We start from the raw sequence: 144179 nt of genomic DNA, 5'->3' as shown, positions 1-144179 counted from the left end.
AAATGGCAAAAAATAAAAAAAACAGTTCTGATTATAGAAAGTCATCTATAACAGCGCTTTGGTCCGCGATGCTTTATGCTAGAAACAAGCTGTAAAATATCCAGGAAAGACGTGATTCCGATGTATATGGGGATATCATTGTTTCTAGCATAAAGACAAAAAATGTCCTTTGCTTGGGAAGTAATCTTATTCTGTCACTACCAATTGATTAAGTTATTCACTTTCTATACAATATAAGATGTTTAAACCCAGACAGCTTTTTGGTAAACGCTTGTGACTTTCTCTCGTTGGGTTGAGCTACGGAAGATGAGTAGCGAGCAGTTAAAGCTGCCATTTTTCTGCGTCGGTCGGTCTACTCTGTCTGGGGTGATAAGTTAGGCCTAACTTTGGAAAGCACCATGCTCAGATTCCTAATGAGGTCTCAGATTTTATTATTTGCAAACAGGGGCAGTTTCATTGCAAACAAGATACATTGATTTGGCATTGGATTAATATGATGATATGAACACACAGGCATATGTTCATTCTTAGCCTGTAATTTCGGAAATTGGTATGGTATTAAACAAATATTCATATTTAAGGCTCTGGTCTGTCCATGAAGTGAGGGTAAACGGTAGACATGTTCTCTGCTATCCACTCTGTTTTAATTATTATTTTCGGTATAGGGGAGGGTCACTCGTTTTTTGCGTTCAGGGAGGGTTTAGGTAAAATATATTTTGCTCTAGGGAGGGCCATCCATTTCCATTTCAGAGAGGTCCTTATTATAAATAACGTTCACTCTCTTGCTGCGATTAAACCGATAATGAATTGCCTTTTGGCATTGTGCTGGGAAACATACTTGTACATACAAGTTCGTCTCCCAGCACAATGTCACAAGACAATTATTGGTTGAATAGCAGCTAGTCAGAAGTATACGTTAACTAGTCCAAACTAACAACTAACGTTAGCTAAATTAGCTAGCAAAGCTGTACCAGTTCTAATGTTAGCTAGCTATATATAATGCAAATACTCAACAATATTAATTTGCTGAAATGTTAAATAGTTAGCTAGCTAGCAAAATGTGTAACCAACGGTAGCTCTATCGCCAAAGTCTGCAGGTTTCACATCAGCATAACGTTAGCTAGCTAAATTAGCCAGCCAACTAGCTCGATGAACAGGTAACGAAAAAGCTAACTTGAATTGACTCTACCTTTATCCACGTGAAAACTGTGGGCAGTGCGCCTTTCCCCTCTCTTACTTTCCAATCGGGTGAATTGCCAACTATAAATGTCGTTGCCTGTATCAAACTAATGTATGTGATACCCTTTTAGATCACACTGACATAAACGCTTTTGGCTAATTGATGCAGTCCACCATGTTTTGATTGCCGCGAGCTAGGGCGGATGTCTCGTGTGAGATCAACCGGAAACGCCAAAAAAGAAGGTCAAACAAAATACGCTCAACCCCCCCAGTGGCTGACCTAGTAGACTGCAGTTTTGCACTCAAAGTCTTTGCTTCATGTCTGCAGTTTTGGGTGAACCTGCTACCTTTGCTACTGCTACTGTTACGAATAGCCTACGCTTCAACCAAGTTCTCTTGCAGGTGAGTAGTGCCTTTTGCATTTTATTATACATTATTTTGTGGGTAGAATGGCCAGGTTAAACTAATCTTAAGGCAAGATGACCTTACATACAGTTGAAGTCGGAAGTTTACATACACCTTAGCCAAATACATTTAAACTCAGTTGTTCACAATTCCTGACATTTAATCCTTGTAAAAATGCCCTGTTTTAGGTCAGTTATGATCACCACTTTATTTTAAGAATGTGAAATGTCAGAATAATTGTAGAGAGAATGATTTATTTCAGCTTTTATTTCTTTCATCACATTCCCAGTGGGTCAGAAGTTTACATACACTCAATTAGTATTTGGTAGCATTGCCTTTAAATTGTTTAACTTGGGTCAAACATTTCGGGTAGCCTTCCACAAGCTTCCCACAATAAGTTGGGTGAATGTTGGCCCATTCCTCCTGACAGAGCTGGTGTAACTGAGTCACGTTTGTAGGATACTTGCTCGCACACACTTTTTCAGTTCTGCCCACACATTTTCTATAGGATTGAGGTCAGGGCTTTGTGATGGCCACTCCAATACCTTGACTTTGTTGTCCTTAAGCCATTTTGCCACAACTTTGGAAGTATGCTTGGTGTCACTGTCCATTTGGAAGACCCATTTGCGACCAAGCTTTAACTTCCTGGCGGATGTCTTGAGATGTTGCTTCAATATATCCACATAATTCTCCGGCCTCATGATGCCATCTATTTTGTGAAGTGCACCAGTACCTCCTGCAGCAAAGCATCCCCACAACATGATGCTGCCACCCCCGTGCATCACGGTTCGGATGATGTTCTTCAGCTTGCAAGCCTCCCCATTTTTCCTCCAAACATAACGATGGTCATTATGGCCAAACAGTTCTATTTTTGTTTCATCAGACCAGAGGACATTTCTCCAAAAAGTACGATCTTTGTCCTCATGTGCAGTTGCAAAATGTAGACTGGCTTTTTTATGCCGGTTTTGGAGCAGTGGCTTCTTCCTTGCTGAGTGGCCTTTCAGGTTATGTCGATATAGGACTCGTTTTACTGTGGATATATATACTTTTGTACCTGTTTCCTCCAGCATCTTCACAAGGTCCTTTGCTGTTGTTCTGGGATTGATTTGCATTTTTCGCACCAAAGTACGTTCATCTCTAGGAGACAGAATGCGTCTCCTTCCTGAGCGGTATGACGGCTGCGTGGTCCCATGGTGTTTATACTTGCGTACTATTGTTTGTACAGATGAACGTGGTACCTTCAGGTGTTTGGAAATTTCTCCCAATGATGAACCAGACTTGTGGAGTTCTACAATTTTGTTTCTGAGGTCCTGGCTGATTTCTTTTGATTTTCCCATGATGTTAAGCAAAGAGGCACTGAGTTTGAAGGTAGGCCTTAAAATACATCCACAGGTACACCTCCAATTGACTCCAATGATGTCAATTAGCCTCTCAGAAGGCCATGACATCATTTTCTGGAATTTTCCAAGCTGTTTAAAGGCACAGTGAACTTAGTGTATGTTAACTTCTGACCCACTGGAATTGTGATACAGTGAATTATAAGTGAAATAATCTGTCTGTAAACAATTGTTGGATGCACAAAGTAGATGGTGTCATGCACAAAGTAGATGTCCTAACCGACTTGCCAAAACTATAGTTTGTTAACAAGAAATTTGTGGAGTGGTGGAAAAACTAGTTTTATTGACGCCAACCTAAGTGTTTGTAAACTTCCGACTTCAACTGTAAATACGAACATTGGCAGTGATGACCAAGTTAAATGCCCCAGCCTTGGGATCATTTATGCAATTGAACAGGTAGATAGATATGTTTGTTCATGCAATATAAAATGCAATGTAGTCTAAATGTTTTCAGCTGTCATAGATGTTTTATATTCATGAAGGTGCTGAAGATCTGTACATGTAACTATTCTCTTTCAATATTTCAATAAGCAAAGTCAGTAATGTCAAGCCAATGGAACTTTTTGCTCCACAATAGTTGCTCCACTATTTTGGTATCAAGGTCTTTACCAGCCTTTGATACCACAGAGGTAATTTCTTCAGGTCTCCATTAGTGTGTAGCCTAATCTGTTTCTCATGTGTTCCCTTAAGGAAATTACAGATCTCACACAATGTATCATGTTATAACATTGTTAGAATATTGTTATGTAATATGAAATAATTTTATGAAAGACACATTGTTTAGATAATTTTATTGACCATACTACACTACAGAATATTACCAAATAGTTCTCTTGATAACTTCTCGTTGTCCTCTTTCTCTCTTTCTCTCTCGCTCTCCCTCTAACACCGTATCAATTTATACTTCATTTGTTTAGATTTATTCAGATGTTTCATCCTCAGAACATTACAACTATTTCTCTCCAAAAAGCCTTGCAGAATGGAAGTTGGTTTGTGCAGTGGGTTGACATCTAGTATGGGATTGGTCCATAGAATTCGGTGTAAGCAGCAATGATCCCAGCGGTGTCCATCATGTTCTCACACCAGTAGTTAAGCTCGCACACCTCCCTCAGACTGGGAATGAAGGGTTGGGCAGTTTCCATAAAATAAGAGGAAGAGGTGAAAGAAAAAAGGGGGTCGAAAAAAAACATAGATGAAAATCTAGATATTATCCAGTGTGAAGAAATAGGCTTATATAATTAACATTTCATTCCATGATAACAACAGGAAATTCCCTGAATATTTGAGCACATTTAATCTTAAATTAATCTTAAATGAAGTGGAAATTATGCATGTTCCCATACAAGCATTGATTAACAGCAAAACACATACACTGAGTGTACAAAACATTAAGAACACCTGCTCTTTCCATGATATAGACTGACCAGGTGAATCCAGGGGAGAGCTATGATCCCTTATTGATGTCACTTGTTAAAGCCACTTCAGTCAGTGTAGATGAAGGGGAAGAGACACGTTAAAGAGGGATTTTTAAAGAGGGATTGAGACATGGATTGTGTACTGTATGTGTTCCATTCAGAGGGTGAATGGGCAAGACAAGAGATTTAAGTGCCTTTGAACAGGGTATGGTAGTAGGTGCCAGACACACTGGTTTGTGTCAAGAACGGCAACACTGTTGGGTTTTTTACACTCAATAGTTTCCAGTGTGTATCAAGAATGGTCCACCACCCAAATTACATCCAGTCAACTTCGCACAACTGTGGGAAGCATTGGAGTCAACATGGGCCAGCATCCCTGTGGAACGCTTCCGACACCTTGTAGAAAAACAACCTTGTGTGCCAGGCTATCAGATGACAGACATGGGACAACAGTACGGTACCTCTCCAGCTGAGTCAGGGACAAGTCTGCAAGGGCAGTGCCGGCTCTCTTCTGTCGCACCAAAGTGGAGGCCAGGTCCTTCTTAACAAACACACCTGTAAGGTCATAGAACATATTCACTTTTTAAAACGAGAGAAATATAAACAAGTGTAATCACACTGCACTTAGAATAACCATGTTCAGTGCATCTACGACTGGTCATCAACATTACAGTACACACAATCAGACCACTGCCATTCTGGTACCAATTATCCTACTGATGTCTCTTACCCACTCTTTTCTCACTAGCAGGCTTTGAGGCAGTGGAGGTAGAGGAGTCTGTGTAGAGAGGAAACAGTATTGTACATGATTCATCATCTCGATCTGAAAACACAATTACAACATGTACATGTTTTATTTATTCTTTAACATTTATATGAAGTTTCATTATTTATTTGATTATTTTCCATTCCATTTATGCTGAAATCCTTAAAAGAGTTGCACATTTGCAAAACCTTGACTAACGCTGTCGCTCTATCTCTGCTCTTACCTCCAATAGAGTGGCACACACATGCCAGAGCACAGAGGACAAGGATGGCCAAGGTCTTCATCTTTCTCTTTGCTGTTGGTTCACGATCTGGACGATCAACAAGTATGAGATTTAGACTGTTCTGTCTTGCTTGTCTCTCTCACCAGTACATGAACACACACTCAGATTATAGTTATGACCCTCACAATATCTTGAGTTTGTGATTGGTTGAGGAATCATGTATCATACACCCACAAGCAACAGCAAATGTACACTGGCACATGAACAGATACACACACACACACACACACACACACACACCCTGAATTCTCAAATAATTTTGCATATATTCTAAACATTCAAAAAAACCTTCTACATTTATGCTTCATCATATTTTTTGGTGAGGTCATGCTTTTTAAAAAAAACAGTTTTTTAAAAACCCCATGAAAAAATTGTGTTACACCTTTTATACTTAACTGTTGTAAAAACATATGTACATGTCTCTAATAATTCCCACACCTACAGTGGGGGCCCGATATTTACACCCTTGATGAAGATGAAATAAATAATTATATTACTGAGTTAAATTGTATGCTCCGAAAATGTGGAAATTAAATAATTATATTACTGAGTTAAATTGTATGCTCCAAAAATTTGGAAATGCTATTATTTTATACTAATACACAGTGGTGTAAAAAGTACCTAATTGTAATACTTGAGTACAAGTAGAGATATCTTAATAGAAAATGACTAAAGTAAAAGTGAAAGATCTCCAGTAAAATACTACAAATACAAAAGTATTTGGTTTTAAATATACTTAAGTATCAAAAGTAAATGTAATTGCTAAAATATACTTAAGTATCAAAAGTAAAAGTATGAATCATTTCACGTTCCTTATATTATGAAGCAAACCAGATGGCACTATTTAGATTTTTTAATGGATAGCTAGGGGCACACTCCAACACTCAGACATAATTTACAAACATAGCATGTGTGTTTAGTGAGTCTGCCAGATCAGATGCAGTAGGGATGACCAGGGGGGTTCTCTTGATAAGTGTGTGAATTGGATAATTTCCCTGTCCTGCTAAGCATTCGAAATGTAACAAGTACTTTAGGGTGTCAGGGAAAATGTTTTGAGTTAAAAAATACATTCTTTTCCTTAGGAATGTAGTAAAAGTAAAAGTTGTCAAAAATGGAAATAGTAAAGTAAAGTACAGATGCCCAAAACAACTACTTAAGTAGTACTTTAGTATTTTTTACTTAAGTACTTTACACCACTGCTAATACAATTCTTCAGAGAAAGAGATTTTGTTTAACAAGTAATACTTTTTTTCTCAAAAAGATAGGGGTCAAAACTATTGACATCCCTGTTTTCAGTACCTTTCAATACCTCACCTTGCTAGGATAATGGCAATGAGGCATTTTTTTATGAGTTGGAAAACAAAACATATTGGGAGGGATCTTAGACCATTCCTCCATACATAATCCTTCCAGATCCTTGATATCCTTCATCTGTGCTTATAGACGGCCCTCTTCTATTCAAACCACAGGTTTTCTATGGATTTCAAGCCTAGAGAATAAGATGGCCATTCCAAAATGTTGATTTTGTAGCCAATTAACCATTTCTTTGTGGATGTTGACATGTGCTTGGGGTTATTGTCTTGCTGGAAGATCCACTTGCTGCCAAGTTTCAACCTCCTGGCAGAGGCAACCAGTTTTTGGCTAAAATGTCTGTGTACTGGGTAAAGTTCATGATGACGTTGACCTCAGCAAGGGCCCCAGGATCAGTGGAAGAAAAATAGCCCCATAACATTCAAGATCCACCACCATATTTTACAGTTGGTATGGGGTTCTTTTCTGCTTATGCATTCTCAATTCGACGCCAAACCCACCACTGGTGTACGTGGCCAAAGAGCTCTGTTTTCATGTCATCTGACCATAGCACTGATTCCAATACAAGTGACAATGCTGTTTAGCAAACTCCAGGCGTTTACATTTGTTGGATGACATGAAAATAGAGAAAGAAAATGTCCCCATTTTTTTTGTTGCGTACAATATAGCTCAGTATTTGAATTATTTATTTTATACAGTCATTTTTGCTCATCTTTATCAAGGGTGTCAATAATTTCGGACCCCAATGTGTACAGACAACATTCCTTTAAATGTGCAGTACCACCAGACAACCTCAAGAGGTCCGAGTTTTACAGCATGCCCACACGACATCCTATTCAAACCACTAGCTACTGGTTGATAAAACCATATGATATTAATTGAACAAGAAGAGAAACCGACATTCGTCATTATGTGACAGACTTTTGATCAGAGGTTTTGCTTTTTTATAACAAACCACAGTGATTTCCTATATGAAGAAACTGAAAGCAATTTTTAGATTGATTGTTGATTGTACATTCATTCACCAGTGATACACATGGTATGGTATATCCAGTGCCTGTATGGAGCATTGATAGGCATATAAAAACTAAAACACATATATTGTTCAACTACTGAAGTAGAACAAAATTCTATTCTATTCGGCTCCATTCTATTCTGCTCCATTCTTTTCTATTCTGCTCCATTCTATTCTATTCTGCTCCATTCTATTCTATTCTGCTCCATTCTTTTCTATTCTGCTTCATTCTATTCTATTCTGCTCCATTCTATTCTATTCTGCTCCATTCTATTCTATTACTTGTTGCCTTTTCCCCACTCATGTTCAACTTCTTAAGTAGCACATTATTGCTTAACAGCATTGCAGAATGTAGAGACCTCACCCTTAAGGGGTGTGTAAAGACCTTATTGAAAGACCTCACCTTTAAGGGAAATGTCCCTCTATATTTTGCTCTCTCAGTTTCTTTCCAAGTCGGACTTCTGGAACGCTGAAGTGGTCTTGACAATGTGGGGTGTAATTTCAGCGTCTGGGTCAGTGCTGATGTCGTTCCTCCATGTAGGGACAAAGTTCAAAAATCTATCCTAGCAAAGCCATAATTATGAACATTTTGGTTCTGCGGAATCACAAAAAAACATCAGTGTGACAGGGAGTGGTGGAAAAAATACCCAATTGTCGTACTTGAGTAAAAGTATAGATACCTTAATAGAAAGTTACTCAAGTAAAAGTGAAAGTCACCCAGTAAAATACTACTTGAGTAAAAGTCTAAAAGTATTTGGTTTTAAATGTACTTAAGTATCAAAAGTAAATTGAATTGCTAAAATATATCAAAAGTAAAAGTATAAATCATTTCAAATTCCTTATAATAAGTAAAGCGGACGACACCATGTTCTTATTTTTTAAATGTACGGATATTCAGGGGCACACTCCAACACTCAGACCTTATTTAAAAAAGATGCATTTGTGTTTAGTGAGTCCGCCAGACCATAGGCAGTAGGGATGACCATGTGTTCTCTTGACAAGTGCGTGAATTTCACAATTTTCCTGTTCTGCTAAGCATTCAAAATGTAAGGAGGACTTTGGGTTGTCAGGGAAAATGTATGGAGTAAAAATAACAATATTTTCTTTAGGAATGTAGTAAAGTAAAAGTTGTCAAAAATATAAATAGTAAAGTAAAGTACAGATACCCCAAAAAACGACTTAAGTAGTACTTGAAAATATATTTACTTAAGTACTTTACACCACTGTTCGTGGGTGTGCCATGACCAGATCCAGTGTCCTGCTTGTGTCTCTCTCGTCTTCTAGAGACTGACTTTCACTGTGTTCAGATGACCTCTGGTTCTTATGGTACGGTAAGGAGCTGCATCTTGTCTACAAAAACACTGACTACTTATTTTTGTATGTGACCTGGAAATGAATATTTTCTATTGATACCATTGATGCTCCCATTTACAAAAGTTAGGGAAATAAATTACCAAAAATATGTACATTTACATTCCAAAAGTGGAAGACGAGGCCGTACAAACTACTGGATAATCAAACAAATAGTAACTGACTTTGAACATAATTTACACTTACAGTTTAAAAACAGGTGCAAACTTTGTCATGCTGGTGCAAAAATGTAGCTTCCCTTGGCTTTTATTGTTTCCACACTACATTTTTCTGATTTGTTGCTACCACACTGGTTAAACTGGGACAGCTATTAGCGTTCACACATCTGCTCCCTATTCAAAATCCTATTCAGCTGAAATCTGGCAACACGTGGAACCAAATGAGGTGGAATTCTGTAGCCCACAAGTAAGGTTACTAAGCCCCTCTGAGGAATATCGTGACACCATAGGATTTAGACAATGAATGTAAGAAACTCTTCAAAAACACTTTTTAATACATAAATACATAAATACATATGGGTTAGACATAGGCTGTTGTCTTAGTGTGGATGGAAAAAGGGAACAATGGAGGTGGGTGTGAAGCTAATCTTCACAAACACAGATTTCTGAAAGCAGTTATTCTTTGAGGGTGTGGTGATTGTGAGTAGGCTATAAATGTATACAATAAATGGAGCTTGAATTATATAAATGCGCAAGATTATTGGATCACTATATACGTAATTGATTTACTGATATGTTTTCATATATTTGTCATATCTCTTTTACTGTTACATCACCGAACCAATATCCTATTATGTTATGTTAGAGTGTGTTGAATGAGCGTACAGTAAATCAATAGCAGGAACAATTGCTATGATAAGATGGACAGGAACTCAGAATCCACGGGTCCCCGTCGTGCCTGGATTCCTGGCTCCAAAATATCTCTGATAGGCCAGCTGGTAACCATAGCGATGGGCAAAGAAGCGACAGGGAGAGTAGTCTTCACATGTCTCTGTGCGCCTCTCCGCTGGAGACTTCATTGTTCTGAAACACAGACACAAGTCAACTACAATCATAGTCAACCATTATGAAACACAGATAAACAAAGAACACAGAGGCCTACAATGCCTTCAGAAACTATTCATATTCCTTGACTTTTTACACATTGTGTTGTGTTACAGCCTGAATTCTAAATGGTTTAAATTGATATTTTTTCTAAAAACATGTTTTTAGAAATGTTAGCAAATGTATTGAAATTTAAATACAAAAATATATATTTACATAAGCATTCACACCCTTGAGCCAATACATGTTAGAATCAGCTTTGGCAGCAATTACAGCCGCGAGTCTTTCTGGGTAAGTCTCTAAGAGCTTTGCACACCTGGATTGTACAATATTTGCCCATTATTCTTTTCAAAATTCTTCAAGCTCTGTCAAAAGAGTTATTGATCATTGCTAGACAACCATTTTCAAGTCTGGCCATAGATTTTCAAGCAGATTTAAGTCGAAACTGTAACTCGGTCACTCAGGAACATTCACTGTCTTCTTGGTAAGCAACTCCAGTGTAGATTTGGCCTTGTGTTTTAGGTTATTGTCCTGCTGAAAGGTGAATTAATCTCCCAGTGTCTGGTGGATGTCACGACTTCTGCCGAAGTCGTTGCCTCTCCTTGTTCGGGCGGTGTTCGGCGGTCGACGTCACCGGTCTTCTAGCCATCATCGATCCATTTTTCATTTTCCATTGGTTTTGTCTTGTCTTCCCACACACCTGTTTTCAATCCCATCCATTACCTCTTGTGTATTTAACCCTCTGTTTCCCCTCATGTCTTTGTCAGAGATTGTTTCTTGTTAGTATTGTTTTTTATGTGTATAGGTGCGCGACGGGTCTTCGTACCCATATTTTGTTTGTTTGTTTCTTATTAGTGTTACGGAGCATGTATTTGGACTTTCATTAAAAGACTCCATTTTACACTCCGTTTGACTCTCCTGCGCCTGACTTCCCTGCCACCTATACACACGACTCTGACAGTGGAAAGCAGACTGAACCAGGTTTTCCTCTAGGATTTTTTTTTCCTGTACTTAGCTCCATTCCGTAAATGTTTTATCCTGTAAAACTCCCCAGTCCTTAATGATTACATGCATACCCATAACATGATGCAGCCACCACTATACTTGAAAATACAGAGAGTGGTACTCAGTAATGTGTTGTATTGGATTTGCCCCAAAAATAACACTATGTATTCAAGACAAACAGTTAATTGCTTTGTTTTGCAGTTTTACTTTAGTGCCTTGCAAACAGGATGCATGTTTTGGAATATTTGTGTTCTGTACAGACTTCCTTCTTTTCGCTTTGTCAATTAGGTTAGTATTGTGGAGTAACTACAATGTTATTGATCCATCCTCAGTTACTCCTATCACAGCCATCTCTGTAACTGTTTTAAAGTTACCATTGGCCTAATGGTTTCCTTCCTCTCCGGCAACTGAGTTAGGAAGGACGCCTGCATCTTTTGTGGTGACTGGGTGTATTGATACACCATCCAAAGTGTAATTAATAACTTCACCATGCTCAAAGGGATATTGAATGTGTGCTTTAAAAAAAAAAAAAAAAAAACATCTACCAATAGGTGCCCTTCTTTGTGAGGCATTGGAAAACCTCCCTGATCTTTGTGGTTTAATCTGTGTTTGAAATTCCCTGCTCGACTGAGGGACCTTACAGATAATTGTATGTGTGAGGTAAGGAGATGAGGTAGTCATTCAAAAATCATGTTAAAACCTATTATTGTACACTGAGTGAGTCCATGAAACTCATTATGTGGCTTTTTTTTAGCACATTTTTACTCCTAAACTTATTTAGGCTTAACATAACAAGGGGTTGAATAGTTATTGATTCAAGACATTTCAGCTTTGACATTATGGGGTATTGTGTGTAAGCCAATGATCGTGTGTGTGGTACCTCCTGTAAGTGCTGCCTCTTGATGGAGTGTTGTAGGCGCTTCCCCTCTGTGGACTCTGTGGGTTGATGAATGAGTTGGCTCGGTATGGACTGACAAACACATCTGGAATGTAATGGAATTAAATAAAACCATTTTATTAGAAGAAATTACCCCCATCTCAACAGGGGCGGGCATACAGATTTCAGTGACAAAATCATATTGAATTCACTGAATGGCCTAGTTGTTCTGGAATTCTAAATCAGATTAAATTAAATAAAAAATTTACAAATATAGTGTTTTTATAATACATCAAATGTGTGGGAATGTTCTACTGCCATAAGAATCTGAAGGTCAATCACCTTCAAAGGATTCTGTGCTTTCTTGAGAATCTGTGGAAAAGAAGGGGAAAGTTATTAGTGACTTATCACTATAGATCACCAGGTTTACTAAAAAGATTCTGAATTGACGTAGTGTTGATTTGTAGAAATGTACCGTAGCAGACGCAGAGAGAGATGGTGACACACAGGGCCACACACTGGAGGAGAGTCCTCATCCTCACTCTGGCTGTCTGTCGGTCTCTTGGTCTGCTGGAGAGAAGACTGATGTTAAAATGTGTCATAATACCACCACCACCACGAGAGAAAGAAGGCATGGAGGGAGCACATGACGTTACTGTACGTTAGGGACTGTGACAGCTATTAAACAAGTGAACTGGTGGTAAAGATTCTACATGGGTCTGTATGTGGGTTCATGTACATGTTAACACAGCCATAAATCCATTGACTACACACTATTTCTCAATGTCAACAAAAATAATAATATCTAGGCCTATACATTTATGTATTTCCAGAGTAGAGGGCAAACAAACAAATTCCCCAAAAAGTATTTAACCCCTTTCTAATTTTCTCTACTTTGGAATATTTCTGTTACTGAATGTTATCAGATCTTCAACCAAAACCTAATATTAGATAAAGGCAACATGAGTGAACAAATACCAAAACAATTACATACTTATTTAATTTATTTCATAAATAAAGTTATGCAACACCCAATGCCCCTGTGGGAAAGAGTAATTGCCCCCTTACACTCAACAACTGGTTGTGCCACTTTGAGCTGCAATGACTCCAACCAAATGCTTCCTGTAGTTGTTCATCAGTCTCTCACATCGCCGTGGAGGAATTTTGGCCCACTCTTCCATGCAGAACTGCTTTAACTCAGCAATATTTGTGTGTTTTCAAGCATAAACTGCTTGTTTTAAGTCCTGCCACAACATCTCAATTGGAATTAGGTCTGGACTTTGACTAGTCCATTCCAAAACTTCAAATTTGTTGCGTTTTAGCCATTTTCATGTAGACTTGATTGTGTGTGTTGGATCATTGTCTTGCTGCATGACCCAACTATGCTTCAGCTTCAGCTCACAGATGGATGGCCTGACATTCTCCTGTAGAATTCTCTGATACAGAGCAGAAATCATAGTTCCTTCTATTAAGGCAAGTCGTCCAGGTCCTGAGGCAGCAAAGCATCCCCAAACCATCACACTACCACCACCATGCTTGACCGTTGGTATGAGGTTCTACTGTGGAATGCAGTGTTTGGTTTTCGCCAGGCATAATGGGACCCGTGTCATCCAAAAAGGTATACATTTGACTCATCTGTCCATAGAACATTCTTCCAAGATTCTTGATGATCATCCAGGTGCTTCCAGGTGTTTTTTGGCAAACCTGAGTCAACGTTTTGGATGGGTCCCGTCTGTTGAAGATCTGAAACGAAGACTTGAAACGAGCAGTTCATGCTTGAAAACTATTTTATTCGAGTCTAAGCCCTGTCTAAGCCGAGGGGGGTTCTAAGCTAACTTATGAATTGTTTTAAGATGACCATACCAATGATTATTTAGCTATTTGAATTTTAAGACCCCTTAAGGTATCAAAGAAATATATACAATTATTGGATGAAACATTGAATGTGTCATTACTGCTATTAGCCAATAGAAACACATTGAATAACAGATTCACTACATGGAACAACATATAGTCCCCCCAAAAAATCTAAAGGAAGTTTGTTCTGAAGTGTCTGTCCTATAGCTGAGAGATATAAAAAAGATCAGGAAACCCTTTTTATTTATCCCCTTATTTTAGGCACTAAACTATCTCCATATATACTTCCATTAAACTGGTATAAACTGGTATTTGTAAACTCAGGTTCTCTTTGTAGGTTTTGGTTGAAGATCTGATAACATTCAGTATCAAAAATATGCAAAAATAGAGAAAATCAGAAAGGGGGCAAATACTTTTTCACGGCACTGTATATGGGTATACTGTAGTAACTAGTCAGTGCCATTGCTGAATGATGGGGGAGGGAGAAAAACAGTCATAGTGCTGGCAGCAATGGAGCAGTGACACACACACACCTAACCTTAACCAAAAAACCTAACCTTAACCCTAAACCTAACCCTAGCTCCTATCCCTAAAACTAACCCTAGCTCCTAACCCTAAACCTAATTCTAATTCTAAACCTAACACAAATTTTAACCTTAACCCTAAACCCCCTAGAAATAGCATTTGACCGTGTGGGGACCAACAAAATGTCTCCAGTTGGTCAAATGTTTGTTAGTTTACTATTCTTGTAGGGACTTTTGGTCCCTACAAGTATAGTTAAACACACACACACACACACACACACACACACACACACACACACACACACACACAGTGATCTTGCCAGGTTTTTGACACCTGTACAAATAGTCAACAAGACCCCAACCTTCCAAACAAAAACCCCCACATTCACCCACATCCATGTGCCCCATGGCAGACCCTCTCTGTCGCCTCCTGTGTTTATAGGGTTTGGATGACAACCTGGTACAACGCCCCTTCTTTACATACCCAACGGCACACGTCACCCCCCAGGCATGGGGCACAGCTGGCCCACAGGGAGGGAGCTCACAGACCTTACAGGCAAAAGGGTTACGAGGATATTAATGAGTGTGTGTGTGTGTGTTAGTGAGGTGCTGACAGCATCGTCTGCAGCCTTTTATGCACGTCTGCAGCCTGGCGAACACACAGCAGGCCCTGAGACCCCCCCCCCCCCCTCCACCCCAGGCCAGAATGTGCTAACCCGCAGAACTGCACCACCAGGCTAATGACCCCTATTCACTCAGCACTCAGTAGCACATCAAATAAACTGAAGGCTGTACCCATGCATCTCACTGTATCACTATTTTAATGGATCAAAGTCTCTATGTTTTGTTATTTACAGTCACACTTAATTTTAGGCTGCAAAAAGTGACAGCCAATATTTATACCTAAACATTAACCTCCTTTATGGGATTTCTGTTGGAGTTATGTCAAAGTTACCAATATCAAATGTATATCTTGTTTTTAATATATTGTGGATAGTATATTGTTATGTAGCTATAAACCTATGAGATAGTTGTACTTACCCTAAGAAGATAGTTATGGTGTCAACTCTCTGGTAAAGTCTCTTTCACAATCTCCCTCTCTCTCCCTCTGGGGATATTTCTTTATTCTGTATAGCAAGGCTTTTATACTTTTATACCTCTTCTCCCCCCACCCGTCTGTTTCCCCCTACTCCCTCTTTCTCAGCCCTCCCTCTCTCTTTCTCCTCCCTTCTTCTTACTATCAGCCCATTCCACCTCCTCAATCAGACCACACTTAACTCACTCTCTCCCTCTCTCTTCTATAAACATACTCACACGTTCGCTGAAAAACAGATTATGGAAAGGTGGAGTGGAATGAAGCAAAACAGACAGGGTGTAAACAGAGAATGAGAGAGGGATGGAGGAGAGGAATAGAGAGGAAGGCCAGTAGCGGAGTTACCTGCTCTATCACAGCTACCTGACAATATTTACTGCTGTTTATCAACATGACAGCATGGTATGAAAAGAGCAAGTAACATACAAACTCCACACGGACTGACTCCACTATTTATCATCAACACTTCACGAAAATGTCATGTAGAATTTTCACTGTAGTGCCAGTCCTTGTCCTTTCATGTTTTTGACTGCCAAAACAGTGTTCTTAACTGCATAGTGGGGTGATGCATTTATTATACTAATCATATATCTAGGGCTATTTGAGTATAGTTCTACAGTTGGTTGTATGTAATAACCTCTTTAGATTTCAGCTCAGATGAGAATACAAATCCCTTATGCAACCTCACTTAAGGTTTCCTTATATAACCTCACTTAAGTTGGAATGTTCTAGGAATAACTCAGTGAAACCAGACCTGCCCAAAGGGAAACAAACAGAAGATGAAGAGCCGGACGGATACAGTGCCTTCAGAAAGTATTCACACCCCTTGACTTTTCCCACATGTGATTGTGTTACAGCCTGAATTTAAAATGTATAAAATGTAGATTTTTTGTCAGTGGCCTACACACCATACCCATGATGTCAAAGTGGAATTATGTTTTTCGAAAAAGTTTCAAATCAATAAAACATTTGCTGAAATGTCTTGAGTCAATAACTACCCCTAAATAAGTTCAGGAATAAAAATGTGCTTAAGAAGTCACATAATAAGTTGTATGGACTCACTCTGTGTGCAATAATAGTGTTTAACATGATTTTTGAATGAATACCTCATCTCTTCATCTCACACATACAATTATCTGTAAGGTCCCTCAGTCGAGCAGTGAATTTCAAACACCGGTTCAACCACAAAGACCAGGGATGTTTTTTCCCCAATGCCTCACAAAGAAGGGCACATATTTGTGAATATCCCTTTGAGCATGGTGAAGTTATTAATTACACTTTGGATGGTGTATCCATACACCCAGTCACTACAAAGATACGGCATCCTTCCTAACTCAGTTGCCGGAGAGGAAGGAAACCGCTCAGGGATTTCACCATGAGGCCAATGGTAACTTTAAAACAGTTACAGAGTGGTTGTGATAGAAGAAAACTGAGGATGGATCAACAACATTGTAGTTACTCCACAATATTAACTTAATTGACAAAGTGAAAAGAAGGAAGCCTGTACAGAACACAAATTTTCCAAAACATGCATCCTGTTTGCAAGACAATGTGGCACATTACTGAGTACCACTCTTCACATTTTCAAGCATAGTGATGGCTGCATCATCTTATGGGTATGCTTCTAATCGTTCAGAACTGGGGAGTTTTTCAGGATAAAAAAGAAACAAAATGTAGCTAAGTACATGCAAGATCCAAGAAGAAAACCTGGTTCAGTCTGCTTTCCAACAATTCACCTTTCAGAAAGACAATAACCTAAAACAAGCCAAATCTACACTGGAGTTGCTTACCAAGAAGATAGTGAATGTTCCGGTTTTGACTTAATTCTACTTGAAAATCTATGGCAAGACCTGTAAATGGTTGTCTAGCAATGATGAACAACCAATTTGACAGAGCTTGAAACAGTTTGAAAATAATATTGGGCAAACGTTGCACAATCCAGGTGTGGAAATCTCTTATTTGGGTTTTCACATATAGTCCCCTTTAAAATAACCTATCTCAGTCCTCTTTAAAGTGAACTCTGGGGTAAAAAAAGAGCTCGATCTCAGTTCTCATTGTATTCACATTGCCCTTGCCTTTGAATGAGGACTCAGCTGCCTGTTCACCCCGCTACCATCCAGAAGGTGAGGTCAGTACAGGTGCATCAAAGCTGGGACCGAGAGACTGAAAAACAGCTTCTATCTCAAGGCCATCAGACTGTTAAACAGCAATCACTAACTCAAAGAGGCTGTTGCCTACATAAAGACTCACTAGTCACTTGAAACAATGCCACTTTAATAATGTTTACATATATTACATTACTCATATCATATGTATATACTGTATCTTGTACCATCTATTGCATCTTGCCTATGCCGCTCGGCCATCGCTCATCTATATATTTATATGTACATAGTCTTATTTCATCCCTTTAGATTTGTGTGTATTAGGTAGTTGTTGGGGAATTGTTTGATTACTTGTTAGATATTACTGCACTGTCGAAACTAGAAGCACAAACATTTCGTTACACTTGCATTAACATCTGCTAACCATGTGTATGTGACCAATAAAATTTGATTTGAACTATTTTGCCTGTTCACTTCACCTATTTTGTGGTCCAAATCCTCTTTGCATTCTCATTGCTATGTTTAGAAAGGAACCAAGATCTTTTTCCAACATTCCCTCAATACACTGTGCAGGATAAGCCATTCCATCGAATGTGTTATCGGACAGCTAGATATACTCTACCATATACCTACTTTCATTTTGGAAGCTAATAGATTGCATATAGTTAAAAGTTGAGACATAATAAGTGTAATCAGAAGATACTATTAATATGCAAATATTATTGGTAACAGAATAAATAGCAGAATAATAAATGCAGATTAAATAATACTATAATTGAAAAATGTACACCCAATGTAGGCTACTGCCCCTTTAAGAGCTCGAATAGATTTTATACCCTATGTTGTGATGCTTACCAAGTATGTTTTTGTCTTCTCACACTATTCAAACCCCACAATCGAACAAACAGTTTATGAAGCTCTCTTAACCTACAGATCACATATTCAAAACAAATAATCTGAACTAAAAACTCCACACATATTTTGGAATGTCTGTGCATCCTTGACAATCGCTAAGCAATATCCAAAAACAGCACACGTTTTTTTCCGCGAACATGCACATCATTATTTTATTTATTTTGTGGCGCCAATGTGAGTGGCTATGGCATGGTAGGTTAGTGTGTGGTGCGGGAATAATTACAAGCGAACCTGTGGAACTTTGTGTTCACAATTCCCTAAAAAAGGGAACCGGATCACGGAATTCAAGCGAACCGAATTCAGACCACATCTCGAGGTGGTCTCAGTTCGGTTCTCTTCGGGGGCTCATTTGAGTGGTCTGAGTTCCTTTGGAGTGTTTGCACTGCACACAAAGTTAAGCAAACTGCACTAAGTTCACAAAAATTGGCGGAAAGGGACCAAGTGTGAAACACCCTTAATAGAGACTTACCCAGAAAGACTCACAGCTGTAATCGCTGCCAAAGGTGCTTCTAAAAAGTATTGACTCAGGGGTGTGAATACTTATATAAACGGAATATTTTCTGTATTTTAATTTCAACAAATTTGCAAAAATTTCTAAAAACATTTTCACTTTGTCATTGTGAGGTATTGTGTGTAGATCGGCGAGAGAGAAAACATCTATTTAATCCATTTTGAATTCAGGCTGTAACACAACAAAATGTAGAATAAGTCAAGGGGTATGAATACTTTCAGAAGGCACTGTCAAAATGAAGGCAGGGGCGTAGGCACAGGTTGTCAAACAGACGTTTGGCGCTCTGGTTCATACAGGGTTAGTGATGTGGTCATATTAGGGTTGCAACACTGGGCATGTGCAGTCGTGCTGAAGTTGAATATCTAATGGCAATACTAAAGATCCTATTTCCTTCTACAAACATCAACAGGATGGAGAGAGATTGAAAGAAAAGGGAGAGGGATCATAAGAGAGAGAGAGGAATGCAACAAGACAAACATGAGAGGGAGCATATGTGTGTATTTATGTTATTTTTGTCTTGCTTTCACTGATATTTATATTGATTTAAGAGCTTTGGAACACGGCCAGATCATTACAATGCCAAGATAGTCAAAAAAATCTAGGGGAGAGACAGAGAGACAGAGGCAGAAAGAGAGAGTAGGCGGGAAACGGAAAGAAACGGAGAAAGTGAGAGCGTGGAAATATTGACAGCGGTGTCCATGCTTTTTCACCATCTCTCTCTTTTTTTCCCTTTGTCTTTCTTTACTCTAAACTACCTGTATATTTCCCCCTCTCTCTCCTCTTGTCTTTTCTCTACTCTCTCTCCCTCTCTTACTCTCTTACTCTCTCCCTCTCTTACTCTCTCTTATGCAACTGCTGTCCTGTTTTCACCTATCACCCTCTGTCTTTTTACAATCTAAATATTTACCTCAAGAGAAATATTCTGGATATCATTCCTAAAAAAAGCCACAAAACAAACTGTGCAAGATGCACGCTGCACTGATAAATTACTGTATAAATGAAAAACAGGATGAGAGACAGTCACCCGAGCCGACGGGTTCAGTTGTGACTAACATAGTGCACCTGTGTGTCTGGCTCTAAAGCCAGCGTCTGGACCAAGACCCAGTGACAGTCATAGGGAGAGGGAGAGAGAAATTGTTTTCTTGACAATGCCACACGCTCAACGTGGATATTGGATTACCGTAACCCAAAACATCAGGTCCCTAAACATTCACACTCAAGACAGTCTTTGAAGCTGTCTAACAGGTATAGGTGTACTTTGGGGCTCTATCAGCTGGTTTGCTGGCTAGTGGGAGAACAGAACCCACAAAAACACTGGGCTAACATTCACTCCAAACCCAAACCCATGACCAAGCTTCTATAGTAAAGCCTATCTTGGCCAACACTTGTGTTTTTCCAGCTATTTTTCCAACATATTTTTGTAATAGTCGTTGCTATGATTCACTGTCTCAAGTTATTAGAGGACAGTAGACACATTTAGAAAATGACTCAATAAAATGAGGAAATACAAACAGTAAACAACAGTGTGATGTCATGCCATAGCTCCACCAATACGTTGTCCAGTGGGGGATTTTACGAGACTGGACGTATCCAGACATTACTCAAGACCGTCTCCCTATGAGCCAACAATGGTCCCACTACTGTCCCTGTCCCTAGCTGGCCTGTGACAAGCCTGTGTGGGCCTTGTGCAGGGTGTAGTGAAAGTTAGGTAAGTTACTGTCACATTCCTGACCTGTTTTCTGTTAGTTTTGTATGTGTTAGTTGGTCAGGACGTGAGTTTGGGTGGGCAGTCTATGTTTTGTGTTTCTATGTTGGTTTAAGGGTGACCTGATATGGCTCTCAATTAGAGGCAGGTGGTTTTCATTTCCTCTGATTGAGAGCCATATTAAGGTAGGTGTTTTCACATTGATTGTTGTGGGTGGTTGTCTCCTGTGTCTGTGTATGTTGCGCCACACGGGACTGTTTTCGGTTTGTTTGTTCGTTCGGTTTTTGTGTAGTCTGTTTTTCCTGTTCGTGCGTTCTTCGTGTTTCATGTAAGTTCTTACGTTCAGGTCAGTCTACGTCGTTTGTTGTTTTGTATCTATTCAAGTGTTCTTCCTGTTTTTCGGTTTTGTTTAATAAATATAATGTCAAGTTACAACGCTGCGTCTTGGTCGAATCACCACTCCTCCTTTTCGTATGAAGAGGAGGAGGAATTCCGTTACAGTTACCTCTTCAATTCATCAGAACTGTAAAGTATATGCTCTTCAGGTTTAACATTTCAGCTGGCTCTTGTAGAATATGCATTCATGACAGATACTTGTTATGCCAGAGTTGTTATTTTGGTGTTTGCTATTTCTCCTCTTGCTTAGCCAATAAAGTATGTTTATTCTGTCCCGCATCTCAGCAACAAACACATCTCCTCTAACTGTCAGTGGGAAGGAGGAACAGGCAGCCAGCTGAACAATGCCAAATCCAAACATCTCTCTCTCCACCGCTCAACAGGTTATTACTTAAACACCAATTATAAATGATTTCCTGAATTAATTCATTGTGTTTTGTCTGCCATTCCCTTTGAAATTAATTGCTCTACATTCTCTTGTATACGCCTTTTGTGAATTATACAAAATCAAGGAGGAAAAACTCTTTATTACAGCAATATCTCTGTGCAGCTTTGTCAACAATTATGATAATACTTGTTTTCATAATATTTACCAGAATATTGTGTTCTTGGCTGTTTGGGCTCGCTAGACAACGATTTGGATTTGACAATGAGACAGCATGTCTGTGTATAAGATACATGTGCAAGCTGTTACGGTTTATTCGAGGATGAGGTTAATTGTATCAATTAGTGGGGTCAGTCAAGGAGAGAGGTATACTTTGAAAGTGCGTGTGTGCGTACAGTATGTGTGTGTGAGTATAGTTCTGTCTGCATTCCACAGTTTAATCTGATAATATTCCTTGTTTGAGAGCACTATCCAACTTTCTCCTTTTAAGTAATCTCAGTCTCTCTTGCCTCAGTTCCCCCTACACTTCCTCAGTGCCAATAGCAACAAACTGTCCTGCACAATGCCAACACTCATTCTACCCTGTCAGCAGTTTGAGGTACGTACATACACACTCAGACATATCAAATACCTAACAGACAGTACAGTCACAAGAATATTTAACCACATCCTGTACATGGATTTAATCACACGTTTGGTACATTCACAAACACACACATTCACTGTAACAGAGATACACTGACACAAGACAGGATAACATATGGTGTCAAATGTGAACAGTACACACACAGAGACACATTGCACACACACTGCACACAGACGAAATGGAGAAGTTTGGATACATCGACTCATTCAAGGGTTTTTCTTTATTTTACTATTTTCTACATTGTAGAATAATAGTGAAGACATCAAAACTATGAAATAACACATATGGAATCATGTAGTAACCAAAAAAGTGTTAAACAAATCAAAATATATTTTATATTTGAGATTCTTCTAAGTAGCCACCCTTCGCCTTGATGACAGCTTTGCACACTCTTGGCATTCTCTCAACCAGCTTCATGAGGTAGTCACCTGGAATGTATTTCGATTAACAGGTGTGCCTTATTGAAAGTTAATTTGTGAAAAAAATGTCTTTCTTAATGCATTTGAGCCAATCAGTTGTGTTGTGACAAGGTAGGGGTGGTATACAGAAGGTAGCCCTATTTGGTAAAATACCAAGTCCATATTATGGCAAGAACAGCTCAAATAAGCAAAGAGAAACCACAGTCCATCATTACTCTAAGACATGAAGGTTAGTAAATACGGAAAATGTCAAGAACTTTAAAAGTTTCTTCAAGTGCAGTCGCAAAAACCATCAAGCGCTATGATGAAACTGGCTCTCATGAGGACCGCCACAGGAAAGGAAGACCCAGAGTTACCTCTGCTGCAGAGGATAATTTCACTAGAGATAACTGCACCTCAGATTGCAGCCCAAATAAATGCTTCACAGAGTTCAAATAACAGACACATCTCAACATCAACTGTTCAGATGAGACTGCATGAATCAGGCCTTCATGGTAGAATTGCTGCAAAGAAACCCCTACTAAAGGACACCAATAAGAAGAAGAGACTGGCTTGGGCCAAGAAACACGAGCAAAGTCCAAATTTGAGAAATTTGGTTTCAACCACCATGTCTTTGTGAGACGCAGAGTAGGTGAACGGATGATGGTTCCGCATGTGTGGTTCCCACCGTGAAGCATGAAGGTGTGATGGTGTGGGTTGCTTTTCTGGTGACACTGTCTGTGATTTATTTAGAATTCAAGGCACACTTAACCAGCATGGCTACCACAGCATTCTGCAGCGATAGGCCATCCCATCTAGTTTGCACTTAGCGGGACTATCATTTGTTTTTCAACAGGACAATGACCCAAAACACACCTCCAGTCTGTGTAAGGGCTATTTGACCAAGAAGGAGAGTGATGGAGCGCTGCATCAGATGACCTGGCCTCCACAATCACCCGACCTCAACCCAATTGAGATGGTTTGGGATGAGTTGGACCACAGAGTGAAGGAAAGCAGCCAACAAGTGCTCAGCATATGTGGGAACTCCTTCAAGACTGTTGGAAAAGCATTCCAGGTGAAGCTGGTTGAGAGAATGCCAAGCGTGTGCAAAGCTGTCATCAAGGCAAAGGGTGGCTACTTTGAAGAATCTCAAATATAAAATAAATGAACACTTTTTTGGTTACTACATGATTCCATATGTGTGATTTCATAGTCTTGATGTCTCCACTATTATTCTACAATGTAGAAAATAATAAAAATAAAGAAAAACCCTTTAATGAGTGTGTCCAAACCTTTGACTGGTACTGTACATAAAATTGCGCATTCACATACAGATTCATGGCTTTCAAAAAAGGGTGTTGAATGCAATGATATGAAAGCAGAGGACAGGCAAACTCTGCCCTTTGCAATCGGTTTTAGAGGCATGTCCTCAAACCAAATCCCCATAGTTATTGTTATGCATAACCACAAAGACTTAAATGTAACAGTCTGCTCATCTATAAATAATTCTCAATCTTATTCACTCCCTCTCTCTTTCTTTCTCTTTTTCCTGCCTCAACACAACAGTACTTTTCTCCTCTTCCTTTGGCTATAGGCTCCCCACTAATTATCCACAACCAACTCTGAGCTCAGTTTGTCTTCTCTTTTTTGGAATCTATACTTGAACTTTATAGCTGAATTTCTCTGTCTATGTAGGGTATAACATGTTTTATAATAATCCTAGTCCTTCTACCCCTCATGTCTGAGTTAAACACCTGTACTTTTTACTGGAACATTTTCGCTCTTTCATATTTCCTATGATTTCTTGCTTTTCATCTATATTTGATCAGTCTCAGATCCAATTTAATTTCCCTCCCACCCTTGGTGCACTCTCTGCCCTCTGACACTCTCTCTCGCCCCCTCTCTGTCGCCTCTCCCTTTCACCCCCTCTCTCTCACCCCTCTCTCTCTCCCCTCACTCCCTCTGTCCGTCTGTGGTTTGTTGACGTCTGTGTAATAACATGTGTTGAACCAATAACACAACACGCCAACACAGAATGTAACCAGCAAGTGACACACAGCCAGTCCACAGACAGACAGATACACAGAGCACAGAGCACAGCAGGGATGTACTCAACAAACATTGTAAATGAACATGAGTGTGGACAGACAAACAAAGTCATTACTCAGTGTAGTGCTTCCGAGAACTGTTTAAGAATTATGAGATGTTGCATGTAATGATTAACTATAAAAATATATAATGTTTTTTAAGCATTTTACAGGTAATCAGTGAGTTAGTTAACCCATTGAGATGAACTATGTTCAGGCCATATTCACTTGTGAATTAGACAGCATAAACCTATGGGCTGCATGTGAACTATATGGCACCGCGAAGCTCTGATAATCTTATCCCTAATCTTTCAACTGTAGTTAGATGTAATGGTATAAAACCATTTACAGTCCCTGCTCAGTAGTTAGTCTGCCCTCTGCAGGTGGATAGTGGGAGGTGTCTGCATGTGATCAGTGGAACCTTTTTTGCAGACAGTCAGTCCCCTAGCGTACTTCTGTTGACACGGTTTAACTTTGAACAAGGATGCCACAGATGAGTAAAGTCGATGAAGGACAAGGACATTTTGACATTGTATAGCAATGTTTACAAAAATAAAATGACAGTAAAATTTGGGAGAAATATAAATGGGTTGTATAATAAAATGTATTTAGATCAGAGACAGACCTCAGATCTTAGTCAGATACACACAGAACAGATTCGTACAATATGCAGGCTATTTCAACACCATCCCTTTTGTTCTGAGCCTCTTTCATTTACGGTGGTTTTGAGGTGCTCGCCAATCCCACAATTCTTCGCTTGCGGCCTCATTTCCTGTCCGCATGCGCCCTCCAGCTCCAACTCACCTACCCTCGCCAGGAAGATCACCAGCCAACAGGGCTTGGCACTTGAAGGCCCATGCCTACATTGCCCCATTGCCACGGCGACAGAAAGGTCCTGTGCCAAACATATGGTTACAGAGAGAGAAACAGAATAAAGATGAATGGTATAGCAACATAATAATGACAGCAACTAGGAATAATGAACTGCATATCACTGTTTCCCTATTGAGTATTTCCATTCCAGTCTCTCGCTTTCACTATAAGTGTTCCCTAACCTCTTCCTAATTGCCTGTGTATCCTCCTCTCAGCTATCAGTAAACAGCTGTCAGTGACAATCTGAGAGTGGCTTACAGGTTTTCCTCTCTTTTCACCATCTGATGCTTTGCCTCCCATCACTCCCTGTCACTTTTAAGGGTTTCTCTCTCTCTCTCTCTATCCTCATCACATCTCTCAGCAACATTTCTCTCTCTTTCTCTCTCTCTCCCTCCCTCCCTCACACACACACACACCCTCTATCTCGCTCTCTTGCTCCATCTATCTGTACATTTTCAACAGTGTGGGTGTGACACTGAGAGTGAGACCAATACCACTGAACCCACAAGGCTGGACTGAAGTATGGGAGGAGGAGAAAATCTGGGGAAGTTCAATATAGACTCGACGCTCCATGAGCCAACAGTCTGAACATCCACTTAACCAGGGTTGGGGAGTCCGTTACATGTAAGGGATTACAAAACACGGTAACTGTAATCCGTAACGTTACAAGCAAAAAAATTGTAATGGGATTACAGATACTTTTGAAAAACTAGATGATTACTTCATGGATTACATTCAGAACGGATGTTTACGACAAACATTTTTTGGACACTTCTCTGTTTTCTTAATGACATTCAAATCAGCTTTGAAAAAAGGCGCACATTTAAGTTTGTTCCACCCGAGCGAGTCTGACCACAAGTCGAAGACCACTATGACGACACACCAGATGTGTTTGATGGATCACGTTAAAAGAGCAGGAATAGGCTTTTGTAGGCTACAGTTCAAGCTATGTCTTCCAATGGTACGACTGCTGTCAGCATCCAAAGATTATCCAATTTGAATAAACACTTGGAGGTAAGGATGACAGCAGTGGTGTGGTCTATGGCGACACAGATATAATATATTATTGATCAAAGCATGCCATTCCATGAGCACAGCATTCATTTTTCAACTCAAATCAATGAGCCCAATCAGTTCACCATGACAACAAAATCATAAACAACAGAGTAGGGCTAGCTAATAAGTTCTTTGTTTTGGTGCTCAAGTAAAACATTATGGCTAATCTATACCTCCATATTTCCAAGTCCTATTCTTGAAGATCAAAGGGTATAACATTTATTAGAATAACTGGAATTCTGATAGACTTTGGTTTTTAATGTAAGGATATAATTGAATCGTATTATTATATGTAGTAGAAAGTGATGGGTTAGAAGAAGCCTACATAACCAACCCATAAAGTAAATTTTAACATCCATATATGGCCAGCTATGTAAACTTTAACATTGATTTATCCTGCAATAGATGTGGTTCAATTGGTAACATTTCTTTTTTGTCTTCTTCTAATGCCTCTTAAGGGAAAAGCAATCTAAAAGTAACTGAATGTAATCAGATTACATTACTGAGTGTGGGTAATCCAAAAGTTACGTTACCGATTACAATTTTGGACAGGTAACTAGTAACTGTAAAGGATGACATTTAGAAAGTAACCTACCCAACCCTGCACTTAACACACAAAAAGCCTGAATAACAGGGGGATAAATATACCCAGTGTTGTCTGACATGCTTATAAAAAATTACATATGCAGTAAGTAAATCGAATAGCATAATATTATCTGGATATATGATTCGTTCATTGGTGTTCTATTCAGTAAGATATACATGTGTAATAAGGGTATGCTTAGCTGTGACTGTGTCTATAATCTCTCGTGGGCAGACTTCACAAACATTACGCAAGACTTACTGTGCCTACAAAGGTCTTTGGAAAATCTTTGCTGTAGGTTCACTGAGTTTGTTTTCTCCTGATTTGTTTACTGTTGCACTGCAGGTATTGTCTGCCACAGATTAAAAGTAAACATAGCATTTTTTATTACATTGAAGCCTAAATGTGGAAGTTGTTGGGTCGTTATGGCTTCTTTGTTTGGCTTAGAAAGAACCTGTGCTGTAGCAGACCACACTACCGGGAAAGAGTGAATGGCGAGCCAAGAAATACCCTGGATACAGGATTTCATAATGACACTTGACAAGTCCTGTCAACCATTTCCCCCTGTTTTTAAAGAGACAGACTCATCTAAACGACATTGAGCTGGAGAACGTAAGGTGGACTTCTGAGAAATATTTTGTTGATGTACAGTGCTAAGACATATGGCACATTGTATGTGTAATTGTTTTGCAAAGATTTGGGCTTGAATAGTCATCCAATGACCTGTGTGTCTGTGTTTGAGGGAGGAGCATGCATTAACACTCTCACAATTCAACTGAACCCACTTTGTGAAAGCTATTCTTTCCCTTGATCAAATTAAATGACTTGTAAAACTCCCTCCAGGTAGACCCCCCTCTTCCAGTTTTCAGAATAAGTCATGTGGGCGTGGTTATATCCACTGAGTATAGCGAACATTAAGAGCGCCTTAAGATGTCCTCCACAAGGTGTCGAAAGCGTTCCACAGGGATGCTGGCCCATGTTGACTCCAATGCTTTCCACAGTTGTGTCAAGTTGGCTGGATGTCCTTTGGATGGTGGACCATTCTTGATACACATGGGAAACTGTTGAGCTTGAAAAACCCAGCAGCGTTGCAGTTCTTGACACCAACCGGTGCATTTGGCACCTACTACTACCATACCCCGTTCAAAGGCACTTACATTTTTTGTCTTGTCCAATCACCCTCTGAATGGTACACACACAATCCATGTCTCAATTGTCTCAAGGCTTAAAAATCCTTCTTTAACCTGTCTCCTCCACTTCATCTAAACTGATTGAAGTGGATTTAACAGGTGACATCAATAAGGGATCACAGTTTTCACCTCGTCAGTCTATGTCATGGAAAAATATGTTTTGTATACTCAGTGTTTATACTATATTGGGTTCAATTCAGTTCCAGTCATTATGTTTTGAACCCAACATCCGAGGATGTGTGCAATGGAAAATAACAAAATCTGTAACCAATTAGATTGAATAGTAAAAGTCTACGTATGGCAAGTAAGTACATTGACTATTTGCTGTAATGTTCAATGATCAGAAATTAAACAAAAATTACCTGTTATTTCTCATTAAAGTTCTATTTTATCGGTGGGTTAGGTTGGTCTGTTTAAACTGAATATCGCTCTGAAATAGGATTTTAGTATAAATCTCTAATTTCAATCCAAATGAATGCATTTTTTACCACATTTAAAGGATTTCCAAAGTCTTAGACCATGAGAAAACCTCAGAGTTTTAAAAGCAGAATGTAAGGAGACGATGGGGAACCTCGAGTGTATAAAATTAAATAAGACTGCAATATGAGAACTCACATCAGATCAAATCAAAGGCATAATTTCCCTCTCAGCGTTCTGCTTCTTCATGTTGGGGTATGTTACTGTGAAAGCCTCTCAGCGCTCTGCTTCTTCATGTTGGGGTATGTTACTGTGAAAGCCTCTCAGCGCTCTGCTTCTTCATGTTGGGGTATGTTACTGTGAAAGCCTCTCAGCGCTCTGCTTCTTCATGTTGGGGTATGTTACTGTGAAAGCCTCTCAGCGCTCTGCTTCTTCATGTTGGGGTATGTTACTGTGAAAGCCTCTCAGCGTTCTGCTTCTTCATGTTGGGGTATGTTACTGTGAAAGCCTCTCAGCGTTCTGCTTCTTCATGTTGGGGTATGTTACTGTGAAAGCCTCTCAGCGTTCTGCTTCTTCATGTGGGGGTATGTTACTGTGAAAGCCTCTCAGCGTTCTGCATCTTCATGTTGGGGTATGTTACTGTGAAAGCCTCTCAGCGTTCTGCTTCTTCATGTTGGGGTATGTTACTGTGAAAGCCTCTCAGCGTTCTGCTTCTTCATGTTGGGGTATGTTACTGTGAAAGCCTCTCAGCGCTCTGCTTCTTCATGTTGGGGTATGTTACTGTGAAAGCCTCTCAGCGTTCTGCTTCTTCATGTTGGGGTATGTTACTGTGAAAGCCTCTCAGCGTTCTGCTTCTTCATGTTGGGGTATGTTACTGTGAAAGCCTCTCAGCGTTCTGCTTCTTCATGTTGGGTATGTTACTGTGAAAGCCTCTCAGCGTTCTGCTTCTTCATGTTGGGGTATGTTACTGTGAAAGCCTCTCAGCGCTCTGCTTCTTCATGTTGGGGTATGTTACTGTGAAAGCCTCTCAGCGTTCTGCTTCTTCATGTTGGGGTATGTTACTGTGAAAGCCTCTCAGCGTTCTGCTTCTTCATGTTGGGTATGTTACTGTGAAAGCCTCTCAGCGCTCTGCTTCTTCATGTTGGGGTATGTTACTGTGAAAGCCTCTCAGCTCTCTGCTTCTTCATGTTGGGGTGTGTTACTGTGAAAGCCTCTCAGCGTTCTGCTTCTTCATGTTGGGGTATGTTACTGTGAAAGCCTCTCAGCGTTCTGCTTCTTCATGTTGGGGTATGTTACTGTGAAAGCCTCTCAGCGTTCTGCTTCTTCATGTTGGGGTATGTTACTGTGAAAGCCTCTCAGCGCTCTGCTTCTTCATGTTGGGGTATGTTACTGTGAAAGCCTCTCAGCGTTCTGCTTCTTCATGTTGGGGTATGTTACTGTGAAAGCCTCTCAGCGCTCTGCTTCTTCATGTTGGGGTATGTTACTGTGAAAGCCTCTCACCGCTCTGCTTCTTCATGTTGGGGTATGTTACTGTGAAAGCCTCTCAGCGTTCTGCTTCTTCATGTTGGGGTATGTTACTGTGAAAGCCTCTCAGCGCTCTGCTTCTTCATGTTGGGGTATGTTAAAGTGAAAGCCTCTCAGCGCTCTGCTTCTTCATGTTGGGGTATGTTACTGTGAAAGCCTCTCACCGCTCTGCTTCTTCATGTTGGGGTATGTTAATGTGAAAGCCTCTCAGCTTTGAACTTTTGCCACACTGAATAACGTATTTCATGCTGTTTATTTCACTGGTTCTCATCTCAAGTTACCCCCTTTTATACTTTCTCTCTCTCTCTCTCTCTCTCTCTCTCTCTCTCTCTCTCTCTCTCTCTCTCTCTGTTTCATTCTTTCTATCTCTATTCTCTCTTTCTCCTCTTTCATAAATACCTACTATATTTGTTACAGCCAATAAACCAATTTACAAGGCACATGTAGTGTTAGTGTTGTTCACCTTGAATGTTCTTTGCTTTGCAGAGAGCCGTTAATTGAATTAACACGCTTGCATACCTTCACATGTATGCACAAGCGAGCACACACACACATGCACACAGAGACACCTTTTCCCTCATATTCTTCTCACAGCTCGGATTAAGAGCCTATTTGTGGCTAGAAAGCATCATTAGCTCACCGTGTATACATGGCTTGGCTTGGCATTGTTTCCATATGGTGTGCACATCATCTCTCTGTCACAGGTCCAGGCTCTCAGACACAGTGGTGTAAAGTACTTGTGTAAAAATACTTGAAAGTACTACTTAAGTCGTTGTTTGGGGTATCTGTACTTTACTTTTACTTTTATTTCACTACATTCCTAAAGAAAAGGATGTACTTTTTACTCCATATATTTTCCCAGACATGCAAAAGTACTCATTACATTTTTAATACTTAGCAGGACAGAAAAATTGTCTAATTTGTGCACTTAAAGAGAAAATCCCTGGTCATCCCTACTGCATCTGTTCTAGTGGACTGACTAGACACAAAACCTTTGTTTGTAAATTATGTCTGAGTGTTGGAGTGTGCCTCTGGCTATCCGTAAATTTAAAAAACAAGAAAATCATGGCATCTGGTATGCTTAATAAAGATAATTTGAAGTTATTTATACTTTTACTTTTGATACTTAAGTATATTTTAGCAATTACATTTACTTTTGATGCTTAAGTATATTTAAAACAAAATACTTTTACACCTTTACTCAAGTAGTATTTTACTGGGTGACTTTCACTTTTACTTGAGTCTTTTTTTATTAAGATATCTTTACTTTTACTCAAGTATGACAATTGGGTACTTTTTCCACCGCTGCTCTGACGCCAGGGCCCTGATTTTGTCATATGCAATTAGTGCCTGCGCTGAGGGGAAACACTCAGTCCAATCTAATAAGTGTCCTGGCTTTAATACCCATAGAAAGCCTTAAAGCCCAGTTTACAACTGCTGCTCTCTATCTATTTTTCTCTCTATCTCATCTCTTCAACTTGACCTTTTCCAACTTCACCCCTCCCTCACGCTTTCTCTTCAATTCTCTTCCTTTCTCTCTCTTTCTGTCCCCTTCTCCATGTTTCTAGAATCGACACATTTCTGTGCTGCCTCATCCATGCACTGTGTGACTTCCCTTCAGATTAGGGTCACACTGATTTCCTAAGTATTGTGCACCCCTTTCTGTTCAACCAGTCATGGTTACCATGTTGATGCTAAGAAGTGGTTCTTGTTATTTTGGGAGTGTAGGAGATGGATTGGGCGTTGAATGATAAGACAGTCCCCTTGTGAAGTGCCCTTTAAAACAAGCATGCTATCAGATCCCAAGCTGATCCAAACGACATACTGCAGTGACTCACTCCTATCTATTTCTCATCTTCTCCCTCTATATCTTTAATCTCCTGCTTCTTCCCTCTCTCATTTTTTCACAATTTGTGGTTGATTTGTAACTTCAAAGCCAAGGTCACGTTCATGAAATCTCACAGTGTATGACAACCTGAATCTCAATGTAGATTTCTCTGTTTTTAATTCAGAATGTTGGTAGCAGCACAGCTATTTGCAAACCCTCACGTTACTGCACACAAATGAACATGTCACACACGTCCACTCTCACTGGAGAGTTAAAAACCCAACAGGATTCTGTGACTCCAAGTACCTAGTAGCTATAATTGGTCAGAGAAAGGTGGTATTTATACATCAAGTGAATCTCTTCTGCTAGGCCTTCAATGTGGTAAGAAGGAGACAAAGTAGGATCTGAAGACATAATGTGAATCACAATGGCAACTGCAAGGCTATACAGTACCTTAAAATCACAGCCAGAAACCGTTTCCAATTTGAATCTAAATTGATGATATAAAAACGTATGTGAAACGATCTATTTGCATATATTCCTTTTTAAAGGTCGTGTTGAGGTATTTCTATTGTTCCAGTGTATCTTGTATCATTCACAGTAGATCTATGTCTTTGTCATTCTGTCATTTGAGCAACAGGGGCTGCAGATCAAAATGAGCTTGTGCTAAATCCGGTGTAATGTATGAAATTTGTGGACCTTTGTGAAAACTGTCACATGCTCCCTGACAAATGAATGAATTCAATATTGCAGTTGTCATTCACACAGCCTAACATGGACATTAACACAACTGGCACCTAACAACTTAATTAAACATTTTTGAATGACCATTCTGTAAATAATTAGTGACCTTGTCATGAATTAATTATTGTGATTCTCCCATAGAGTCAACTTGTTGCACTGGTGTCTGAACTGGTTCAATGACACAGTTAAGAATTACATAACGACAAGACACATACATTTGGGAGGATTAATGACACTATAGTGATAACTTCTATTGATACTACAACTTCATAATCAACGTAAGCTAAATGATAACTATAACAGTGGCTTTTAAAGCTGCATTGTGTCACTTTTTGGGCAACCTGACCAAATTCACATAGAACTGTAAGTTATAGAGCTGACATTCTCTTTGAAAGCAAGTCTAAGAAGTGATTTACCTGTTTGTAATTCAAAATGTTGGTAGCAGCACATCTATTGGCTGTTTTATGTGCGCTATTTCTTTGCTTCCCAGTCTTACATTTTGTTTTCACTTCTTTTACTTTGGGTTTGTACACCAGCTTCAAACAGCTGAAAAGACAATATTTTTGGTTATGGAAAATATATTTTACAGCGGTTTAGATGACAATGATTCTCTACACTAAACTTGCTTGTTTTGTCACAAACTGAAATTAGGCGGACTATTAGAATTTTAGCAACCAGGAAATGCCGGAGCGATTTCTGCATAGTGCATCTTTAATTTTTCACTTATATATATATTTTTAAATACAGCCTAATGGGGTTAAAGCATTGGTGACTTGTATCTAGCATGTTTGTAGTGATTTTAAATTGGATACAATTATGTTGATTAGCCTAATACTGACAAACTAGAGGCAACACAATATCTGATCCATGCCCACATACAAATCAGCCCAATATTGTGATAAGAATGAAAAAGATGTGAAGACGCTGTCTGGGCGACAAGTGATTTTTAACAACAATGTGTATAATTCTGGAGCTGTGGTGCACTGCAGTGCTTAAAATTCTAATGCAAACAAATGACAAATAATCCATGAGCCAGGGGGGTCGGTCAGGCTCACTTGGGTTGACGATATCTCATAGTGATTTTCTTGAAATGTCCTTTGAGTTGGAAAATGTGTGATAGCAGTGCCGCAATGGGAGCTTTCTCTGTGTTATCACTCTTTCTTTCATCCCTCCATCCCATTCATTTCTCCCATAGGGATTTTAACCTATGACAATGTCAGTATACAACAAGTTCTTGCTCAGGTATACCCTTTAATCATATATCATTGGAACGTTTAGATCCACAGTTATCCATCAGACACATTCTTTTGTGCCATTGACATTAGGATGTTGAAACCTTAGTTTATATCTGCTTCACTGACATGGAATTCTTTCAAATTCCATATGATTTAAGGGTTTATGTGAGGAATAACTTGTTCTATACGGACATAGTTTGTCATAGGTTAAAATCCCTATTGGACAAATGTATGGGATTGAGGAAAGAGCTCTCATTGCTGCACTGCTGCACATTTTCCAACTCTAGGAACATATACCTTCAAGGACTAAAACAGCAAATCCTGATCATTTGGTTGTTGCCAAGGTAGCAAGAAATTTTGCCCAGAACTGATGGGGGTGAGGATTTTGGGATTCTACACTACAAAGTGAAAAGGAGCTTCATTGATTTAATAAAACATGAAAACAATCTAGTTTTTAAATGAAAAATTGCTAGTTATTTTCTTTCAGATATTTATTGGAATAAATGTACATGAAAATAGCCTAAAAGCTTCATACATAACGTGCCAGAAAGTGTTCACACCCCTTACCTTTTTCCACATTTGTTGTGTTACAGCCTGAATTTTAAATGGATTAAATTGAGATGCTGTGTCACTTACCTACACACAATAACCCATAATCTCAAAGTGGAATTATATTTTTGGAAATGTTTATAAATTAATCAAAAATGAAAAGCAAAGTCAATAAGTATTCAACTCCTTTGTTATGGCAAGCCTTAATAAGTTCAGGAGTAAACGTTTGCTTAACAAGTCACATAATACATTGCATGGACTCACGCTATGTGCAAAATGTGTTTAACATGATTTTTGATTTACAACCTTATCTCTGTACCCCACACATACAATTATCTATAAGGTCCCTCAGTCGAGCAGTTTTCCAATGCCTCGCAAAGAAGGGCACCTATTGGTAGATGATGAAGTTATTCATTACACTTTGGATGGCGTATCAATACACCCAGTCACTACAAAGATACAGTTGTCGTTCCTAACTCATTTGCCGGAGAGGAAGGAAACCGCTCAGGGATTTCACCATGAGGTCAATGCTGACTTTAAAACAGTTACAGAGTTAGGAGAAAACTGAGGATGGATCAACAACATTGTAGTTACTCCACAATACTAAAATAATTGACAGTGAACAGAAGGAAGCCTGTACAAAATAAAAAATATTCCCAAACATGCATCCTGTTTGCAACAATGCCCTTAGCAATACTGCTAAAAATGTGGCAAGCAATTATCTTTGGGGAAAATCCAATGCAACACATTACTAAGAAGACAGTGAATGTCTGAGTTACAGCTTTGACTTAAATCTACTTAAAAATCTATGACAAGACCTGAAAATGGTGGTCTAGCAATGATCAACAACCAATTTGACAGAGCTTGAAGAATTTGAAAAGAATAATGGGCAAATGTTGCACAATCCAGGTGTGGAAAGCTCTTACAGACTTACCCAGAAAGACTCACGGCTGTAAATGCTTCCTAAGTTGTTTCTACAAAGTATTGACTCAGGGGTGTGAATACTTATGTAAATGCTATATTTCTGTATTCCATTATTTGCTAACATTTCTAAACACATGTTTTTTACTTTGTCATTATGGCGTGTAGATGGGTGAGAGAAAAAAACGATTTAATCCATTTTGAATTTAGGCTGTAATACAACAAAATGTGGAATAAGTCAAAGTGTATAAATACTTTCTGAAGGCACTGTATTAAATTCCTTTTTATATGAGAAAAAAATGCAGAATTATTAAAGGCAATTCTCTCTTTCTTTCTCTAGGAAGTGTGCCAGTTACGAAATGTGTCAATAAGATGACAGGTCAGTGTTGGTATTCTATTTCAGGGTTGCTTGGCGATGGCAATTAAGGGGGATACGAAGGATTGTATGCAGTGTCACACATCTCACATGGTCTATCTGTCCAGACACCTTTGGTCTAGAACTGGGTGAGCTGAAACAAAGCTCCTCTCTTCCAGACAGTCCAATATGTTGATATTGGTTGATACAGTTGAAGTTGGAAGTTTACATACACTTAGGTTGGTGTCATTAAAACTCATTTTTAAACCACTCCACACAATTCTTGTTAACAAACTATAGTTTTGGCAAGTCGGTTAGGACATCTACTTTGTGCATGACACAAGTCATTTTTCAACAATTGCTAACAGACAGATTATTTCACTTATAATTCACTGTATCACAATTCCAGTGGGTCAGAAGTTTACATACACTAAATTGATTGTGCTTTTAAACAGCTTGGAAAATTCCAGAAAATGATGTCATGGCTTTAGAAGCTTCTGATAGGCTAATTGACATCATTGGAGTCAATTGGAGGTGTACCTGTGGATGTATTTTAAGGCCTACCTTCAAACTCAGTGCCTCTTTGCTTAACATCATGGGAAAATCAAAAGAAATCAGCCAGGACCTCAGAAACAAAATTGTAGAACTCCACAAGTCTGGTTCATCATTGGGAGAAATTTCCAAACACCTGAAGGTACCACGTTCATCTGTACAAACAATAGTACGCAAGTATAAACACCATGGGACCACGCAGCCGTCATACCGCTCAGGAAGGAGACGCATTCTGTCTCCTAGAGATGAACGTACTTTGGTGCGAAAAATGCAAATCAATCCCAGAACAACAGCAAAGGACCTTGTGAAGATGCTGGAGGAAACAGGTACAAAAGTATCTATATCCACAGCAAAACGAGTCCTATATCGACATAACCTGAAAGGCCACTCAGCAAGGAAGAAGCCACTGCTCCAAAACCGGCATAAAAAAGCCAGTCTACATTTTGCAACTGCACATGAGGACAAAGATCGTACTTTTTGGAGAAATGTCCTCTGGTCTGATGAAACAAAAATAGAACTGTTTGGCCATAATGACCATCGTTATGTTTGGAGGAAAAATGGGAGGCTTGCAAGCTGAAGAACATCATCTGAACCGTGATGCACGGGGGTGGCAGCATCATGTTGTGGGGATGCTTTGCTGCAGGAGGTACTGGTGCACTTCACAAAATAGATGGCATCATGAGGCCGGAAAATTATGTGGATATATTGAAGCAACATCTCAAGACATCCGCCAGGAAGTTAAAGCTTGGTCGCAAATGGGTCTTCCAAATGGACAGTGACACCAAGCATACTTCCAAAGTTGTGGCAAAATGGCTTAAGGACAACAAAGTCAAGGTATTGGAGTGGCCATCACAAAGCCCTGACCTCAATCCTATAGAAAATGTGTGGGCAGAACTGAAAAAGCGTGTGCGAGCAAGTATCCTACAAACGTGACTCAGTTACACCAGCTCTGTCAGGAGGAATGGGCCAACATTCACCCAACTTATTGTGGGAAGCTTGTGGAAGGCTACCCGAAATGTTTGACCCAAGTTAAACAATTTAAAGGCAATGCTACCAAATACTAATTGAGTGTATGTAAACTTCTGACTCACTGGGAATGTGATGAAAGAAATAAAAGCTGAAATAAATCATTCTCTCTACAATTATTCTGACATTTCACATTCTTAAAATAAAGTGGTGATCCTAACTGACCTAAAACAGGGCATTTTTACAAGGATTAAATGTCAGGAATTGTGAAAAACTGAGTTTAAATGTATTTGGCTAAGGTGTATGTAAACTTCCGACTTCAACTGTATGTAAGGTCATCTTGCCTTAAGATTAGTTTAACCTGGCCATTCTACCCACAAAATAATGTATAATAAAATGCAAAAGGCACTACTCACCTGCAAGAGAACTTGGTTGAAGCGTAGGCTATTCGTAACAGTAGCAGTCAGGAATTGTGAAAAACGGAGTTTAAATGTATTTGGCTAAGGTGTATGTAAACTTCCCACTTCAACTGTACCTATTGAAAATGATATACTGTATGATACAAGGCTTACTTAAAAGGCATAATCCATGTAGGTTCTCTGTCCCATTTGGCAATGTTATAAACTACACACATAATGAACCTGAGACTAAATAAAAACAAACCAGTGCACCCAGTTCCTCTTCTTCATTTGTTTTGTGCGGCAGGTAGCGCCAACACTGTCTTCCACAAAAAAGATTCCACTAAAGAGGAACAGTGGCATAAGATTCCAGCCTTATAATTGACTAGTGCCATTTAAATTGGTGTATAGGATAATGGATATCAAGAGTATAAATTGGTTGACTACACTAGACCTATGTCGGCAGATGAGTTAGAGACACCTGTGTCTGCTTTTAAATGTTAGCTTGTGGTCAGGTTAGGGCTGGGCAATATCGCTTAAAAACTCATATCTCTGTGTTTTCAAACTTATGGGCGATTAACGATATACAATACCAGTCAAAAGTTTGGACACACCTACTCATTCTATGGTTTTTCTTTATTTTTACTATTTTCTACATTGCAGACATCAAAACTATGAATAACACGTATGGAATCATGTAGTAACCAAAAAAGTGTTAAACTAATCAAAATATATTTTATATTTGAGATTCTTCAAAGTAGCCACCCTTTGCCTTGATGACAGCTTTACACACTCTTGGCATTCTCTCAACCAGATTCATGAGGTAGTCACTTGGAATGCATTTCAGTTAACAGGTGTGACAAAAAGTTAATTTATAAAAGTTAATTTATGGAATTTCTTTCCTTCTTAATGCGTTTGAGGCAATCAGTTTTGTTATGACAAGGTAGGGGTGGTATACAGAAGATAGCCCTATTTGGTAAAAGACCAAGTCCATATTATGGCAAGACCAGCTCAAATAAGCAAAGAGAAACGACAGTCCAGCATTATTCTAAGACATGAAGGTTAGTCAATCCAGAAAATGTCAAGAACTTTGAAAGTTTCTTCGAGTACAGTCGCAAAAACCATCAAGCGCTATGATAAAACTGGCTCTCATGAGGACCGTCACAGGAAAGGAAGACCCAGAGTTACCTCTGCTGCAGAGGATAAGTTCATTAGAGTTAACTGCACCTCAGATTGCAGCCCAAAAAATGCTTCACAGAGTTCAAGTAACAGACACATCTCAACATCAACTGTTCAGAGGAGACTGCGTGAATCAGGCCTTCATGGTCGAATTGCTTCAAAGAAACCACTACTAAAGGACACCAATAATAAGAAGAGACTATCTTGGGCCAAGAAACACGAGCAATGGACATTAGACCGGTGGAAATCTGTCCTTTGGTCTTATGAGTCCAAATTTGAGATAAACTCAGCAAAAAAAGAAACGTCCCTTTTTCAGGACCCTGTCTTTCAAAGATAATTTGTAAAAATCTAAATAACTTCACAGATCTTCATTGTAAAGGGTTTAAACACTGTTTCCCATGCTTGTTCAATGAACCATAAACAATTAATGAACATGCACCTGTGGAACAGTCATTAAGACACAAACAGCTTACAGACGGTAGGCAATTAAGGTCACAGCTATGAAAACTTAAGACACTAAAGAGGCCATTCTACTGACTCTGGAAAACACCAAAAGAAAGATGCCCAGGGTCCCTGCTCATCTGCGTGAACGTGCCTTAGACATGCTGCAAGGAGGCATGAGGACTGCAGATGTGGTCAGGGCAATAAATTGCAATGTCTGTACTGTGAGACGCCTAAGACAGCGCTACAGGGAGACAGGACGGACAGTTGATCATCCTCGCAGTGGCAGACCACGTGTAACAACACCTGCACAGGATCGGTACATCCAAACATCACACCTGCGGGACAAGTACAGGACAGCAACAACAACTGCCCGAGTTAAACCAGGCATGCACAATCTCTCCATCTGTGCTCAGACTCTCCGCAATAGACTGAGAGAGGCTGGACTGAGGACTTGTAGGCCTGTTGTAAGGCAGGTCCTCACCAGACATCACCGGCAACAACGTTGCCTATGGGCACAAACCCACCGTCGCTGGACCAGACAGGACTGGCAAAAAGTGCTCTTCACTGACGAGTCACAGTTTTGTCTCACCAGGGGTGATGGTCGGATTCGCGTTTATCATTGAAGGAATGAGCGTTACACCGAGGCCTGTACTCTGGAGCAGGATCGATTTGGAGGTGGAGGGTCCGTCATGGTCTGGGGCGGTGTGTCACAGCATCATCGGACATGGCTTGTTGTCATTGCAGGCAATCTCAACGCTGTGTGTTACAGGGAAGACATCTTCCTCCCTCATGTGGTACCCTTCCTGCAGGCTCATCCTGACATGACTCTCCAGCATGACAATGCCACCAGCCATACTGCTCGTTCTGTGCGTGATTTCCTGCAAGACAGGAATGTCAGTGTTCTGCCATGGCCAGCGAAGAGCCCAGATCTCAATCCTATTGAGCACGTCTGGGACCTGTTGGATTGGAGGGTGAGGGCTAGGACCATTCCCCCCAGAAATGTCTAGGAACTTGCAACTTGGTGGAAGAGTGGGGTAACATCTCACAGCATGAACTGGCAAATCTGGTGCAGTCCATGAGGAGGAGATGCACTGCAGTACTTAATACAGCTGGTGGCCACACCAGATACTGACTGTTACTTTGATTTTGACCCCCCCTGTGTTCAGGGACACATTATTCAATTTCTGTTAGTCACATGTCTGTGGAACTTGTTCAGTTTATGTCTCAGTTGTTGAATATTGTTATGTTCATACAAATATTTACACATGTTAAATTTGCTGAAAATAAACAGTTGACAGTGAGAGGACGTTTCTTATTTTGCTGAGTTTATTTGGTTCCAACCGCTATGTCTTTGTGAGACGCAGAGAAGGTGAACGGATGATCTCCGCATGTGTGGTTCCCACCGTGAAGCATGGAGGAGGAAGTGTGATGGTGCTTTACTGGTGACACTGTTTGTGATTTATTTTGAATTCAAGGCACACTTAACCAGCATGGCTATCACAGCATTCTGCAGCGATAGGCCATCCCATCTGGTTTGTGCTTAGTGAGGCTATCATTTGTTTTTTCGACAGGACAATGACCCAACACACCTCCAGGCTGTATTAGGGCTATTTGACCAAGGAGGAGAGTGATAGAGTTCTGCATCAAATGACCTGGCCTCCACAATCACCCGACCTCAACCCAATTGAGATGGTTTGGGATTAGATGGACTGTAGAATGAAGGAAAAGAGGCCAAAAAGTGCTCGGCATATGTGGGAACTCCTTCAAGACTGTTGGGATAGCATTCCAGGTGAAGTTGGTTGAGAGAATGCCAAGCGTGTGCAAAGCTGTCATCAAGGCAAAGGGTGGCTACGTTGAAGGATCTAAAATATGAAACATATTTTTATTTGTTTAACACTTTTTTGGTTACTACATGATTCCATATGTGTTATTTCATTGTTTTGATGTCTTCACTATTATTCTACAAAAACACTTGAATGAGTAGGTGTCCAAACTTTTGACTGGTACTGTATATCTACATTAAAAAAATATATCTCTAAATAAGCTTTGTTGTACAATTAAAAGGTCAAATACACTGCATTTAAAACAGTCAGCAATAATGTTTGAATTCAGAGCTTGTAAAATTATACATAGGCTGAATATATGCCTTCCACAACCATAAGACCCACTAATAATTTAATCAAAATATTTGTACCTGCTTTTTTGTGCAATAATCACCGATCTGGTTTTCAGGTCTGTCTATAAAAAGTGTCTTTTTGTTAATTTTTTTTAACCAGAAATATGCATAATGCACATTCACTAATAATGTAGCAGGCATTATAGAAAATTAAAACCGATCTCATAAACAATCTCTCAAGCAAAAGCCCACGCGCTAGTGAGTAGCCAGCTAATATGTTTATTTCAAGTTTAGCCAAATTGGATCTAGGTATAATCACAAGCTTTGAATTCAGCTAACAAGGCAAAACAGTTTAATTGTTATGAACACAGCCTTCTGTCCGTCTCCAACTGTTTAAACAGCATGCTTGCCTGTCCACTTCGTTCAGATGTTAAAATCAAGTGGCCTACCATATTTCTCAGAATGAGAACGAGTTGCCAATTCATAATATAATTGTTTTATGCGTATTGTACATTTATAAAACACAGACTAAACAACTAACATAACAATCTTTATTTGATTAAAATGCTGCCAGCGATACGTGGTACCGTAATGCGCGCGCGACAAACTGAGTATTCATTTTCCAGAATAAATGTCCATTGGTACCTCCGTGCTCTGCTCGAAATTTGAGGAGTTTAAATATTAACAGTGTATGGTTCGAAAGGTTAACTTCTCCTTTATTACAGTAAAATAATAATTCCATGTGTTTCGGTGTCCATATGATTGGACCAAACCTCAAATGCAAATAGCGAGTTGAAACTGTTTGTCAGAGAGTAAGAAGTGATCTCTCATATTCGTTGCTTTGAGTGAGAGAAAGACGCGAAGCGAGAGGTTTCACTCTCTCCAAAATCTGTCCAAAATAAGTCCATTGCGTTTCTATGCGCTTATTTTTATTAACCTAAGCTTGTCGCCTGCCTTCCCTCCTTTGGGACAACGACTCCCACTGATAGGGCAGAGACATGAGCATCTCGTCGTTATTTACAGATCTCTGGTATAAATGGGAAGGTGCTCAACACAGAAGGAGCGAACGAGACGAGACCAAAAATACAACACGAGAACAATCGGACATAAACGTTCATAAAAACGAAAAATACACACAAATACACACACAAATTTGATTCTGCGATACAGGCATTTGGAATTTCGCGCAAAAACATAAATTCAAATTAATCGAATTCATTCGGCCAGCCCTAGGTCAGGTCCTCCCAGTCTGGACCATATTAACAAACGGTGTGTTCTTCTCAGTGTCTGGGAGACACTCTCCAGACGTCCATCAAAACTATGAGGGAGGATAAACATATTGAACGAATGCATGTATGCATGCAATGTACTCAATGCAGCACAGCACAGAGGGCTTTAACATAACACACAATCTGTATACATATACACAACAAGACAGTTCATGTAGAATGCATACTGTGTATTTGTCTGTCTATGTACTGCCTATAGTCAAGTCAAACCCCATCGAGGTAAATCAGTGCTAATTTCTTAACCCCTGTGTAATCCAATTATCCAAGTATTACTGTGAGCACACATACAGAAAAGGCTGAGCCTGTGACTCTTAAAAGATTTACATATTGACCTACTAATACTAACACCATGTTTTGACTTTCTGTTGCTTTTAAAGTTAAATGTCAGTGTTGTTTATGGAAAAGTGGTTGTCAACAGTTAATTGTCTTTTAACTGTGTGTCAGACAGGTAATCACTAAGAGATCCCTAATCACATCAACTGTACTTAAAGAACCTCTTGAGCTATAGCCTCCTGACGTAGACTAATGCAATTTCTATTCTAGACGTTTCGTCGACATTGATTTCATCTGTGCACAGACAACAAAGTGAAAGACCAAGTGGTGTATTCACAATGTATGAACAGAAAATGCAATATTCTGTTTATCCAATGTTCTGTATGTAGTTACAGGATATTAGCTGTTTTTGTCACAGGTCAATAATTGAACATAGAATCAAGATCTCTCTAAAGGGGTCAAGAAATGACCCAGTCCTAGCCTCATCAACCCAGGTACTGTCTGAGAGGCTGATCCATAGCCATGCTTCTGAGACTTTCAGATAAGAGTTTCTATAACTGGCCTGCCCTCAAAACCAGACCAGACCAGGGGTCTGGGTCAACATATCCAAGACTCAACTTGAGGAGCAATACGTTTCACTACTTTTTTCCTCAGTAAAAACATTCATGTCAAAAAAGATCCAAATTATATGAAATAGCTCTTATGAGACAAGGGCATATTGTCAACTTTGCTACCAATTCACCAATTATTTAAGTACTCGTCCCCAGACCTCCATTATCAGGTACGTGATGAAGTACTATATATGAAATAGCCTCAGCTTCCTTTAAGGGTCCTTGGTCTGCACTGCTTGGTCTGTCCTGTACCAAAGGGTCCTAAATCTCTAATCCAGAATGTTCCCATTAACTGTAGGTCCATATTTGGCACTTCACCATGCCAGACCTCAAGGTCAACGTCCTTGATGTCAGAGCTCTGTGGTTAGACTGTTGCCTCCTGTAACGATGTGGATTTTGCCAGCACCCTCACGGTTAATTTACATTGACATTTTAAGCATTTAGCAGATGCTCTTATCCAGAGTGACTTACAGTTAGTGCATTCATCTTAAGATAGCTAGGTGGGAAACACATATCACAGTCGTAGTAAATACATTTCCCCATTAAATGGGCACCTTCCCATCTAATTATCCCCATGGACATGAACATCTTTACCATATTCAACAAGGAAATGTAAAATACAACACTACACCCTCTCCCCATACAGAGGTTTTGATTCATGCTGCACTGTATTACTAATACAAATAGCACTGAAGAAATGAATGGGGTAAAAAAGAGTTTGATGTGTAATGATCTTAAGTAGTGCTACACTTAAATTGTACTGTCTAGAGTATAAACTATAGGGATTTGGGAATGATTTACTATTACAGTTTGTTGTATATGCTCTAAAACAAATTTCAGAACTATGTGCTTACAGTTAGCTCTGAAACATTCCTAAAAATCACTTATTGTTTGAATGTCCTTGATACAGTAAGATGCTGCGTGGTGATTGGATATATAGCTAAAAGTATTAGACACACAGTATGTAGTCACATATTAGAAAAGATGATCTTACGCAATGCAGATTCACAGTACTTCCTCAATGCTCTGACGTATATACCGAATACTGCAAGACGGACATGACGACTAACTTGGTTTTCAGTTAACTTGGAAAAAATTGTCTTGCCAATTATGAGTAACGGGATTGATCCATTATTCATTTTATCCACACAAAAAATCCTTTCTGAAAAATGTTGCTATTTTTTGCTATTGGCTTCAATGTTTGTTTAATCAGAAATGTTTTGATGGTATTTCTGATGGTAAATTACAGGTAGGCCTAAATACCAGCTGTAACAGGACTGTTAAAGAATGCCACCTGCAAAATACACTAAATACAGACACACTGATTATCACCAAGTAAAATAACTTTAGTAGATTGACCCCTAACCTGCATGACAAGTCAGGAAATGTTCTTTATTTTTCAGGTGTGTGTGTGTGTGTGTGTGTTATTTTTTTATTTTACCAGAGCTATCGGTGTATTTTAGGTAAAATATCCCACTCAAGCAACAAAATAGTTGTCAGGAGAAGATAGTGGTCTAACCGTACCACCTGATCACAAGGATCAAGGAACATCATGAGTGACAACACAGTCTTTAAAGACCAATCACAGTGACAACGCAGACTCTTTAAAGACTATTCACATGGACCAGGAACGCAACCACATACAATGCCGACTCCTTTGACAAGCTTGACACAGGCGTGCCAAGGCTTAATTGGATAAGTTAGTTAAAAACACCATATTGACCTGCCTCACTGATGTCCCCACCCCCTCTGATGTCCAGGAATGGAGGTGGGGTGGGGGTGGTGAAGGAGCTGGCTGACCTTTTTGGAGACCATGTGACTGGAAACCAGGAGACTGCAGGATTAAGAATCAGGGGTATTTAAACAAAGGCCGATTCCTTGTGTTCATTTTGCTCTTGGACTGACATGCAGCAGTAGCTCTCATTTCGAGACAGAAGCTCCTTGGAACATTTGTGAAATTAGGTGAGGCAGAGACTTTTTTATTTTATTTTATTTATTTATTTTTATTTAACCCTTATTTTCCAGGTAAGTTGACTGAGAACACATTCTCATTTACAGCAACGACCTTGGGAGTAGTTACGGGGGGCCTCCTTATTGCTACTTTTCTTTATTATTCCTTAGAAATAATACATTACTACTACTTAATTACTTATTGCTAATATAGATGACTACATTAGTGCTACAGTATAAGTACACATAACTTGTAAAGGAAGTATAAAGGAAAAAAGTTCGAAGAGTATCAAGCAAGAACATCTAAGATTGTGATTGATTGACTGCTGCAAATCTAACACCTGTAGCCATGATGCAGAATGTACATGCATATGTAACTGTAGCTCACCTGCTCAATTGAGAATTCTAGCATGATAGCAATGAGTGTGCTTTCAGATTGGGAAGTGAAATGTGGAATCCATTTGTGTGGTAGACAGAAGTCCACATAGCTACAAACGTGTGCATCTTGACTCTAAAATCATTGGCACATTAGAAGCAGCAAGTTCCAATGTCCATACTAGAATACCATTAAGGCATGCCCAATGCATTGCTTCACACTCAATGGTATGCTAGTGTTGATATTGGAACAGTGAGATTTTCTTTTATAATAGTGCAGTGGGAACTAGGTGGGAAAACATTTGTGCCAATCAATTGATAAATGATGTGACTGTAGAAACAGTTGACCTGCAGAAATCAAATTCTGCTCCTTAGGGGGAAATTTCAAAACTGCAGTGCAACATCTAAAAAGTTGTAAAACAATGACAGGATTTTCAATGTGCATCCAAATCTTCCAGTGGAAGGCAGATATCTGAGAGAGAGCAGACACCACATTCCCAGAGAGAGAGGCTAGACTTACCTGTTAGAAGCAGAGACTGAAATCACAACAACAGATGCTTTTGCACAGCTTTACAGATCTCTATCCACTCTGGATGGGCATTAGGCAGCAACATAGGGAGAGCCAGATCTGTGATCTCATGCAGGTGCAGCATCTGTTGAGTTACATACCATGTCCTGGTAAAGTGAGCTCCATCTACGTCATTATGTTAACAGGATTATGGAGCTCCCAGGTTCAGGGAAGGGGGTACTCAGGAGACAGATTAGGAGGATACTGCTTAAACGGATGAAGAAGAACAGGAACAAGGACAAAGTGTGGCCTCACCTGTTGTCCAGTATAGTGTCTGAGCCACTAAAGAGATTGGCAGGCCAGCCACTGCCGGTCTCAATACCATCATTAATTGATGTCCGTCCCGACATCCTTACTAAGTCATAAGGATCAACCTTTTTTCCCCTGACGACATCAAAGGCCAATGGGATCTTAAATCAGATGCACAGTAGTGAAGATTTAATGTACAATAGTGTTACAATGCTATATGCATGTATATACATTTAGTGGGGGCTAGTCAATTCAATACTTTAGTCAGGTCAAAATAATTGATCATGTAAAATCAGACATCCAAAAAGAAGAAGATGTCCATGCTAAGAAAGGAGAGTATCCAGGGTCAAGACAATGTACCAACCCAAATGGGAAAGATGTTTTGAAAAATATATTATGGGACTGAGAAATTAAGGAGTTGATTTTCCCCCTCCCTTCGTGATCTAAGCAATTGCGTGTGACACAGAGGACATTCCTGGGATTTAAGAAGGGCAATTCCTCAAATTGGGTTTTATATGGAATCAGAGATAATCTGGCTGTTTAGCCAAATCCCCCTAATCTATCCTGATTACCAGTAAAGTGGCTGGAGGGAGCCTGGCAGAGAGCTAGAGATTAGCAGAAAGACAGCAGTAGAGAAGAAGAGAGGGGGGGTGGACAGACCTGAAGTGAAGTTAAACTAGCCAGGATAGACGTAGAACATGGGAGTGAGGATAATACAAGATAGAGGGAAATTATAGATTTTCTGGCCAACACTATAACAGCGCACTCTCTCTCTCTCTTTCTAATGGGATTTATTGGCTTGGGAAACATGTTTACATTACCAAAGCAAGTGAAATAAACAAATATTAAATAAACAATCAGAAATTAAGAGTAATCATTATACTCACAAAAATGTCAAAAGAATAGAGACATTTAAAATGTTGTATTATGTACAGTCTTGTAACAATCTCTGTCTCTCTCTGTGTCAGACCTCAGCAGAAATGAACACAGCTCCCCCTGCAGGAAGCGCCCTGGCAACGCCCGCTGGAACAGCTGGCCCCACCACCCCCAAGAAGGGACCCCCCAAGTTCAAGCAGAGGCAAACCCGTACATTCAAGAGCAAGGCCCCCAAGCCTGGCCAGAAAGGGTGAGAATCTCTCTCTGTCATCACACATTCACACAGATACACACAAACTCCACACACAACCGTTCCACATATTCACACGAACAAGCACTCAATTTTCTCACATTCTTAAACCTGTATAAATGCAGACAGACAAAAAGATACAAACATGTTTCCTTGTCAATTGCAGATTTGGTGATGACATCCCCGGCATGGAGGGTCTTGGCACAGGTAACTTTGATATTCCATCTGCAATCATCAGTAGTCATGTTTGTTCATCTATATATTTGTATTTCTACTTTCAGTATACAGCGCCTTCAGAAAGTATTCATACCTCTTGAATTATCCCACATTTAGTTGTTACAGCCTGAATTCAAAATGGATTAAATAAATAAAAATTCTCACACATCTACACACAAAACCCCACAATGACAAAGACATCTTAGAAACATCTTTCTAGACATTTTTGCAAATGTAATGAAAATAAGTATAAGTACATAAGTTTTCACTCCCCTGAGTCAATTACATGTTCGAATCACCTTTGGCAGCAATAACAGCTGTGAGTTTTTCTTGGTAAGTCTCAGAGTTTTGCACAATATTTTCCCATTATTATTTTCAAAATTAAGCTCTGTCAAATTGGTTGTTGATCATTGCTAGACAACCATTTTCAAGCAGATTTAAGTCAAAACTGTAACTCGGACACTTAGGAACATACACTGTCTTCTTGGTAAGCAACTCCAGTGTAAGTTATTGTCCTCATGAAATGTGAATTCATCTCCCAGTGTCTGGTGGAAGCAGACTGAACCAGATTTCCTCTAGGATTTTTCCTGTTCTTAGCTCAATTGCGTTTCCTTTTTACCCTGTCAACTCCCCAGTTCTTAACGATTACAAGCATACCCATAACATGATGCAGCAACGACTATACTTGAAAATATGGAGAGTGGTACCCAGTAATGTGTTGTATTGGATTTGCCCCAAACATAACACTTTGTATTCAGGACAAAAAGTGAAGTGCTTTGCCACATTTTTTGCAGTTTTACTTTAGTGCCCTGTTGCAGACAGGATGCATGTTTTGGAATATTTTTATTCTGTACAGAGGTCCTTCTTTTCACTCTGTCAATTAGGTTAGTATTGTGGAGTAAGTACAATGTTGTTGATCCATCCTCAGTTTTTAAAGTCACAATTGGTCTCATGGTGAAATCCCTGAGCGGTTTCCTTCCTCTAGGGCAACTGAGTTAGGAAGGACGCCTGTATCTTTGTAAAGACTGGGTGTATTGACACACCATCCAAAGTGAAATTAATAACTTCACCATGCTCAAAGGGATACTCAATGTCTGCTTTTATTATTTTATAGGTGCCCTTCTTTGTGATGAGGAATCGGAAAACTTCCCTGGTCTTTGAAGTTGAATCTGAGTTTGAAATTCACTGTTCGACTGAGGGACCATACAGATAATTTTATGTGTGGGGTATAGAGATGAGGTAGTCATTTAAAAATTATGTTAAACACTATTATTGCACACAGAGTGAGTCCATCCAAGAAAACGTATTGACTCAAGACCTTTCAGATTTTAATTTTTAATTCATTTGTAAAATAAAATTTAAAAAAACATAATTCCACTTTGACATTATGGGGTATTGTGTGTTTTAATCCATTTTCAATTCAGGCTGTAACACAACAAAATTTGGAATTCCTTCTGAAGGCACTGTATATCGACAACCAAGACAACCAACAAGTGTTCCTGGCCCTTTTTCATCAACTGGACAATCAATACTAATTGTTTCTCCCTCTCTCATTCTCTCTAGACATAGCAGTGGTCTGCCCATGGGAGGCCTACGGCGACATGGAGCTCAGTGATCTGGCCAAATATGGAATCATCTAAGACTGCTGCCTCCTGCCTTCCCTTAACCTCTCCGCTCTTGACCCTTTCCTTCTGTGTTAGTCTGGCGCGCCACCATAAGGCGCCTGGCCATCCCCCTAAAGTCGTCTCGTCACTCCACGCTGTTCTTAAGTCTGTTGTGGTCAGGCACTGCGGCCTGAAAGACCACATACGGTGGGCAGACGGAACACTGAACTGTTTATTTGTATTATTATCATATAATAGTATTATACTGTATTTTATACAGGACATAAGAGATACTTGATGTGATACAACAAGACCACCCCCACCCCTCCTCTCTACAATAGCCTACCTCGGCTCCCCCTTCCCTCTTTCCTTTTGTAATCCCTCAGATCCCTTTAGTCCCCCAATTCCTCTGGGAACCATCAACCACAGCAATGGACGCAAGCAAAGACTAGCTATGACTAGCTTGTACTTGCTTATAGTCTACTACAGAACTGTAAATATGTCTCTGTTTCCAATGCAACCTCTACCTTCGTTACCCTCCCTTTTTACCCCAATCTCTTTATTTTGCATTGTGTTTTTTACTTGTTGTTGATAAGGCGTGCTACTGTGAACACACAGGAAACGAAAGGGATGAGACCAGGGAGGAGGGTGTGTGATGCTTTGTCATAGATCATTATGGTGAAGGCATTCCCTGTTATCCCTGTGGTGCCACACTGCCCCCTTCTTAGTGTACGGTACGCCACCAAACAAAATATAAATATATCGATGTGTTACAAACACATTTATATGACGGAATGTGTATGTGTGATTGTATGTCCTGATAGATCCATTAAAGTTTTTATTTTCAATACTCATGGTGTCCTTTGCTTTTCTGTCATTCTGAGAAAATAGGAGAAAATACAACTCCTTCCATGATGGGGTATAAAATGAAAATCTGAGTATGTTATACTTTTCACTAACATCTGACATTCTTTTAAAGAACATTCATTAAGAACAGCAATGAACATTCATAAGCATATAATTCAACCATATTTTTTCTACATTGCTCCACCATAACATACTGTGGTTTGAAACTTTAACAAATGTACAGTACCAATCAAAAGTTTGGACACACCCACTCATTCAAGGATTTTCCTTTATTTTTACTATTTTCTACATTGTAGAATAATAGTGAAGACATCAAAACGATGAAATAACACATATGGAATCATGTAGTAACCCAAAAAGTGTTAAACAAATCAAAATCTATTTTATATTTGAGATTCTTCAAAGTATCCACACTTTGCCTTGATGACAGCTTTGCACACTGTTGGCATTCTTTCAACCAGCTTCATGAGGTAGTCACCTGGAATGCATTTCATTTAACAGGTGTGCCTAATTTGTGGAATTTATTTCCTTCTTAATGCGTTTGAGCCAATCAGTTATGTTGTGACAAGGTAGGGATGGTATACAGAAGATAGCCCTATTTGGTAAAAGACCAAGTCCATATTATGGCAAGAACAGCTCAAATAAGCAAAGAGAAACAACAGTCCATCATTACTTTAAGACATGAAGGTCAGTCAATACGGAAAATGTCAAGAACGTCAAAAGTTTCTTCAAGTGCAGTCACAAAAACCAAGCGCTATGATGAAACTGGCTCTCATGAGGACCGCCACAGGAAAGGAAGACCCAGAGTTACCTCTGCTGCAGAGGATAAATTCATTAGAGTTAACTGCACCTCAGATTGCAGCCCAAATAAATGCTTCACAGAGTTCAAGTAACAGACATCTCAACATCAACTGTTCAGAGGATACTACGTGAATCAGGCCTTCATGGTCAAATTGCTGCAAAGAAACCACTACTAAAGGACACCAATAAGAAGAAGAGACTTGCTTGGGCCAAGAAACACGTGCAATGGACATTAGACCGGTGGAAATCTGTCCTTTGTCTGATTAGTCCAAATTTGAGATTTTTGGTTCTAACCGCCATGTCTTTGTGAGACGCAAAGTAGGTGAACAAATGATTTCCGCGTGTGTGGTTCCCACCGTGAAGCATGGAGGAGGTGGTGTGATGGTGCTTTGCTGGTGACACTGTCTGTGATTTATTTTGAATTCAAGGCACACTTTACCAGCATGGCTACCACAGTATTTTGCAGCGATACGCCATCCCATCTGGTTTGCGCTTAGTGCAGTGCTTCTCAATTATTTTCTGTTACGTCCCCCCTAGGAAGAAGTAAATATTTTGCGCCCCCTAACTCTCCGCCGCGACTGTAAATAGTATTGTTTGTCTATAAAATTGTTATAAGTACACCTCTGCATAACATTGTATCCTTATTAACATTAAAGAAAACAAAAAAAGAAAAAAGAAAGAAATATAGATCAACTTACAACAAAGAATAACTGTATTAACATTGTTTTTTAGTCTGTAACAGAAAAGACTTAAAGTGCATCACTTTGCCTGAAGAAAAAAAATACAATTCAAGCCTTAACTGTAATTTTTTTTGGACCAATTTGATACTGAAAAATAAAATAAAATATAATCAATAAATAATAATAAATTCAAATTTATAAGCAACATTAACTCAGGAGCACAATATATGAAACACTTTGACCTATAAAACTAAAATGAATAAAACAATTTGTGCTGATTTTTAAAAATCAAAGTCAGGATTAATGGCTACAATGAGCACGTTTTGCAGAGCACAGCTTTTCGAAGCGGGGTTTGAAGCATGATACTGCAACTCTCAGCTCCTGCTCAATGTTTAGCTGGGACCTGTACTTGGTCTTCAGTGCAGCAACAGCAGAGAAGCCAGTCTCACAAAGATAAGATGTTGCAAAAGGAAGAAGAATGCCCATGGCCCTCTGCCCTAAGAGTGGATACTGCCTCTCTACACTCAGCCAGAATTCACTCAGTGTCTGTGATGTGAACCTCAGTCTCAATGTGGAGTCAGACGTCATATCAATTAACTGGTCCTCCTCTGCAGAGCTGAAACCAGTTGGAGCTGGTGCATTGAAAGGATCTCTCACCCAGTCATATTGGGAACTGTTTTCAGGGTACTTTTTAAAGAATCCCATCAGTGATGAAATATGCTCCTTAATATATGGAATCACTGAGGTGGCATCATAGTCAGTAGTGTCAACAAATTCATTCAGGTTCTCGAATGAATCAGTATTTCCTTCATCAAGTCGCCTGCCCTACATTGCAAGCTTTCGAGTGAAAGAGCTGATCTTGTCTGTGACCTGAGGGAGGTGTTTCTCTTTCCCTTGAAGCTATAGATTTAGTTCATTTAGCTTTCCAAATATGTTACTCAGGTAGGCCAGTTTTGCCAGGAAGTTCTCATCACTAAATGTTTCTGCGAGGTCATACTTGTGCTCCTGCTCCGAAAACATTCTTATCTGCTCTCAAAGCTCAAAAACTCTGGACAAGACTTTTCCTCGTGACAGCCACCTTGCTTCACTGTGAAACAGCACAGCTTGATGTTCAGCTCCCATCTCCTCACAGATAGCAGAGAAGACTCTTGTTTTTAGTGGTCTGGTCTTTATAAAATTGACTACACCTACAATGTCAGTCATAACCTCACTTAATTCAGAGGAAAGGTGCCTTGATGCCAGTGCTTCTCTGTGTATAACACAGTGTGTCCACTCAGCATTAGGTGAGGCCTTCTTGATGAGTGCCCGAAGTCCTTTTCTCATCCCTGCCATGGTCTGTGCACCATCACTGCAAACACCAATGCAGTTCTCCCACTTTAGCCCATTCTCAGTCAGGAAGCAGTCCAGCATTTTGAATAGCTCTTCAGCTGTGGCTCTGTCTCTGACATATTTACAAAAAAGTAGATCCTCACACAGGGAGTTTGTCATGTCAAAACGTACATAAGCGATAAACAAACAGTCTTTGTTGCTGTCAGTTGATTCATCGAACTGTAAGGCAAAACGTTTGTCTTTGAGTTTATCTACCAGCTGTTCTTTAAGATCGTTAGCAATGTCATTTATACGTCTGGCGACAGTGTCATTGGACAGAGGGATAGTTTTTATTTTTGCAGCACTTGCGTCATCCAGCATGACAGAGACCATGTCTAATGCTGCAGGCAGTATCAGCTCCTCTGCTATGGAGTGTTTTTTTTTGCACTGAGCAATTTGGTACGCCACCTTATATGATGCTAACAGTGCTCGCTGGTTTACTGAAGTAGCATTCACAAAGCGGGACGATTGTTGGCAATATTCGGCACGTTTTCACTGAAAATACTCAAACGGCTTATCAGCGTGATTGGGGTGTAATGTCTTTAAGTGATGCCTTAATTTATTTGGCTTCATGCTGTCCGCTGCCAACATTTTTAGACACAGTAAACATACCGGTGTTTCCTCGTCTCCCACCGTGGTCACAGTGAAGCCAAGCGCTACATACGCGTCGTCATATTTCCTCGTCTTAGCTTTCGGGAGACTTACGTTTGTCTCATTATCTCAGTCTCTCTCCGCCTTTCTTTTCATCCCTGTTAAATATTTTTCCATGGTGTCTCTTAAGGGTTTGTTATCTGCACTTCATATCTCCTGCTCTGTGCTGTGTGCTCTTGTGCGGTGCAAAAAAAAACTACTCCCTGCGGCAAAAAAAAGCATGTTCCCACTATTTGAGAAGGACTGGCTTAGTGGGACTATCATTTGTTTTTCAACAGGACAATGACCCAAAACACACCTCCAGGCTGTGTAAGGGCTATTTGACCTGGGAGAGTGATGGAGTGCTGCATCAGATGACCTGGCCTCCACAATCACCCGACCTCAACCCCAATTGAGATGGCTTTGGATGAGTTGGACTGCAGAGTGAAGGAAAAGAAGCCAACAAGTGCTCAGCAAATGTCCTGGGTGTTACAATCCCTTAGCACACGAAAGGATGGCGAAATCAACTCCTTTATTTCACAGTCCCCCAAATATCTTTCTCAAAACGTCTTTCCCATTTGTGTTGCTACTTTGTTTTGGTTGATGCCCTGTGGTCATAGGTCAGTCTGTGTCTGTGCTTTAATATTTATTTAGTAACTCTTGATAGTCTGCTGATACTGTATATTCTTCTCCTAGGTCCCTGAAGCTTATGGAAATCCTATACTGTGAACAGACAAACTATCCCGGCCTTTGTGTCTGTCTCTATGAAAGCTTCAGTGTTTATCCCATTTACACACACCTTACAGAACGTCCTTGCCTGTACAGACTTGAACCCAGGAGCTCAGCACGGGCTTGTTCATACAGAGACCCATTGGAAGGCATTCTCCCTCCCTAACATACACCACCTGAGGGGTATCAATGTTGTGAGGTTATGTCTCAGGGACAGTTAGATGAGTCAGTTGTGTTATTCAGCCTCCTCCTCCCTCCTCCTTGGTCATCACTAGTTACTACAGCCACAAAGTAATAAACCATGTCTATTTCTACAAAAATTTGATTTTAAACCTAACCTTAATCCTAACCACACTTATGTTTAACCCTAACCTTAAATTAAAACCTAAGAGCAAATTTTTGTTTGAATGAATATCCCATTTTGAGTTTGTGGTTGTAGTAACTAGTGGAAACCCTCCCCCTAACCTCTAACCTCTCTCTGTAACATAGCAACCAGCAGTGGGATTATTTATGATGACCTGGCATTCAGATCTGGGCCTATGCATATAATTTCCAATCACGTGGTCAACTCTCATAGCTAGATGTTCAACTTTAGCATTTCCTTGATACTGTATGTGTGTGTGCGCGCGTGCGTGCGTGCTCGCATGTGTGTGTGTGTGTGTCAATGTGTATCAGTGCCTATTCCATAGCCTCCAGGGATTCGAGCCCCACCTATACTTTGCTGTTTTGTGAGACAGACTAAGAAAAAGAGAGTGAGAGGAGGGGAAGTCAGGGGTGGGTCAGTCCAAACTTCTCTCCTATCGCTTCATCACTAGATGTAAATGTGGGTGAGGTGAAAAAAAATCATCTTTCATTTCCAAAATAATTTCCTCCCTCTCTCATTCCTCTCTTCCTGCTTTCCCTCCCTCCCTCCCTCTTGCACTGCCTGTAAAAGATATGGGAACATCCTTGAGTTAGGAGGCACGTTCATACATAGATGACTGTCTACTGATGCATCAGCTGAGAGTTTATTGCAAATCTCAAGTGGAACTACAAGTAGGAGAGAAATAACCACCAACCACAGAGGTGGATGCACTGCAGCCTCCAGATAAAGGGTAAATCAATCAATGTTACTCGTCTTTGTTAGTTCGAAAGTTGTAGCTTGAATGGAGGTATATCCTACCATTTTTTTGCCACCTGTTTTGCCACAGGAAGAGTTTGTTGTTTTAAAGTAAAAATGTGTTCACAAGATTCAAAGTAAGCAGTTGAAGCAGCGATGCCTTCATGTCTCCTGTTGTTGGATGACAATTAATCATTATTGTTTAGACTGTTGTTACTGTCAACCAATTCAACGACCCAATCAATTGAAAAACATTCAAAACAATTGTTTCATTAAATATTTGTTTGTGTTATATAACAAATTACCAGCCACATAAACATGTTCCTGAAATAATCGGCAAAGATAGACTTGATAGAGATGTTTTAGTGACTTTTAGAGGTTTCATCTCCTGCCCTCTGTGCAAAACAGGTTATCGTTAAGGGTTAAATAAAGGGGCCAGGGCCATATTTACCCAGCGATAAGCATATTAAATGTCATATTTGAATCTCTGACACTGAAACAAGGGCTCTGTTATGAACTAGAGGAAGTGACAATCCCCCCTTGCATTTGTATTTCGCTGTCACGCTCACTCCCTATTGCCCTCTTTCCTGGTTTCACACGGCTTTATGAGTTAATGTAGTCTACATTGCTCCTCTGTGTAGAGCAGGGATGGGCAACGTCCCAATTTGTATTTATTTATTACGAAATCAGTTGGGGTTTCAACTTACTGCTGCGAGTTAAAATAGGGGAATATACAAGGTGCAATTTGGAAATGTGGTTGTGCATCAGCAGTTATTCTCTTGTCATATAAAGCACTGATAGTCAGTCAATTATTTCATGTCAGCTAACATGTTTTAGATCCCTAAGTTAGTTTTGCAGTCAGCTATCTAAACTGTCCTGTATAATATACAGTATAATACTATGATATGATTATGTTAGTCACTCAGATATAATATTAAAAACTGAAAACATTTCTCTCCACCCTATGGCAAAATGTGTAGAATTGCAGGAAATGATCTGTAAAACAATGTGGGTATGCAGACCCGCGAGCAACTGCAGCCCCTCATGATGAGTTTAGATTTTCTGTGGCCCCGACTCCCTCCAAGTTGTCCATCCCTGATGTAGAGTATCAAGAACCAATTCCTAATGAAATCACTCCTAATTCCTCTGTTCTTACCGTGTACACAAAGTTATTTCCCTGTCCTGGCATGTCTGTGGTCTGGCTGCTCCCTTCCCTCTGGCTGCTCTCTCTCTCTCGCTCTCTGATCTTTATTCCAAAGCACCTTAATTGATTTGATTGTCCTAAATACCGCTATGCTCTATAAACAAAGATATTCAGAGTCAAAAATACATGCTCTCATGGATGCTACTTTTTCCAGGTAGCAAAGGCCCAGCTGAGCAGGGAGTATACCATCAAAACAGAAAACCAGAGAGGAAGGACAATAACATGCAGACAAAACAAAACACAAGGATGGTCTTTCCATTCCAGACACACAAATCTCTTTTTCTCATCCTACTGTTCAATGTCCCACTTCCCAGCACATGTCAGACCACACTGAATGCCAGCACCCTCAACCAAATCATCCCTCCCAGTGCTGCCACTAGCTCTAATGCTATCCCAGATACCACCACTAACAATCCCACTGTAAAATCCACTATCAACCAAGGCACCACTTCCTTCCTCCAGCGCAACTCTTCCTCAAACTCTACTTCCCAGGATGCAATCCTGGGATGTGGGGCGGATCTGGACCCCGTGTACTCCTACCTGTGTGACCGTCAGGCGGCGTGGGGTATCGTGGTGGAGAGCCTGGCCTCACTGGGTTTTGTGGTCAGTTCAGGGCTGCTGGTGGGGCTGCTGTTCTGGACCCTGTGGATGTGTGTGTCGTCCCGCCAGCGCAGGGGCATCGGGGGGAGCGTAGCCTCCATGGCTCTGTTCCTGCTCAGCACGGCGGGGGTCTTCGCCCTGACCTTTGCCTTCGTCATCCGCCTCACCACCCAGACATGCCCCACGCGCCTCTTCCTGTTCGGGGTGCTGTTCTCCCTGGCTTTCTCCTGCCTGCTGGCGCGCTGCCTGGCCCTGCTGGGCTTCTCTGTGGCCCGGGGCTGGGGGGAGGCTGGGGTGGCCCTGGCCCTCTTCACCCTCCAGGTGGTCATCGCTACAGAGTGGCTGATCATCGTGCTGCTGCGGGACGGCCATCCCTGCCAGTACTTCCAGGGGGAGTATGTCATGTTGCTCATCTACGTGCTGGTTCTGCTGGCCGCCGGCCTGGTCCTCTCCCTGTGCTGCCTCTGCCGCTCCTGTCTCACCTACAGCTACAGCTACAGCGGGGGCAGCCGCCGACAGAGCCAGGTCCAGGCCACGCTGCTCTGCCTCACCCTGCTGCTGTCTGCTGCCATCTGGGTGGTGTGGATCGCCCTGCTGACCTGGGGTAACATGGAAATGGGCCGGCGGCCGCAGTGGGATGACCCGGTGCTGAGTATAGCCCTGGTGGCCAACGGCTGGGTCCTGCTTCTGGGCCACGGACTAGCCCAAGTGGTTCTCCTCTGCAGGTGGGAGGCCAGCTCAAAGGAGGGCCCCTTAGACTTTGGCGGATGGACCAGTCCCAACGCCAACCTGCCAGGTCTGGGGAGCCTGAAAGAAGGGAGGGAGAACAGAAGCTTTGAGAACGACGGTGAGGAACGGAGAAGTGAGAAACAGTAGCACTGGAAAGGAGTAAAGCAGGGAAATGTACTGTACTGCATGTCTACGTTTAGTTAATCAGCAACATAACATTAGAAACACAGAAAATTGACTGGTGGTACAGTACTCATAAGTTAGCATGGAAGCTACATTATATATGGACTAGCTCCAATGGATAAAATATGACATATGAGGTTAACTACACAATCTGTCACTTTAAGACTCACTGTATGGAATCTGCAGATAATTGAGTCATTGTATCGTGTTCTCTTCCCCAGGCAGAAAACAAGACCCCGTTTTCCAATCACCATATGAGTCTGGATTCTCAATGACAGTGAGTAGGCCTCAAAATGGCTCTGGGCTTACTGGGTGATTAATAGGAATGAGATTCAGCATGTTGTAATAAAAAATAACTAACAAAAATACATGCTTAATCCAGTATAAGATAATGTATAGAATTGTATTATACAAGAGACAAAATTCACAAATTCTACAGCACAAGTGTAGAGTCATGTCTTAAGTGTAAAACTAACACTCAATAATCGATGCCTTCTGGGAATGCTATTAAGTCCAGAAGTTGTGGGCGGAGCTAGACAGTTGGCTGTCTGAAGTATTACAATGTAAATGTACTTTTAATCCGTCTGTCTGCATATTTCAAGACATGGCACATGGGGGTGTAATGAGATACCCGGTGGTTTGGATGATTCTTACAAAAACTGAAAAACATACACAAATCCAGGTACTTTACATGGACGCCTGATGAAAACTTAAGGGTCGAAACGTTGTTATAAATAAATATCACCTGGGAGCATGAGCAGCAGTGTGAGGGGTCTTCCTTTCTGTTTTCCATGGACAATTCTCTTCTCATTACTCATCTTGAAAAACGTATACTAAAAATGTGGAAATCAATCAATTCACCATCATTAACACAATGGAAAAATCTATTTATTATTTCAATATTGAAAACGCGTGGAGAGAAACAAAATGGTGCAGTTTCAGGCCATGTGGAGGAAAGTGATGCGGGCGCTGGAGATGGGGGTGTGTGCTAGTGGGTCTGGGCAGGTGTGATGTAGTTGATGTTTGTATGATGTTGTCATTTATATGTTTATGTTTTGTATTGTTCATAAAAGATAAATAACATCTTACAAAAGAATATGACCCTTGCCATTACAAGCAATGTATATGTAATGTTGAACAACTAATTGCCATTATTTACTGCACTAATGTTTTAATGATTCACTATGTTTGTGTTTCAGGAAATAGATCCTGGCAAAGATTACTCCATCCCTCGTCCTCAGACCACCAACATCAGCGAGCCCTATGATGTATACTATGGACACATCCTGTCTGATTAAGATCACATTGCTTTTCATGTATAAACACCCACACACAAAGACAAAAAAAATAAAAAACATTACACAGATGCTATTGCGGGTGTATGTGACTAATACAATTTGATTTGATTTATACATGCACTCTCACATGACCCAAAAATATTTTGGAAGTTCAGCTACACATGTATATTTCTTGAATAGAACCTGCATTGCAACATGATTTCCATAATTACGTGACTAAGGCTCAATTGATTAATTACATTTTACTTTACTCAGGATCCAGATAGAATGAGCTTACTGAATCTGAGCTAATGTGACAAGTGTTTTTGCAACAGGCTGCTTGAAAACACCAGAGACAGTGTCTAATAGTCTCAGGCAGGAGGAGGCGTGAATCTGTCTGTATCAGGGTGCCAAACTGCAGGGATGGGCAGGGGCAGCGCCAGGCATGTGTGAAGGAGACAGGACCTGGCAGCGTTAAAATAGACCCTTGTCATCATGTCTTAACATCTTACGTAAAGGTGCATGCCATTTTTATTTTTTTTACATCCCACTTTATGAATACATGTTTAAATCAATGTTATGCTATGCATATTGTGCAGTTTGAAAAAGTGTTATTAAAATGGAATGTTAAAAGGTATATTTGTTAGTCATATCTAACAGCAGAGGGCTGATTCATTCTCACAAAAAGAAGCACACGCTAGACTGAGTGGTAGTACTGTTTTAACCACTAGGTGACACTGTACAAGATGTGAATTATTGTTGGTGGGATACAATTTACCTCAATGTTCATACCATTATTGAGCCACCAAATGTAAACAAATGCATTCCATCATGTAATTTCCCCATGCAAATAGCAGTTTACTGATATGAATGATAGATCTGTAGCGCTCTAGGAATGACATGAGAGCAATATAACTTTCTACTCTGCCGGCCTATAGCCATCTGGGTCATCTCAGAGTGGGCGAGTCAGTCGGGTCAATACCTCAATAATTCAGTGGATCCATGTGCTTTATTGTTTCACTGATCAAACTGCCCTCAATGTAATCCTTTCAATTAGTCCTACTTCAATAATCTGGAAGTGCATGTCATCAAATTGGCAATTAGCCTCTTGTGCATTAGAGCAATTAACAGGGATATGAGATTTCCTCCAAACTCAACCCAGACATTGACATTCATTAACTTTAGATGCAATGAGAGATTGGTTAGAGAAAATTGGCTACTTCAGAGTTTAAGTTGGCATTAGTTGCCACCAGCACTACTACTAGTGAACAATAGGTATGGCCTGTGTGGCCATGCCATACCCTATGATTACATAAAAATAATCAATGGCAACAAAATCTACCAAACATTTTACCCAAATAAGGAGTTGAGAAAAGAAGGGTATAAAAACCAAACCGTTTATTATGTACATTCAATAACAATGACAGGAAATAGAAGGCAAATATGAAGATGGCTGAAATGAAGAGAAATACACAAGTCACTTGGAGAAAAAAAAAAATAGCACTTGGATCAATGAGCTTAGCAATGCACATGTGAAAACAAAAAAGTCACATGCAATTCCAACTCATATGAAATCCCTGTCCAACAACTCCCACTAGGTTGACTTCAGCACAGTGCAGGGGTAAGTCAGACACACAGCTGGGTCTAAGGTGATCTCAGCAGCCGTGAGAGGGCACATGGGAGTCTCCACTGCTGGGTAACAAGTGTCAACTTATGGAGGGATGGCATTGGAAACTACATTAGTTCAGTCTGTGCTGAACTGCTGTGTGCATGCTGGGACAACATCATTGGTTACTTAACATACTTCAAAAGGAAAAACTGCAGGGGTTCAACATTCCAAATTAAAATTGAATTAAGAGATATAACTGGTAATTCAAATGATACCATGACCACAGAAGAACATAGATAACCCAGGCATAAACTTAAAACAAACAGTATTTTACATATCATTATTCCCCCCAACTAGAAACAAACTCAAGGGGACTATGTTGAAGCCCCTCTCTATCCTGCCTTCATATTTCACATAACCTCCTTTCCATAGAAATTGTTTTGATTCATGCAACAAATGAAATGACTTTTGACCCCGTCCTTCTCACAGAAACATGCATACTGATACTTTTAATACTTTTTAAAGAGAAGTTCAAAATTCTTATTGTCATGATATCATGGCATAAATACTCAACAGAATAACTAATGCAGCTGTATGCATCCCTCCGGGCCTGATAAAACAGCTAGTAACATGGTAATCATCATGTCAACAGGTGGTTTATGGCTCAGCTCTCTACCTGGGTCCTCCACCCTACAACTGTCGCTGAACTACACACTCACTCCCAACTGGAAAAAGGAGGCATGTGGGGGCTCGTTAAAATGGTCTGGAATAGAACGCTGTGTTTCATCATCACACTCACTCTAGCCTGGCATTTATTCTGTATCAAAATGCCAAATTCCCCTCTCAAGTCTACTGTGGACTCCTAAATGTTATATTTCAGGCAGTGTAAAATGTTGGGTTATCATCTGCCTGGGACCACTTCATCCAAACCCCTCGGCACATTCAGCAGCCCCGTTTTAAAAGACCAACTTTGCCAGTTCCCAAATGTATTTTGGGGATTTTAAGTTTATTAATCTGTTGCTATAAAATTATGCAAATAAATTCATGTTTGCCCCTATCTTCTCTCTCCACTTCTCAGATGACATTTCCCAGGACACGGTGCTTTTAAAACACCACCATCAGCAAACTGAAAGGGTGCACTTTGAACCCACCATAAAATAGAATAAGAGCTAAAATAACAGCAAGAACAATCATAAAAAGTATAATAAATGTCTACACTTGACCAACAAATGTGCTTTTAGAGAATCTTTGGAACCAAAAGACAAACAATAGCAATAAGATATTCAGAGTATATGGAGATACATAGGTCTATTTATATATTTTTGTTTGCCACTTCCTGTACCTTAAAGTAGCATCGAGGCAGTGACTTTAATACATAATGGACTAGAACATTCCCAAAGACTTAGGAGGGAGGAAGATTGCATTGGGTGAACATTACGGTCACTTCTCGAGTGTCTGTATTTGTGTCAATTTGACCAAAAATATATATTAAAAATGGTGAAACCAAAAGTAACATCAACTTGTAGTGTTTGTAACTCTCATATGTTTCCTACCATCTGGTTTGTTCCCTCAAACCCCTAAGAATTCCACTCTTATCTGTAAATAGCTGGTTCCAGCGTGCATGACTGGTTTCTACAGCATGTTAGCTATGCCCAGACACTTTCAATGTTTTTACCCCTTTCAGTCACAATTTTGATGCTACACCTGGAATGTCATATAGTCTAGTAAAGAGAAAATGTATAAGGAGTTGTGTTGAGCAGGCATGAGTTGTACAATATTCTCAAAAGGATAAATGAAGACAATGTAGGTATATAATAGTAAGGATACATGATACAGATCAAAAGACTTGTGTCGTTATAGTTTCAACTACAGTAAGAATCATAATCATAATACTTATAGACCAGCAATAACAGTATTAATCAACTGGAAAATGTGAAAATGATGATGATGATGGATGTAATTTCATTGCATCCACATTATATAACAATAATCATTTTAAGCAACGCTTTTTCATAGACAATTATAGAAAAGAAAAACTGAGGTAATGCAGAACAAAAACAAGTCATTTTGTTTCTTTTTCCTTGTCATTTTCACACCGTTTATCTTTTACAGTTGGGTTGGTGGTGTAATGGTAGACTGTTTGGATTTCTCTAATCATTTTCAGAGCAACAGCTGTTACCTAGATTTAACTGCGTCGTCGCTCAGCTTTTGTAGTTCAGATTATTGACTTTTTGCTACTTTTGCGTTTCTTCGTGCCATTCACCTTTTTGTTGAACAGGTTCTTTTAAAAAACAACTTGGATGTGTTCATTGTTGGGATTCCTCCACTGGGGAGGTTTTTGTCAATGTAGTGTTTCATATAAAGGACCTAAGATTTCAGGCTAGTGATGGCCTACTTTTAGGTCGTACTAACACATTGAGCTGTGTACATATGTGTGCATTTTACATTTGAGTATTATTACCACAGACTATTAGGAGCAAAGGTTTGTAGTGATGTAGTGTAAAAAGTTACTGGTGGGCAGCAATTTCTCCATCCATGTCCAATAGTGTTTTTTTATGTAACCATTCTTGTTCTTCCCACAGTTGTCTTCAATTATTGTTGCCAGTCTTGAAATTCACAGGCAGTTTTCATTCGTCCATTACTATGTCACTGAGTGTGACAGTTGAAGCAAGCCGAGTTACAGTTGAGTTTATCTTGAGTGGATGACCTTTTTCCAAAACACATGGGTTAATACTACCACCCGTAGAAAATGGAGGGGAGCTCTTCCCAAATGAAGAGGTTCAGAAATGTGGAATTCCATGGTGCGAGTGCTGTTTAGTATGGAGCAAACCTACTGTATCCAGCCCGATATAAACTAGCCTGGAGGAGAGAGAAAGGGAGAGAGATAAAGAGAAATTAGAAATAAGGAAAGGAAGATGTAGCTGTTTTTAAACAACAAACAGCAGTGAAAAAGATGTGCGAGAAGTAAATAACTACATTTACATAAAGTGAAGATAACTCAGTTTCCAGCCTGTTGTTGTAGTGTTGCGGCTGGGGGGCTCTTACCATGGCACCGACTCCATAGGCAGCGGCAGCAGGACCTAGAGCGTGGTAGGGATCTGTAGTGTACACTCGCCCATAACTGTCCCAGAGGAATACCAACACATATGTATTTCAGCTGCACATAGTTACAGTGAGAATATAACACTCACCTTGCACTGACTCATAAAAAGGCTGAGATATTACAAATCACACAACAAAAGATTTGTAAGATCAAGTGTATCATCAATACCCACCAAAACACAACTAAATCACTTCTACTGTGAGTCATAGCCTAGCATGTTATTGTGTAAAAGTCTGGGCACATTATTGCATTTCGAGGCTGCTGCTTCTTGATGTGAGTCCTCCTCATTCTTACCTGTCACTGTAAGCAGCAGCTGCGGCGGCAGCAGTTGCCCCGGTTACAGCAGTAGGCTGAGCAAAGCGATAGGCAGCGGCAGGATAGCCTCCCTGGGAGACAGAGGGACAAATGGAGGTTATTACCATGGTACAGCTGAGGTAGACAGGATCATTACTGAGGCAGAGTTGTGTAAGTGCAGAGTGAGTTAAAGAATCACACAGTACAACAACCAAGTTTAGAACATTTGTGGTTAAAGATTGAAGTATTAACAAATGGTTAAAAAATTATAATAATTACAGTGGAGATTGTTGACAATCGTCAATAATGCAGCATATCAAAGATTCAGAATTATAGAGAAAGATAAGTAACATTTACACGAACCATCCATATTATCGTTGTGTTCTCTCATATGCATATAAGACAAAGAAGAGAGGGAAAATAGAGATGCCACACTCAAACACACACACTGTCACCTCCTGGCATTGAGACAGCATGCATGCCCCAATTCAATGCAAATCTATTTGAACACACCACTGCATTTGGACCCAATCATACAGAACACAACCCAGAGCATTCCCCTGGAAACCTGCAGTACAACTAGTGACAGGACAGAGGGAGGGGGGCTGTGAGAGAAGGTAAAGGGGAGAGAGAAAAGGTAGGCCTATGCCTGTAGTGCATGCAGACGTTGATCAGCATGCTTCAGTAATTGTAGCTCCAGAGTCGAGACCGGGAAGGGGTTAGGGACAGGCTTTAGTAATAAGAAATCGTGTTCTCCTCGTCTTTAATTTCAGCCCCACAGGGCACTGCTGCTACACAGATAGAGTATCTTCCAGCTCATCTCTGTACCTGTTCCAGCTATGGATGTTACTCAGCATAATGGATGTGGTAACTTCCAATCATAAGAAATGGTGCTGGGAACATTGGTGTTTGTATGAAATAAGAGGCTCTCTGCCAGTGACTTCAAGACAAATACAACTGCCGCCTTTCATGTTATCACTGCCAGCAGTCTACCTTTCAGAGACCAGGTTCTCTTTGAACAAACGGGCAAAAAACACACGCTGTTTAGTAGCTTAGTAACAAACCCCTTCCCCACAATCCACCTGTGCAGATGTCAGTGAGTTAGTAGGAAAATGAAAAGCAAGTTACCGTTTCAAAACAAAACAACATCAAAAGATCATAATCACCAGAGGGATAATAAAAATACACACTGTGTTTGGTAATGACCCTACCTGAGGCAATCTGCTACTAATGACAGAGTCCTGAAACACTATTCTATAGAGAGAACAGAAACAGCCATTGTCAACCTGGACACACGCACGCACACTGACAGACACGCGCCCTGACACAAACGCACACAGAGCGGCCCGGCTACCCATGTTGGAACCCCGTGTTACAACACCAGACTACAACACCCTCTGTTACAGTCTGTCTTCTGGGAAAACTCAGACCCACAGGTGTGATCCCAGGCAGCGGTGGAATGGTAAAGTACAGAGTGTACACCTTAGCATAATTCAACATAGGAGCTGTGTGCATGAAACAGCTGTTTTTTTCCAGTCACATTTGGGCAGCTCTGTGCAGCGCATTTAATTATGCACATGCAGAAACGCATAGAGAGAAAGGAGAGAGAGTCGTGAGGGAGTGTGAGGAGTGGGAATCTACTTACGTATAAGTCTGCAGCTCCATAAAACCCACCATCCTGATACACCACGCTAAGAGAGAAAGGCAGACAGAGGAGATGGCAGGTGAAGAGAGGAGATGGCAGACAGAGGAGATGGCAGGTGAAGAGAGGAGATGGCAGGTGAAGAGAGGAGATACGGAGGAACAAAGGAGGGAGGAACAGGAGCAGTGGAGATGGCAGACAGTGGGGATGGAAGGGTTGGTGTGTACAGTGAGATGGTCCAAGACCAGAGTGGCAGGAATGAAAGCCAGTGTGGAGGAAAGTAAACAGGGAGATGATTGAGGGGAAAAGTGAACGCACAAGGAGAGAGACAGAACAGTTATTTCACACACATGCAGCATGCAGAGGAAATAGACCACCATTTATTTGTTCCATTACTGCTGAACCAAGTGGTATTATCAACATGACTGTATTATAGGGTACCATCCTCTATCAGCATCCCCCAGGGAGAGGGAACGGAGGCCCATTTACATTGACAAGGTCCTGGACAGACTGAGAGGACAAGACAGACAGTCGTTTGTTTGAAGTCAGGCAGTAGTGGATTAAATATGGAAGAGGCATTTCCTGCAGCACTAGTTTAAAAAAAAATCCAGAATATGACAGCAGTTGCATCCCCATTAACCAACTGACACAGCCAAGCAACATGCAACAATACAGTTTCTCTGTGAGTCAATCTAGTGGAATTACTGGAACATAGAAAAATAGAAAGAAAATGTGTCTGGTCTTTGTGTGCAGTGTGACGCAGAGGATCAAATTATTGTTCTGCTCAGAGGGAGTTTGTGTCTATACTACCAAACTAATGACATTACGCTTATTGGTATTTATAGTAAACTACTGAATTTACTGAAGGAACGTATATAAATGTCATGTTAAGTGTGTCCGTTCAGAGGATGGGTTCTGTAGTTGAATCCCTTACCCAGGGTAGGCAGGGAGGGCAGGCTGTGGCATCGCTGCACGCACCGCGCTGTACACTGGCCTTCCCCGGCCCCTAAGGTGGGCACCACGGAACGCAGCCGCCGTGGAGGCTGCCGCTGCCGCAGACGGGTAGGGGAACCCCGGAACTGAGGGAGAGGAAAGGAGAGAGAGGGTATGAACGTACAATGCCTGGGGGCACTATGAATTAGAGATGCTTAAATGAAGTCAGATTTGGGTGAAATGAAGGGCATGCAATCTAAGAGGAAGACGAGGTTTACCTGCATAGAGCTCTGGTCCGTACATTGCCTGCACCATTGGGCTTAGCTTCCATCCTGCTGAGAAGCAGAGAGGAGGCAGAAACAGGAGGGTTTCATATAGATAGGGGTTCCACAGGGAGATGGGCAGCGGACTAACAGTTAGTTAGGGATCATAATGAGGCTAATGGAGTGGTTTGCATATGGTTACCATATGGCAGGGTGCTAAGGGCCTCTCCGTTGGGGTAGGGGCTGACCAACTTCTTATTGGTCATCACCCTGGCCGTGGCATTGTTAACCTGGGGAGTGGGAGGAGGGACAGTGAGCACAACGTTTGGCCTGTTCTATTCAATTGAGGAAACACACACAAACACTCTGACACAAAGGACAATCACACAAGTTGACCAATATTAGATATTTACACGTGATAACAATAAATAAACCATATCTAACTATGAATGTGTGAATAATACAATGGTAATAACACTCCTGCTTTCTAAGATCATCAGACCATTTGCCAAGAAGATGGTGATTGTGTGTACACATACAGGGAGGCCACAGTTACAGTCTGCTCCCATTCACCATCGCTGGATCATTCACATCAATATGGTGGTGGGTTTGATGCATCACATCGTTAACTCATCCCTGCCAGGCTGCCTCCTCCCTAGCCAGTTATACGACAGCTGACAACATCGGTTATGATGAAGTAGTCTCTGCTCTCCCTGACGGTGTTTGTGTGCGCGTGTGTACATGAGTGGGTGGAGGATTGTTAGGGGGAATCTTAGTCATGCAATTAAAGTGTTCTGCCCAAGAGGAGTGTAATCGATGATTCATTGTGGAGACAACTAGCTACACTGAGTGCCAGTGGTTGAGCCCGGCGGTGACAGGAAGAGAGATTTATAGGCAAGAGAAGAAAGGAAGATGGAGAGATAAGGTGAAGGAGAAGAGCTGGGATACGTGGCACTGCAAGAGAATAATAATATGTGTTTGCAGGTGTGTGAACAGAGACTGGTATTTCTGTCTAGTGCTGCGCCCGGCTGTTGAATCAAGATGGCTGCTAGCTAGGCTAATCCCCTCACTGAACTTCAAAGGGCCATATTAGGCTCCCATAATCTTTATCCATCTCCTTTGATGGGGTTTATGAGAATGACTGTTATGTCGTGCAATTTCAGAGTTTGAGTGTACCGTCGCGCCATGTCAAACTTTGTTGTGAGCTACTAATGACCTATTGGCCAATTGGAGGGCTTTGAGAGTTCTATGTGACGAAGTTCCACTTAGAAGGCCATTATGGATTCAGCCACCTTCAACACCCCACTAGTCATACTCTATCACGGCAGCCCTCATTCAAATAGAAATGAGAATTACCTCATTTTCCTTCATTGCAAATGAGATGGTCAGCCTTGAGTGATTCAATTAGCTGACATAATTGTCCCTGTGAGTGAAGACACTCAAATAAAACAAATAAAATCAGCCTAATGAATCAGATTAATGCTGATAATCTTTTTATATCACAGCATTCATATCCGGGTCATTTATAAACCTCTATTTTGGGTGTGATAACTGGGCAATGATCCATTTCCTTATGTATAGTTAGTGGTGTGTCAATGCCAGGGGAGGTAATGCAATTTGTTCAATCTCACAGAGAGGTAGACATGCAAATCAAACAGAGACCAGTGGGAAAAACATCTGCATGGGTTAATAATAAACATTCAACCCCATCCATCCCACCTCTCAACTTAGGACATAAGCCCACAGCAGTACCAATAGAACTGGACCAAAGTAACCTAAACCGCCCCCAAATTAAACCAAACTTGTTGGGGTTAACCTAAAAAGAAATCAACATCAATACATAAAAAAGGGGGTGGGAGAGAAAGAGGAGTGCAAAAAACATTTGTTGGACAAAATTAATAATTTTATAAGACAGAAATTATACGCAGCCAAATATGGGCGCATCACATGACCAAGAGTGAGAATAAAGAACCAAAAAATGTAATTCAGACAATCAGCAAGCGTTGGATGCAGCATAGAGACCAATCAAAACAATCGCAGCACTCCCATATCAAACACATACAGAGACAGACGGGACAGGTAAGGAGTTCAGGAGAGGGATGCAGGTGAGAAAGAGAGAGAGATAGATACAGAGCCAGTCCACATACAGAAACACAAAGATGGTGTAAGAAAGAGAGAGACATCGTCTACATAAGCAACAACAAAAATCAACAATTATTTTCTCAAAAACAAAAATAACAAATACCAAGGTGCGTCATTCAAAAAAAGCAATTAGATTCTGTGACCATTCTCCCAAAAATCTCACTAAGTTATATGTGGAGGAATAGAAAGACAGAGCACCAAAGGATGGAGGGAAGAGAGAGAAGAGCAATCCTCATACCCCCCAAAAAAGAGAAATCAAATAATACATGAGACACTGCCAGGCATTATTACTGTGTGTCACAAACTAAGACCAGTACACAAACTAATACACACACCATTCAATAAAGGAAAACCAAACCAAAGAGAAGTTAAAAGGACAGCAAAAGACAGACCAAAGGATCACCCAGTTAAACCCAATGTGTTTATATACAGTTGGTTAAACCCCTTGTCTTTTCAGGCTACTCTACAAAGGAATTCACAGAACAGAATGAATCTCTGTGTTCTTTTAACTCCTGGTTGTTAATCCCATTACTACACTCACTACAGAGGTGAGTTATTGCTGTTATAAACTTTAAAGTGCATTCCATAAGATTCCCTGCTGCTGCTCGCAATTTGAACGTAAAAAATCCTCAAACTTTAAGAGCAACGCGATTAACGCTGCTTATCATTGTGAAGAGAAAATATGGACAGATGGATGAGCTATCTTTTCTAAACAATTACAAGTTCACCTACTCCTGTAACAGATATACTTACGATGACTGCTGAATGGACATTAATCTTGTACCTTTTGTTAATGCATGGGCGTAGACAGAAATTGGTGGGTGGGCCTGCAGAAGTTTGGATTGGCCAACAGGACCAATCCAATCTGATTGGGTGGGTCTGGCAGGGCCTGGCTCCCCAGTGGGTGGGCCTGTGTCCACCCCACAAATGCCTATGCCCCTGTGTTAATCTATCGGTTTCCATGAGTGATTCTCCCTGAAGTTTCAAAATGTGAAATACATAAAGCATATACACTTTAGCGCAGTATACTTTCACATTTAGAACACAGAAAAACACATAGAATTAGGAATTAGAATACTAGAATTGACATTAATATTTTTATGATTGGAATAAAGGTCAACCATTTTGGTCAGGGAGTTGGTCAACTATGGTTTGCCAGTGCTGTGATAAGATAATGTAAAACAGGGCTGGGAAACTGGTGGTGGGGGGGGGACTCAGTCGGGGTCACAACTTACTACTGCGAAGCAGAATACACAAGGTGCAATTTCAAAATATTGTTGTGTTTTCATCTTATGTCAGTCAAATTAGCCCATGTTAGCTAACATTTTTTAGATTGGTAAGTTAGTCTAGCAGCCAGTTATCCAAACTTCTAGTAATCAAGGTCGAATTAGAGCCCGGGGGCCCCCATTGATATTGTTAGTCAGTCTCACAGATATTATATTAAAAACTGTGTAGAATTGCATGTAATTAACTCTAAAACAAAAAAAATTGCATGAAATTAATTATAAAATTGGAAAATCTTCTCTCCACACCACGGCACATTTTTTGGAATTGCAGTTAACTAGCTTTAAAACAGCAACATTTTATCTACACCCCATGGTGCCCATCCCTGATATAAAATAATGAATTAGAAGAATTATCTGCCCTGTATGTTTGTTAGCTAGCAAGCCAGCCAGTTTTAGAGGAATGTTTCCATGGATTTTTTTATTTTTATTAACTGCCAATATGCCAACATTCCATTCGAACAATGCAGTCAATCCACAGCCATACATTGGCTGAAATCAGTTGATGATAGGACTTAGACAAGTTGGAAATACAACAAGTACTGTTATTATATCATATAATGGCACTCAACTTCCAGTGAAAACAAACATTGTTAACATGTATGGTTTACATACATATATTTTAGAGGCTATTTATACGGAAAATGTGTATAAACCTTTAAACTGTATTTATAATTATAATCACAATATTTTAGGTTGACAATAATTCGATTACACAATTTCTGATATATCACATGCATTACTTTAATTTTCCTGCATAAGTCAAATCTGGATTACGCTTTAGCCATTAATTCCAATTAGACTGGTTTGGATTTCTCCCTGACCAATATGGGCGCCATTTTACCCGATTCTGGAACTTTGCGGGCTTATGAAATAGCCCCTCTAGTAATTGAATAGGATCTCTATGGAAAAACACACCATGTTGTAGGAAGCAATGCTGTGTTCTAATCATGTCCTCCACCACGCGAGTGAGAATTACCATTCTATGTGCAAGTGCAACTTGATTGGGTTGATTAATTATTGTACTTTCCAATCAGCATAACTGATGGGTAGTGTTTGAAAATGGTAACTGTAATTTCTATACTACTTTCTGTGTGCTTGAATGTTGTGCATTGGGATTTAAAACTGCAATCCACATGTTGTGCATTAGGATTTAAAACTGCAATATGTAACCCGACCAAATTCACATAGAAATGCGAGTTATAGATCTGTCATTCTCAATGAAAGCAAGTCTAAGAAACGGTAGATCTGTTCCATGTGCACCATTTCTATGCTTCCCGTTCTTAACTTCTTTGGGATAGGGGGCGGTATTTTGACGTCCGGATGAAAAGCGTGCCCAAAACAAAACTGCCTGCTACTCAGGCCCAGAAGCTAGGATATGAATATAATTGGTAGATTTGGATAGAAAACACTCTAAAGTTTCTAAAACTGTTAAAATAATATCTGTGAGTATAACAGAACTGAAATTTTCAGCATACCAGCATATCATTTCAGCATACCACTGATTTCAATGGCTGGCACTTTTATAATAGGGCGAAATCGTCCCCTATTGCAGTTCCTAGGGCTTCCACTAGATGTCAACAGTCTTTAGAAAGAGATTTGGGCTGTTTAAAAAAAAAAAAAGCCCAGCGTTGTCCGGGTTAGGGAGGGTTTGGCCGGCAGAGATATCCTTGTCTCATCGCGCACTCGCGACTCCTGTGGCGGGCCGGCTGCAGTGCACGCTGACCAGGTCGCCAGGTGTACGGTGTTTCCTCCGACACATTGGTGCGGCTGGCTTCCGGGTTGGATGTGCATTGTGTCAAGAAGCAGTGCGGCGGCTAGGTTGCGTTGTGTTTCGGAGGACGCATGGCTCTCGACCTTCGCCTCTCCCTAGTCTGTACGGGAGTTACAGCGATGAGACAATACTGTAACTACTACCAATTGGATACCACGAAATTGGGGAGAAAAAAGGGGGTAAAAAACAAAAACAACATCCAATAGTCAAAGGTATATGAAATACAAATGGTATAGAGAGAAATAGTCGACGCGTCATAATTCCTATAATAACTACAAGCTAAAACTTCTTAACTGGGAAGTTTGAAGAACTGGGAATATTGAACCACCAGCTTTCATATGTTCTCATGTTCTGAGCAAGGAACATAAACGTTAGCTTTTTTACATGGCACATATTGCACTTTTACTTTCTTCTCCAAAACCGTGTTTTTGCATTATTTAAACCAAATTGAACACGTTTCATTATTTATTTGAGACTAAATATATGTATTATATTAAGTTAAAATAAAAGTGTTCATTCAGTATTGTTGTAATTGTCATTATTACAAATATATATATATATATATATATATATATATATATATATATATATATATATATATATATATATATATATATAAAAATCGGTATCGGCTTTTTTTGGTCCTCCAATAATCGGTATCGGCGTTGAAAAATCATAATCGGTCAGCCTCTACTTCAAACAGCTGAAAATACAATAATTTTCCGTTATTGAAAATACACTGCTCAAAAAAATAAAGGGAACACTTAAACAACACAATGTAACTCCAAGTCAATCACACTTCTGTGAAATCAAACTGTCCACTTAGGAAGCAACACTGATTGACAATAAATTTCACATGCTGTTGTGCAAATGGAATAGACAAAAGGTGGAAATTATAGGCAATTAACAAGACACTCCCAATAAAGGAGTGGTTCTGCAGGTGGTGACCACAGACCACTTCTCAGTTCCTATGCGCTACCAGGAGACAGGCCAGTACATCAGGAGACGTGGAGGAGGCCGTAGGAGGGCAACAACCCAGCAGCAGGACCGCTACCTCCGCCTTTGTGCAAAGAGGAGCACTGCCAGAGCCCTGCAAAATGACCTCCAGCAGGCCACAAATGTGCATGTGTCTGCTCAAACGGTCAGAAACAGACTCCATGAGGGTGGTATGAGGGCCCGACGTCCACAGGTGGGGGTTGTGCTTACAGCCCAACACCGTGCAGGACGTTTGGCATTTGCCAGAGAACACCAAGATTGGCAAATTCGCCACTGGCGCCCTGTGCTCTTCACAGATGAAAGCAGATTCACACTGAGCACATGTGACAGACGTGACAGAGTCTGGAGACGCCGTGGAGAACGTTCTGCTGCCTGCAACATCCTCCAGCATGACCGGTTTGGCGGTGGGTCAGTCATGGTGTGGGGTGGCATTTCTTTGTGGGGCCGCACAGCCCTCCATGTGCTCGCCAGAGGTAGCCTGACTGCCATTAGGTACCGAGATGAGATCCTCAGACCCCTTGTGAGACCATATGCTGACATGCACATTTGTGGCCTGCTGGAGGTCATTTTGCAGGGCTCTGGCAGTGCTCCTCTTTGCACAAAGGCGGAGGTAGCGGTCCTGCTGCTGGGTTGTTGCCCTCCTACGGCCTCCTCCACGTCTCCTGATGTACTGGCCTGTCTCCTGGTAGCGCATAGGAACTGAGAAGTGGTCTGTGGTCACCACCTGCAGAACCACTCCTTTATTGGGAGTGTCTTGTTAATTGCCTATAATTTCCACCTTTTGTCTATTCCATTTGCACAACAGCATGTGAAATTTATTGTCAATCAGTGTTGCTTCCTAAGTGGACAGTTTGATTTCACAGAAGTGTGATTGACTTGGAGTTACATTGTGTTGTTTAAGTGTTCCCTTTATTTTGTTGAGCAGTGTATATTTCACAGCGGTTTAAATGGTACAATGACTCTCTACACTATAGGTCACTTGTTTGTCACAAACAGAAATTAGGCTAACTATTAGAATTTTAGCAACCAGGAAATGGCAAAGCGATTTCTGCATATTGCACCTTTACACAGGCCCACCCATGAATCTGAAACCCATCCAACACTAGAGACAAAGAAAAGTTACTCAAAAGAATAATGACAGATTTATTTTCCCCTTAAGATTGACTGAAGCAGCTGAAGGGATGATAACACAATTGAACAGGAGCTTCCCAGAGAGCCATGGGTTATTATCATTACTGGGGATAACAATTCATTAGGAAAAATATACATACAATGAAGTATTAATCAAATGGGTTCTGGTAAGCCATGTCATTGCAAAGAGGAGGATGATTAAACTTGGACATTGCGGGGAGGTGTTAATGAGAGGAGGGGAGGGGGGTGGATCCATTATTATTACTAGTTGGACCAGGCTGTCAATGGGCTGTGTGTCTGTATGTCTGTCTGTCTGTCTGTCTGTCTATGTGTGTGTGTGTGTGTGCCTCGTCACTGCTACCTTCCCTATCAATACAGGCCCCATCATAACAGGGACTTCTACTCTGGATAGCTGGAAGATCAGAACAATGCTAGGCTACCATACTTCAAATTGATTTGTAATATACAATACAAAGATGCTGTGGACATAACTAAAGCATGCAACTACTGTCCATCTTACTCCCAGCATCTACTGCCAATAAGCTAATTGACAGATTGGAACTACCAAATTAACGGTTCCTTTAGGAATATTCAAAACAATGTGTGATTTTGCATCTACTGCCTTTTTCAAGGGAGGGGTTGGGGTCAGATCAGCGATTATGTCATATATACACAACTTACCGTTGCCGAAGAAACAGCGTGAGGACACGCGAGTGGTTACCGTGGAGACTGACAACACACATAGAAGTCATCAGGGAAACAGAAAAAATATAATAACAAATAAATAAACCAACAAACAACCCAATAAATTAAATCCCCCCCAATGTGAAATAAAATGGGGATAATAGTTGAAAGCAGTGATACAGTTTTTGAGAGAAAAATCATCCAAAATGAGTTTTTGCTCAATGCATGAGCGTCTTTCCATTTCTAGAGAGATACACGGACTGGAGGGGTGCTTCTTTCAACGTATGCAAATTATAGTGGTCATAAGAGAGGAGTAAGGGACACAAAAACCAGGTCGACCACTTTTATATTAAGAGATTGGCTTAATTGCGTCTGAAAATATGTCTCCCACAGTCAAGAGTGGCAGTAAAAATACTTAAGTGAATTGTAGAGTAAAATGATTCTTAGTAAAAGCGACGTTGGCAGGATTAATATTTTGATCTGCAGAGGGGGGTAATTGTATAAAGAAATGACGTTGGAACATTTAGTTCCGCCATGAATCACAACAAAATAACTTTAGAAAAAAAAAAAGGATAAAAAGAGAGAAGGATGGGTTAAGGGACTAAAGACGAGAATATAACATGTGAAAGGAAATACAACGAGAGGTATTACACACACAGGTGCACATATACAAGACAAGAGGGTGAGGACTGGGGAGTGTCACACAGGGACAGAGGACTGGGGAGAAACAAAGGAAGACAAACTTGACTGGCTTGGAGAGAATGGGAGAGTGAAGGAGAGAGAGGGAGAGTGAAGGAGAGAGAGAGAATGGGAGTGTGAAGGAGAGAGAGGGAGAGTGAAGGAGAGAGAGAGAATGGGAGTGTGAAGGAGAGAGAGAGAGAGATGGAGCAGCCTGTGGTCTGGGAGAAAGAGAGAGGAGTGGAAAGGGAACAGTTCATACTCCCTGTCCCCTTTTCTTTTGCCCTCCTCTCACATAAACACACACAACCACACCAATCCATTCACAAGTTCACCTCTTTTTCTCTGTCAATCATGCAAAGTATCTGAAACAAGCAACAACCATGACTAAATCCAAAGCTAAGCCCAGTTTATCACAAACAGCCCATTGAGAGCAGTAATACAGTTCTGGGGAGCAGAGTTATCACAGCCTTCTTTTGATTGGAGCCAATTCACATCTAAAGCTCAAGTAAAAGAGCTCATGTTGAAAAAGGATCCAAATCGATGCCTTTTCAATTAGGTTGACACCGAGGTGGAATGTCAGGATTAAACATCAAGTCTGATTGGTTTTCTTGAAGAACATGACCCTTTTCTTTAAAAGACTGACAGAACTGTTTCAAATGGAGGCTGTGAGCGGTTTGCCACCTGCAGTAGTGTAGCGTACATCTATCACTGAATGAGAACGGATCAGCCATGCAGGATCAGATGAACAGTAAGTTAGTCCTTATCACACCCAGCTCTCTCTTTAGTCAGAGACTCAGGCTCATGCAGTGGTGACATGGTTTGTCTCTGAGTGAGGAGTTTTCCTCTCTGCGACCCTGTGTCTGATGAGATGCATGCAGACTCAAGAGCACCAGGAGACGAGACGTCGCTCGTTCTCATTACCACCACTACTGGGGTGATAGACTGCAATTTTCATATTCTACAGCATCTAATGTCTGTCTAAAACTCTGCGCCACGGAGCAATCACTTCCCATCACACCAACACATCAACAAGAGCAGCATGCTTCACGGTGAGAGAGACACACCTACACGTTCAATACGCTGTTACTACTACAGTACTTCAGGGTGAGAAATGTGGTATGACAGCACGGTGACAAGACTTAAAGGGCTTTATCCGTCAAATGTCGGGGTATCCCACAGTCAAATGTCTTAAATGTCACTTTCAAAACATCAGTATGATGAGTTGCTTGATGGCATATAATTGTCACTGCCTGGAAATTGATTAAGCGTCTACGGGAGGGCTCTCCAACCCTGTTCCTGGAGAGCTACCGTCCTGTAGGTTATCTAGCACACTCAATTCTAATAATTACACGGTTGAAAGGCTGAATCAGGTACATCGCAACTGGGGTTGGAGTGAAAACCTACAGGAGGGTAGCTCTCCAGGAACAGGGTTGGAGAGCCCAGGTCTATGGGTGGTGATGTCAATGTCTTTAGTTTGAATGCTTTTTGTGGAATACCCTTTGACATGAGGAGGACACAAACAAACACAGACTGATGGAGGAGATGCATGGTGTGTGTGCAGACTTAGACACACACAGTAGTGTGGAGTGGAGACACAAACAGCAGGAAGACAAGTGAATCGGACCACTTACATGGGTACATTGGACGCGCACGGGAAACTGACTTCTTCAAAGCGCAGAGTTTTATTCCAGACAAAAAGAAGTACACTTCGATGTAATAGAATAGGCCACTGCAGAGATCAATACTACACTCTGTGTAGAACCAACAGCCATGCACACTTAGGATTCCAAACTGACTAGCTAGGAGAACAATCGCTACAGATTCCCATGCACTGACAGACTTAAGTCAACAACATTAAATAAATTATTGAATCCAATCAACAACTATTGCCTTTTTTTGTTTTATGGATAAACAGACCTTCATAAAAGTAGGCGTTTTCAACTTTGAGAAGATGTCATGCTAAACAACCAAAAGTCCACATCACTATCACCAAAATCATCTAGTCTTAACAAAATAGCCGATATAAAAGACATGCAAGAAATCCCAGACTGTCCGCACTAGTGCTGCAGTGACAGCCATGTTACAACACCATAGTATTATCATGCACACATACTTCCAATAAATCCCATGCAAAAGGATAGCAAACGGAATATTCACACTCCTGATTTCAAAAACAATCTGGTAAAATACTACCATGGTATATCTTTCAGAGTTTCCAAAGCAAAACAATGTGTTAGGAAACTGAAAGACATACTACGGTAGTATTTTAAGCAAAACAATGTGTAATCTAAGCCTAGCCTAGTACGGGGCCATTAAAACATCTAAACATTCCTCATGTCAGAACATTCCCTCTAAGCTTAGCCAGTTTTTAATTAGTATCTTCACATTTGTTAGAATAACAGCCAGTTAAAAAAAACTGAAATTATATTACCAAGGACAAAGCTAGGGTTGCAAACAACTTCTAGGAGAAAGAAGAATCGTCACATAGCATTGCCTCAAAGGAATGCTGGGCTTTTCCTTCGCTGTTGAATGAGTGTATAAATACAGAACAACCTTTATTTGCCCTTAGTCTGTACGGCTGTTCTATCCCATGCACTAGTCAAACACAGACAAACCTGATGACAGACACTCCTGTTGACCCCATGCTGATTACAAAGGACTGGCCACAGCTTCAGAGAGTACAACTACTGTCACACATGCAGCAATGACCAAAGGCGAAGAGAGAGAGAGAGAGAAACTTCCTTACTTCCTTACGATCATGCATGAAACAAAAAGATACTCCAAAGACTACAGAGACAGAGGTTACAGAACCGCCAGGGCCAAACAAACAGGTTGTTGATTTATAGAAGTTTAACTGATGTGGGTTTTCATTGGGCTCCATCAGTATCCATTCAACTTGCTGATTGACTGAAGGTGAAATGTAGGGCTTATAGACCATTGGATGCAGGTGTCATTCAGAACCAGACGTTGGAGAGCTGACAGATGAAACCCAAGCGGGTCCAGCCATCACCATCATGCAGGACACAACTAGCACAGTTAACCACAGCAAGGAGGCAGGAGCCCATGCAGAATCGTGATTGGCTAAGAACCTGGCTTAAAATAGATCTGCTCCAGAGATGGGTAGGATATCACTGGCACGCAAACGGACAATATTTCAAAGAAAAACATGCATCTTCTCAGCTTCTCCCCAACCCTGAAACAGTCACATACGAGCCAAAGCTTCATTAAAAAATGATAGTGAAAGGAGGGAGCTTAATATCAAGTATATGGCATAGTTATTTTACAGATGGAGAGGAGAGGAGAGCATGCACTGTGCTGCATGCTGGAGGCCAGGAGACATAAGCTTGTCACTACCACTTTGCAGCACGGGGGGGGGGGGGGGAGGAACATTCTAGACTAGGAACTAAGATATGATCAACCTGGCTACAATCGGCCATGCATCATCGTCTCATCACGTTCCCCTAATGTCCCGCGATTCCAGCAACAGAGGAAGGCGATTTAGATTGTATTTTGAAATCAAAGCAGTGGAAGCTATAATAAGAAATGGTGCAAGACAGAACTGAGACCTAAACGATTTAGAGAGCAAAAACTTCCCAGCATGCCTTGAGGTTACAACTCTCCCCCCGCCCCAAACGAAACCAGGAAACAAGACAAACGCCCCGAAAAAAGGCAGCAACCCATCTGGGTACCAGCAGAGACCACATCAGAGCATGTCAGTGGAAAATGACGGCAGCTAGCGGAATCAGTGTACAGGCAGAGGAACGATGGTAGGAGGAGGAGATGGGTTAAATTACCTCTATCTTGCGACCTTCCACTAGCGTGCCATGAAGCCTTTCCCGGGCTTTCTCCGCGTCGGCGCTGGTCTCAAACGTGACAAAGCCAAAGCCCTGGGGTAGACAGACAGAGGGGAAAGAGGAGCACCACAAAGACAGCGTAAGGAGAGGGGTGGAAGAAACATACCAGTTGTTCTATAGAAAATCAAAACCCTTTGATTTAGCTAGTTTTACTCATTTCATTACACATTTACTGAACAGGTACACAGTTGTAATCACTGGTTTATACGGTTTGTTCTAGAACTGATACGGTGGTTACTGATTAGGGAAGGGTTGGGCAAACGGAATGTCGAAATTCAACGGAGGGCCGCACAGATTTTCATGGGACCGATTTGCTTTTCAAAATCTATTTGCAGTTATTAGAAAATATATAGGTCCATTATAATTTTGACTTACTTTCAATCTAGTTTCAGACGTTCAATAGTGGCCTGGAGTTTTTTTTAAACCATAATACTACCCTGTTGTTTATACTATCAGTGCAGGTCAATAGGACACAGTGTGTGTGGAAAATGTATCATTGAGACACAGTGAACACTTGAATTTTTTATCATAATGTCCACAGCGGTGGGACTGAGGACATGTTTACCATCTCACTCACCTTTGAGCCCCTCTCATTGAAAATGATCTCAACATCAATAATCTTCCCAAATTGCTGAAAATAAACAAAACACAAGAAATTAGGATACAAACAAAAACTCAACTTGCATTATGTACTCTGTGTAATTAATTGACAATCAGGGGTGAACTACACCTGCAACACACTAGGAGGCAGTATTGTACCAAAATAAATTCAATCAAATTGCAACTACCTTCTATTGTCTATTTTTCTATTCCTTTGTTACTACATGCCTTCCTTTCCTCACTCGTTCACTAACTACTGACTACCTCTCTGTGGCTCTCATGGCCCTGTGATAGAGCAAATCAAAGGACATGAGTGTTCCTCCCTTTGTGACTGTCTGGCCCTTTGTTCTTCTCAACACCCACTCTGACACCAACCATCAATTAAACAACAGGAGGGTTAAACTGATTTACTCCTCATCTCAAAGTGCAGCAAGGAAGTTCCCATATTCTTACCCCAAACATCTGCCTGAGGTCAGGGTCTCGGAAGCGGAAGGGGATGTTGGAGACGTGAAGTCGTTTTGGGGTTCCTTTGGCCTCTGCGGAGTCAGCCCCGGATACTCCTGCTAATTCCACTGCCACGCACTGCCCCACTCCATCTACCTGACCTGGAGACACTTCTGTCTGCTGGGGGAGAGGAGAGAGAGAGAGAGGGAAAGGGAGAGGCTGATAAATGGAATGATCCGAGTAATCTTGATCATTATCGGGACAAATGCAGAGTGAGCCTAACAACAAAACCAACCATAACACTGACCGGGGTGGGTAAGATGTTGGAAGTGGTGGCTGAGCCATTTGTTCCAGCCCCTGAGTCCGAAGGCCCCTGCCCACCAGCACCAAACAAAGCACCGCCAAACTCTGTCCCCAGGCCGTTCTGCGGAGGGGGTGGTGGAGGGAACGCTGAGAAGGGCGGGGGCACCAGCCCCTCCTGGCCCCCCGTTGAATCTTGAGAACCCTGACAGAGAGAAGACAGGGTTAATACTAGTAGGCATTACTGTACTGTACCGTGCAGATGGGGGGCATGGAGAGACTAGAACGAGGGTTAAAAACACAGCTTAAATTTCACCCTCCCTCCTACTCTCTCTCTCTCCATATCTCTGACAGCAGAGCATTTCAGTCAGCCTACCATGAAATATTCACTGCAACCACATCTATTATTGACAAATCACAAAATCTGATACACACACATTGCTACACAAGCCTGCTCACTATCCATGTACACGCATATCCAGAGAATATTTATAAAAATACCCTGTGAACAGATACTGGCATCCTTTTTAGTTACACTTGATATGAATTCATATCATAACCAATTGAGTTGGGAGACGGCTCCAGGCCATTGCCACAGCACTGTTACTATACTGTCTTCATGATAAGCACGGTAATGGATTGTAGCAACGGCCGGTCACGATTTTAAAAAAGGTGTCAGTTATGTGTTGTGGTATGGTGACACTGTGATATAGCACTCTTCAGTCACACACTCAAGGACATCCTGTAATAACTTCAAAACACCCCAACTGTGTTCAGAAAGAGCAAAGCCTGTAGGGGGGAGGGAGGAATGGGGGGGGGGCGCCATTTTGTTTCGGGCCATGAAACTGCTTCGTGGCCTTCCAGGCGTGATGACAGCATCCAATACCATTAAAACGGGCCAGTCAGTCAGCCGGCCAGCCAGCCAGTCAGGCCTGGGCGAGGCGACACCCAGGCTCCAGACAGCCTTTTTAATTACCAGGGAAACTAAGTTGCAGGGCAGTAAAGCAAATGAGGATTCACAAATCTTGAAAGTTTTCACTTGACAGTGAAAAGAACTGTCCCGGCTACTATTAAATCCCCTCTACTTGATAAGGAGGACTGAGCTCTCGGTTCTGTGCCTTCAAGATAACGAGTGCAACAAAAGTAGGTTTAATTCCGAACAGGATGGAAAACTGTTCTAGTGCTATATTCCACCAGCCTCTCCTTATGTATTCTGGTCCATATGAATCGCTTATGAGGCTGACTGCATACTGCATTCATTACAATGTCATTAACTTAATAATAACAATAGCACATAAGTCCTGCATAAAACGGGGAGGATGATTAAATGAAGGAGGATTCTTCCTCCTGTAAAGACATGTCATCCATAAACACGTAGAAGCCTGGAACCAGGAAGTAAAAGGTGCTTCTCATCATCTGAGTCACAGTGACCAAATCCAAATCTGTGTTGGAGGCTCAGAGGATGGGGGAGGGGTGGAAGTGAAGTGGGTGTTTCTAACAGTACAGTATCTCGATCATGTGAGTACTGGAATGGATATTTAGGCTACTCACTGGTATCCACTGATGGATGGACAAAGCTAAATAGTAGAGAGAAGGTACTGGCTGAGGGCTGGTAGTACTCAACCCACTTGTCAACGGGACATTCCTGCCACACTCACTGAGAGGTAACAGTAACACTGCCCTAAATGGCAGTATTTCACACACAGGGCAGAGAGCGAGAGAGAGCGAGAGAGAGGAGAGGGAGAGAAGAGAGAGAGGAGAGGGAGAGAAGAGAGAGGAGAGGGAGAGAAGAGAGAGGAGAGGGAGAGAAGAGGAGAGAGAGAGGAGAGGGAGAGAAGAGAGGGAGAGATAGAAGAGAGGCTATTATAAAAAGGGAGTAATTCTGTGTTGCAAAAAGGAAAGAATGAAATCATGTGGAAAAACATTGTATTAAAAACGGAAACTGAATGATCAAATTGTTTACAAATTTCAAGAGACAGAGGGGGTTGTAAGGTGAAATTGTATAATATTTCACATGTATATTTGTATACAATATCATAACTCACTAGTAAGCCACTAGGTGATGTTCAAAGGCAATGCAGGAATTAATATAAAATAGTCTAAGCATAACAAATCTCATTTGACCACAAGGTACCCATACAAAATAACTTCAGATTTACTGTTCTGCATGAAGGTATGACACATTAAATGCACCATCTGAATTACGATAGGCTAAACTCTGCATCCCTCTTTCTCTACACACTCGACAGCGGTAGTACAGAAGTGTTACCTGAGACACCATAGGTTTTTCCATACACCAAGAGGACCGGGGGGAGAGAGAGGGCTTGCAATGTGGGTCAAAATATTCAACGAACGTTGCGAGAGTGCGTGTGTTAAAATGTGTGCAGTGACTGCAGCGTAATGAAATCATTTGAATTAAATTGCACAGTACAGTAGACAGTCAGTGAAGAGTGTTAGTAGACTACAGTAATCTCTTTAACCAGCTAGTTACTCTAATCCCAATCCGTGTATCATGAATGAATAACTGAATGACCACTATTAATCTAATCTACAGCCTACTGTGACGCATTGCTTTGCATTAAATATGCCGCCTCTTCCCCCCTCTCTCTCCACTGCAGTAGTACGCTCCTCTTCCTTTTTCTGCAGCTGGAGAAATAGATTTGCTTTCCCTCTCCTTTTTCCTCTCCTTCTTTCTCCCTCCTCGCTTGATGAAATCCAGACGAGGGTTTCTACCTCCGCCCCGCCTCCCCCAAGTCAGTCAAAGCCACCGCCGCTATGAAACGTGACTCACGGATCCCAAGAGCCAGTCAAGCATAGCGCTGTAGCCGCCTCCCATCTCCATGTAAGGGCGCCTATAAACTGAAACCCTGTCACTCCTTCAGGGTTGTCAACCAATGAAAATCACGACACATAATATACAGCCTATCCCTCCACGGTACATTAACAGCTAATTGGCTTAAACCCTACAGGCACCACAAGCAAAATAACACATGGCAATTCATTTAAGGGTAACAGAGCATTAGACTCTTAACAAAAGAGTTGGTCAGTTTCTAAAGGTCCGGTGGTAGTACAGGCTATTGTATTCACTGACTCAGTCAATATTACATAAACGCATCAAAGAGATCAGAGGTTGTTGTCGGCCATGAAGGATGGGACCATGCACGGCCAGTTGGATGTTCAGCCGTACCACACTGATTCTGAAAACCTGGCTGGACCCGTCTCACAGGACACCTTTAAAAAGACTTCCCTCAGCAGCCTTCCCATTATATACTCCTACAGACGGCCCAGCGTGAGCCACGTCCACTACGGCACCAACACCATGGTGGCCATACACGGTCCCAAAACTCTGAAAGATGTCTGGTATGGTGGAGGAGCAAACCTCCTCCCTGACACTTAACCTTTGCCAAGTTCACTGACATGACCCTCCTAATGCTTCGGTCTCTCTATGAAACGCTGCTCTATGCAGTTAATTACAGAGGGAAACAACCCAGCACCCTAAGACCTAGCCTGCTGTTGGGGTACGAATCAGTGTATTTGGGAGGATTAACATCCATGCCCAATCGCTGTTAAAGTTTCCTCACAATATTTGATTGAGTCAGTCACCAACACTAGTGAGGATGTCTTCTCTTTCAGCCCAGAGAAGAAGGCAAGAGAATTAACGTTGCTGCGCCATGTGTCCATTGAACTGAACCAGCTCCGTCAGCTGATAGTGGGGGAAGGGGCTTAAGGAGCCTCTGAGACTCAACACTGCACTGCAGCAGAACTGGCCATTGTTTCTGTCAGTCACAATAGTGCATGTGTGCAAATTAACATACTTGCTGTGCTGTCTATTCAAAGCTCAATGCTTTTCTGCACGTCCCTTGAGCCAGCTGGATTGTCAGTACTGCAGGTTTAGATGGGCAGTGAGCAGCAGCAGTAAGCCTGTAGTGGAGACAGATGTCTCAGAGTGCATTAGTGCTGTAATACTGTCTGCCAGTTCTGCAGCAGTTTGGTTGGTGCAAATGTGAAGCAGCAGGTAAGTCTCTTACCCCTGGGGGGCGAACACTTGGGTGGGGCTCCGCAAAATACTTTCAATCCCTGCCTTCCCTCTCTAAACCAAGCAGGGTGGCTGCAGTAATGGAGGTGAGGCAGTAAAATACACCACCATCACACCATTTCTCAGAACCCGCCATTCATATGGTTGGTTGCTGTGTTTGCACTTTGCTTGGTTGCTTAATAGCAAAGCTGTAAATTAAATTGATGGGGTAGCAAAATGCATTTATAACCCTAATGCACTCACACGCATACACTTTAAATCTGTCAACTAAAAGAAGGCATTTTCTTAACCTCATTTCTCTCTGATCGCATGGGACAGTGGATGATTGGTGACACCTTTAAAATCCATCCACACTTGAATCCCCCCCCCAAAACATCCCCTATTTGGCTGCCCGTGCCCTTTGAGGAGAAAAACATGTTTAGGTAACAGCTGCTGATGCCTCAGGGAAGAGAAACAGCAGAGAAATGGGAGAGAGGGGAGGGTCGAGCTCCAAGTCACACAGCCCTAGAAATGCATGTGCTGGAGTTAAAAGCACTTGGGGAGATTCCTGCTGCTAACTGTCCAATCAGCACCCAGAGCACAGAACCTCACAGCATCCCATCCAGTATTGTGGCGGGAGGAAAGGGGAGGTAGGGTCGTACCAACAGCGAAGGATTGAGGGGAAGAGTCACAACTGTTTCTTGGCACCTGTCTCTTTCACTCAGAAAGGGGGGGGGGGGGTTAAACAGCAAAGACAGCTGGGAAGACAACAAAGAATTGCTGTAGCACCCCCTTCTCATTCCAACAGCCCTCCACCGCACCCCCTGGACTAACATGATGTTCTGTACAGTCAGCATGGCCGCAACGTGCGACATATACACAGCTCAACACTGCTAATTTACAGAGACATTTGCAGAAGCCTGGACCTCCTTGAGGGCCCTGAAGCACAGACAGGACCACAGAACATGTTGGGGCACCAGGCTCATTAGAACATGTACACAGTTAACCCCTCTTGCTGCCAGTAACACATCTACATATTTAAATGATAAAAAACAAGTTACGTTACATAAGTCGTTACACAATACTAGTCACAAAACACTGAGCGTTCCTCAATGTCTAGGCTATGTGCATGTATTTGTTGTAAAAGAGAAACAACAGTATAACTCCATGTAGTAATCTGAGGCCTTGCCTTATGCAACGTATCAAAACTAGCTAGGTAAACATCAGTCGAATCAACTGCATATTTTTCCAAAACATGTAGAAAAGAGCAAAGTATTTTGTTCTTTAGATGTTCCAGGTCTAAACCTGCTATACTGGATAGGAGCGTACAGAAAACTGGCTATGACATGAACTCACCGGCAACACCGCAGGATAGTACAGCCCCATCATTGTCTGCACGGGAAGGAAGAGTCTCTCCTCTCTCTCTATTCCGCTCTGAATGTGGTCTGTTACCATCCGCCGGGAAGCACCTTCTGTCCACGTCTCTCACAGATTCAAATTCTCCCTCGCTCTCCGCCAGTGTTCCCCCTTCCCTTAGCACCACACAAGCCTTGTGTCCTTGTCACTCTCCCCTCGAGTCTCTTCTCTTCTTCCTCTGACGTGTGTCACTTCTCACTCACACTACCTCTCCTGCTCTGCTCGGTCATGGCTTCTGCATGTTCCATCCCCCTTCAAACTTTCCCTCTCTGTGAGCCTGGCTGGGTCCCTCCTATCCATCAGTCTCTCCATCCCCTCCCCTCCCCTCCCCTCTCTGGCTAGGTACTGACAGGTTAGGAAGGAAGGAGCTGCTGTTTGGCAGCCCTGAGTAGAAGACGCTCCGTTTCACACTGTAACGCTACCCACTGCATTGCAGTTTTTTTTTTTTTTATCATTTATTTATTGGATGGCAGCTTGTCAACCCCATGTTAGGCTGGCAGGCAGGCAGCTCCCCCTTACCTCCCCATGTTCATTACCCAGAGAGGAAACAGCTTCAAACTGCTACGGCCCAATTCTACACCTTCACAACATGTATATTTATTACTCTGCATTGCGCTTTTTCATTTCCTACAGTACAGTACTGTTGGGGTTCGATGGGAGAGAGGAGTGCAGTTCCCCTGCACTTCTTGTTTTTTTCTCCCCTTTTCTGCCCTGCCTGCAAAACGTCTATGCCAGTATGCAGACATCTGCTGAGGTTGGCTACTACAGAGGGGAGAGAGAGATGGAGAGAGGGACAAAAAGAGGTGATGGGATGTGGTGGGAAAGGGGTAAACGAGAGGCTGAGAGAGGCAGTGGATGCGAGCGAGAGATAACAGGATAGAGGTAAAAGGATAAAGGGATGGGGAAGAGCGAGGGATGACGGGATTAGGGTGTAAGTGAGGAGGATGAGAGGATGAATGGGGGATGATCTAAGGATTAACTACACAGACTGAACACACTGATAAACACACAGATGCACAGCCATATTTATTGTGCACCCTGGCAGGCACACAAACACACACATGCTTTCAAACAAAGGGCTATTTCCATCACACTCTCACACACATACATTCAAACAATGCCCCTCCCCCACAAACACAGATCATCATAAGGCCATGCATATAGGGATGCACTGATATGGGCATTCTGGGCTGATGCAATAGTCCTAATCAATATTTTCTTGTCCATGATGGATTATATATCGATACGGCAATATTAATCTGAAGGCCAATGCATGCATTCCTACATACCAACAAACAATACATAGCTCTACTAATTAAGTAGATTGAATTTATTCGACTATTAAAAGTAGCAGGCTGGTCCAGACGGAGAGGTAGAATACCTCATGATAAGCTGCAGACCACACTATTTACCAAGACACTTTTCATCTATATTTTCTCTTAGCTGTCTATTTACCACCACAAACCGATGCTGGCACTAAAACTGCACTCAACAAATAGTATAAGGCCATAAGCAAATAATACTCATCCAGAGGCAGCGCTCCTAGCGGCCGGTGATTTTAATGCAGGAACACTGAAATCTGTCTTCCACAATTTGTACCAGCATTTAACCTGTGCAACTAGAAGCGCTAAAAACTCTATATCACCTTTAATCCACACAGAGATGCATAACAAAGCTCTCCCTCCCCCTCCATTTGGCAAATTTGACCATAACTCTATCCCCCGGACTCCTGCTCACAAGCAAAACTCAAATAGGAAGTAGCAGTGACTTGCTCAATACGGAAGCGGTCCAATGAAGCAGATGCTAAGCTACAGAACTGTTTTACTAACGAGACTGGAATATATTCCGGAACTCGTCCAATAGTATTGAGGAGTATACCACATCAGTCACTGGCTTCATTAAAAAATGCATCGATGACGTCTCCACAGTGACCGTACGTACATATCCCAACCAGAAGCAATGGATTATAGGCAACATCCACACTGAGCTAAAGACTACAGCTGATGCATTCAAGGTGCGGGACACTAACCCAGACACATAAGAAATCCCACTACACCCTCCGACAAACCATCAAACAGGCAAAATCATCAAAACAGGACTAAGATCGAATCGTACTACTCCGGCTCTGATGCTCGTCGGATGTGGCAGAGCTTGCAAACTATCACGGACTACAAAGGGAAACCCAGCCACGAGCTACCCAGTGAAGTGAGCATACCAGACGAGCTATAAATGCCTTCTATGCACTGAACCATGCGTGAGGGCACCAACTGTGATCACGCTCTCCATAGCCGATGTGAGTAAGACCTTTAAACAGGTTAACATTCACAAGGCTGCAAGGCTAGACGGATTACCAGGACGCATACATGCGCTGACCAGCTGGCAAGTGTCTTCACTGACATTTTCAACCTATCCCTGACCTGGTGTGTAATACCAACTTGTTTCAAGCAGACCTCCAGAGTCCTTGTGTCCAAGAATGCCAAGGTAACCTGTCTAAATGACTATCGTCTCGTAGCACTCACATCTGTAGCCATGAAATGGTTTGAAAGGCTGGTCATGGCTCACATCAAAACCATGATCCCAGACTTCCTGAATCCACTCCAATTCACATACCACCCTGACGAGATCCACAGACAGTGCCTTTTTCCACTTGGACAAAATACACATCTACGTGAGAATGCTGTTTATTGACTATAGCTCAGCGTTCAATACCGTAGTACCCTCCAAGCTCATCACTAAGCTAAGGACCCTGGATATCCTGACGGACCACCCCCAGTTGGTGAGGGTAGGCAACAACACATCCACCACGCTTACCATTAACATGGGGGCCCCTCAGGGGTGCGTGCTTAGTCCCCTCCTGTATACCCCATTCACCCACAACTGTGTGGCTGCGCACGACTCCAACACAATCAATAAGTTTCCCGACGACACAACGGTGGTAGGCCTGATCCCCGAAGACGATGAAACAGCGTATAATGAGTGTGATGCCTGGACAACAACCTCTCCCTTAAAGTCAGCAACACAAAGGAGCTGATCGTGGACTACAGGATACGTAGGGCCGAGCACGCCCCCATTCACATCGACTGGGCTGTAGTGGAGCGGGTCGAAAGCTTTTAGTTCCTTGGTATTCACATCACTAAGGATCTATCATGGTCCAAACACACCAACTCAGTCATGAAGAGGGCACAACAACACCTCTTCACCCTCATGAGGCTGAAAAGATTTAGAATGGGCCCTCAGATCCTAAGAAAAGTTCTACAGCAGCACCATTGAGAGCATCTTGACTGCCTACATCATCGCTTGGTATGGCAACAGCTTGGCATCCAACCACAAGGCGCTACAGAGGGTAATGCGTACGGCCCAGTACATCACCGGGGCCAAGCTCCCTGCCATCCAGGACCTTTATACCAGGCGGTGTCAGAGGAAGGCCCAAAAAAATGTCAAAGACTCCAGCCACCCAAGACTGTTCTCTCTGCTACTGCACGGCAAGCAGTACCGATGCACCGAGTCTGGAACCAACAGGAACCTGAACAGCTTCTACCCCCAAGCCTTAAGACTGCTAAATAGTTAGTGAAATAGTTAACCAAACAGCTACCCGGACTATCTGCATTGACCCTTTTTGCACTAACTTTGACTCAGCACATACGCTGCTGCTACTGTTTATTATCTGTCACTTTAATTCCTAGTTATATGTACATATCTACCTCAATTACCTCATACCCCTGCACATCGACTCAGTACTGGCACCCATTGTATATAACCAAGTTATTGTTACTCATTTTGTATCTATTATTACATGTTTTATTTTTATTTTATTTCTCAATTGTCTTTCTCTGTATTGTTATTAAACTGGGTAGCGTGCCCGAGTGGTCTAAGGCGCTGGATTTAGGCTCCAGGCTCTCTGGAGGTGTGGGTTCGAATCCCACCACTGCCAATGTTATCTTGGGTGGCAGGTAGCCTAGTGGTTATAGTGTTTTGGGACCAGTAACCGAAAGGTTGCTAGATCGAATCCCCGAGCTGACAAAGTAAAATTCTGTCGTTCTGCCACTGAACAAGGCAGTTAACCCACTGTTCCTAGGCCGTCATTGTAAATAAGAATTTGTTCTTAACTGACTTGCCTAGTTAAATAAAGGTTCAATTAAAAAATCAAAAAATTATTAAGGGCCCCCTAAGTAAGCATTTCACTGTTAGTCCACACCTGTTGTTTACGAAGCATGTGACGAATAACATTTAATTTGAGACAAAAATACATACATATAAATTCAAGGATGAAAACACAATAAAGCCAGAAGGCTTATTTCCATTTTGGTCCTTAGGTATGGATGTTACTGCACAACACACTACTGACCACACAGTCAAACCTATTATTTTCTATATCATCAGAGGCAGATACAGCGCTGTGTGGTCACTGTATAGTGACTGACTAGGACCATCATGGCTTCTGTAGCCTAAACGTGATGAGGGGCACTAGACTCATACTACAGGATCCTACCAACCTCCAGACAAAACAAAATACGTAGGGGTTCGGCTAAGCCACCATGCATAAACATTGTCCCTATTGACACAGCCAAACCTACAGCCAGATCAACCAACACACAATAGCTCATAGGAACTCCTCAACCCTTTGCATGACAACCAGCTCAACTCCTATGTGTACCCGATTACATCACTAAGAACTAGCTAGCATTAAATAAGTTAAAACATTTGTTGTATATTTTACTAGTCTTGAATCAAATAAGTAAGTTATGATCCAAACAAACACATGAGAACCTAACTATTTTAACAACCTTACCAAATGCATGTTATTTCAGACGTTTCTAGCCCAATGGTATTCAAACTTCATCAGCTGGGACCCAATTCCCTCAGCAAGAATTTCTGGCATCCCCATTTGTTTCGCAAGTATTTCTCACCAAATCTAACATTGGTAAAATTATTTTTACATCAACAAATAATCTTCAATTCATTACATTTTCATCTCTTATCAAAATTAAAAGAAAAACAAAATACATTTACTCAATAAAATTGTATTAAAAAAAAAAAACATATTTCTCAAAAACATTTGTATATTGTCCTATACAATAAACTATGCACAATATACCAGGCACTCTTAATTTTTATAAAAATATATATTTTGGCAAACCCACTGCAGTTCCCCCACTTCGGGTCCCGACCCAACTTTGAATACCACTGGTCTAACCTATATATTACCTCACCACAGAAAGGTTAACTTCAATATGGTGGCTCACGTGCTTCAGTCTCTATCCTCCCCTCCTCTCTCCTGCCTCTTCTACTTTCCATCCACCCCGCCTCCCCCTCTCTCCAGCACAAGCAGCGAGCGAGCTGCATTCCCAAGAAAGGAGATGGCAGGGGTAGAGGAACACATGTTGGAGGAAAAAACACATAATGGAGATAAAGCTGTGGAGACCCATCATGTTGAGAGGAGTGGGAGGGCAGGCAGGCAGACCAACACCCCCCTCATGTGGCTCTACCAGAGACCTGCACTCACATCTCAGCCATGACAACAGACAGAAGACACAGCACTGTGCTGCTGATCCCAGGCCGATAAGAGACTGTCAGAAACAGCCTTGTCTGGCGCACATAAGGTACTCATTACTGGAACCGATATTTATAACCCTGTCCAAACCCGGACGACGCTGGGCCAATTGTGCGCCGCCCTATGGGACTCCCAATCACGGATGGATGTGACACAGCCTGGATTCGAACCAGGGACTGTAATGACACCCCTTGCACTGAGATGCAGTGCCTTAGACTGCTGCGCCACTCGATATGGAGGGAGAGCACAAGTAACTAAGAGAAAGAAGGGGAAAGAGAGCAGGGGAATGTGGATTGTGGAAAAGTGTGCACAGCAGCCAGGCAGATCAAATTGATTCAGAGTGGAAAATGTCGTCACAGTTTCTGTAGGCTATGTTCGTGTTGGGCCTTCTGAAGTACTATAATAGTACTATAACGTGTTTTATGAAACTCCATGATACATCCATCAATTATACCTAAATTAAAGGAGACTTCAGTAAGATGGCACTCTTACCTGGCTGTGAGGTGGGTATCCAAGGAAACCTGGGGTTAAAGGGTCGTTGTTCTATAAAAAAAATAAAAAAAAGAGAGTTAAGGGTTTGGAAAATGTGATGTGATTCAACATTTTGAGTCTAACATTTTGCAGTGAAGTCGATTTTCAGCTCCCATCTTCACCCCAAACAAAGTAATATGCTCCAGAGGAGAAACAGCCTAGCTGTTACTTGTGATGGGGGGAAAATGTATACAGTAAGATATCAGGATATCCTTTTTGCCGATCGCATCATTTGACAATTCCGCAATATTATGTTTGTACTAGTGTGCTGTACCTGCACCAATACTCCAGTATTTTTTCTTCAAAGCTTGTTCTCCAGCTTCTTTTCAGCAGTTTAATCAAAACTTGTTTTCTCATGGCTCTCTAGTCCCTCTGCAGCAGACGTATGGTGAGCAATATGTTTGGAATCGCAACACATATAGAATCGCAATACATATCATATCGGCACCTAAGTACCGTGATAATATTGTATTGTGAGGTCCCTGGCAGTTCCCAAGCCTAGCTGTATACCCTACAGACCAATACATTTATGAAAATACATATGGTGCAGGAAAGAAGCAGGGAAATTAAGGGGGCACATTTCAAAGGATTATGCAAGTTAACAGTTAACATGATGACTCTTTTGGTTTAGACCCTGAGCGCTGCCTCAACCATGTAGAGCAGCTGGTGAATCATTCTGCAGCCAGGCCAGGTCCTTATTCAGCCGACAAAACAAATTGCACTCCGCAACAACAAAAAGAACGGACTCTTCCCCTGTCCATGCCCCAGAATCTAGTGTTGTGGTTAATTGATCTGTAATTACTTCTAATTAGATTATTTCTGTCACCCCTCCCTCTCCCTCTGCCATGAACAATGGGTCTTCTGCCAATGTAAGAGGAGGGAAAAGAACTGGGGAGAGGGGGCGGGATAGAGCAATAGGGGAAAAGTTAAACCAAACAATGATATTGACAACAGTAAGGAGAGAGGATTCCAGCGATCCCATCTGATATGCTAGCAGTACACTGTGCAGGGAAAAGAGGCAGAGTAACAAGACTCCGGCCTTTTCAAATCAGGGGAAGGAGGGTGGAACATCCTACACGTGTTAAAAAGGGTGAATATGTTTCCATTGTGCTTGTGCTATGTGACACGAAAGTCAGCAACTCATTTTAAATTCATACAGTATCTCTATTAGCTTCCATTCAGTGAGCAGCCAGTGCTGGTGTAATGTAGTAAAAAGGTGGTCATGGCCTCTTCATTGTAAACAGACAGAGGTAACCTCCTGCTTCTGCACCAACCTGCTTCCTGGGGGAATTGGTCCCTCCCTACTATAATTGTTTCAACCAATCATGGGAAAGGCCTGACTCAGGATGCCATGGCGACAGCACGGGAGAGATGCCCTCTCAGAAAGCTAGCTGTGCTTACTGCACTAACCCTGGATGGGGCTCCACAGCCACACCACAATGAGACATGGCGGTGGTAGAGGGAAGGAGTGGCAGAACAAAAACAGGGAGGGGAAGGAGGAAGGAAAGGGGAATGAGGTCAATCAAACTAGTAGAGAGGGACAACACTTGACGGGGCACAGAGAGCGTTTAAGTAGTGAGCAGCAGAAGTGAGTGACAGATTGATGTGTGATGCTGTCTGGACAGTACAAACTATAGCATACATGATCCATGCCAGAGGAGTGAGATGTATGCTATTCAGCCCAGCAGTGTCCGGGCTCCTTCTCCTGCATAAAACAGCCCTCTCTTTGTCTCCCCCTATCCACTTCCTGTTTCATCTGGAACCAATTTCCCCCTCGTGCCTCATCCCCTGGGGGAACACACTCCTCAGTGCGCCGCATTAAAGTGGGAGAGCCGCCGAACGGACAGTGCTGTATTCAGCAATACACGAGGTAAAACCACTGGTAGTCTTCAATGGCTGGACAGTGGAGGACTGATGAAGATACGACACACTGAACATTTGAAAGGACGCAGGTCTCCAATGTCTCTGGCAATGTATACCCGAGTGTGTAACTCTGACAAGGCACCAACAGTGGAAAAACAATGTAGCGCATCACTTGGAAACCAGAACTACCCCACACGATTCAATACATAACAAGGTTGCTCTATTTGTTCTAGTAGAAAGGCAGGATGAAGAGGGAGGAGTTTAGGTTAGAACAGGGGGAGGGAGAGAAGAATTTGGTAACATCTGGAATCAATCTGTCTGGAGGAAAGGGGGAGGGAGACGAATGGGGGATGGAGGGAAAAGAAAGAACAGAGTGAGATGGAAATTAGGAGAGAAAGACAGGGGTGGAAGAATGTGGGGATTAAGAAAGACAAAGACAAGAAGTGAAAAATACAGCAAAAAGAAGAGACCAAGAAATGGAGACAATGACTCATACCCCAAGAATGTCATGTGACTTATATTTCCTTAAATGGTGGGGGAGGGGGGTCTGAACTTGATACTCATTGTTAAAACACACACACATTTTCTTTTGCGGGGCATATGGCGCTTTGGCCAAATATGCATATCAGGCCTGCTTTGAGTCTAAAGTTTTTCAAGCTTTTATTACGCTCAACGAAAGTCATGACACCCTCTTCCATGCAGATACAGACAGTAATTTAACAGGGTACCATCCCCTTTGGTATTAATTACACTCATTTACAGTAGAGGGGTAGTTATGAGGTGTGGCTGCTCTGAGGGCCAGGAGCTCCAGACTATACGGATCAGAAATGTACAGACACACCTCATACAGTGACTTTCTCTCTGTATGCTCAACTAAAGGGCGTAGCTCTGCTGGGTTTTTCTCTCCCCCACTTTCTATTTTAGGAAAAGTCAAAACGTTGGAGCAAATGGGCAGAAAAAGAGAGCAGTGGAGGGAGGAGGGCAAAATGGCATGAGGTCAACAGATGGTGAGGGGTGAGGGGGATGGGGAAGAAGGGATGGAGGGGTCGGACAGAGGGTGATACGCTGGTGATACGCTGAGGAGCAGAGGGGACAAAAATAAGGAGAAAGAAGACAGGATGAATCAACGTTACCGACAGGGAGACATTCGTGGGCGGAGATGGAAGTACATATGACAGTTTGGGGGCAGCGGTGTAGAAGGGGAGGTGACAACAACATGACAACAACAACCAGTGTCCAGAGTTAACATGTGAGTGTAAGTGGCAGGCCCTGCATCTGATTAAATGAGTGGCGGACTGTAAAAAAAGTCTGGAAAAGTTTGAGTACTGTTGTGTTGAGCAACATCTTGAAGAGAATTTTGAGCTTATCTCAAGGGGTGAAAGGTCAAAGGTGACACTGCTGCATTGCACTCAAAGTTCAGTGACAACCATTAGTGAGTGTTCACTAGTGTGCTGCACATTATAACTCCTACTTTTTTCTTTTGGGTTTTAATGACAGCCAATGTTCCCGCTATTACTAGTCAACATTCCCTGGTAGCCTGATAGTATCAAAGAATACTGCACCTTTGGAGCTTATCTGTGCAGAACTGTATCATCTAAATGGGTTGTTTATATCGTAGTTTCCCCCTCAACACTCGCCCACTCTCTCCCCCCTTTACTCTCCTCCCCTTGAAGCGATCAGTCTGGTTAATGCTCTCTCCTAAATTAGCTTTGATCTCGTTTAGCGCGACACAAAGCCGCTTTACTGCCAACGATAGGATAAATCTGCTCTCGGGGAGCCGGAGGGAGGCATATACAGCACACTGTACACTATCATGCTGGACTAGGCTAGGGCACATCAATACTGCATAGTGGGAAACAGAGAGAGAGAGATTGGACAGTAGAGACAGTGAGCAGGGGTGGGGAGGTTTGTCTCACTGGCAGTGCACAATCAAATTCTATGGACCAGGAGTCAATTAGCAATCTGGAAATATGCCTTAGGGGGAGGATGACAGAAACAAAAGAAGAGGATGGAGATGAGGACACTCCTCTCTCATTTAATATGTCAGCCATGATTTAGGCTGTTACCCATCCTGTCCTCTGGGTAGCAATGAATACCAAATAGCTATCTATCGCCGCACCAAAAATATTTAGTGAACTCATCTTCTCAGCACTGAACATGGTGTCACCTACAGGACTGGATGATGTAATCCAGTCTAATAACATTAAGCACCACCATTGTAATTTCCTAATGTTTACCTTTAGTTATCATCAAACCTCACCTAAGCTGCATAGAGGATTTTTCTACATCTTTCTCCTTCTCTCGTGTTAAAATGTTCTCTCATACTGTAAATCCTGCCTTCTATCCTCCTGTTTCCTCCCTCTCTCCTGTGGGTGTATTTCCAGCCTGACCCACAATGGCAGGAGATCAATATAAGTGATTGACAGCGAGATCCTGTTGCACCTCTCATTGTCACACCATCTACACGTAACCTTTTGTCATCACCATTCATCCATTATATGGTGTGAGGTACATGGCCTGCCCATTTGTCATTGCAATAGATATGCAGCAGTACCAAATAAAGCATTTTCCCAATCCCCAGGATTCAATTATCCACAGCTGACCCGGAACCGTGTTTGACTGCCGCCTAAAACAAAAACACTATGTCAGCTATTTTCAATGATGCTTATGGATACTGTATGTGCGTGTAATATCACTGGTTAGCCGAAGAGCAGAGCACTGTTGCTATGCTGTATCAGCAGTCAAGTCATGGAGAGGCCCATAGCTAGAAGCAAGGTATCCTAAAGCCCCTTTCCTTCCTACTCCCTTATTCACGAAAAGGGGTCTGTTCTTTGTCTCTCCCATAATGACCCCTCCCCCAACCCCCTGTCTATGTCCTCTTTTTAGCACCTAGCTCCAATCACAGACCAGGGGGACTGGCACAAATTACTGTTCCCAATGCGAGTACCCTCCTGTATCGGAGGCTTTGATGTGATGCCCAACGACAAAGACAGACCATCATGGTAAAGGCGGGAATATCATTGTGTACATAAGTGCAGTGCACGTAAATGCATGAAAGGCCCTTGTGTATCGTTGGATCTATGCTGTAGCTTAACTGTCATTGCCGATAAGATGTGGGCTATCATATTACCTTTGTCTCGGCCATAACCATGGTGTTAGTCTAGCTGCCACGAGCACAGAACAATGTCCAAGACACGTTTAGTACCTAGATTGTAATTCTACCGCACGTTCGTTACTGCAGTTGATGCGACGAGGCATGCTTTTGATAGGTGGGCCTGCCTGTCAGCAGAATCATGACCCACTGTTGTTCTTGAAACAATAGAGGTAACGTGCTATTGAAATGAAATCGCTTAATGCAGGGGTAACAATGTTGCATACATTCAATGACAACAGCACATCGAAAGGAAACAAACAACAATTTGGCTTCATTGATTGATGTTCTACTCCTTACCTGTCCAATGTCACCAACACCCACCGTCCCGTCTATCCGTGGCCGTTTGCACTCTGCTCCTGCTAATTCGGTCAAAGCTGCAGCTGTTTGCTCAGGATCCCCTCGTTTCATTCCCCGGACTACTGCTGCTGGACCCCCGGTCGTGTTCGAGTGGGGTCCGGTTGCTGTATCAATGTCATTTTCCCTGTCCATCATTCCCCGAGTAACGGGTAACATTATGGATGCGACGTCGGTCGACATTAACATTGGACGGCAGCTAGTCTACACTTACAAGTCTAGCTACCTTTGACTTATTCCCTATTCTGGGACAAGGAATGCTATTCCTTGAATGTGAAAATAGCTGATTGTAGCTGGTCTTCTTGGCCAAATATATTGTACCGCTAGCTAGATTGTTATTGTCTAATTAATACAGAACACCATGACCATGTGTGGCTCGTGAACATTCCACACGATTACTAGCGTTAGAAAAATAGTCACAATAGAACACGTAAACCAAGTTAATACAAAACACTAATTCCTTGCTAATTAGCTAGCTACACATTCCGCTACCTCGTAACAGTAGCTAGCTAGCTAACGAGACTTTTTTTCTCCGCCGAATATAGAAAATGTTAGGAAATGGTTTGAATCACTAATCTTCTCCTTGCGAACCAATGCGTCCTCCGCTCCCAACCAAATATATTTTTAAGCCCTTCTTTGCTTTCACCTTCTCTTTCTCCTAGCCTTCTTTTTATCACCCTTCTTTTCTCGCAGTATGTTCAGTGAATTCTAGTGGCGTGTACGGACTGGCGAGGAACACGATTTCCTCTCTATCGTGTACGTCCCGATTGGTGTGGTATGGAACGGGCCGCAGAGGGTACACTGATCTGGTGTCAGTTTTTTTTATTTTCCATGTGCTAAGATTACTATAGGGGTAAACCATTTAGACGGGTCCTAGATCGGCCCTCTCTATATTCCCTTCCTTTTCCTCTGTCGTATTCCCTCCTACATTTAAATAATTGCATTTCGTAAACATTTAAACGTGTAAATTGGTATGTTTATTTTTAGGGGATTGTTTGCGTGTAAATATGAGACGGCTTGCCACGATTTATGGCGAGGTACGATTTATGGCGAGGTATTTATCCTCTTTTTCTTTTACGACTGCGCGCACCCACTCCTCTGCATGCAGCTTCCACACTTGAGCGAGTGTCTCAAATCAAGGAGTAGAACAAGGAATCGAGTATAAACAGTTTCCCCCCGACGCTTTAATTGACTTTCACTAGTCAGTTGGCGGTGATATAGCTAATGAAGCAGATGGGGAGGGGTTATAAATAAAGAAGGAATATATGGGGTAGGCCTAAAATAACACACAACTAGCAATTTAACAATGTAGAATACGTATGTGTGAGAAAAGACGCAGGGTAGTGTAGGCCTGGCTAAACACATGTTAAATGTGATCTATTTTAAACCACTCAACTTCAAAGGCGAATTATCTTACAGGACTGATATGAAAGCATGTTTTTTTATGATAGTGCGACGCCTGGTGGATATCAAACAACTTAATAAATGGACATGCAAGTAACAAGTTTCAAGTTTTTAATGTCACATGCACAAATCCAGACAAATGCATTTCTTGCAAAGCTCTAAACCCAACAAAACTGTAATGAATAACAATGTAATAACAAGAAATAACATAAGGTAGAACAAAAACACACAATAAATAAAAAATAAGAAGAACATGAGAAAGTAAGTAAGAATACTATATACAGGGTCAGTCAGCTCCAGTACCATATTTACAACGTGCAAGAATACTGGAGTGATAGAGGTAGATCTTTGTGCTCCCGAGTGGTGCAGCAGTCTAAGGCACTGCATCTCAGTGCTAGAGGCGTCACTACAGACCCTGGTTCAATTCCAGGCTGTATCACAACTGGCAGTGATTGGGAGTTCCATAGGGCGGCGCACAATTGGACCAGCTTCGTCCAGGTTAGGGTTTGGTCGGGGTAGGCCGTCATTGTAAATAAGAATTTGTTCTTAACTGACTTGCCTAGTTAAATAAAATATAAATCAGTGGAATCTGCTGAAGGGAGGACAGCTCATAAAAATGTCTGGAATGTTGCGAATGGAATGGCATCAAACACATAAAAACCATGTGTTTGATACCATTCCACTTATTGTGCTCCAGCCATTACCACAAGCCCGTCCTCCCCAATTAAGGTGACACCAACCTCCTTTGGTAGATATGAAGAACATGAGAAAGTAAGTAAGAATACTATATACAGGGTCAGTCAGCTCCAGTACCATATTTCCCCCCAAACTGGGGTAAGGTGACTAGGCATCAGGATATATGATAAACAGAGAAGCAGCAGCATATACACTGCTCAAAAAAATAAAGGGAACACTTAAACAACACAATGTAACTCCAAGTCAATCACACTTCTGTGAAATCAAACTGTCCACTTAGGAAGCAACACTGATTGACAATAAATTTCACATGCTGTTGTGCAAATGGAATAGACAACAGGTGGAAATTATAGGCAATTAGCAAGACACCCCCAATAAAGGAATGGTTCTGCAGGTGGTGACCACAGACCACTTCTCAGTTCCTATGCTTCCTGGCTGATGTTTTGGTCACTTTTGAATGCTGGCGGTGCTTTCACTCTAGTGGTAGCATAGTGGTAGCATGAGACGGAGTCTACAACCCACACAAGTGGCTCAGGTAGTGCAGCTCATCCAGGATGGCACATCAATGCGAGCTGTGGCAAGAAGGTTTGCTGTGTCTGTCAGCGTAGTGTCCAGAGCATGGAGGCGCTACCAGGAGACAGGCCAGTACATCAGGAGACGTGGAGGAGGCCGTAGGAGGGCAACAACCCAGCAGCAGGACCGCTACCTCCGCCTTTGTGCAAGAAGGAGCAGGAGGAGCACTGCCAGAGCCCTGCAAAATGACCTCCAGCAGGCCACAAATGTGCATGTGTCTGCTCAAACGGTCAAAAACAGACTCCATGAGGGTGGTATGAGGGCCCGACGTCCACAGGTGGGGGTTGTGCTTACAGCCCAACACCGTGCAGGACGTTTGGCATTTGCCAGAGAACACCAAGATTGGCATATTCGCCACTGGCGCCCTGTGCTCTTCACAGATGAAAGCAGGTTCACACTGAGCACATGTGACAGACGTGACAGTCTGGAGACGCCGTGGAGAACGTTCTGCTGCCTGCAACATCCTCCAGCATGACCGGTTTGGCGGTGGGTCAGTCATGGTGTGGGGTGGCATTTCTTTGGGGGGCCGCACAGCCCTCCATGGGCTCGCCAGAGGTAGCCTGACTGCCATTAGGTACCGAGATGAGATCCTCAGACCCCTTGTGAGACCATATGCTGGTGCGGTTGGCCCTGGGTTCCTCCTAAAGCAAGACAATGCTAGACCTCATGTGGCTGGAGTGTGTCAGCAGTTCCTGCAAGAGGAAGGCATTGATGCTATGGACTGGCCCGCCCGTTCCCCAGACCTGAATCCAATTGAGCACATCTGGGACATCATGTCTCGCTCCATCCACCAACGCCACGTTGCACCACAGACTGTCCAGGAGTTGGCGGATGCTTTAGTCCAGGTCTGGGAGGAGATCCCTCAGGAGACCATCCGCCACCTCATCAGGAGCATGCCCAGGCGTTGTAGGGAGGTCATACAGGCACGTGGAGGCCACACACACTACTGAGCCTCATTTTGACTTGTTTTAAGGACATTACATCAAAGTTGGATCAGCCTGTAGTGTGGTTTTCCACTTTAATTTTGAGTGTGACTCCAAATCCAGACCTCCATGGGTTGATAAATTTGATTTCCATTGATAATTTTTGTGTGATTTTGTTGTCAGTACATTCAACTATGTAAAGAAAAAAGTATTTAATAAGAATAGTTCATTCATTCAGATCTAGGATGTATTATTATAGTGTTCCCTTTATTTTTTTGAGCAGTGTATGATGCGTGTGTGTAGAGTCAGTATAAATGTATGTGCATATTATGTGTGTGAGCAAATGATGGCGTTTGTGTGTGCGTGAGTGTATAGGGACCTGTGAGTGTGCATAGAGACAGTGCAAAAATAAAATACAAGGGTCAACTCTATTAATCTGTGTAGCCATTTCGTTATCTCTTTAGCAGTCTTATGGCTTGGGGAAAGAAGCTGTTCAGGAGCCTCTTGGTGTCAGACATGATGCACCGGCACCGCTTGCCATGTGGAAGCAGAGAGAACAGTCTGTGGCTTGGGTGGCTGGAGTCTTTAACAATTTTCCGGGCCTTCCTTTCACACTGCCTGATATAGAGGTCCTGGTTGGAAGGGAGCTCAGCCCCAGTGATGTACCGGGCTGTCCGCACCACCCTCTGTAGCGCCATACAATCGACTGTGGTGCTATTGCCATACCAAGCAGTGATGCTGCCTGTCGAGATGCTCTCAATAGTACAGCTGTAGAACGTTTTGAGGATTTGAGGGCCCATGCCAAACCTTTTCAACCTCCGGAGGGGGAAGAGGCGCTTTCACGCCTTCTTCACGACTGTGCACATGTGTGTAGGCCATTTTAAGTCCTTAGTGATTTGGACACCCAGGAACTTGAAGCTCTTGACCCGCTCCACTGCAGCCCCGTCGTTGTAGATGGGGCGTTGATAAAGGAATTTGTTTCCTATATGTTCGTTAACCAATTTAATTATAACAAAGCAAACACTCTGTCCGTTTCTAAGAATTTGTAAGATCCTTATTTGCAAAAAATAGACAAAGACCAGACACCAAATTAATCAATAGCGTTTATTCTCGAGAGATCTCTCCTCCAAAACCCATGTACATTAGGTTATATATCACACACAGCGTCATAGCTTTCTAAATGTCCCTCCTCTTCTCTGACAAGGACATAGCTGACCAAACGTCCATTCCAACACACTAACGCACATACCTTACACACAATATCTGGATTATCTCCTGAAGTCTCACCACAGTTTATTACCACTTAGCTGACAGTTCCAGTCCCCCCCCCCCCCCCCCCCCCCAGATGTGGAAAACCTAGAGTGGCTCTTGCTAGTCTTCCCTTATCTCTACAGAGTTATAGCTTGGTCGGTTCAAACATAGGTTAAAGAGCAGGCTGTCAGTTTTCATTTGAGGGTATTTTATTCCATATCGGGTGAACTGTTTAGAAATGACAGAATTTTTTATACCTTGTCCCCCCATTTTAGGGGACCAAAAGTATTGGGACAAATTCACTTATGTGTATTAAAGTAGTAAAAAGTTAAGTATTTGGTCCCATATTCCTAGCACGCAATGACTACATTAAGCTTGTGACTGTAAAAACTTGTTGGACGCATTTGCAGTTTTTTTTGGTTGTGTTTCAGATTTTTGTGCCCAATAGAAATTAATGGTAAATAAGGTATTGTGTCATTTTGGAGTCACTTTTATTGTAAATAAGAATAGAATATGTTTCTAAACACTTCTACATTAATGGGGATGCTACTATGATTACGGATAATCCTGAATGATGAGTGAGAAAGTTACAGACGCACAAATATATCCCCAAGACATGTGAACCTGTCACATCCTGACCAGAGAGAGTCCGTATTTTCTATGGTGGAGTAGGTCAGGGCGTGACTGGGGGGTTAGTCTAGTTTATATTTTCTATGTGGGGTTCTAGTTTTATTTTTCTATGTTGGTGATTTGTATGATTCCCAATTAGAGGCAGCTGGTAATCGTTGTCTCTAATTGGGGATCATATTTAAGTAGCATTTTTTACACCTGTGTTTTGTGGGATATTGTTTATGGGTAGTTATATGTCAGCACTCCATTGTTGTCACGTTTCCTTGTTGCTTTATTGTTTTGTGCGTTTCACTAAATAAAGATGTGGAGCCCAGATCACGCTGCACGTTGGTCCGAGTATGCGTCCAGTTCGTACGACGAGCGTGACAGAACCTCTCACCATTACAATAACAGGGGAGGTTAGTGTTTTTTGGGGGGTATGATATTTATACCTCTAACTTTCTCATTCATCATTATTCACGATTCTTTCAGGATTATCCATAATCATGGTAGCAGCCACATTAATGTAGAAGTGTTAATTGCAATGGAAAGGAGAGGAAGCATGTGATATAACAGGCCAATACTTTCTGCAGCAGTTTCAGCAATCAATAAAGTGCAATCACAAGTAGTTATTGACACTGATAGAAAATGACAGGTTTTATTCTTTTTTATTTGTTATACTTTCTCCCACCCCCCAACCCTAACCTGATTTGAGTAAACTAAACTAACGGACAGCAATACTTCTACTGCTACTTAGTTATTTTCGCTCACATGTATGTTACATGTAGTTAAATCATTAGAAAGTATATTCCTAATTTCTTCTTCCTGCAAGTGCTGGATTTTCACCCACAGTGGCCAATCCACCAAGATATTATTTTAGTGGTGATTTAAGGGTCACCAAAATCACTATCAATTGCTGTGTCTGTGATAACAATCACATTTTTATTGAAAGCAAGAACATCACAGCAAAACAAAAACATCAAAGATGAATTTAACTTACAAGGTGTGAGGTGAACAAGCAACAACCAATTCAAATCTATCTCTTCTTCACCTTTGAGATTGCTCCTCCACAATCCCTTCAGCATCACTACTTCAGAAAACATTATTGCAGCCGCTTTGAGATGGGTGTCCATCAGTGCTATCACAGCCCTCTCCTCAGCAGCCACTGAACCTGCTATGAACTTCCAGGGGTCATTCCATTGTCTGCTTTGGCCCAGAGAGGGCAGGCCAGTCATAATTCTGTCCTGTAATATCATGGAATTTCGTGATCATTGAACAGAGCCAAACCAGTTGGATTTGGTTCCTATGGAAGAGATTGTCCACATAACAGTTAACATACCGAAGGTGAGGCAAAAGCTTTTTGCGTCCTGATACACCGATCAAATGCAATATGCTAGTTGCAATGTGCTAGTTGTTCATGTACACCTGTGTGTGTGTGTCAGTGGATGTTGCTGAGGGGAGGATGGCTCATAATGTCTGGAACGGAGTAAATGGAATGGCACTCCAGCCATTACCACATTCCCAATTAAGGTCCCACCAATCTCCTGTGGTGTGTGTGATGGCTGTGCTCAGGGTAGGTCTGACCTCAGAAATAAGGGGGCCCCCAACCAAACCAAATTGTTTGTTTTTTTGGAACTCAGTCGGGGAGGGGGTTGACTAGGTGGTATACAGCTACGACCAGAAGTAACTTTTTCATAGCAGGTTAGGAGAATTAGGTTAAGGTTAGGGTTAGCTAAAATGCTCTCCTAACATGCTACGAAAAGTAACTTCCGGTTACTTCCTTTAGTAGTGGTTTCTTTGCAGCAATTCAACCATGAAGGCCTGATTCACACAGTCTCCTCTGAACAGTTGATGTTGAGATGTGTCTTACTTGAACTCTGAAGCATTTATTTGGGATGCAATTTCTGAGGCTGGTAACTCTAATGAACTTATCATCTGCAGCAGAGGCTGTGGCGGTCCTCATGAGAGCCAGTTGCACTTGAAGAAACTTTCACATTTCTGGACATTTTCCAGATTGACTGACCTTCAAATCAAACTTCATTTGTCACGTGCCAAACGCAACAAGTGTAGACCTTGCCGTAAAATGCTTACTTAACCAACAGTGCAGTTCAAGAAGAGTTAAGAAAATATTTACCAAATAAAGTACAAGATAATAAGTAACACAATAAAATAACTAACTGTAATGAACACGATGAGAGCTGGTTTCAAGCGCAGGGAGCAGCAGGTGTTTATTGTAAAGGACCACAGGAGGAGGCAGGTAGCTGGGTCCAGGGGCAGGCAGAAGGTCATACACAGGGGGTCCAACAAGGCAACAGTACAGGCATGGAAAAGGCTTGTAACGTTGTCCGGGAGATCAGGCAATAGGTTGATAACAGGAAATCCGATAGGCTATGGTACAGGCAAGGAATAGGCAAAGGGCGTTGTTAGTGAGGCAGGGAAAAACTCTCAAACGCGGGAGGATTAAATTACGGGAAAAACAGAGCTCCGAATAGAAGTATGTCACAAAACAAACAATGCCTCACAATGATGGGGTGCAAAGAACTGAACTAAATAGTGTGTGATAATGACATACAGGTGTGTGAACAGGTGATCCGAATTCAGGTGATTGGGATCTGGAGAGTGAGCTGCGTTCAGGGGATCTACGTGTTTGAGAGTGTGAGTTGGAAGCAGACGAGGCTATATACAGGAGGTACTGGTACCGAGTCAATGTGCTGGGGTACAGGTTAGTCGAGGTAATTTGTACATGTAGGTAGGAGTGAAGTGACCATGCATAGATAATAAACAGCAAGTATCAGCAGTGTACAAAACAAATGGAGGGGGGTGTCAATGTAAATAGTTAACAAGGCACACCTGTTAATTGAAACGCATTCCAGGTGACTACCTCATGAAGCTGGTTGAGAGTATGCCAAGAGTGTGCAAAGCTGTCAAGGCAAAAGGTGGCTACTTTGAAGAATATTAAATATGTTTTGATTTATTTAACACTTTTTTGGTTACTACATGATTCCATGTGTTATTTCATAGTTTGATGTCGTCACTATTATTCTACAATGTAGAAAATAGTAAAAATAAAGAAGACCCCCCCAGGACTACCTGGCCTGATGACTCCTGGCTGTCCCCAGTCCACCTGGTTGTGCTGCTGATTCAGTTCTGCTGATTTGCCTGTGGCTATGAAACTCTGTTCCTGTTCACCAGACGTGCTACCTTGTCGTGCTGCTGCTCCAGTTTCAACTGTTCTGTCTGCAACTATGGAACCATAACCTGTTCACTGGATATGCTACCTTGTCCTGGACCTGCTTTTTTCGTACTCCTGAGTTGCTGGCCTGTTACACCCTCTACAACCACTTTTTGCTCATAATTATAATCTCATTATTGCACAACACACCTGCTTGTCGCATAACGAAAATGTTTTCCCAGAACTGGCCAAAGATAAGTTTCATTTCCCCATCATTGCTACCCTCTGTCTTCTCGTCTTCTGAGGTGTACTGCCCATCGTCACTCAACAACCTAATCCAATCAAATGATTCAATCAGACCGGGGGGGGGGGGGTTGGAATTAAACCAGACCAAATCCAACAATAAATTGTCTTCACACAAATCGTCTGAAATTTAAGAACGGGTTGGTGTCGCAGTTGCATTCTGCAGTGTGAAGAGACTGATCTGAGCGCAAAGAATCCAGGTAGGTTTATATTTGTTCAGGCTTGCGTTACATTTCCCTCACTGTAGCTCGAGGTAGAATATCAAACACAAACTGTTACATGTTTCTAATGAAAGATTCACCTTGCAGTGATTCAAACCTGGCTATGTTAACTAAATACGTCCACCAACCCTCGACACAGTCTATTACCCATCACCGCTTTTTTTCACACATATTGTAAACATTTAGATGTTTGAACATCTGCAATTCTTTTCCCAGGACACCACACTATATTTCTGACTTCCTGCGTGTAGCGTGGTAGCAAAGCTTTGGTAATGGCACTGAACGGATGTGGCCAGCTGTGCAAGTGTATCCTCATCATTTTCAACATCATTTTTGCCGTAAGTATCCATAATCTCACTAACTGTAGGCCTAATGGTAACACATTGGTATCTGGTGTGTATGAGAAAGATAAGGGGGCTGGTGTAAAATGTAAATTCGTTGTGGTAGGTGAATAGTTAAAATGTATCTATTTTTATTTAACTAGGCAAGTGGGTTAAGAACAAATTGTTATTTACACTGGTCTATTTATCTTTGATCAACCTAGGCAGCATTTGCCATTTTCTGATTTGGAAATAAGCTTTGCTTAAAGTCAAATAGATAAATCTCATTTAAATTTTGTCCAGACCCTTGCTACCATCTCTGTATATTTCCACTGCTGTTAATAACATGTCTGACTGATTAAACCACTTTACCATCAAAGTACCAGCTCATGTCTGTTGCTCACAGTTGTCCATAAAATTGGATTTGTCACATGCCCGAAAATAAATGGTGTAAACTTTACCGTGGAATGCTTGCTTATGAGCCCTTCCCAACGATGCAGAGTTTTAAAAGAACAATACTATTTTATTTGTAACACAAAAATGTTAATAAAATACAAGAGAATGGAGCTACAGACAAGGAGTACCAGTGTGCAGAGGTACGAGGTATTTGAGGTAGATATGTACGTGAAGGCAGGGTAAAGTGACTAGGTATCAGGATAGATAAGGTATTTGAGGTAGATATGTACGTGAAGGCAGGGTAAAGTGACTAGGTATCAGGATAGATAAGAGTAAAATAAAGTTGCACCAGCAAATTATGTGTAAAGTGTGTGTGTTTTGTCGGTGTGCGTGTGTCGTGTATATGTTGTGTACTTACACACAAGTTCATTCCATTTATGAACTTCTCCTTCATTAATGATAAGTTTTGTTTCTCATGTTAAGTTTCAAAATGTTGGCATTCATCCAGACAACCGCTTGGGTGACCCTTCTGGTCAGACCTTTATATCCAATCAATGTAATAAGAATACAAAAGAAGCAACAAAACAACATTTACCTTGCTGCTGAAAAGCAGGCCTAAATCATTGAACATTACTGTCATCATGTTACTAATCATCGTTGTCGGATGAAAACCTCATTTCCAAAACAGAAACTTTTCAGGAAATTGAAAAAAAATGCCATATTTTCCCATTATCAAACATACAATTATGAAACTTGTGAAGCTATTTTGAATACATTTCTTGGTCTTAGAGTCCTGAAATGTTCACAGTACATCGAGGGGAGTTACTGCTTTCAATATACAGTACCAGTCAAAAGTTTGGACACACCTACTCATTCAATGGTTTTTATTTATTTTTACTATTTTCTACATTGTAGAATAATAGTGAAGACATCAAAATGATTAAATAACACATATGGAATCATGTAGTAACCAATAAAGTGTTAAACAAATCAAAATATTTTTTTATTTGAGATTCTTCAAAGTAGCCACCTTTTGCCTTGATGACAGCTTTGCAAACTCTTGGCATTCTCTCAACCGGCTTCACCTGGAATTATTTTCCAACAGTCTTGAAGGAGTTCCCACATATGCTGAGCATTGTTGGCTGCTTTTCCTTCATTCTGCGGTCCAACTCATCTCAAACCATCTCAATTGGGTTGAGGTCAGGTGATTGTGGAAGCCAGGTCATCTGATGTAGCAATCCATCACTCTCCTTGGTCAAATAGCCCTTACACAGCCTGGAGGTGTGTATGGTCATTGTCCTGTTGAAAAACAAATGATCGTCCCACTAAGCCCAAACCAGATGGGATGGCGTATCGCTGCATAATGCTGTGGTAGCCATGCTGGTTAAGTGTGCCTTGAATTCTAAATAAATGACAGTGTCACCAGCAAAGCACCCGCACACCATCACAGCTCCTCCTCCATGCTTCACGGTGGGAACCACACATGCGGAGATCATCCATTCACCTACTCTGCGTCTCACAAAGACACGGCGGTTGGAACCAAAAATCTCAAATTTGAGATTCAGATCAGATCAAAAGGAGAGATTTCCAACAGTCTAATATCCATTGCTCGTGTTTCTTGGCACAAAATTTTTTATTCTTATTGGTGTCCTTTAGTAGTGGTTTCTTTGTAGCAATTCGACCATGAAGGCCTGATTCATGCAGTCTCCTCTGAATAGTTGAACAATAGGGCTATCTTCTGTATACCACCCCTACCTTGTCACAACACAACTGATTGGCTCAAATGCATTAAGGAAAGAAATTCCACAAATTAACAAGGCACACCTGTTAATTATAATGCATTCCAGGTAACTACCTCATGAAGCTGGTTGAGAGAATGCCAAGCGTGTGCAAAGCTGTCAAGGCAAAAGGTGGCTACTTTGAAGAATATAAAATATATTTTGATTCGTTTAACACTTTTTTGGTTACTACATGATTCCATATGTGTTATTTCATAGTTTATGTCTTCACTATTATTCTACAATGTAGAAAATAGTAAAAATAAAGAAAACCCTTGAATTAGTAGGTGTGTCCAAACTTTTGACTGGTACTGTAAAAAAGGTTTTCATCACACATCTACCCAATGTTGGTGTTTCTTGACAATCAATTGAATTTAATTGATTAATTGAACATTGTAGATTTCATAGTTACATTGAAAGGGATACTTTGGGATTTTGGCAATGAAGCCCATTATCTTCTTCAGAATTCAGATGAACTCATGGATACAATTATGTCTCTGCATGCAGTTTGAAGGAAGTTGCTAACTAGTGTAGCGCAATGCTAACTAGCATTAGCACAATGACGAAGTATATGGTAACTGCTAGCATATACAGTTGAAGTCGTAAGTTTACACACACTTAGGTTGGAGTCATTAACTCGTTTTTCAACCACTCCACAAATTTCTTGTTAACAAACTATAGTTTTGGCAAGTCGGTTAGGACATCTACTTTGTGCATGACAAGTAATTTTGTCAACAATTGTTTACAGACAGATTATTTCACTTCTAATTCACTGTATCACAATTCCATTGGGTCAGAAGTTTACATACACTAAGTTGACTGTGCCTTTAAACAGCATGGACAATTCCAGAAAATTATGTCATGGTTTTAGAAGCTTCTGATAGGCAAATTGACATCATTTGACAACATTTCAGTCAATCGGAGGTGTACCTGTGGATGTATTTCAAGGCCTACCTTCAAACTCAGTGCCTTTTTGCTTGTCATCATGGGAAAATCAAAAGAAATCAACCAAGACCTCCAAAAAATTTGCAGACCTCTACAAGAGGATCTGGTTGATCCTTGGGAGCAATTTCCAAATGCCTGAAGGTACCACGCTCATCTGTACAAAAAATAGTACGCCAGTATAAACACCATTGGACCACGCAGCAGTCATACCGCTCAGGAAGGAGACGCGTTCTGTCTCCTAGAGATGAACGTACTTTGGTGGAAAAGTGCAAATCAATCCCAGAACAGCAGCAAAGGACCTTGTGAAGATGCTGGAGGAAACAGGTACAAAATTATCTATATCCACATAACCTGAAAGGCTGCTCAGCAGGGAAGAAGCCACTGCTCCAAAACCACCATAAAAAAAGCCAAACTACGGTTTGCAATTGCACATGGGAACAAAGATAGTACTTTTTGGAGAAATGTCCTCTGGTCTAATGAAATAAAAATATATGTTTTTAGCCATAATGACCATCAATATGTTTGGAGGAAAAAGGGGGAGGCTTGCAAGCCGAAACACCATCCCAACCGTGAAGCACGGGGGTGCTTTGCTGCAGGAGGGACTGGTGCACTTCACAAAATAGATGGCATCATGAGGCCGGAAAATTATGTGGATATATTGAAGCAACATCAAGACATCAGTCAGGAAGTTAATGCTTGGTTGCAAATGGGTCTTCCAAATGGACAATGACCCCAAGCATACTTCCAAAGTTGTGGCAAAATGGCTTAAGGACAACAAAGTCAAGGTATTGGAGTGGCCTTCACAAAACCCTGACCTCAATCCTATAGAAAATGTGTGGGCAGAACTGAAAAAGCGTGTGCGAGCAGGGATCCTACAAACGTGACTCAGTTACACCAGCTCTGTCAGGAGGAATGGGCCAACATTCACCCAACTTATTGTGGGAAGCTTGTGGAAGGCTACCAGAAATGTTTGACCCAAGTTAAACAATTTAAAGGCAATGCTACCAAATACTAATTGAGTGTATGTAAACTTCTGACCCACTGGGAATGTGATGAAAGAAATAAAAGCTGAAATAAATCATTCTCTCTACAATTACTGACATTTCACATTCTTAAAATAAAGTGGTGATCATAACTGACCTAAAACAGGGCATTTTTACAAGGATTAAATGTCAGGAATTGTGAAAAACTGAGTTTAAATGCATTTGGCTAAGGTGTATGTAAACTTCAGACTTCAACTGTACCATAGACTTCCAGCCATTGTGCTAATGCTAGTTAGCATTAGTTTACCTGCCTTCATACTCGGTGCTTGACAGCAAATTTTTACTGCTTGAGCTCCTGGTCCTCTTATAGAATATTAGCTCAAAAGTGTTGCATCTAAATATAAAGCACTGTTCTGAATGCAGAGACATGAAAACAGTATTCATGAGTTCATCTGACTGGGGAAGTATATAGATAACGGGCTTCGTTGCCAAAATCCAGAAGTATCCCTTTAATACTAGAACATCTTTTACACTATATTTGTAACATCTTGTGTGAGACTGATCTTTTGGTGTGGTTGCACAACCTTTTTCATGCACAGTTTTTGTGGTTTCTTCCTCTGACAGTTGGTGGGTTTTGCGATGTTCGGGTTGGGCTTGTGGCTGAGGTTCAGCTCTGAGACCAGAGGATTTTTCGACATAGACCTCAACACACAACAGTTTGTCATCGGTGAGCTCACACAACTCTGCTCTACTAATTTCAACCCCAAATGTTTTGGAAAGCTTTTTGCAGCTGTAAGCCATGGATAGACAGACTATACAACTTTGTTTATTAATGACTTATAAACCATTTATAAAGTATACCTTTTAAGTGTTACTGAAAAATAATTAGTGCTGAACAGCTAACATTGACAAATGGGCATCTCTCTCTCGCTCTCTCTCATACTGTAGGTGTGTCAGTGTTGATTGTGTTAGGAGCAGTGATATTGCTCGTGGCTGTTTTCGGAGGCTTTGGAGCATGCAATGAGAATATGAATGCATTGGCAGGGGTAAGCTACAACGAAAAGAAAAACAGCATCCATTTTCCATTAGTTACACTACACTGAAGTGGGGGAACAAAGTATTTGACAGCCCTGATTTAGAGGCTTGAGTGGGCAGAGGTAAGTAACCTTAGCTAATAAGAACATACATATGTTTCACTTCCTAATAAGAGTTCCTCACTAGAAAGTATCTAAACTTGTTCAGCCCAATATGTCACCCAAAGCCCTTACCCACAATGCACCAGTGGAAATCTAATCTGTGACGTGGGAGCATTTGGATTGTTGAGTGATCCTGCTGCTTTTTCCCGCCACAGAATTCTCAGGTTCTCCTTGCCGCACCTCTGACCTCTCAAGGGCCTAGCAAGCACTTGTCATCAATCCCTCAACTGATCCGCTACCTCATGGGCCATGGTGCACTTTGCAACCATAGAGGAGCACTGGGAATCTCGCCTCTGTCTGAGAAGGCCAGACTTTTAAGCTTCCATTTAACAAGAGCTTGAGATAGGAAATATTGCTTCCTGTATGAAGCTTTGCTGCAGGACATTGTGTACATTTCCCATTGTGTACATTTCCACTGCATTTCAGCCCTGCCACAAAAGGACCAGCTGACATCATGTCAGTGATTCTCTCGTTAACACAAGTGTGAGTGTTGACGAGGACAAGGCTGGAGATCACTCTGTCATGCTGATTGAGTTCAAATAACAGACTGGAAGCCTCAAAAGGAGGGTGGTGCTTGGAATCATTGTTCTTCCTCTGTCAATCATGGTTACCTGCAAGGAAACACATGCCGTCATCATTGCTTTGCACAAAAAGGGCTTCACAGGCAAGGATATTGCTGCCAGTAAGATTGCACCTAAATCAACCATTTATTGGATCATCAAGAACTTCAAGGAGAGCGGTTCAATTGTTGTGAGGAAGGCTTCAGGGCGACCAAGAAAGTCCAGCAAGCGCCAGGACCGTCTCCTAAAGTTGATTCAGCTGCGGGATCGGGGCACCACCAGTACAGAGCTTGCTCAGGAATGGCAGCAGGCAGGTGTGAGTGCATCTGCACGCACGGTGAGGTGAAGACTTTGAGGATGGCCTGGTGTCAAGAAGGGCAGCAAAGAAGCCACTTCTCTCCAGGAACAACATCAGGGACAGACTGATATTCTGCAAAAGGTACAGTGATTGGACTGCTGAGAACTGGGGTAAAGTCATTTTCTCTGATGAATCCCCTTTCCGATTGTTTGGGGCATCCGAAAAAAAGCTTGTCCGGAGAAGACAAAGTGAGGGCTACCATCAGTCCTGTGTCATGCCAACAGTAAAGCATCCTGAGACCATTCATGTGTGGGGTTGCTTCTCAGCCAAGGGAGTGGGCTCACTCACAATTTTGCCTAAGAACACAGCCATGAATAAAGAATGGTTCCAACACATCCTCCAAGAGCAACTTCTCCCAACCATCCAGGAACAGTTTGGTGATGAACAATGCCTTTTCCAGCATGATGGAGCACCTTGTCATAAGGAAAAAGTGATAACTAAGTGGCTCGGGGAACAAAACATCGATATTTTGGGTCCATAGCCAGGAAACTCCCCAGACCGTAATCCCATTGAGAACTTGTGGTCAATCCTCAAGAGGCGGGTGGACAAACAAAAACCCACAAATTCTGACAAACTCCAAGCATTGATTATGCAAAAATGGGCTGCCATCAGTCAGGATGTGGCCCAGAAGTTAATTGACAGCATGCCAGGGCAGATTGCAGAGGTCTTGAAAAAGAAGGGTCAACACTGCAAATATTGACTCTTTGCATCAACTTCATGTAATTGTCAATAAAAGCCTTTGACACTTATGAAATGCTTGTAATTATACTTCCGTATTCCATAGTTACATCTGACAAAATATCTAAAGACACTGAGGCAGCAGACTTTGAAAATTAATATGTGTCATTCTCAAAACTTTTTGCCTCGACTGTACAGTGATACTGTGGTTTTATGTGTGGTAATTCATACTGTATGTGTTTTGCTGTTTACCTGATTTGTTTACCTGCCCCTCCCAGTTTTCCAGCCTGCTGGGTATCCTGGCTGGATTAGAGATTGGAGCCGGTGTGTTAGCCTACATGAGAAGCGATGTGGTGAGAGAGGGAAGGGAAAGAGGGAGCGAGAGAATTATGAATGATAAACAACTTCAAGCCAAGGCTTCCCTTTCACGCAGATCACCAAACCCTGTGCTATTTCATGAAATGGTAGTAGTCAACAGTGTAACTCTACCTCATGTGTTGTCGTCTTCTCTTTGTGCTGTGCAGGTGGGAGAGCAGCTGGCAATATTCTATATGACTGTGTACGCTCAGTATGTGGACAAAGGAGACCCTGGCTTGGCTGTTACCCTGTCCATGTTCCACAATGTGGTAAATATCAAACCTATTCCCAAACTTAATAGCATCACAGCTTGAGTTAGGCACATTTCACTCCATCAGAGCTAATTCAATCCACCGCTCTATAACAATTATGTACACATTCTGAATGGCACTTGCCTTCTCTCTCTCTCTTCTAGTTGCACTGCTGTGGAATCATTGGTGCCTTGGACCTCCTGGTAAAAAATACATGTCCAAAAATCAGCATTTTGGAGACCTTCACTCTCCCTGTGAGTGTGTTCATTATAGGCCAAATCCTATAAACTTGAGAAACATGTGCACCTTGAACTTCAATGTATTTCACGCATTGTTGTTCAGCCAATGGATATCTGCGAGTAAATGTAAGTTACAGGTGCAGGGCCGGCCCGCTCATTAAGCAGACGCCTGTGGCGGCAGATTGACGAGGGTGGCATTTTCTAAGCTGAACAAGACGCACCAACAACGCATAAAACCTCACATTATTCTACCTAAAAACAATGAAAAATTCACTCAACCAATGGCAAATGGGCTTTTTAGGTGAGCGCTGATGCCGCCCTAAGCTCACATCCTCAAAGGCGCAACATTTTTCACTTGTCCGTTCAGTGCGCCTCTCCAGGGTGCTGTTGGAGAGACGCATTGCTGCAGCGCTCCACCAATATTCTGTCAAAAACATTATCTAGCGTAAATCATGTAGCAAATCCGTATGTGGCGTTTTCTGTAGCCTACAGGCTGGAGATGAAATCTATGACAATGTAATGAGATGGACACATATGCAACATGCAGGTTTCTCCGATCAAAGAGTCAAACCTAAATGGCGCCCAATCAAACAAAAATGCACTGACATGTTAAAAATAGAATAGAACTGAGAATAAACCTGATTTCAACATCTGGAAAATACGTCGTTTTGCTGGTTGGCAATTTATTTCTCTTGCCTAGGGCGGCAGAACAGCCATGACCTGCCCTGTACAGGTGCATAGGATTCGGTCGTTTTTCATATTGACTATAACTGACTATAATAAAAACAAATATGTAAAATAATCTGTCAAGACTGTGACAAATTACATTTGTTACCTTATGTTTATTCCACTATAGAGGCATCGAGGAGGCTGGCCTAGATTTCCATATCTCTGCTCTGTACTGAGCCCAAGGCCATAACCCGTCCCCCTCTGGTCTCTGTCCCCCTGCAGGCCTGCCCCACAATGATCGTCAACCTCGTTGAGTCCAAAGCGCCTCTGGTGATGGGCCTCTTCCTTGGCACTGCTGCTATGCTGGTAGGCAACACTACACAGACACACAGTTCAGTGGACAAATGTGTTAACCAGGGTAGATGTTGCTGCGGGGTCAGAAATGCACTGGTTAGAAGAGAGAGCAACAGACGGGTGTTGTTACACATTGTTCCCGGGCTGAATGTGATGATGAAACTGATTGTCAGAGAAGAGTTGAAGCAAACCAAGACTTAACCGTTTTCCCTTTTCAACCTTCTGCTTCTCCTTTGTAATAACCCATACCTTCATCCGTTTCTCCCATCCTCTACCATCCCTCCCTTCAAATTACTCCTCTCCCCCTTCCTCTGTCCATCCTTTCAGATCTTGGCCCTGGTGTGCAGCTCCCTCAGCAAAGAGATCCAGCGCTCCCAGTCCTCTCCTCCCCCCTACATCCTCCTCTCCCCCCCTAACCAGGACCCTGTGGTCTTTACCCCGCTTCCCGGCATCATACCTGTGGCTGATGCACTAACTCCTTACCCCGCCATCTTTATTTACACCAATGATTTATGATTCTTTCCTTGCACACTCACAGATCCTCTCTTTCCACTGCTCAGTAAGGTCAATGTCTAGTCTCACTGCAAGCTATCCATCTTCTGTTAAATGTCTGGAATGAGTGTTTTTCATCTTCAATTCACACACTCTCTTGGTACATTTGCTTGTCTCAGAGGCAATATTTTAGGAGGTGGGGATTTGCACTCATGAATCTCACCCTGTTACTTCATGTGGTCTCTAATCCTGAGGGGGGGGGGGGCGATCGCTCCTTCTGCTTAACCCTTTCCTCCCTGCATCACCATCTCCTCCTGTTGCTCCTAGATCACAGCCCTGGTGTGCTGCAGCATCCTCATGAAACAGATCAAGAGGAGTCACCTCTCTTCCCCCGTGTACTGAGGGGACAGGACCACCATGTTCAAACATTTTTCTCCACTATGAGCCCAAAGCAGATGGTTGTCATTCAGTGACCATCACCCCATTCTTTCACTTAATACTTCTGAAGAGGCACCCAATAAAAATGGATGTCCTAATTAGCTTAAATTCATTTGCGTAGCTGGACAGGGCTCTGGATCATCTGGACATGCTTTAGCAGGGCTCAGAATGAGACCACACCCTCAATTTAGATGACATATGAACAGGGCAGACAAGACACTGTTGCTCTGTAAGCAGCTGTTTGTTCTGCCCCTCTTCCCACTGTAGTCCTTAATCTTCATTAAAAAAAATAAAATCACTGTTACCAAATATTAGTGAATGTATATAGCTGCTCTTGCTGACATTAATGCTGCTTACATGAAAGGGACCATTTTATTAAGGTAGTCATACAGAGCATTGAATGAGGGCACTGCTGTAATCAGACAAGTGACGCACTGTCCAACATCACCTTTCCCTGTAATCACATCAGTTTAGAATCATGTTTGTGTTGCAATACTTTTACAAGTTTCAAAGTTTAAATATCAATGTACTGCTGACAGAATTAGCATCTTAACATGATCTTAAGACTGTTATGAAATTAATTTACGAGGATTTAACTGCAAACTGGATTAATCCGTAGTTGGTTCTCTATGCCAAATTAAGTACATTTATTAATAACATCTAATCATTCTACACAATACTAATCCCCCAACTCCACTTGTACACCCTGAGGTGATATGAAAGACTGATTTCTTCATTCCATGTTTGGATGTTGACGTGGGATGATATCATATGCAAAGTTGAGTCAGGGATCCTTAAATATGGCTCTAACATTCTGTTTGCTTGACTTATTACTTTGATGCCAATTTCTAGCTTATGAACAACTGTTTTTTATAAGCAAACTAATGTATGCAACTGGGATACATTTCCTTGTAATGTTGAGTCACTCCAATCGCAGCGGATGTGAAACTTAGAACCTTATTGCTCTTGGGAATCATATCTCCCTGAATGCCCCGTCAAGCAGCAGTTGTACTGGAGGCTGTTGAGTGTGATAGAATAAACACTTCATATGGAGTGGCTTGGTACACTAGCCAAAGTGTTGCCCTATAAATGCAGGCCGTGTCAGGCAGGAGTGGGCCAAATGGTGTACTTAACCAGGTCAAGTGTCTTGTAGGAAGTCTTATTTTATGAGAACTACAATTTCCAATGCTTTTTTTGCACTGTGAGAACCGCTTATGTTCTGTTACAAGCTAATACTACTGACTGTGCAACTTGGCACCAAATGTGGAGATTTTTGGTAAAATAAAGTTCTTTTTTTCTTCCTTGTCTGATGTCATTGTGCTTACTGCATGACTGAATAAGTGCTGGAGAAAAACAAAATCATTGAGTAAATGTGTATTTAATTTGTTCAGTTGTCCAGCTTTGGTCCTACAAATGAATAACAGTTAATGTAACAAATACATGTCAAGTTGAATACTGTAAGAAACAAGTACATTTGAGCACTACAGTATTAATACAGTACATTTTAGTAACTTCAAGAAATGGATGGTTTATACTCCTACCTTGTGCTCACAATTGTCCAAACCATTATAGGAGTGTTAATTCAACTCTAAACTGAAGCAGCCCTCAATACAGTCCCCGTCTGCTGGGGAGCATACCTCCGTGGAGCACATGAAGTAAATCTGTTGTGGATGAGGACAGGACAACACATTCAAATGCACTGACCAGACAGTACTGTATCAAACACTGTCTATAATGTGACACCATTGGCTGAAACTGACCTCCTGGTCCTCCAGGTGGGAGGGACTTCCTGTGGGTAAAGACTGGAAGGTGGTGATTGTGAGCCTCCGGGTGTGACGGGGTTGGGCAGGTGGTGGGGGAGGAGCCTGGGAGTCACCACGGCTGGGACAGCTGAAAAACGAGACAAAACAACGTGGAGGTTTTCTTCAGACAAAATAACTGCCTGTTCACTATATGGACAGTTATTTAGTGGAGCTGAGCAGCAGGTTCTGTGGAAAAACCTACAGAATATGGATATTTCATGCAGCTATGAAGTGCTTTCTCTGTGCTGTTGCATGTAAACAAACAGGAACTATAGTGGAACAACCTACCCATCATAGATGAGCAGCCAGCGGGCCCATGGTGTGTCTGGGTAGGCCAGACAGTAGTGCACCAGGAGCACCAGGCCAGGGTCCATGTCTGGGGGGCTCAGCAGACCCACCTCCAGGTGCAGAGGTCGCCCCTGAAGTAGACTGAGTGGTCGATGTTTTTCTGGGTAGAAGCTGCTGTAGTGCTCATCTACAGGCAGAGGTAAACATGGAGAGGGTAAGTGGTTAGTTGGCAGATACAGTATGATAAAACCCACTCCTCAGAGTCCTACATAGCTCTGCTGCTACTCCTGAAGGTTTCATTACTTATACAGTCCTACCTGTAGCGATTCGTAGCTGGACAGCCAATGAGCCCTGAGTGGGGACAGGGGGGCTAGGGGTGGTGTTCATCACCTGGTACTTCACCCTTCCGAGAGAACCAGGAGAAGACCTGCACTCCACCATCAACCTACACAGAAGACAAGCTCATGTTACACTAACTCTACACCGATTTGTAATCTCATCCCATCTGTACTAAAGGACTGCAGGTTCATCGTCATGGTTTGAAAGCATTAGCATTCAAATGGTAACTTCTGGGAAAAATAATGAAATACATTTGCTAGGGATTTGAACCATTTGTTCTCGTAGTAAAATGGCTTTACCGGACAGGTGAGTCTTCAGACGTGGTGCTGTGTTTATGTTGTGTGGAAAGTAGAGCGTTGAACTCCAACAAGTGGACCATGGCCTGACCATCCTCCTAGCCAAACAGACATGAGCAACAGGTCAAAAGAAGGAGCATCAAACTATAACATGCTAAATAATTACACACGGGTAATATGTTGAACAGTTATACAAGGATGTTGAGTAGCAAGTGTACAGTAACTTACGTATATGTGCACTCCACAGCCATCCAGGGGTACACTGTACAGGTCAGAGGTCATCCTCTGGGGGGTGCAGGACACGTGACTGTCCGCAGGTAGAGGGGGAAGGGAGACCGTGGGGTCCACCAGAGAGCCAGGGACCGCAAAGACAAATTGACGCCCCGATGTACACTCTGAGGGTTGACACACACAGACAGCCTGAGGACCTAAGACACAATCAGCACATTGTGTAAACTAATGAGTAGCAAAGCAGTTCGAAAGCTGACATTCCCGAAATACCAAGCATGTGCACATGGCCTTGGACACGCTGGAAGACTACTTCCACTCCTCCTATCTTAGATCTTCCACTGGGACGTGTTTTGATGTCGGCGAAACACCAAACTGTTACGGCTTCTCCATAGCAACACCAAGACCAGTAGCTTGAGGTCGAGAGACTAACCATTCACAAGGTAAGAGCAGCAACCTAAGGAGCCATCACAGTCCTGGTTGGACAAGCCACAGGGTGTGTGTGTATCAGCCTTGAAACCAGGGTCTGGATGGAGGAAAAGGAAATGGTACTGGTGTGACAAACCAGGTTTATGAACTTCTACTTAAGAAAGAAGTGGATATTTGATACTGAAGTAAAACCAATTACACTGTGGTCTCCAGGATCACCTAGTAGAGGTGAAGTGCCCTCTTGTGGCTCTTTATAGTGCATGCACTGATATGAGACAACCACATAGCCTTTCAATAGTGGTGCAGTTCACACATACAGTAGAAATATTAAAGATGAAGACTTACCTTTCATCACTGTGTCTGACAGATCTCCAGGGGGCCCTGGGTTGGGACGATGAGGGGAAGGAATGGTTGAAGGTTGTGGATGAATGATGTGATGGTGTGAGGGGTTATGCATGGGGCTTTTGGTAGGATGGGGTGCATGGGTTGGACTCGCCACAGGAGTGCGGGCAAAACTTCCTCTTCTATAATGGTCAGAATCTAGGGGAGCTTGAGCCCCTGATGTCTTTTTGGCGTGTGTACTGGGATCATAGCTTTGGTCCTGGTTGTAGATGGACATTCCAGGATGGTAGTAGTAGTAGTAGTAGTAAGGGTCAAAGGGAAAAGGTGGGATTTCAGGAGTTGTAGATTCTGGGGTTGGAGTGGGGGTTTGAGGACTGTTAGTGGCAGAAGGAGTAGGCCGAGGTTGGGTAGTAATCTGGATAGGCATTTTGGCCTGGGCATAGTCATATGAAAGGGCTGGTTGGTGAGAACCAGCCCTATATATATAGGTTTCCATAGTGTGAGGAGCAGAGGTCTGAGGTGGAGGAGTCGGAGCTCCTTTAGATGGGGCAGAAGATGCATGATCTACAGGCTGGGGTAATCTGTATGGATCATAAGGCATTGAGTAGTAATAGTATGGGTGATCGTAGTAGTGTGGATAAACTGGATGGCCAGATGCTGGAGTAGAGGTTGAAGAGGATGCAGGCGGAGCAGTGGGGAGGACAGTAACAGGGTTTTGTTCTTGTTGAGGGTTGCTGATGGGTGATTTGAGATGAGGGTAGTACAACGGGGGGAAGTTTGGAAAGAGAAGATGTTGGGTTGCAGCATGGGCAACAGAGGTAGAACTAGTAGACAGGCTCTGGGCTGTGTGTGAATTGGAGGGTTGCTGTTGTGGAGGCCATTTCAGGTGACCATGAGGGAGTGACTTTCCACTCTGATCAGGAGACGATGCAGGGGGAGATGGGACAACTGGAGGATGTTCGTCCATGGGTCTAGAGGGATTGTTGGTCTGGAGACCAATTCTATGTTTCTGGATCGATGGAGGCTTGTAGGGAAAATTAAGAGTGTATTGGTAGAATGGGATCTCTGTTAAGGTGGGAGATGAGTTAGGGGAAGTGATATGTTTCAAAGGTTGAAGATGAATAAAAGGGTCATCAGGGTGATGGGATCTCTTGACTTCACCACTGGGTGTTTGTGGAGTGTAGTAGTGAGGATAGGGTGGAGGGTGAGGCACATGAGAAACAGGAGTTCTACGGTATGTTTGTGAACTGCTAACCGGGAGAGTAGAGGAGTGAGAGGCAGGGGTAATATGCTGAGGGCGTTGGGGTGGGTTATAGGGAGGCACTTTGGGGTGGTAGAGGTAGTAGTGTGGAAACACCCGGAAGATCGGGTTAGGGGTGTGAGGGGCAGGTGGTTCAACCTGAGGACCATTGGTGGAAGTACCCGTCTTGGCACCTGGACTGAGCCCTTGAGGTGGCTCAAGCATAGGGATGTTGGGGTGATGGTAGTTGTGGTAGTATGGGTGGAGAGTATACTCAGGGGTTCGGAGAGTGGGGGCTTCAGAGTGAACTGGATGACCAGCTGTAGTGGAAGAATACTGAGTAACATGGGGGTTATTGTAGTTGGGGTGGCTTGGGACAGGAGTGTGGCCTGGCTTCAACTCAGTGGGGCCTGTAGTTGGGAGTTGAGAGGGGGGACTAGAGGAGAGGGGTGACTGGTATGACTCACTGAGGGGCATCGTGTGGAGGTAGTAATACTGATAGAATGGGTAGGCCTGAAGATGCTCAGCCAGGGGAGGATGGACAGAGGGGCCTGTAGTCAAGGGAGAAGTAACATGGATACCAGGGCTGGGAGGCTGATCAGGGGGCAATGTGGGCAGGGGATTGAATGGGAAGGATGGGTGAAGCACTGGGTAAGACAGGGTAATGGAAGAAGGGTTAGACAGCAGGGTTGAGGAAACTGAGTTTGTTGGGCCCATAGTTGCATAATGGGGGAAATCTGCTGCAGGTCGGAGGGGTTGTATTACTTGGTCAGGCAGAGAAGGACAGGCCAGTGTGACGGCTTTCTCTCCTATTTGAAGAGAGAGAGTGTATTTTCCATCCTGGAAGAAAAAGTCCATTATTTCAGTTAGGTGGGGAAATGATCATTTCACTGAGTGTACAAAATATTAGTAACATGTTTCCTAATATTGAGTTACACCCCCTTTTTCTCTCAGAACAGCCTCAATTCTTCAGGGCATGGACTATAAGGTGTCGAAAGCGTTCCACAGGGATGCTGTCCCATGCTGACTCCAATGCTTCCCACAGTTGTGTCAAGTTGGCTGGATGTCCTTTGGGTGGTGGACCATCCTTGATACACACAGGAAACTTTTGAGCATGAAAAATCCAGCAGCGTTGCAGTTCTTGACAGAAACCGGTGTGCTTGGCACCTACTACCATACCCCGTTCAAAGGCACTGCAATCTCTTGTCTTGCCCATTCAACCCTCTGAATGGCACACACACAATCCATGTCTCAAGGCTTAAAAAATTATATTTTACCCATCTCCTCCCCTTCATCTACACTGATCGAAGTGGATCTAACAAGTGACCTCAATAAGGGATCATAGCTTTCACCTGGTCAGTCTCATGGAAAGAGCAGGTGTTCCTAATGTTTTGTTCACTCAGTGTAAAATGCAACATTATTAAGCAAAGAAATTGTTTTAGCAAATTTCATGTAAAAGCAAAAAGGACAGTCAAGTAGCCCTGAGTCATCATTTCCATCCCAAGTCATAGCTCAATAGGAGTGCCATGGCTCACCTTTGATGTGATCCCACAGGCAGTGAAGGGTGCAGATATGAGCAGCTCTCTATGTTGCCTGTCCATACTGTAGCCACACTGCAGGGCCAGCGAAAGCAGTGGCATCCATTTTCCTCTAACTGCAGGGGGAAACCAACACAGCTCACATACAGACCTGACAGTAGCCCCACAAACTCATCATAGCAGTAGAAATATAGTTACAGAAACATTGGATTCAGTCCAAATTATGCCTCTAAATCAGTCTGTTCAGCAGCCATAGTGTGCAGGCTGTGTACAATTGTGATAAATTATACAACTCCGCACTTACCCTTGACTCTGAGCTCCTCTTTGGCTCCATGAACTTGCAGTCTGACAGTCATTCCCTGAGACGAGCAGCAGAGGGAGGAGGGGGCCAGGGCCTGGGACACTGGGCAGGACATCTTCACGGGGGTCCCTCTCCAGATCAGAGGCAACACATAACTACCATCCTGTCAGCAGCACCGCAGCCCACAGGAAAGGAGTGAATAATGGTGTGTGAAGAACAATAGAAAAAGCTTTTATGTTGACAGAGTGACAGTCACGGAACAGTTTTGACCTGCCAGTCTGACAAGTTCGGAGAATAGATTGTGACTATGGACATCAAGTTACTGTTAAGCAGGGGAGAGGGGGGTGAGTGCTACTTTACCACTTCTTGCTTGACGTGACAGGCATTATAAGGTACCACAAACATCAGGTCTCGCCATGTCGACTCGACAGAGTAGCCACATTGAGAGGGTAGTTGAGCCAGGGGGACAGCAGAGGCATTCGCTAAAGGCAAGAGGACAAATGAATAGAATAGCCTACAGCTTATGCATCATTCACACCCACACTCCTTGTGGTCAGACTTAGCCCAATAATGGACTAAAGGAGCCTAACTTTACTCCTTGTATTCCAAGGACTTTACATGTTCTGTTTAAAGGCGAATTGGCTCTGGAAGCCAAAATAGTCAAATACTCCATCTAAAACAGGAATCAATTCTCAATTGCAGTATGTTTCTAGAAACATAAATCCCTCTACTTTCATATCAGGTCAAAATCATTTCATAAATGAAAATACTGTACACTGTTTTTAACACAGTTGCAGACAATAGTATTTTTTGGTGACGACTCAAGTTTGTGGCGTCCGTCTTCCATTTACACAAAGGTGTTCAGAGACGCAGATAGCTAATTAACACAGTAGTCCACTGTCTTCCGTATTATTCTGTACGTAAATCAGTGACACTCCATTTAGTATGATATGCTACATTTCATATGGTATGTATTTATTTGTAGAAAAAAATGGCTAATATTAGCTAGGTTAGGGATTAAGGTTAAAGGGTTATTAAGTGACCTTCTGTTTTATGTAACTATAGCAAACTAATTTTAGTGTCCCAGATTTACACTTACTATGTTACGTCTAGGCTGTGGAACCCTAACTCTATAAAAGGTGTGTATCAATTTAACTTGATATAAAATGATGTCTTGCTTATATAAAAGATAAGGAAGGTCCTTCTGCTTCCAAAACCCTACCCCAAGCGATGTGAGTTAATGTTCAGACCGAGCGTCAGGACTCTTAAAAAAAATATATATAATCAAATAAAAACTCCCCTGTACAGAAGACACCATCCAATGACTGATGTGTAACGGAACTGAGAGTCATGATCAACGGGATAGGTCACTGTCCGGCTTACCTCTGTCTACTATCAGATGTAGGGCTCTTCTCCCTCTGACAGTGAGGGTCATAGTCTCATCTCCACATTCTACCTCTGGCTCCATTCTCATCCAGCTCTCTGCTTTCGCTCTCTCACCTCGAACTCTGATCTTTCCTGCACGCACTCCTAAAACAGACATAACATTAGCCTATTATGCATATTTTGAGCAAAGAAATACGTGGCTAGTCAAACTGAACAAGTTGAATGGTAGAATAGGCTACATGACAAACAGAGCCCACCTATAGCTTACCTGGAGTTAGTGAATCTGAGTGGTAGGCCATTTGTGAGTGGTTCTCATCGTTTCCTGTGATGGAAAACTTTCCACGATGTAAATTCAGAATTTTGCCTTGATTGCAATCGATATTACTATATGATTTAAATGGAAAATCTTCCGAATGCTTCTCCTCGTGTTGTTTGGCATGGTACTTGCCGTTCTTATCATTGAATACCACCATTCGTTTTCTACCGGAAAGTCGTGATCTGTTCAATTCTTCAAAGTCCTGAGATAATTTATATTTTCGCACGTTTTCGTATGATTCACCAATTTCACCTGGCTTGGTCTCGTGGAGCTGTCTTCGCGCTGGCATTTCTACGCGGATTCTTGACTGGTTTGTTTGACTGACGTTGGTCTTTGAGGTCGGGATGTATTGAGTCAGTTTATCATTACGGGATACACTGTCGCTTGAAAGAGGATTTTGTGTGGATTCTGTGAACTCAACAGGTGTGTGGATTATTATTTTACCTGTCGAATCGTGAGCCTGACCTCGCAGATACTGAGTGATTGTTAGAATGTAAAGTAGGAGGATACCGTAACCTTTCTGTTTAAAATACATTGCCAATATGATTGTTTCTCAACGTGCATCAACACACTGGGACGAGGCAAAAGGGAAAGGTATATTTTGAATGTTCCCGCAAGCACCACATGTGTTCACTGATTCAACCTCAAGTAGTCTTAATTGGTAATTAGTCTCAACAATGGCATGCTGATTCCAATTATGCTTGTCATTTCTACAGGGGTATATAATTACAGGTTTGCTATATAATTTACCATAATAAAAGTCAAGTTGAAACTTAACCACAATACGTTAGAGATGACAGGCTCTCTTCTCTCCACAAGAGGGTGGTATTGTCATACAAGTCAAAGCACACATTGAATTCTCCACTTCCCCCGAGGAGCCTCTGACCATTCCACCCTTACCCTGGTATGGCCAAGTAACCAAACGCATTTCCTATAACTTTGCTTTGTTATTATGGTAGGAAAATAAACCAGCAATTGCTGAGAGGGGAACCTGACCCTCATCAAGTTTCACCTTTGAATGTATGATGGGTTAGGGAACCTGCTTTTGTACCAACCCACATGACGTAATACTATAGTATACTATGGTATAAATACTACAGTATTGCTATATTTATATACTATAGTATTCACTGTAGTGTTTTAGCAGAGTAGTGTATTATTTACTTCACTGTATTGTTTTTGTATCTTTGACATAGAAGTGGGGTCTTTCTCCTTGAGGAAACCTGCTGGACAAATACTAAAAGAGCAAATGTTCCATAACCTTTATGTAGGTAGGACTGGAGCCTGAACCGATAGTTCAGCTCTTCTGCTCTCTTCTGTAACCTGTGGGGAACACAACATATGATCTATACTTGGCATGTAGGTTTCTCATTCTTGGATGGCACAAGTTGGGATATTTTTTGTGTGGAAATTTCCCTGAAATCAACTTGGAATAATCTAGCAAATTTGTGCATCATAGGGATTTTATTTAGTGTTTCCTTTGTAATATCATCACTATAACCATTGCTATTATTGTCATAGTGACACTGTGCCACCACTTGGCAACATCAATGTTGATCATTATCAACCAAATATTACAGTGGCATGAATTGTACGGACAGCAGTAGGCCTAAGAGTGACAGTGAAAAACAAAAACAAATTCCACTGTACTTTCCTCTTTTATCAGGCATCTGCATACTAACTACTGTAATATTCAAGAAGGACCCGTAAGTAACAGAGGGATTTCATTGAAACTGAGCATAATGTACACTGTCTAACCGAACCACACTATTCAATAGGCTACATGAAGAGAGTGTACAGGGGAGGAGAGGGGGTTGATGGGCGAGGCAGAGTGATGACTCATTGTGAGTTGCCTAGCTACCAACAGTCAGGAGTTGTTTTCTTTTCAACTTTTCAAAGCAAAAAATATGTATGTCTGGATTTCATTGAGAGAAAAGAGGGAGAGGGGGTGGTAAACGAGGGCTGAGCAGGAAAAGGAGGGACAAAACAGTCAGAGAAGGAGGAGGAGGGTAGATCATGTGCAAACTAAGTGAAATGTAGCAATAATGTGAGATCTAAAAAAAGAACCACAGGGTGGAAGTGACAGAGAGGGAGTGGATCAAGAATAAAACCCTGACCAGTCACCATGGAAACGGGCAGCTCCACTAAATATCAGGATTTTTTTTATTGAATGTAAACAGTTGCTGGAACAACCAAAACAACTAGCGGTTACATTTCTTATCTGTTTTCTGTTAGTACATTGGGCTTCATGTCCCTTAAAGCTATCCCTGACAGTTGACTTTTTCTTCTTAAAAAAACAACAGACTGCTTTAAGACCTGTTGGAATTCCCCTTGCAGGGACCCACATGAAAAAATACTATAGTATTTTATGGTATAAATACTATAATATTCACTGTAGTGTTTTTGCGGACTTTACTGTATTATTCACTGTAGTGTTTTTGGAGTATTTACTGTAGTACACTGTAGTATATATTATTTTTGGTACAATTTTTTAACTAGGCAAGCCAGTTAAGAACAAATTCTTATTGACAATGGCGGCCTACCGGGGAACAGTGGGTTTGTTCAGGGGCAGAACGACAGATGTTTTACCTTGTCAGCTCAGGGATTCGATCCAGTTAACTATAGTATAAATACGGTAGTAAAAGAAAATGGTAGTATAAACTGTAGTTATTTATGTAGTGCTTTTGCGGATTGTAGTATACAGTAGTATTTACTGTAGTGTTTTTGTGGCCCGTAGTATGTACTGTAGTGTTTTTGTGGACTGTAGTATACTGTAGTATTTACTGTAGTGTTTTTGTAGACATTACTGTAGTATTTAGCTTACTATAGTGTTTTTGTTTTATTATCTTAGACGTGGAGGCTTTCTCCTTCAGGAAACCTACTGGAGAAATACTAAAAGATCACATTTTCCATAACCTTTAGATAGTAGGACTGGGGTCTGAACGGATCGCTCAGAGCTTCTACTCTTTTCTATAATCTGTAGGGATCAGGTTGGTCTGTACTTGGCATGTAGGTTTCTCACTTATTTTTTGCGGGCATTACTGTAATATTTACTACAGTGTTTTTTGGGGGGATAATATTGAGTATTTGCTATAGTATTCTACAGTATACTTCAACATTATATAGTAAGTACTACACATTATCGAGGGATACTACAGTTACAGTATAGTATTCTACAGTATAATACAGTTTATCATTCTATAGTAAGTACTGTAGTATTGTATAGGAAACTGTTGTATTTTTTAAACGTGGGGAGCATTGAGAAACCCCAGACGAATCTAAAGGAACCACAGACTGCCATAGTTTTGCCTTTACAGGCCTCAACTGATCACTGTCCCCATCGTCCCCAGGGAAATTAGTGTTATGCAAAAGTAGATATAATCTCATGAAACCAAAATGATAATGACAGAGCAATTAAAATGGCATTCTAATTCTGGTCACGTAAAGGGTAACACAAATCACAGGATGTCCATGTACTCTGTGCATAATGATATCATTTAGTTGAGGCTTGCATAAAATCACATTGATGTATATGTCCTAGGACCTAGTCCAACTCTATCTGTTTCTGGCTGACCTATGATGGCACCTGGCTGACCTGAATGTTGCTCCACCTTAATTAGGCTCATACGTCTCTTACTTTGGCTGGCTCTCCAGTGGCTTACCAGGTTTATCACATAATCACAGACCCCTACTACTTTACACTTTCCTCTTGAATCTTTCTGCCCGAATTGTGTCCCTGGGACCTCTAATGGAGGGAGTGACCAGATTTAGCAGCCCTCACTACACTAATATGGGTGGTAGCTGCACCTGGGCTGTTTCAAGGGGCTTGATCTTGCTTGTGAATTACTTGCACATTACAGAGAATAATGTATGTGGAAGGAGCATGCCACAACATGGAGATCATGGGAGTAGCATCCTTCAACTGGCAGCAATGCTCCCTCTAAACTGTGAGCGCGTGTGCGGGCGTGCAGCTCCCCGGGACTGCCATGCAGAATAAATATCAGCGAGCAGAGAAGCACGAGATTAATTTTCACTCAACTTTCTAGAGTTTCCCCCCTTAGTTAACACGATCACTGTTTCCCTATACTGTGGCAATTGTGATCAAATCAACGCAATATTAGCCACTTTCAATGCAACATACCGAAACAAAATGAACTATACAAGACTTAGTATGCAAAACGAACTATGCAAGAGATTTTGTTGTAGGCAGAAAGCATCGGAGTCGGATTCTATCGCATTGACATGCATGACTCAGGCCCCTACTCTACACAGACCAGTGTGCCATAACCAATCAGAGCTGCAGTAGTCCTATATGCAAATAGACCATTGCCATATATGGATCTGTGCCGTTCACTTTGAACTAGACTGTATTCACGCATACAGATCAAAGCGAGAACTGCATGTAGCGACGTGTACATTTGTTCATATCCTTTGCTAGTTAGTGAGTTATTAGCCCCGTTATAGATCATTTGTACTCAGCAATGGGGGAGTGATTGCTTCCTACAAGAGCACAAAACGTGTACATTTCTAGACATCTTTGAAAGCTTTTTTGGTCTTAAAGGGGCGGTGTTGTATTTTGAGACATGCTTGAATAAGCTAAGTAGCCAATAGGCAGAGGGTAGCAAAATGTGTCTGATTCTCTGTAATAATGGGATGAGAATAATAATGAATTTTATTCTGTAAAGTGGTTTCTTGCATCAAAAAACACAAGGACAAGTGTATAAACAGGCTAATGTCAAGCCCTGCATATTTTTTTCAAAAGTCTCATGGAATGTAGGCCTATATTGAACACCATACATTGGCTGCTACTGTAGGCTGAATGATAGAACAGCTATTACCATATTAAAATGTTATGTGATGCATTCTCTCCATTGTTTTTGATGGTAGGCCACTCTGGTAGGCCTACATTATGATCAAATAGCCACAGTAGCCTACTTGACCACTGTTAGAACTAACTTAAAGCAGGTACATTCTCGGTGTTCACAGTAAACGCACACCGGAAGTTGCACAGAATTTTCACAACTTTGCTTTCAGCAGACCTGAAACTTGCTACGCGATGAAAACAAATGAGAGGGAACATTGACTGGCAGGCATAGAATTAGACGGTCCAGTTGCGCCTTTGATCCATGTAGTATTCCCTGTAGGATAGGGAGCTCCTTTCACCTTCCACTGTGTGTGTGTGTGTGTACCAGAATGTGTGTGGCTATGACATTAATCTGAGGGCCAGAAGGGTGTGATCGTGTGTTTGTGTGTTACAACGGCACAAGGACGTCAGTGTGTAACTTACCTGTATAGGAAACCAGTCAAACGACAAGTGGGAGTGAAGGGATAAGTGAGATCCCAATAGCCTCATCCCAGTTAGTCAACACTGGGTAGGGTGAGTTTCAACACACTGTTTTTGATACAGGCTATTATCTGTTCTGACTCATTAAACAGTTTTAAAAATTACCCAGCAAATCCACTACATACTCTTGCTGTCTTTCTAAATTTAAACCTAGCAATCAGACATCCAGGACAGTCATGTTGCTGTAGACAGACTCAGACAGGCAGAGACCGGGGACAATGACACAGTTAACCACAGCAGATCATTTTACCATTGTAAAGCGACGTGCTTATGGTCACGCTTACTCCCTTTGGCATGTGGACACTGGAATTGTTTCACACGGCCGTGTGGAAATACTCTGTCAGTGAGTGGCCCTGGGAGCTCCTCAGCGTTGAGTCACAAGCTGCGCGGTCTTTCTCAACGCTCCCAGAAGTAACCCACGCATTCTAACTTCTCATCCCACACAAGGCGAGCCACGGCCACGCTGTAGACCCACCTTGGATCTGCCTTGAATATGAAGGAGCGAACACATTCTTAATACAGTACATACAACACTTCAATTCAAACAATATCACAACTGTTCCAGTCTGCCTTTAGGGCACGTGTCAAACTCATTCCACAGAGAGCCGAGTGGCTGCAGGTTTTCACTCCACCCTTGTACTTGACTGATTCATTAAGGTCACTGATTAGTAAGGAACTCCCCTCACCTGGTTGTTTAGGTCTTAATTGAAAAGAAAAAAACAAACCTGCAGACACTCAGCCCTCCGTGGAATGAGTTTGACACCCCTGCTTTATGGGCTCTGGTTTTTCCAGTTTTGATTCACAAAGGGCTGATTGTTGATGAAATGATCCCATTGGTCCTTTCAAAAGCTACACAGGCATGTTATTTGTTAATTTCACTGGGGCCCCGCCTAGCTCGGGACCAGCTTCCAGAGGCAGCAGGCCACACTGTACCCAAGCTAGCTTACCTCACCTGTCAGGTAGGTGTTGTCGATACACCGTGGGAAGAGGCAGGCTAGACAACATTTCTAAATTCCCTCTCTGCCTTTTTCTATATTTGAGGCCCAGCATTTGAGTTGCCTGTCCCTCTAGGGGCTAGGGTGTATCCTATTGGCTTTGTGACAGTCACAGTGTTGGGTGTGGGGAGTCCGCAGTACATCTTTAGAGGTTACTCCACATTCCTTGTCTTTGACCCAAGTGAGGTATGCTGTTTGTGGAACTGTATCCACCAATAACCCAGTATGTGACGTGCCCGGTGGATAATACTTTGAGGTCTGAGAGTCACTTGGCCAAACATGTCTGAAACCCTATCATTACCCTGTGACATCACCTGAGGCTGCTGAAGCACTCTGTATGTAGCACATTACCTCAGCAGAGGTCAATAGAAGTAGGTTTCTTTCCCTCTACTTATATTGTCAGACTATTGTCCTAGATAGTGCACTATATCTATCAATCAAGTGTGAATATGAGTTGAACTAGTGGGAAACAGGTTTCTCTCACTCGTTCTCATGCAAACACATAATCTCTCTTTCTCTCTCTCAGGCTATGACTTGCACTTGTTACCTCCTCCTCTCCCTCCCTCCCAACCAACTACATTCCTTCATCCTGACTATCCTCCCGGAGAGAGAACTTTGGAGGGGGAATGGAGAGAGTGGGTGGGGATCAGGCAGAAACACTACACCCACCACGTCAGTGTGTGGAGATACAACAGCAACAATGTGGTCGCTCTGGCTACTACAGAGTCTCCATGGCAACAGGGATTTGAATTCATGACAATATTTTGGGAGTTTCCCAAACATCAGTGGGTGAGTCAGTGTGCTTCCTCTGAGTACTCATGGATATAATGGCGTAAATAGACAGAGTGACAGAGACATAGCTAGAACATGAAAAACAAATACTCCACCACAAAGTTGTTGAAATAGTGGCTTTTGGGTAATTGCATGCATGTGAGACAGACAGAGAGAGAGCGAGAGATAGAAAAAAGCAGCGAGAGATTTGGGTGGGGTGTGGACTCGAGGAAAAGAGGGAGGGAAGTGGGTGGAGGTGTGGTTGTGAGTGTTTGTGCGTTCCTTGGCGGCGAGGGCTGAGTCTGACATTTGGAAAGTAGAGAGCAGAAGGAATTGGGCTTCAACAGAAAGGCTACCATCAAAAAGTAAGTTGAACATTTGTCTTCTCCTTCAGAACTCTCAACTCTTTGACATGCTCTTCATGTGTTTTTTAAATGAACATAGCTTATATAATAGCCTACATAATAGCCTATATGCATACCCTCTTTTATTACTCTCAAGACTAATAAAATTGCACACAGTCAGTAGGGGCGTGAATTTGTTAGAATTGTAGCTAGCATGTCTTTTGTAGTGCAAGTGATACTGGTAGTTTATTCCTTTGCCAGGTAAGTTCAGTGTGGGCGTGTTCAGGTAATTGATCAGGTAGCTGGTTCTGAAACAAACATTACAAGGTGAAAATCCAAATGCACTGCAATTCTGAAACTTTAAGTATACATTTAGTTCAAGTTCATAATGCACACGCTTTAGCCCATGAAACCTGTCCTGTAATTTCTGGTAGATAGCTGAGTGCATGATGGAACTATGCTCTATCCTAGAAGGCATGGAGATTGTCATGAATTCAGTGTTTACTCTCTGTGACTCTGGCAAACTGCTGAGGTTAGATAGGGTGTACTTTGTATTTCCTTCACATAACAGAACAGGGCTTAACTTCCCTCAGCGGCTGTCAGCTCAGACAGTCAGAGGTTTAATTGTCTAAGACTAGCTCGAGTTCCCTCTTTATTTGTCGCTTCAGCACTTAGATGAGAAGCTCTCATATGAGAAATTACACAGACCATCTTTTGTGTACTCAAATATTTACACACAGTTGAGCTAACTAAGAAGTACTTGTTCCCAATTACAGTCATTTTGAAGTGTACGTGGGCTGGAAACAACTTGGGGTGGTCAGTGTTGATGTAGATCACATGTCTGGACCCAACCCAGACCAGCCCTTTATCCCAGAGAGGTTCTCTGCATTCCAGACTGGCTCTCGCCTCGCTCTCTCCACACCCACCAGATCCCAAGCCGCCCTATTGCCAGTAGTAGGGGTGGGAAGGAACTCTAAAGTGTATCCGTGAGTTGTTCTCACAATAAGATTGTATTTAGGAAGAACAAGCATCAAGCAATCTTGCCTTCTCTCTACTGACAATGGCCATTCAAACAGTCATTCAGCTTTTTTTGTATTGTTTATGATCTTTACTGAATGAATAAATCAAATAATGGCCATTGTAATTGGTGAATTGAGATCGTTTATCAATATTTTGAGTTGAGCTGCCTAGTTAATCTGAATTGGTTAAGGCAGGGGTTCTCAAAGTGGGGTCATTCAAACCCACTAACAATGGCGTGCAGTGTGTTCGCAGCCAGATCTCAAAATATATATTAAAAAATTACACATCCACAATACTTTTACATAAATGCAGTGCAATTTAATCTTTAAAACTGCAGTTTTTCTCTCTGCCTCATAGAAAAATGTGTAGAATTGTAGGATATTAGCTTAAAAGCTGCAACAACAAAAAATCTCTCTGCCACATGACAAAATCTGTAGATTTGTAGGAAATTTTCTCTCCGATGGCAAGAGGCAAGCCTTTAAAATGTTCCAACCTAGGGCCCAAAACTTGGTTTGTCTGACCATGCACTGCTGAAGTCATGGCAATACTCCTTGTATGCTATTATTATCTAACTTGAGTTGTGTTCTGATTATGAGGGGGGGGGGGGGTCCATGAGGAATTTACTATCACAAAAGGGTTCCCTGGCCCCATACATTTTGAGAACCCCTGGGTTAAGGTGTGTGTATGTGTTTATTTGGGGGAGGTGGGGCAGGCAGGGGAGTAGGTATTTTGTGCAGTTATTTTAAGGAGTGGCAGTTTGTTGCAAGCTGCAAACAAGTTACAACTCATCTCCTGCCAACGCTTCCCCCTTTATCCCTATGATTTTCTCACTCTCTGTTTCTCAGGGCTATCACTACCTGGCTTGACCAATCTCAAATCTCTTCCTCTGAATCCTTTAGATTCATTTTTTTAATCAAGCCTCCCTCCATTTCTGTTAGTGTGTGTGGCTATAACCCATCAGGAGTTATAAAGCCGCACCCTGAGGGGGTGCAGACTCAGACCTTTCATCATTAATGACTGCCTGTTTCAAAGTGCTGAAGCCAAGCTTCACATTGCAGCCTTTGTCAACATCCATATCTAATAATATTTAATAATACAAATACATGAGATTTGAAGCAACTTTCAAGAAACCCAAGGACACTGTACAGCAAGAGTACAAAACAATAGAGTATCTGATTCCTGTCACTCATGTTAAGCCCCGTGACAGTGTCTGTGTCCCCCAGTATCCCTTTATTTGATATGGTATAGAACGAGGAAGTGTTTGACCAACTTTTAACAAAATATATATATTTTCTCCCTCTCGCTTGTTCTGTCTTTCTCTCAGTCATCATGTTGGTTCTTCTAGCCGGAATCTTCCTCCTTCACCTCACCAGCATCATCCTCCTCCTAGCGGCAACTATAGACAATGTAAGTAATCCCCCACTGCTCCTCCTCCACTTAGTTCTCTTCATGTTGACATAGGCCTGTGAAGCTACACATGAGTGCACATCTCTTTCACTATGTCTGTGGGGTGTTGAATCAAAAGATGAAAGCATGCTATGTTAGCCCTCATCAGCTCAGGCCTTTGGTGCTGTTCTGTCAGTGTTCTACTTTGGTGTTCTGGACTACATTTCTGAGCTCACTCTCACCCCTGAAAGAACATAGGTGACAAACAGGTTGGCCAGTGTTTCATCACCCTGAGTTTGTGTGTGTGTGTTTGCCTGTGCGTTATCGTTAACAATGTGGCTGCATATACATGCTCTTGTTCATGCGTGGGATTCCAGTAAGTGTTAAAAGGCCTGTCGTAGTGAGAGGAGCATACCTGGCTGCTGTGGTATGCTGCTACGTTCCACAGATGTACATTCAACCCATTGACTGCTATCCCTGTGCCTGGACATCCAAATGCATGTTAGAACACAACACATGAACCTGTGGATGTCCATTGACTATCTCTCCTCTCTGTCCTGTCCAGGCCTGGTGGATGACAAAAACCGTGTCCACTGATGTGTGGGCCAGGTGGATACTGGCCAATGTAACCTGGAGCTCCAACGATCTCCCCGGCAACTACCCTCATGGTAAGTCTGGGCCATGCTGAACCGCTAAGCTAAAATGTAATGAAACATTTTGTGAAAAAAAAAACAGCACTGAAGGAAATTAGCATTGCTCCTGGATATACAGTATATGTAAATATCAACCTACACGTGAATTAAACATTTTTTTTCTGTCTCAAGTCACCCCAAGATATACATTTTTGCCACACAGAAACAGTGTAGTTTCTCCAGGATGTGGGTTTACTGAGCTGGAGGTTTGGTTGAATTCAGGGTAGAGCTCCATAACAACTGCCAGACTAAGCCTGTCATCTAACCTGTCTCTGTGTCTGTCAGTGTGAAGCATGATTGATCAGTAAGCACTCTATTGCCCAACGAGGGAGAACAATGCCATTTTCTCATAGAGGAAACTGAACAGAGGGTGTGGCAGGATCGGAGACAGGGTTGGGGCTGGTGGGGAGGTTCAGATTTGCTTGAGTACGTACACTGAAAGTGCATTACAAATACATTGAGTCTGTGTGTAGACCTTTAGTGAATGTGTGGTCAAAAGTATGTATGTATGTAGCAATGTTGTATCTCTCAAAGTGTTTTATTTGATTGCTGAGAAACCCTTTTTACAACCTATGAAATGAACTCGTCTTAAATCCTCTCATAAATTTTCCTTAGCACACAATTTTCCAGATTTAAAATACTTTCATTGTGTTTCTAAAAATCAGAACTGCCCCATTCACCTCTGCATTTCAGAGCGTGACACAACACTGTTTCGTTAATATGGTGTTGATTTCTGGGTGTGTCTGTTCTGTAAATAGTCCTTACTCAGTGTCTGTCTCTGTCTCCCTCTACAGAATACCTCCAGGCAGTGCAGGCTAGCTCCATTCTGGCCTGCATATTCTCTTCCCTTGGCCTGTTTGTGTTTGTGGGACAGCTCTTCACTCTGTCAAAGGGACAGAGATTCACCTTCTCTGGCATCTTCCAGCTCCTAGCCTGTACGTATTGCCCTAAACACTTTAAATCTTCAACCTGTTAAACAACTAGTTCTGTCTTTGCTTGACGTTTGTCCCTCCCTCCCTCCAGGCCTGTGTATCATGATCGCTGCCTCCATCTACACAGACATCTTTCACAAGAATGAATCGGATGGTTGGTATGGCCACTCCTTCATTCTGGCCTGGATCTCCTTTGCGTTCACCTTCATCTCCAGTATAATCTACTTTGTCCTGCGAAAGAAGACAGCAAACTAGAAGCAGAAGACTTGCCCAAACCCAAGGAACAGGCTCAATATCTTACAATCTGATTGTTTTTTGTACAATTAGGTATGGATATGAGTGTGGGATACAAAAGGGTTAAAGTTGTTATCCACAGATTTTCATCCATGTATCTCTTTTGGTTCCCACTGAAGTGTCTAAACATATTGGATTTACATAGTAATAACCTACCTGTCCTGCCCACATAGTTATAACTTACCTGTCCTCCCCACATAATAGTAATCTACCTGTCCTGCCCTCATAGTGGGGCGGCAGGTAGCCTAGTGGTTAGAGCGTTGGACTAGTAACCGAAAGGTTGCAAGATCAAATCTCAGAGCTGACAAGGTAAAAATCTGTCATTCTGCCCCTGAACAAGGCAGTTAACCCACTGTTCCTAGGCCGTCATTGAAAATAAGAATATGTTCTTAACTGACTTGCCTAGTTAAATAAAGGTTAACATTTTTTTGTAATAACCTACCTGTCCTGCCCACATAGCTATAACTTACCTGTCCTGCCCACATAGCAGTAACTTACCTGTCCTGCCCACATAGCTATAACTTACCTGTCCTGCCCACATAGCTATAACTTACCTGTCCTGCCCACATAGCTATAACTTACCTGTCCTGCCCACATAGCTATAACTTACCTGTCCTGCCCACATAGCAGTAACTTACCTGTCCTGCCCACATAGCTATAACTTACCTGTCCTGCCCACATAGCTATAACTTACCTGTCCTGCCCACATAGCTATAACTTACCTGTCCTGCCCACATAGCTATAACTTACCTGTCCTGCCCACATAGCTATAACTTACCTGTCCTGCCCACATAGCTATAACTTACCTGTCCTGCCCACATAGCTATAACTTACCTGTCCTGCCCACATAGCAGTAACTTACCTGTCCTGCCCACATAGCAGTAACTTACCTGTCCTGCCCACATAGCAGTAACTTACCTGTCCTGCCCACATAGCTATAACTTACCTGTCCTGCCCACATAGCTATAACTTACCTGTCCTGCCCACATAGCTATAACTTACCTGTCCTGCCCACATAGCTATAACTTACCTGTCCTGCCCACATATTACTAAGTCCATGTTTAGTGGGCTCATGGGCTCTTTATGGGCTCTTTAATATAAAGTGGGACAACATTTTCAAAGTTAATGAAACTTCTACAGCCCTCATATATTCGTTGGAGAAGGTATAGGGGAGTCAGAGAGTATAGACCGACAGTATCTCATTATTTCAGAATCATAGTCCTGCTTACATTTGATTTATTTCTCAATTAGGCTCAGAATAAAACAAGGCCAAAACACTCAAAACCAAATAGAAGGATGAATTGACTAGTGCTGCAAACAGAATCCAATTTCGGAAACTGTCAACGATCATTACCCCGTTTGACTTACAGCCCTGTGCTGAATAAGACAAATAATATAATGTATTTGCCAATGTCCATACATGGAATGGAATATTAGTACTAACCTCACTGCTAACTGGACCCCTCCCATTTTTAGTTATGTAATTATTTTATGCTTTGTACCATTAGTCTTATTGTGTAGGCTAACTTCCGTTTGTCTGAATCAACCTATCCCCCAGACACACCCATGGACTGACAGACAAACAGACGGATAGATCTTGAGTGCCTTAATCTGACAGAGCATATTTGCTCGCTGCACATTGAGATATGTGTAAATATGAACATGTTTGGTTTCACATTATGCTTTATGTCTAATGCAATTTTATTTTTGTTACTATTTCTTATCAGTATGATAATTTGTATTAAAACTTGATTTAAATCAAATTTCTCCTGTCAATGCTAAACAATTTTATATGAATCATAATCGGTGAAGGAGAACAGATTGCAGGAAGATGAATGATACCTAGTCACTGGTAGAGGGACACCACAGTGAAACTGACAGAAGGCATGAAATCATTTTGCACATTTTCACCAAGTTTTATTGACAGCATGCATACAAGTTTGGACAGAGAGCTTCAGACTACTTCACACTGATTTGCTCTGTCAAAATCCAAATGCATGTTGGCTCATAGGTAAGTATCACACACATACAGTCAAAGTGGGCTGTACTCCTCATCTGAGTACTCCCTCCCCTCTTCCTCCATCTCTCTGCCCCTGTCCTCTGAGTAGTACTAAGGGGTGTAATTGTGGACGGACAGGGGTAGAGAGATGGAGGGAGAGGGGAGGGAGTGGCGGTGATAGGGGAACAGGGTGGGACGGGGGTGGTGGGAAGTATTCAGGGTGAGGGAGTGGGTGAGTGGACGGGGTGATGAGGTTGGGGGTGGCGAAGGGAAGTCATAGTAGGGTGACGGGTGAGAGTTCTGGGGATGGTGGGGACATGCAGGGGTGAGGGGGCGGAGGGCAGTAGTAGGGGGCCGGGGGAAGCAGGGGCTCTATATCAGGGAATCGAGGGGGGTACAGGCGGGCTTTGTGCCTCCGCTCCATTACAGCCTTCTTGGTGTAGTTGTTGAGGGTGGAGACTCCTGACAACATGCAGCAGGTAAAGGCCAGCCATGCCACACTAAGACAGAAAAATAGAGTAGAGAGACAGGAGCAGCAAGGAGGATTGTGTTAATCTGAACCCATGTGTGCAAGCCTACTGTTACAAACATATTCCATACCCTTATCTTACTAAAACAATTGCTACAAGGCACATGCAATATTGCAATAATCTATTTGAGATGGACAGAGGTCTATAACAGGAGCCCAGGCCTCATGAGAGTCCTTGAGATACATTATTGGGTATCCCCCTCTTATTTAAAGGGGAAAATGTAAACACTTGCTCTTGGAGACCAACTAATCAGGAGAGCACACTAAAGATCAGAGAATAAGTAGTGGTGTGCAGACTCACTAAAAGCCCCAGGAGTAGCCATAGCTGTGTGGTTTGAAGTCCTCTGGACCCATAGAGGCAGTAGTCTGAAACACCTGCATGAACATCATGTGAGCCACCATTCCCAGTAACCCTACGAGAATAAAACAGAGATTCAATGGCAGACATTGAAAGCTTATATGTGGATTCCATCAGAGAGACATTTTTATTTATCATACAAGCACTGATTTCGCTAATAGCTTTATTGAGGAAAGTTTTACTTGCAATGACTGTGATGTGTGGTTGTCTTACCTACCTTAGTTGGAACGCACTGATTGTAAGTTGCTCTGCATAAGAGCTTCTGCTATATCAGGGTTTCCCAAACTCGGTTCTGGGGCCACCCACAACACGTTTTGGTTTTTGCCCTAGCACTACACTGATGATTCAAATAATCAAAACCTGATGACTAGTTGGTTACTTGAATCAGCTGTAGTGACGACGACTCAGAACCGAGTATGGGAAACCCTGTGCTAATTGATAAAAAAAGATAGATTCTAAATTAAAATATGTACCTCCTAATATAGTGAAGACTGCAGAGTAGGCATTGAGGAGCTGTCCCCAGATCTGTGAGGGCCAAAAGGAATCCAGACACAACTGAAGAGACAGCAGCACACAGCTGATACACAGCAGCCCAACATACATGAGCTCCATGGACACCGACAACCACAACATTCCTGCAGGGAGAGAGAGGACGATTACAGTACAACTGTATCATGACTGTGCAATGTGTACCAACATACAATCTTGACACTGCAGAATCATTTACCTTTTTCACCTCCTGGAGTTAAAGAAAGAAAACTGCGACACTTTTCCTCTAAAAAAGAAAAGACAAAGCTATTTCATTAATAAAATCATGATCCTCTATCAGACAAGGTACATTTCTGTGTGGGACAGATTACGTACATAGTATCAGGAATAGTGTATCAGGAACACCACGTCCTTTCAACTTGGATAAATGGGTAATATTTGGTTGAGACAACCTACATTCACCGACTCAAAAAGACAGCCAAAAGTTTTTCCAATGTGTTATCACTATGCTTTCAACCATCTAAAAGCACAACCACATGTCAGATTTTTGGTTTATTTATGCTACACATTGTGTTATCACTGTGTTTCATCTAACAGCAGAACCAAATGACCTGGATTGCAGTTAAGATTACATTAAAAGGTAGGTTTAACAGAGAAAATGAAATGTAACCATACTTTATAAGTCATATATCATCACTAATACTATTTAGACCTGTATAGCATCTGCAATTCAACCAAAAGATAGATAACACATATAGTAGAGGCCTAGGGTTTCAAGCTTTGGTTGATTTGAAATGTAATCTTCAAGTTAATCATTAACATGTTGGATTCACGTCTCCATCTAAACCAAAAATCTAAGTTAAAGAACAGGACTAAATAAATGCATTTAAAGTTTGATTAAATTAGATTTAGTCCTATTCTTTCATTTAGATTTTTGGTTTAGATGGAGACTTGAATCCAACATATAAATGATTAATTTGGAGACAAATTAGCTCTATCAAGTCTTCTCCAGCCCCAGCTTTATGGTGTTGAGTCCAGTCAAGACGGGGGGTTGAATAATATAAACCTTTCTCTCTACCTGGTCATGATCCATAATTGAGTCATGCTGTTAGAATCTAAATCCCCCTGAACAGAGCACCGATAATAATCCTCTTTATAGAGTGCAAGAGCTCACACACACACACACACACACGCATGTACACACACACTCCACCGTACCTGGACTCTCATTGCATTTAATCTCACCAGTGATTTTCATTTTGATCCTCGCTTCCCATTGTTACATTACTGTGTGACTGCAACTCCCCCACTTTGAACCCAAAGTATGCAACTTTTGTGAACAATCCTAGAGATATTAAAGTTCCAATCATCCATTTTCACCCCCCAAAGTCTCACCCCAGGCGTCAGTGTAGATGTTCTCCTCACAGCTCATCCACATGCCTGCATGGAAGGCAGGGAAGACGAAGCGGTCATCACCCGTCTCCCAGGAGAACTGGATGGAGGTGGAGTTATGCGAGACCCCGGGCACAGGTATGCATTTGGTCAGTTTGTTGGCCGAACAGAGGGGCTTGGGGACCTTCTGACTGACCTCTGACCTCACACCAGTAGGACGACAAGAGGGCCATGGCCCCCAGGACCAGAGACACTAGCGTCTGGAAGAAGGTGAGCTTGGGGGACCGTACCCTGGACAGAAACAACATGATGAAGGGAGAGAGAGGGAACCTGGGGTGGGAGGAGGTGTTGGAGGGGGAGAAGAGAGAAGTTGTATTTTGAACAGCTGGTCAAACACTCCCTCAGTCTATACAATATAATGACAAAGGGAGACGGGGCCACTTCAGACACAGAGATTCTGTCAGAGCGCTTAACATGTGACAGGAATCAGATATGGACGTTGACAAAGACTGCACTGAGAGCCTCGACTCCACCTCTCTTTTAAACAGCATTAAGATAGTTGAGAGAGAGTTGAGAGAGAGCATATAGAAAAGGAAAAGATAAAGTATTCAGAGGAATTGCCAACCCAACTGAAAGAAAACAATCTAATCCCCCAATGTCTTTCCTTGCCTGGACACCCCCCACCCCACTTTACTTTGACCTCCACACATAATTGGAAGAGGAAGTATAAACTCTAACATAGCCTATTAGCTACAAAGGTAACTCCAAACACATTTTCAATAAGAGCAGCTGTTTAGCTGGTTAGCCATGTGTTGGCAAACATTTATGTCCAAGTCAAGAAAGCTTACCAGCAGCCAGCAGCACTTTCCGTACTGGTATCTTATTCGTAGATGCTTTTTCAAAGCCTGTGAGAGACTCCAGTAAGTGTAATACCAAATACAGTATAAACTCTGTTTACAGTGCATTCGGAAAGTATTCAGACCCCTTGACTTTTCCCACATTTTGTTACATTACAGCCTTATTATAAAATGCAGGTAGCCTAGTGGTTAGAGCGTTGGGCCAGTAACCGAAAGGTTGATGGATCGAATTCCCAAGCTGACAAGGTAAAAATCTGTCGTTCTGCCCCTGAACAAGGCAGTTAACCCACTGTTCTCCGGCAGGCCGTCTTTGTAAATAAGAATTGGTTTTTAACTGACTTGCCTAGTTAAATAAAGACAAAAATAAATTAAAAAATACCCCATAATGACAAAGCGACAACAGGTTTGCAAATGTATAAAACATAAAAAACAGAAATACCTT

General features: G+C 41.9%; 8 protein-coding genes and 3 non-coding genes across 18 annotated transcripts in view; 5 read left to right on the top strand and 6 right to left on the bottom strand.

The window, feature by feature from the left end:
- LOC120038194 (WW domain-binding protein 11-like) overlaps window positions 1-1378 on the bottom strand; it is a 6531-nt gene extending 5153 nt beyond the window's left edge. Inside the window, exon 1 of the mRNA XM_038984057.1 lies at window positions 1190-1378. The gene's annotated coding sequence lies outside the window, so the exon portion shown is untranslated. The remainder of the gene's footprint in view (window positions 1-1189) is intronic.
- Window positions 1379-3781: 2403 nt separating this feature from the next.
- Window positions 3782-5623, bottom strand: LOC120044584 (osteocalcin-like). Of its 2 annotated transcripts, none has more exons than XM_038989250.1 (4): window positions 5386-5623; window positions 5127-5219; window positions 4858-4951; window positions 3782-4094 (listed from the first exon to the last, which is right to left on the bottom strand). In XM_038989250.1, exons 1-4 carry the CDS (start codon window positions 5444-5446, stop codon window positions 3992-3994), a joined length of 351 nt encoding a protein of 116 aa, XP_038845178.1. In that variant the 5' UTR covers window positions 5447-5623; the 3' UTR covers window positions 3782-3991. The 2 variants fall into 2 exon arrangements, with proteins under 2 accessions (XP_038845178.1, XP_038845179.1); XM_038989251.1 differs by having other exon boundaries at window positions 5127-5174; window positions 5386-5619.
- Window positions 5624-9612: 3989 nt separating this feature from the next.
- LOC120044583 (matrix Gla protein-like) lies at window positions 9613-15610 on the bottom strand. Of its 2 annotated transcripts, none has more exons than XM_038989248.1 (5): window positions 15490-15610; window positions 12543-12634; window positions 12410-12439; window positions 12071-12173; window positions 9613-10164 (listed from the first exon to the last, which is right to left on the bottom strand). In XM_038989248.1, exons 2-5 carry the CDS (start codon window positions 12601-12603, stop codon window positions 10014-10016), a joined length of 345 nt encoding a protein of 114 aa, XP_038845176.1. In that variant the 5' UTR covers window positions 12604-12634; window positions 15490-15610; the 3' UTR covers window positions 9613-10013. The 2 variants fall into 2 exon arrangements, with proteins under 2 accessions (XP_038845176.1, XP_038845177.1); XM_038989249.1 differs by having other exon boundaries at window positions 12543-12637; window positions 15490-15596.
- Window positions 15611-26163: 10553 nt separating this feature from the next.
- Window positions 26164-50734, top strand: LOC120038178 (retinal cone rhodopsin-sensitive cGMP 3',5'-cyclic phosphodiesterase subunit gamma-like). 2 transcript variants are annotated; one of them, XM_038984041.1, is made up of 4 exons: window positions 26164-26576; window positions 47903-48060; window positions 48227-48267; window positions 49840-50734. In XM_038984041.1, exons 1-4 carry the CDS (start codon window positions 26511-26513, stop codon window positions 49914-49916), a joined length of 342 nt encoding a protein of 113 aa, XP_038839969.1. In that variant the 5' UTR covers window positions 26164-26510; the 3' UTR covers window positions 49917-50734. The 2 variants fall into 2 exon arrangements, with proteins under 2 accessions (XP_038839969.1, XP_038839975.1); XM_038984047.1 differs by lacking the exon at window positions 26164-26576 and adding an exon at window positions 35821-35988.
- Window positions 50735-57504: 6770 nt separating this feature from the next.
- LOC120044032 (G-protein coupled receptor family C group 5 member D-like) lies at window positions 57505-60068 on the top strand. The gene is made up of 3 exons (XM_038988623.1): window positions 57505-58705; window positions 58992-59047; window positions 59970-60068. Exons 1-3 carry the CDS (start codon window positions 57505-57507, stop codon window positions 60066-60068), a joined length of 1356 nt encoding a protein of 451 aa, XP_038844551.1.
- Window positions 60069-61423: 1355 nt separating this feature from the next.
- Window positions 61424-99399, bottom strand: LOC120038133 (RNA binding protein fox-1 homolog 2-like). Of its 4 annotated transcripts, none has more exons than XM_038984031.1 (13): window positions 98608-99395; window positions 93255-93305; window positions 81788-81985; window positions 81490-81660; window positions 81014-81067; window positions 80377-80469; window positions 68094-68181; window positions 67907-67963; window positions 67630-67774; window positions 66699-66744; window positions 65054-65145; window positions 64639-64777; window positions 61424-64515 (listed from the first exon to the last, which is right to left on the bottom strand). In XM_038984031.1, exons 1-13 carry the CDS (start codon window positions 98851-98853, stop codon window positions 64471-64473), a joined length of 1425 nt encoding a protein of 474 aa, XP_038839959.1. In that variant the 5' UTR covers window positions 98854-99395; the 3' UTR covers window positions 61424-64470. The 4 variants fall into 4 exon arrangements, with proteins under 4 accessions (XP_038839959.1, XP_038839961.1, XP_038839962.1 ...); XM_038984033.1 differs by having other exon boundaries at window positions 67907-67960; XM_038984034.1 differs by having other exon boundaries at window positions 64702-64777; window positions 98608-99394.
- Window positions 91061-91142, top strand: trnal-uag. The gene has a single exon. It is a non-coding gene; the product is annotated as a tRNA-Leu (tRNA).
- Window positions 99400-108088: 8689 nt separating the features above from the next.
- LOC120044582 (CD9 antigen-like) lies at window positions 108089-118012 on the top strand. The gene is made up of 8 exons (XM_038989247.1): window positions 108089-108154; window positions 112863-112965; window positions 113187-113284; window positions 115309-115383; window positions 115555-115656; window positions 115803-115892; window positions 116829-116912; window positions 117720-118012. The coding sequence occupies exons 1-8, from the start codon at window positions 108089-108091 to the stop codon at window positions 117792-117794; spliced, it is 693 nt and encodes a 230-aa protein (XP_038845175.1). The 3' UTR covers window positions 117795-118012.
- Window positions 118013-127534: 9522 nt separating this feature from the next.
- Window positions 127535-127590, bottom strand: LOC120045211. The gene has a single exon (XR_005476644.1). It is a non-coding gene; the product is annotated as a U7 small nuclear RNA (small nuclear RNA).
- Window positions 127591-129190: 1600 nt separating this feature from the next.
- LOC120045219 lies at window positions 129191-129243 on the bottom strand. The gene has a single exon (XR_005476651.1). It is a non-coding gene; the product is annotated as a U7 small nuclear RNA (small nuclear RNA).
- Window positions 129244-133359: 4116 nt separating this feature from the next.
- On the top strand, window positions 133360-138438 carry LOC120044581 (epithelial membrane protein 2-like). Of its 2 annotated transcripts, none has more exons than XM_038989246.1 (5): window positions 133360-133463; window positions 136134-136216; window positions 136761-136863; window positions 137682-137822; window positions 137911-138438. In XM_038989246.1, the coding sequence occupies exons 2-5, from the start codon at window positions 136139-136141 to the stop codon at window positions 138072-138074; spliced, it is 486 nt and encodes a 161-aa protein (XP_038845174.1). In that variant the 5' UTR covers window positions 133360-133463; window positions 136134-136138; the 3' UTR covers window positions 138075-138438. The 2 variants fall into 2 exon arrangements, with proteins under 2 accessions (XP_038845174.1, XP_038845173.1); XM_038989245.1 differs by lacking the exon at window positions 133360-133463 and adding an exon at window positions 133717-133810.
- Window positions 138439-144179: the final 5741 nt, after the last annotated feature.

The sequence above is a fragment of the Salvelinus namaycush genome, chromosome 3, assembly GCF_016432855.1.
Source record: "Salvelinus namaycush isolate Seneca chromosome 3, SaNama_1.0, whole genome shotgun sequence".
NCBI classification, from domain to species: domain Eukaryota; kingdom Metazoa; phylum Chordata; class Actinopteri; order Salmoniformes; family Salmonidae; genus Salvelinus; species Salvelinus namaycush.
The sequence above is the reverse complement of the archived record's forward strand: the minus strand, read 5'-3'. Positions and strand labels throughout refer to the sequence as shown.

Excerpts from the sequence above, each read along its gene's own strand:
- LOC120044584 (XM_038989250.1), bottom strand. The coding sequence starts at position 5,446 with ATGAAGACCTTGGCCATCCTTGTCCTCTGTGCTCTGGCATGTGTGTGC. Across the intron at positions 5,220-5,385 it reads TGTGTGCCACTCTATTGGAG|ATCGAGATGATGAATCATGT; the intron begins GTAAGAGCAGAG and ends TTGTGTTTTCAG. Across the intron at positions 4,952-5,126 it reads TGCTAGTGAGAAAAGAGTGG|GTGTGTTTGTTAAGAAGGAC; the intron begins GTAAGAGACATC and ends ATGACCTTACAG.
- LOC120044582 (XM_038989247.1), top strand. The coding sequence starts at position 108,089 with ATGGCACTGAACGGATGTGGCCAGCTGTGCAAGTGTATCCTCATCATT. Across the intron at positions 108,155-112,862 it reads TTTTCAACATCATTTTTGCC|TTGGTGGGTTTTGCGATGTT; the intron begins GTAAGTATCCAT and ends TTCCTCTGACAG. Across the intron at positions 112,966-113,186 it reads CACACAACAGTTTGTCATCG|GTGTGTCAGTGTTGATTGTG; the intron begins GTGAGCTCACAC and ends CTCATACTGTAG.
- LOC120044032 (XM_038988623.1), top strand. The coding sequence starts at position 57,505 with ATGGTCTTTCCATTCCAGACACACAAATCTCTTTTTCTCATCCTACTG. Across the intron at positions 58,706-58,991 it reads CAGAAGCTTTGAGAACGACG|GCAGAAAACAAGACCCCGTT; the intron begins GTGAGGAACGGA and ends TCTCTTCCCCAG. Across the intron at positions 59,048-59,969 it reads AGTCTGGATTCTCAATGACA|GAAATAGATCCTGGCAAAGA; the intron begins GTGAGTAGGCCT and ends TTTGTGTTTCAG.
- LOC120038178 (XM_038984041.1), top strand. The coding sequence starts at position 26,511 with ATGTCTTCCAATGGTACGACTGCTGTCAGCATCCAAAGATTATCCAAT. Across the intron at positions 26,577-47,902 it reads ATTTGAATAAACACTTGGAG|ACCTCAGCAGAAATGAACAC; the intron begins GTAAGGATGACA and ends TCTCTGTGTCAG. Across the intron at positions 48,061-48,226 it reads CCCAAGCCTGGCCAGAAAGG|ATTTGGTGATGACATCCCCG; the intron begins GTGAGAATCTCT and ends TGTCAATTGCAG.
- LOC120038133 (XM_038984031.1), bottom strand. The coding sequence starts at position 98,853 with ATGTTAATGTCGACCGACGTCGCATCCATAATGTTACCCGTTACTCGG. Across the intron at positions 93,306-98,607 it reads GTGTTGGTGACATTGGACAG|AACAACGACCCTTTAACCCC; the intron begins GTAAGGAGTAGA and ends TTTTTTTTATAG. Across the intron at positions 64,516-64,638 it reads CTGAGTTATCTTCACTTTAT|GCTAGTTTATATCGGGCTGG; the intron begins GTAAATGTAGTT and ends TCTCTCCTCCAG.
- LOC120044583 (XM_038989248.1), bottom strand. The coding sequence starts at position 12,603 with ATGAGGACTCTCCTCCAGTGTGTGGCCCTGTGTGTCACCATCTCTCTC. Across the intron at positions 12,440-12,542 it reads CTCTCTCTGCGTCTGCTACG|ATTCTCAAGAAAGCACAGAA; the intron begins GTACATTTCTAC and ends TCTTTTCCACAG. Across the intron at positions 12,174-12,409 it reads AAGCACAGAATCCTTTGAAG|ATGTGTTTGTCAGTCCATAC; the intron begins GTGATTGACCTT and ends ATTACATTCCAG.
- LOC120044581 (XM_038989246.1), top strand. The coding sequence starts at position 136,139 with ATGTTGGTTCTTCTAGCCGGAATCTTCCTCCTTCACCTCACCAGCATC. Across the intron at positions 136,217-136,760 it reads TAGCGGCAACTATAGACAAT|GCCTGGTGGATGACAAAAAC; the intron begins GTAAGTAATCCC and ends TGTCCTGTCCAG. Across the intron at positions 136,864-137,681 it reads CCCCGGCAACTACCCTCATG|AATACCTCCAGGCAGTGCAG; the intron begins GTAAGTCTGGGC and ends CTCCCTCTACAG.